General features: G+C 35.0%; 7 protein-coding genes and 1 pseudogene across 15 annotated transcripts; 5 read left to right on the forward strand and 3 right to left on the reverse strand.

The window, feature by feature from the left end:
• Positions 1–7,064: 7,064 nt before the first annotated feature.
• LOC147384729 (E3 SUMO-protein ligase SIZ1-like) lies at positions 7,065–41,594 on the forward strand. 4 transcript variants are annotated; one of them, XR_015172440.1, is made up of 19 exons: positions 7,110–7,210; positions 7,316–7,412; positions 7,530–7,608; positions 9,091–9,171; positions 10,353–10,395; positions 12,918–12,996; positions 13,323–13,485; positions 14,426–14,550; positions 21,809–21,877; positions 23,265–23,352; positions 23,449–23,524; positions 24,539–24,612; positions 25,002–25,109; positions 26,266–26,427; positions 27,518–27,622; positions 27,713–27,793; positions 27,891–28,986; positions 38,038–38,308; positions 38,447–41,594. XR_015172440.1 is itself a non-coding variant. In XM_086424834.1 (17 exons), exons 2-17 carry the CDS (start codon positions 7,585–7,587, stop codon positions 37,985–37,987), a joined length of 2,424 nt encoding a protein of 807 aa, XP_086280960.1. In that variant the 5' UTR covers positions 7,099–7,268; positions 7,530–7,584; the 3' UTR covers positions 37,988–38,080. The 4 variants fall into 4 exon arrangements, 1 of the variants encoding a protein (XP_086280960.1); XR_015172439.1 differs by lacking the exon at positions 7,316–7,412 and having other exon boundaries at positions 7,065–7,210; XR_015172438.1 differs by lacking the exon at positions 7,316–7,412 and having other exon boundaries at positions 7,100–7,268.
• On the reverse strand, positions 32,841–36,192 carry LOC147384730 (L10-interacting MYB domain-containing protein-like). Its single transcript, XM_086426164.1, has 2 exons — positions 33,564–36,192; positions 32,841–33,476 (listed from the first exon to the last, which is right to left on the reverse strand). The coding sequence occupies exons 1-2, from the start codon at positions 33,885–33,887 to the stop codon at positions 32,841–32,843; spliced, it is 960 nt and encodes a 319-aa protein (XP_086282290.1). The 5' UTR covers positions 33,888–36,192.
• On the forward strand, positions 41,455–58,347 carry LOC147384731 (uncharacterized; annotated as a pseudogene). The gene is made up of 12 exons (XR_015172441.1): positions 41,455–41,594; positions 42,010–42,425; positions 43,884–43,987; positions 45,789–45,897; positions 48,001–48,068; positions 49,409–49,486; positions 52,223–52,287; positions 55,997–56,063; positions 56,178–56,360; positions 57,325–57,381; positions 57,533–57,628; positions 58,106–58,347. The product of XR_015172441.1 is annotated as an uncharacterized LOC147384731 (transcript).
• A 1,662-nt stretch (positions 58,348–60,009) lies between these two features.
• Positions 60,010–68,345, forward strand: LOC147384732 (cell number regulator 8-like). The gene is made up of 3 exons (XM_086425261.1): positions 60,010–60,373; positions 66,983–67,185; positions 67,912–68,345. Exons 1-3 carry the CDS (start codon positions 60,118–60,120, stop codon positions 68,152–68,154), a joined length of 702 nt encoding a protein of 233 aa, XP_086281387.1. The 5' UTR covers positions 60,010–60,117; the 3' UTR covers positions 68,155–68,345.
• Positions 68,346–77,620: 9,275 nt separating this feature from the next.
• On the forward strand, positions 77,621–81,640 carry LOC147384733 (uncharacterized). The gene is made up of 4 exons (XM_086426161.1): positions 77,621–77,808; positions 79,438–79,600; positions 80,079–80,369; positions 80,844–81,640. The coding sequence occupies exons 2-4, from the start codon at positions 79,457–79,459 to the stop codon at positions 81,465–81,467; spliced, it is 1,059 nt and encodes a 352-aa protein (XP_086282287.1). The 5' UTR covers positions 77,621–77,808; positions 79,438–79,456; the 3' UTR covers positions 81,468–81,640.
• Positions 81,641–83,976: 2,336 nt separating this feature from the next.
• EMB2731 (ER membrane protein complex subunit 8/9 homolog) lies at positions 83,977–89,530 on the reverse strand. Of its 2 annotated transcripts, XM_086426031.1 has the most exons (7): positions 89,370–89,506; positions 87,853–87,909; positions 87,543–87,767; positions 87,315–87,461; positions 86,656–86,715; positions 84,380–84,546; positions 83,977–84,266 (listed from the first exon to the last, which is right to left on the reverse strand). In XM_086426031.1, the coding sequence occupies exons 3-7, from the start codon at positions 87,744–87,746 to the stop codon at positions 84,236–84,238; spliced, it is 609 nt and encodes a 202-aa protein (XP_086282157.1). In that variant the 5' UTR covers positions 87,747–87,767; positions 87,853–87,909; positions 89,370–89,506; the 3' UTR covers positions 83,977–84,235. The 2 variants fall into 2 exon arrangements, with proteins under 2 accessions (XP_086282157.1, XP_086282156.1); XM_086426030.1 differs by lacking the exon at positions 87,853–87,909 and having other exon boundaries at positions 89,370–89,530.
• A 5,221-nt stretch (positions 89,531–94,751) lies between these two features.
• Positions 94,752–127,463, forward strand: LOC147384735 (uncharacterized). Of its 4 annotated transcripts, none has more exons than XM_086424853.1 (14): positions 94,752–94,846; positions 101,924–102,388; positions 103,603–103,680; positions 108,193–108,350; positions 110,408–110,483; positions 111,378–111,445; positions 111,747–112,002; positions 115,320–115,445; positions 115,572–115,678; positions 115,765–115,818; positions 115,918–116,001; positions 116,164–116,327; positions 125,756–125,905; positions 127,139–127,463. In XM_086424853.1, exons 2-13 carry the CDS (start codon positions 102,040–102,042, stop codon positions 125,901–125,903), a joined length of 1,668 nt encoding a protein of 555 aa, XP_086280979.1. In that variant the 5' UTR covers positions 94,752–94,846; positions 101,924–102,039; the 3' UTR covers positions 125,904–125,905; positions 127,139–127,463. The 4 variants fall into 4 exon arrangements, with proteins under 4 accessions (XP_086280979.1, XP_086280981.1, XP_086280982.1 ...); XM_086424855.1 differs by having other exon boundaries at positions 127,145–127,463; XM_086424854.1 differs by having other exon boundaries at positions 94,769–94,846; positions 101,919–102,388.
• A 2,442-nt stretch (positions 127,464–129,905) lies between these two features.
• On the reverse strand, positions 129,906–141,946 carry LOC147384736 (uncharacterized). The gene is given in 6 exon segments (XM_086426078.1): positions 129,906–132,719; positions 132,721–133,721; positions 134,418–135,578; positions 139,742–140,551; positions 141,143–141,449; positions 141,558–141,946. Coding segments are annotated over 5 exon segments (5,166 nt in total). The 5' UTR covers positions 141,303–141,449; positions 141,558–141,946; the 3' UTR covers positions 129,906–130,685.
• Positions 141,947–144,179: the final 2,233 nt, after the last annotated feature.

Here is a 144,179-nt window from a genome sequence, read left to right on the forward strand (position 1 = left end):
GATTCTTAAGACACAATATTCTAAATGGGACAATTATTCCAATCGATAGGTCCTTGCAATTTGCGAATAAATTTCCTGATGAAATAAAAGACAAAAGACAATTACAAATATTTTATGCAGTCTTAATTATATAAAAGATTTTTACCAAAATCTTCATACCATAGCTAAATCATTGTTTAAAAGGTTAAGAAATAAAATTTCGAAATTGACAGATGATCACACAAATGCTATAAGACAGTTAAAATTAAGATTACAATAAATCCCCTGTTTAAACATTTATTATCTAGAGTTACCAAAAATAGTAGAAACAGATGCAAGTGAATTAGGATATGGCGAAATACTAAAATAAGAAAAAAATAAAAAATAACAATTAATCAGATTTACTTCTAGAGCCTGAAACCTGACACAACAAAAGTATTTAACAGTAAAAAATGAGATTTTATCAATAGTTTTATGTATTTCAAAATTTCAAGAATACTTACTAAACCAATAATTTCTTCTACGAATAGATTGCAAGTCAGCAAAATTTTGTTTTAAAAATGATGTTAAAAATATTGCTTCAAAACATATTTTTGCGATATGGCAAGTTATATTATCAAATTTTTATTTCAAAATAGATTATATAAAAGGGGAAGCTAATTCTATCCCATATTTTCTTACCAGAGAATTTTTACAAGGCAAAAAATATGGCAGGTAATTCAAGTTTTTCTTTGCCAAAACCCAAGTCCAAAAATTCTTGTGCAATGCCACCTCCAGTCCCTCAAATACACAAAGTTATTCCAGTAAATCCTTTACAATTTAGTTCTCTCGGTAATCTTTCTAATAAATTCCAAGTGTTAGGAACCACTAGTCCAGTAAAATCCTATGCTCAAACAATAACTGGTTCTTCCTCTCAAAATACATAAGAAACTGAGTACACCCCCACTTTCTCTTTAAAACCCCAGTACATTTACAAACCCAATTTGGCTTCAATTATAGCAGTAGAACCTGAACTCAAAAAATTATGTCCAAAAGCTTTTGCCCAGTCAATCTTTATAAAACCAAATCAATTCATTTATTCAATATTTACAAAAATCTCAAATTTTTATGAATTTATCATTGTAGATACAGATTCTGCTTTAATCACCCATGTTCCAGATAAGAATGATCCCAATAGAATTTCATATTCCAAATGTCAGATCTTAAAAGTTCTCACCCTTACCACTTGGGGACAAAATCCAAATGTCATGAAAATATTATCTCAAACATTTAATCCACAATTTTACAATTATTGGGATTACCAAAAGGCCTGGTTCAATATGTTCACATCTCAAAATGAATAATACAATCATTCCTAGTTTTTCCTATTCAATGACTAGTTAAAAGTCCAATTTCCCATTTGATTTACTAATTGGTGGAATCAATATGGACCAATACCAGCCATCCTACTTGTACTCGTTCATGAAGGTTTTTAATTTTTTATACAAATTTTTTTTGTTCCGGACAATCTTTCAAAAATACCAAATCTATTGATTTTCTTTGCCCAATTCTCCCTTGCATGGATCTCCTGTTCGGAGTACTGCATAGGATCTATATCCTAATTTCAACCAAATTCATTCTTAGCAAGAAAATTTAAAGTAAAATGATGGGCAAACTTACGTTTTGATAAAGCCACTAAAGCATGGGTCACTTCTTAGCTTCACAGTCATCCTCAGCAATCAAGAATTACAACACCCAATTCTGTAAAGTTCCCATTATCCAAGTCACAGATCCAATCCAAACTAGTAAGAATTACTACCAAAGTCGAGATGAGGAAACATTTATTGGAAGCCCTATCACAAGTTGATGAAGAAGAAGATTCAGAAGTTGATGACTGTGAAAGAATCTTTCCTCCTTGTCATTTTTCTCAAAATAATTGATAAACACCCGGTCAATCAAAGGCATCAGATAAGGATTCAGTCAATTTCTACGTTCCTCCAAAGAGAATCAGATATAATGATTTGATTCAACAGTTAAAAGATCGTCTATTTTACAGTTGTCATGCACTTGCAACAGCTTTGTAAGTCTTTTGAGTCTGGTAATAGATAAGATCGATCATTTAGTGGGAAACCACCAAAAGGCAACCGACCATTTGCTGTTAAAGGTTATTTAATTAATTAATCCCCCAACAGTTCTTGTAAAAAACAGGATGTGATTTAATCACCTTTCAAAAACCTTTGAGTACCCTCCAATTCATCCAGACCAGACACTAGTCCTAAAACTATTCGAAATCCAAAATTTTGTTTTCAAATCCAACGCCTTTAAAAGGACAGGAAACTTCCCAAAGAAAGCATCGATCAAATTCTCAAACTTTCATTAAATCTAATCTTTTGACCAAATTCTTCTCCACTCTCAACCAATCATTTCAATTTACTCATCAACCAGTCTTCAAAAATCTAAATAACTACTTGGTAATATTTATTTTCTCTAATATAATTTTATTTTCAATACTGTAATATGTATTTATGTTTATTTCTTTTTCAATATTGTAAAGTATAACTGCGTTTTTAAATATAACTGTGTTTTTACTAAAAGTTATAATTTCATGCCTAGATATAATTTTGATATAGAAGAAAGATATCAATTACTTAGAGTCTATTTGACTGATAGATTGGGTGCAATCTATATTGCACGATCACACTAGTACCCGATCGGATGTGTTGGATCAAATCAATACCTGATTGGTAACGATCAGGTACATTGGATCGAGATAATACCTATTCGAAAATGATTAAATGTGTTGGTTTGTGATTGGTATCTAAATAGGGACAATCAAATCTGTTAGATCGTAGTGTCTAGTCGAACGCGATCAGGACCATTATATTGTATAAATTTAGCCAATGGGTGTTCATGTTAAGGCATGAGACACACACTTCCGAAGAAATGCGATATAGATTGTTAGATTTCAAATTATGCATGATCCAACGCCTCTTAAAATAAGAAACATTAAGTCGCGACTCTTAGTTAACAGACATATAGATAACTATAAAAAAACTATCAAAAATTAAATTTCTACACCGAAAGTTTATGTGTTTTAATTATTTTAAGCTTAAGAACTTGATATCTTCAAATACTTCTTATTTGAGTGTTCTAGCTTGAAATTGATTGTACATAATCCAATCCAACATTTTCGAATATAGCTTCGTTATATCTTGAAGGCTAATATTCTTAAATTATTTGTGTACTAGTGGTTCAACTCGGCATGGGAGAATATTTGTTTAAAAGAGATCAATTTTGATTGAGTCTTGAAATTCTGTTTGATTTTTAAAATTTCCTTCATCAAATTTCTCCAGTTTCTACACTAATTTCCAACAATTATAAACAAATATATCATTCGATGGAGACTTTGACATTTCATTATATTTTAGTCATGAATCAAGTTTTGCTTCGCCTTAACCATTTCAATGGACAACAATTCACTTGACGACGTCATAAAGTGTTATTCTTCCTCATTATTTTAAACATAAGTTAAAATTTTGGAAGACAATCTAAGACCATTTTCAGGTGCAGTACCAAAAGACAATAATGAACGTAAAAAGAAACAAAAGAAAACGAAAACAAATGACTTCTTACACAATAACATATTCTCGATGCATTCTTCAATTCGATTTGCAATATATATCGTATTGTCAACTCGGCCAAAGAACTATGGAAAGTTATAGGGAATAAATACAAAATTGAATGGGCAAGTAATAAAATAATAATAATAATAAATAAATAAAATTATTCTTACTTTAATACATCTAGTGACAAATTGGTTCTATCTCAAATATGTGAATTACAATTGATCGTTGAAGATCTTAAGATTGTCGGAATGGACTTTCCAACAGACTTTCAAGTAAGGGCTATCATTTCAAATCTCCTCAAATAGTGGAAATGTTAGAAGAAAAAAATGATGTATGAGAAGAATAAGTATACTTTGAAATTTCTACAACATCACTTTCATATAGAAGAAGATGCCCGTAATATGGAACACAAAGATGATCAATTTAAGAGATATGAAGTGAACATAGTTGAAGGTGATGACTCCAAGAAGACTGATTCAATGTTAAAACCTAAGAATACTATTTCATTCGAGAATAAAGTTATTAAGAACAATAATAAATACAACAAATGTTTCCACCGCAACAAGCTTGAACATTATCTTCGAGAACATCAACATAAAAATAAATAATTCAAAAAATAAGTTAAAGCGATAGTGACTGAGGACACAATGATTACTACAATTTCTTATGTTTGTCCATAGGCAAATGTTGTGTCAAACAATAATGGTTGGTGGGTTGATACTATAGTGACAAAATGCTTTTGTAATAATTGAAATCTCTTTATAAGTTATGTAATTCGTGGAAAAATGTGTAAAAAGAAAAGATGACAAACCATACTCCCCCCCCTAAAAAAAAAACTAATTTTGTCATCGAAACATTGAGGGTTATCTTATTGTGAATATTCAAAATGTTATTATAAGAACAGTGCCCCAAAAAGGAAAGAAACATATTTTTCACTATCACTTGTGGCATGTCCCATTTGAAATAATTTAATATAATTATAGTACAACAGCTAAGTTAAGCGGACATCAGCTGAGTTAAGCAGACACACATTATCAATATTTAAATTTTTACAGTACCTGACGATGGTCAATCAATTGGGTACGTACCATAATCCTATTATTTTTATTATATAATCTATGGTTTAGATTAATGGTTTTAAAGTAGTAGAGATCACCGTCTTCAATGACTATGAGAATTAAAAATCCTTTTCATTTGCAGCATGGATTATCCTCTGTAGAAACAACATTTTCTTTTTTAGAAGAAATAACAAAATACTAAAAGAAAATTTAAAAATAAATGTTTTAATAGAAAATCCAAATACAGAATATATAGAAGAAACAGAAAAAGAAAAATAACTTTTTGACGTATCTTCAAATAGTTCAATTGAAAGCATAGAGTCTCAATTTTTAGATCAATAAAATCTTCAAATAAATAAAATCAAAATATCCAAATATCCAAAAACAAATTACTCTGTACTAAATTATTATAATAAAACAAAAAATTATTATAGAAAACCAACCCTAGTAAACATCCAATTTGAAGAAAAAATAAATCCAATTAAACACTATAATGAAAATGAAATATATGAGTGGAATATTGACAAACAAACGGACTATCAAATTATGAATACTTTATCTCAAATGATAGTATTTGGTAATGCTTGCATTCGATACAATCTATCAATGGAACATATGACCAAAGCTGTAGTTGGTGAATTTACTGATCAATTATACAGTTGGTGGAATGATACGTTAAGCGAAAAAGACAGGAATAATATATTAAAACATGTTAAGTTAAATGAAAACGGCAAACCAGAATTAGATAAAGATGGAAAAGAACAATCAGATAGTTTTATAACTCTAATCTTTATAATTTTCCTCCATTTTAATGGAAGACTAGATGAATTATGACAAAAATGATAAAAAAATGTTAATGAATTTGAAATGTCCAACATTAACTGATTTTAAGTGGTATAAAGATGTATATCTGTCCAAATTATATTCCTTAAATACCGGATGCAATGAGGTATTTAAAAAAAAAAAATTCATATCTAGCTTACTAAAACTATTTGTCGATAAAATACGAAAAAGTATTCAAGGTAATGAAGATAATACAAACTATTATCAATATTTATTTTGAATGCTTATACAAATAGTCAATATGGTAGGATTAAAACTTTGTTCGGAATTAAAACTCAAAAAATATGAATCAAAATATTTTTATCGTATTTTTTTATTTTATTTTGTGAATATTGTAACATTTGATAAAACATGACATTAACCCAAGTTCCCAACAAAGCTTTAGCCTCATTCATTTTTAAAACTTCTCAATCTATTCATCATTTATAGTTTATTGTAATCCATTCAAGCGGGCTTCTTTCACTTTTTATTCGACAAATCGACCAAAAGATACTTAAAAATCAGACTTAAAAATAACGAAAAAGTAGATATGAAATCAAATCAATCTTTAGAACTTAGTAAAGAACAATTAAAATCAAATCGACCATGCAATTTAATTTTTTCAATTATCTTCTATTATATATTCATTTCTCCTAACAATACGAATATACACTCCTCTCTCTCATGTATTCGAGCTCAAGGGATGTTCATCTATTTTATTTTTATTTATTTTTAATTTATTACGTCTTGAATTTTTTCGATGATTTCTTGAAATCTAAATTGTAACTTTTTTCAATAAAATTAAAATATTTGTAATTGGTCAAATCTTTTCAAGAAATTATATGATTAATAATTTTACTAAAAAATTGTAAATTTTTTATTTGACTTTCAGACTAATAATTAAACCACTATGATTGTATGCTCGATTATATGCATGTCATAGACTACATTTGATTATGATAATTGTATTATTTTACAAGTTACTCCCATCCGGAGTATATCAAATTATTTGTTTCCAAATTTTTGATGCAGTATGTATAAATTATAAGTAAAATATATATTATTAAGAAAACAAATGCAATTGAAATAAAAAAACAAATCGAAAAATCAAACACTAGATGCGACCACACAAAGAATCACAAAGATTTTACGTGATTCCCTCTAGATTGAGATTCGTCCACAGATCACAACAATTCCACTATGAAGGAAAGCTCCTAGTTACAAATTAGACCCTTTTACAAAAAATGAGAAATATAAATACCCTAATAACTCCTCATTGATCAACACTATCAGGCTTCACAAATCACAACATACATCTGATATTTTCTATTTAATGAATGTTTGACGGAGTTTTTACAATCCAAAAAATTGAATAAAACTCAAAATTTTAATGTCTCAATTTTTTGTCGTATCCATAGCTAACGAGGGGAGGGACAGGAAGGTCCATGTGTTATGATATAGTATGATAATATCCGACGGTTTAGAAGAGTGTTATGAGTTAAAGTTAAAACACCTTACATTGGAAGTAAAGTACTGGAACAATACCCGGACGTATGTGTTGATTCAACTCGATCGAATTGTCGTGATACGTCCGGACCTTTGATTTGCAATGAGAGTGTGGGTCTCGCTTCAGCTGCCACTCGGTCAAAACGAAGGACCAAAAAACGAAAAAAAAAAAAAACCGCAGAACGAAAGAAGTCGAAACCTCTCTAGAGTCTAGAATGATCGATTTCTCTTCGAAGAAAGGTTGATCAAATTCTCTTTATCTATTTCTCAATCTATCGAATCTGTTCTTACTGTTTTGGTGCGTAGTTTCTTACATTCTTTCTTAATTCTTATATCTATTTACAGGAATCTGTGTATCATAAGTGTTTCGTCCTCTCTTCTGATTCCTCGTACTTCTAGGGTTTCTTTTTTCGATGTTTATGGGTGTTTGATAGTTGATACAGTTAATCGCTCTCATTTGATGTTTTTCTTGTTGTGTTTTTGTGTTTTGGTTTGGAATTCGCTTACTTTAATGTCATTTATGCTTATTTTTTCTCTCATTTGATATAATTTTCTCTAGATCGAGCGTTGTTTGTGTTTGGGGGCGAATTTTTAGTTATTGGATACTTGGGAAGATGGACTTGGTAACCAGTTGCAAGGTAACTCCCATAATTTTTGATGTTTAGTTGATATTGGGTTTATTATGATTTATGTGTGAATTGGTTTGCCACTTCTGTTGCTGTAAATTAGTCATGTTGATGTATTTCAGTATTTGTGTTATTTTCATCTTGGTTTAAAATACTGTATCGATTGAATGTTTCTGTTAATGAAAAAACCGATATGGTATTTACATTTGATACGAACCGATACATACCCAATACATTCCCGAAACAATGAATGTTTCGGAGTCAATGTTTTGTATCGAACTTGGTCGATACCGATACTTATCGACCGATACATTCTGATATTCTGATACATTCCAATATTTTAAACCATGTTTTTTATGGGGATTTAAATGTATATATATGTGAATTTTTCTTTTGAGAGTAAGTAATTAGTAGGTGAAGGTGGGTTTTTGAGGTTGTGGTATCAACACTCATTGGGTTGTTATTCTCTTGTTAAAAAATTGGTGATGCCACTGACCCTGTGAATGTTGGCCCTTGGTGGCTCCACACATGAAATGGCGGCCTCATTGGTGATCTCCACTCAGTGAAAGCCACATGTGCAGGTTTGATTAAATGTCTTGTGAAGTAATCGACAATGAAATTTTAGGAAAATTAAATATCTTTAGTTAAAAATGGGATAAATTCAGGGAAATTTCACTTGACTATTATTTGCTCCAAATACTTTGACCATGGATTCGTTTTTGAAAAATTAGATATTTGAAACCAAAAGTTCCAATATAATCGTATTCATGGAGAAGGAAGAAATCCCATCTGGTATTTATCCTTTATGCCTCAGAGGAAAAATCTAGCCTCCACCATTATAATTTTTTTCTTCGAATTTATATCTCTAATTTGTTTTGGTTCTTGAAAAGTTGAAGAGATCCATTTTGGTCTCTCAATAGACCTTAAACGAATCAGATTAAGGTATGTTCTTCATTCTTCTTCTTCAACACATGCACGTGAAAGGAACATGTGCATGCGAGTGGATGACTCGTGCCATAGGCACGAGCATCCCCCAATAAGCTGTAAAACAAAGATTTTTAACCTGGTTAATGAGTTATATTGTTTATTTTCTTTTGTTTGCTTTTCCTCTATATTTCATGGGAAGTATAATTGTATAGTCATAAATGGTAATACTTGGTATTGAAATGGATAGATGATCAAGCAATGTAATGGGTCTATAAATTGAACCAACCCAAAGTAATTCAAGCCAAGCCAAACAAGCCAATTATTCCCCGAAGTTCAAAACAGAGGCTTTGATTTACTTTGTGGAATTCTTTCTTCTTGCTGTAATAATGGACTTGAAGTTGGGAGAAGGTTTATCGATAAAAAAAAAAAAAAAACAGTTGGCAGAACGTTTACTGCTTCACTTCATTCTGTGAGTGGCTGGTGGTGTCGCATGTATTTGTTGCCCAAACATAAGAGCTTTTTAATTGGAGTTTTCCTGACCTAAAACTACTTCCACTCTCCATGCAGGGTAAGTTGACAAACTTCCGAGTAAAAGAGCTCAAGGATGTCCTCACCCAGCTTGGTCTTTCAAAGCAAGGAAAAAAGCAGGTATGCATTCAGAAATTATGTTATGTTACTTTATCCTTACTTGAGCTCGGTAGCCATGGTTTAAAGATCCGTTTGGTAATGTTTCGTATGAAACGTGTCAGGTTTTTAGTCAGCTGAGACGAAACAATCCTGAATCCAAATTTTTCGAAGATTCTATCATTTTTTCTAAGGTTTTTCCTAATCCATGGATCTACATGACAGATCTGAGGGAGAAAGAGAGATCTGAGAGTGAGATAGAGAAATCTGTGGGTGGGAGAGTACCTGGGTGGTGGTTGATCTGCTTCTCTTCCATCTTCTCATCATTTCTCTGAAATAAAACTAGGGTTTAGGTTGCCTTATTGTCTTCTGTGCTTTTCAAACGAATGAGATGGCCTTGACCTTAGTCTCCTCTTGAAGACTTAGTCATTTAGACCAACACCCCATGTTTTGGTAAATATCGGACATACCCCTGTGTTGTAAAACTGATGACATGACCCCTTGACCACGGTCTCTTGAGTAAGACTTTATTTTAAAAAATATTATTAATTTTTCGGGATAGTTTCGATTTTTGAAAAACCAAAAGTTAGTTATTGTTTCCATTCATCAGTGCTACTGAGTGGTTTGTGTTTCATTCATTTGCACGATTTTTTTGAAAGAACAATATCTGTGGAGTTTATCATTGTCAACCTGTGAGCTATGAAACACCATTCTGGCAGCTAAGTTCTGGTCATCTGGCCAAACACCAATGGTCTTTCAGAGGGGGGTGGAGGTGGGTAAGGAAAATTTCCCTTGATGTACAAAGATGGCCTTTAGGCTCCCTTGTTGTCCTCCTTTCAGTATTATGTTAATCTATTTATTTTCTGTCGTATGTTGTGTTCCCTGTTCAACTCTTGTTAGGATTCACCTTTTCCATGTGTGTTTTGTCGTAGTTTGTTTTTGGCCAGCATCTTTGTTCTTGTGAATTCAATTCATCATTTGAGTTCTGCACAAATGCTTTTGATCCTCATTTGGTGTTCAAGGTAGCAACTGAAGGGTTGGTTGTTCCTGGTGTAGAATTTCTATAGCATCTTTTTACCAAAGTTGTCCAAGTACGGACACTGAAAATTCAGTAGTTGGAGCAGATTTGTTTGTGTTTGTTACCATAAAATTTCACCCTTTTGGAAATAGTTTGAAATTATATGTTTTTCTTTCATACTATGCAGGATCTCATGGACAGAATTTTATCGGTGCTTTCTGATGATCCAGGTAGCTAATGCAGTAATTATTATTATTCTCAAGTTGAATGGAATTATTGTTAACCGACTGAATTTATTAATTATAACTTTGTGTTTGCAATTTTTATATCTGTTAAGTTGATGTTAGCTTACAGACAAAAGGTTCTAATGTTGAATAGACTATTTTTCATATTTTCAGCCTCTAGTTCAGAGGATCTAGAATACATGTTGGGATTATGCTTAATCAGGTCTCGTTCCAATGTCTTAATTTTAAGCTGTTTGTTACAAGTTGATTCGCGCACACGCGCGAGCGTCATATCTATTTTGATGAGTAAAGTGGGTTTTGAAACTAGCTAAATAGTGTGAGTGAGGAGAACTGTTGGAGAGGAATTTAATTTCTAGTTGTGGTGGACGTTTGCCACAGATTGACCTTTTGGATCTTTTGCCTGTGGTTATGGATGAATTAAATGTTGATTGAAGGATGCTACCTTTCTGTGAAGGATTTATATGGGTTGGGTTCAAGGGACAACAAGATAGCCAAAGTTTTTTTTGTAAACAACTTTTGATGGGGTTAGAAGTTTCAGAATGGGCGGCTGATTTTTGGTGAGGATGATCTCCTTGATTTACAAATTAACACTAGAAATTGACGGTCTATGATTCTTCAACTAGTAAACTAGTGAGCTGATTTTTGGTGAGGATGATCTCCTCACCATAGAGATCATTTTCATCAAAAATCAGTCCATTCCGAAACTTCTAACCCATATTTTACAAAAAGCTTTGGCTATCTTCTTGTCTCTTGAGCCCGACCCTATATACATATATGTATGTATGTATGTATGTATATATTTATTCTTTTGATTGTTTCCTATTCTTTGGAGGATGAAACCTAATGCTTTCTATTGGAGGCTTTGTAACATAATAGAAAGATTTTTGAAGATTGTGTTGTTCAATAATGGAATTTGAGTTGCTATTCGTCCACTATTAGTCAAATGACTGAACATGTTGAAAAAGTTCCATGATGCTGTGTTGGAGGACCTTGTTTTTTTTAATAATCGTGTACTATTATTCATGGAGGCAACTTTGAAAATTTTCCTGTTATGTAGTAGTTTTATTTTTTACTGCCTCCGCTTCTGATTCTATTTTTCATTAATTAATCAATATGTCATTATTATCATAAACATAATTGTTTATAGACAAGAACCCAAGAGAAGTTACTTGGTATATGTTAGAAGAAGATGCAGTGTTTGTTTGATCACACTTGGGAAGAGCTAAATGAAAGCGAGAAGCATGAAGGTGTTAATATCAACAAAGGGATGCTTTGGGGTTGTAAATAATTCGAAAGACAGTTCATAGAGTGAAACATTTGTAAAGCATGCATAGAGACAAGGTGTTAATATCAATGTTTAGAAGATATCCAAAATGACCATTTATATTATCTTCATTCTATTATCTTTAAGGAGGTAGAGATTGTGGAGGGTGTTTTCCATAAAATGTGCTCATTCATGAGAACCTAAGAGTGGTTCTATGGTGAGTTGGTTGAGATGGTGTGATTACGTGCAATGATGGCCGTTGATGGCAATGATGATGAGTAGGAGCGGATTGGTGCATTTCACATTCTTCGACGTGGATTAGGGTTGTGAGAATTGATTTCAAGGCATGCGTATTAACAAAGAATATGTCTTTGGATAGAATGACATGGTGGAACACGATTCATGTCACACCCTCGCCGGTGTGGTACTGGCTGGACCTGTGGTCGATCGGGCACGTGTGACTACGCTCGTGGTTGCGGGGTGGAATATCAGGGAGGGGGGTGAAGTTAGTCCCACATTGACAGGGGAACGTTCGAGATTCTGGGCTATTGGTTGTCCTACTCCCTTACCTTGTAACAATTCATTTTAAAGCCGAGAGGGGAAACCCAAAGTGGACAATATTGTTACTTGGTCAAGGGTGGGGACATTATATTAGTCTGAGACTATGCTGGATATGCTGATTGTTATGATATCTTTGGTGTTCCTCTTCCACCTTAATGATTGTTGATGTTGTCCATTTTGTTACTTAAATTGTATTACGGTGTATATCGGGTGCTAGATCCTCTTTCGTTTGCAATGTTATGCCATTTGACTATTATTCTTAGTGTAGAACTGAATCCTCAACTATTTATCATTCGCGAGTGTCTTGACACTTACCTTTCCCTTGTTTTCTGTGAACTGAATTTTGTTTCTTTAATTGCTACTTAACATTTCTGACATATGTATCATATATGCATGTCCACATGGTTGGTGTATTGTGCATGTGAATTTGATTATGTATGAACATTATCACTTGGATATATGGTGTTACATCTGGCATTTTAATTAAAAAATGGACGTGTATTGTTCCGTTCCATCATCTTTGAACTTTTTCCAGTTATACGATGCAGAAGCTGAAGTGGCCATTGGTCTCAGTAGAAAAAAAATGACACACTAGACTTAGTTTCCGTCCTTTGAATTTTGAAACTATGGACTGGTTGGACCTAAATAATAATTAATGTTCCATGTGAACTTTTTTATGCAGTTTCAAAGATGCCTGGTTGGACGAAGAAAAATTCTATCGGAAAGGAAGGAATAGCAAAAATAATTGATGATGCTTACAGGTGGCTTTATATTCATTTCTCAAATAGATGCTGCATAACAAGATAGGAAGGCCTAAATAATATTGTGAATTATGGATTCTCTCTCTCATTTCTTTTTTTCTTTTTGTCTGTAATGTGTATCTTTTTGTCCACAGTGTGAAACATGAACAATTACTAAGCTAACTTTTCTGCGTTTATGCAAATGTGTTTCCTTTTATTTTGTTGTTCCTTTTTTTATTTTATTTTAAACTCTATAATCTTTAATGCTTTTATGCCTTTCTAGAATAACATTTTCCCCTTTTTTGTTATTTCAAATGCTTGCTAATTTTTCCTGTCCATTCTGCCAGAAAAATGCAGGTTCACGGGACTACTGATTTGGCATCAAAGGGACAGAGTGGTTCGGATATCAAAAATGTGAAGTTTAAAGAGGAACCTTGTGATTCTTTGCTATTGGATGTGAAGGTCCGCTGTCCCTGTGGAAGCTCCTTGCTTACTGAAATGATGATTCAGGTAATTTTCTCGCAAATGGGCATTGTTTTTAGGTCTCATCACATGTATTGATTTATTGTCTGTCTTGAGGTTTGGACATTTTTGGAAAGTAGTTACTCTTTTTAGTACTCGAAGCGTTTTTTCCTTAAGTTTTTATTTAAGAAATGAAGGTGTTGATAGAGTCCGTTGCTAAATAAAATAAAAATGTTTCTTAGGTTTGCCTTTCTTGCACTTAGAATTCAAAGGGGTGTGTTTTGAAGATTTCATGTTCAGATGTGTCTCATTGATCCACTATGTTGTTTAGCTTGTTTTTTTGGTTCTTTTTTGCTGTCTTCTATGTGAGTGTAACCCTTGTCTTTGTTAACCAACCAACTACTCCAAAGGACCATTCTGTTGGAGAGGGGGAGAATTATGAATATAAGATGGCCACGGGGCTTAACTGGGGTATGACACACCTGAGAGTGGAGGAAAATACACTCAACACTCCCCTTCAACTATAAGGGTGGAAAGATTCGAATCCGTGACCTATACGAACCTAGCGCTCTGGTGCCACGTTAACCAATCAACTACTCCAAAAGAGTGGTCTGTTGTAGAGGGGGGAGAACTATGAATATAAGAGGGTCACGTGGCTCAACTGGGGTATGACACGCCCAAGATTGGAGGAGAATATACACTCAACAATCTTGTCTTTTGCTGTTATATGTCTTTATAATGAAATTATCTGCTTTACCTATTACTGACTTTTCACCTCCCACCTCACAAGTTTAATGCTATGTACAGTTGTATCAAGTATGTTTGAATTAGTTGTTTTGGTGTGCCTCTTTTTCTATTTTAATTTTTGTTAAGTTTGACCTTTTAAGTTTGTCTGTAATTTATCTTATAGTCATCTTTTTCTTTTTTTGGCTTTTGCCTTCATTATGTTACTTTTTTTGCATTATTGATCTGCATTTGTTATTTGCAGTGTGAGGATCCACAATGTCATGTGCAGCAACACATTAGTTGTGTTATTATTCCCGAGGAACCCATGGAGGGTGTTCCACCTCAACAATTTTATTGTGAAATATGTCGACTCACTCGAGCAGATCCGTATGTTCCATAATTTTTCTTTTGGTATTTGAACAAATTTTCATAAGTATATAAATAACATGGGAAACTTTTTCTTTCTTGCATCGGCCCATAATATTGTTTCTAATGGACCGCATTTTACATTTTAGTCGCATGCCATGTTTCAGTTAATTGTGTGTTTACACTTTACATTGCTTTGTCAGTATATTTTGTCCCTTTGAATGGTTCATATTGTGATGTCTTGGAACTTCATGATATTTATTTATATTTTTTTCCTCCAAAAAATAGTATTTTTTCGTATGAGAGAAATTTGATTTTGTTTTAAAGCTACTGCAGATTATTTGGCTTGTTGGATTCTGCACCGATAGATCTAATTTCACTAACTGTGATCTTAATTAACAAAGCACTTCCAATCTTGGGATATATTTCTGTGTTCACCATTTATTTAAATTATACCTCTGTTTTCAGTCATTCCCTTCCCCTATCATCTTTTTTTTTTTTGCAAATTGGTATTGACTTCTGAGTTGTCAATCTTATGCACCATTTCCCTTTTCGGCCTTTTTTTTTCTTTTGTCAAGTAAGAGTACAATTGTATTGAAGGGATGAATCTCAAGCAAATTAAACCTGGAAGTTAAAATGTCCCACAAAAGGCTATATAAACAAGAGAAACAATTGGGGTTCCCTAAACAATCAATTCCCACCAAAAATCAAAATCCTCAAAATAGAGCCCTTTACAACCATTGACAATAAATGACCATCGAAAAAGCAATGATTTGATATTCAAGATTATTTTCTCTACATTTTAGATCTGTTTGGAAGTAGAGAGTTGGGTGAAAGTTGGGTTAGTTGTAGCTATAATCGCATGTGTTTGGAACACCCAACTTCAAAAAGTTAACTTTAAAAAAAGAAGAAGTTGGAACTCTCCAACTCTTCGTAACTCATTTTTTAAGGAGTTCAACTTGCTACCTATTAGGTGAGCGTCATAACTTCTTATTAATTGAGAGTTGATAGCTTGCTCATCCGATATATATATATATATATATATATATATATATATATATATATATATATATATATATATATATATATAGGGTCAGGTTCAAGGGCCATATGAGAAAACATATGAGAAAACTTTCGACGGTAAATAAAATTTTAAAATATGGGTTAGAAATTTTGGATTGAGCTGATTTTTTGTGAGGATGATCTCTATGATGGGAAGATCATCCAAAAAAAAAATCAGCCCAATCTGAAACTTCTAACCCCATTAAAAGTGATTTAGAATGTGGACTGTCGATTTTTTACCAATTTTTATCACTAATTTGTAAATCACTTTTGATGGATTTAGAAGTTTCTGATTGAGCTGATTTTTTGTGAGGATGATCTTCTCATCATAGTGACCATCCTTGCAAAAAATCAGCTCAATCCAAAACCTCTAACCCTTATTTTGAAAAACGAAAGTTTTCTCATATGGCCCTTGAACCTGACCCATATATATATATATATATATTTTATAGGCAAAACAGTATATATTAATGAAGAGGTTGAGATGACCTACTAGAGAAAAGTACAAAGAAGAGAGAGTGGTAAAACAACAAAGAACATTACAATGAGCATAACACATCCCACTTAAATACTAACTCCTCAAAGAAAACCCCTCTCAAAGCACCATCTTCTTTCACCAATAAAACAATCCTACCATGTTCAAAATCAAGTCTTGAAAAAGCCTTCCAATATCTGAGAAGGTTCTCCTATTCCTTTCCAACTAGATGCCCCAAAAAATTGCAAAAGGTAGCAGGTCCCACAGAATTTTTTTCCTCCTAGCGAAACTGACCTTACTCTAGCTCAAAAACAAGGACTACAAATAATTTGGGAAGACCCAACTAATTTTGAACAACTGCAAAAAATGATACCAATTGCTACAAAGGAACAATGAATAAAAATGTGATCAATGGATTCCCCACATTTGTAACAAGGACAAATTTTTTTTTTGAAATTATGAAGCCTCTACAAATAAGATGATCCAAGGTGAGAAGCTTACTGGAAATTGCAAGCCAAGCAAATAAAGAGATTTTTGAAGGGACCTTAGCCCCCCAAATTTTAATGACTAGAAAACAACCATGCCCGTGAGGATCAAGAGCCGCCCTAAAATAATTCATTGAGAAACTACTCTCCTTGGTGCAAGTCTATTCCCAAAAATTGCTCTTTGAAGGTTTTAGACTCAAAAGGTCCAACTTGTAGGAAAGCGCCGCTAACTCCTGAATTTCCCAATCATTGAAAACCGTCCTAAAACCCAAATCCCACGAAGTCACAATCCCCTCACAAGTCACAAGGGCAGAAACTGGCAAGTCCCTTTTAGCAGAGATATCATAAAACAAGGGAAATTGCGTAGAAAAAGGGGTTTGGCCATCCCAATAGTCCTCCCAGATGCGAATTTGTTCTCCGTAACCCATTCTAAACCTAATCCATTTCCTAAACTCTTGGCTGACTTTAACAATACCCTTTTGAACTCCACGACCATATGAGTTCTTCCCCTCCCCACTTTCCCACCCAAACATTTTTTCACCGAATTTTGCCTTTATTACCCTTCTACACAAACTTGTTTTTTTTTTTTTCATTCTCAAAATGTCATAACCATTTCCCAAGCAAAGCCACATTCGATAACTGAAAACCTTTTATACCCAAAGCCCCATTTTTCTTCGGAGCACAAACAACCTTCCAATTCACCAAATGATATTTCTCTTCCCATCTCTATCGTTCCACAAGAAGTCCCTCACCATTCTTTCCATCTTTACCACACTCCTCGACAGTGAAACAAAGCCAACCCTCTATCAAACATCTTTTATTTCCCAAATAATAAATAGATAAATCATACTAATGGCCCATGGATCTGTATCACTGACCACCAAACATATTGAATGATCAACACCATCTAGTCCAAGCACAATCTAAATTGGAAAAGTAATGGAGTTGGAGTTCTTTGCAACTCCAGGGTGAATCTCACATTCAACCAACCATTATAGTTCTAATTCACTTCCTATTTTACTTGCAGAAGTTGAACTTAAGAAGTCTAACTATCAAGAGTACAACTCTACGAACTAAACAGATCCCTGTTTCTTTCCTTCCAAATACAATTGTCCCTTTCTTCCAAATTCCCCAACACACCGCAAAATGGAGCATAAATCAAATGAACTGGCATTTAAAGAGAAATCTAAATGCCCACATACTGCATAATAATTCACCACACTTCTAGAGTAATCCAATACACGGTATGAAGAAGAAAAATTACACCTCACCTCTCTAACCTAATTACCATGAACGGGAAATTGATTAAATTCCCCACTTTTTTTTATTGTTAGAATTTTGACTAAACAAATAGCTCATGCAAGGTACATAATTTTTTTTTTGATAAGTAAACAATTTCATTAATAAGAGAAGAGCGAGACTGGTTAAAATGGCCAATCACGCAAAAACAGTATAGACGCTACTCTTTCGAATTGCTGCAAACCCATTCCCACCTCCTTATAAAATCTGCAAAAAACACCACTTTTAACTCATCATACATTTTTTACCACAAGAAAATGACACCTAAAACATCAAGAATAAGATCTGGACTGCTCGAGGCCTTCTCCTCAAAGATCCTACCATTGCGCTCCTTCCACAAGCACCAACAAATGGCGAAGTGGGTAAAGCTCCCGTTGATACCCAATTTTTTGGTTATGTACTATGTACGTGGAGGATAAGGTCTTTGTGCACGTCACGTGCCTAATGGCACTAAGGGTAGTCTTACCACCACTTAAACCATGTTTTATGGCCGTTTGGTGCTGGTATTACGTTGGCAATATTTTTTAGCCGTCGACAAACATTCTTATGGTCATGGCATTTGACACATTGGGTCAATGACGCTTTGATCGATACTTGAGTGTGTCATGGCACCTTCGACGACGTGATCATAGCGTTTTGTAAATATTAAGGAGAAGAGGATGGAAAGAGAAAGAGAGAGTGATACAAAGATTTGTTCGCAGGGTTCATCAAAAATCTGGACTACGTCCCTGGGCTATGAAGATCCATTTCACCATCCTTGAAAGTATTACAAAATCTCCAATACATGTGAGGGAGAGCCCTCTTATTACAAGATATTCGATATATGAAAATTACGTTGAGAGAGAGAGAGGGAACAAGAGGAGGAAGAGCCTCCTTGTGAGATAATAGAGTCCTCCTGGTGAAGTCAGCCCCATGTCTTATTTATAAAGAAAATGAAAGTGAAATGACTTAATTAACCTTTTCCCATTGTCTTTGCTTTTCCACCTCACATATGATCAGTCTACGTGGTACAAACGTGGAGCCATTTAATTTGCATCATCTACAGGTCCAAAGCACCCTCTTCATACCTTCGAATGAGCGTCCAACATGTAACCAAGAAGTAAAAAGATCTCGCCTAGTGGTCGGAGAGCTGATTGAAGCCCCGAATAAACCCAAAAAATAGGACCAAACCTATTGTGCTACCTTACAACGAATTAAGAGATGGTTTGCCGACTCTGTATCCTTGTAATCCATCACACAATAGTTAATAGTCCGAAGGCCCCTCTTCATCAGGAAAGCTATCGTTTGAATCCTATCCAAGACAATCGTCCAGATAAAAAAGAGGGTACTTTTGGCCCCCACATTGCTATCTCCGGGAATGCGATGGATTAGCCCCAATCAACGATTTATAGAACGACCTCACCGAGAATATGCCGTCCTTAGTTTCTTGCTAGGATCTGTCATCTTCTTTTTCTACCTCAATATGAACTGAGTAAGTGCGACTAAAAAGTCTTCCAACCTCTTGAACTTCCAATCATTAAAACCCCTTCGAAATCCAAAGTCCCAAGATCAAGATCCATTCATGCAATTCCCGAAGCTGGTGATTGGTTGACCTTTCTTCGTGGAAATAGAATGAAGCAACGACAATTCAATCTTAAGAGGTCTAAGATCACACCAACCATGTTCCCTGAATCTTACTTTGTCTTTCCTTTACTTATTTTGAAGCTTGGCCTCAATCTAAACTCCGATAACACTTTGAGAATACCCTTTCAAACTCCACGATCGTAAGGTGCTTGTAATTCTACACTCCCACCCAAATTCATTTTTTCCAAATTTTTCCGTGACAATTTTCCTCCAAAAGCTATTTGTCTCCACACCAAACCTCCTAATCCATTTGCCCAAGAATGTCGAATTCATCACCCCAAACCTATTAATCCCAAACCTTCCCTTATCTTTTGTCTTAGTCACAACCCTCCACCCTACCAAGTGATGCTTGCGATGTCCTTCTCTATCATGCCAAAGAAAATCCCTAATCATCTTATCTAGTTTCAACTCCACATTTTTAGGCAACTGTAGCAAAGAAAGGAAATAAATGGGGATGCTAGAGAGAACTCTTTTAATAACGGTCACCTTGTCGCCCTTTGAAAGGTACTTAGCTTGCCAAGGCGCTAATTTCCTGCTCATTCTTTCTATAAGAAGCTCCCAATGGAAGGCCCAAATACGAGGTGGGGAGGCTCTGAACTTTCCATTGCAATGAAGCCGGTAGAAGATCTATATTTAACACCTTTCCATCCACAAATACCTTACTTTTTTTTTCATGCTTACTAGAATGCCCTAGGTTGCTTCAAAATAACAAACCAAACCACTGAGTCTTCTAGTTTGATTTAAAGCCGAATCCAAGAAAAATAGGGTATCGTCCGCAAATTGAAGGTCCGCAACACTAAGGTATACCTTTCCAACCGCATATACCTTCCTTTTTTTCATGTTTATCGGACTGCCCGAAGTTGCTTCAAAACAACAAACCAAACCACCGAGTCTTCTAGTTTGATCTAAAGTCGCATTCAAGAAAACTAGGGTGTCGTCCGCAAATTGAAGGTACACCATTTTAGAATTAATGAAAATCCCAACTAAAGGCTAGGAAATTCACCTATGAGGTATAGAAGACTAACAATGGGATTCAACTCCTAGTCATTTAAAATTTCTGTGGAAGTTCATGCATGATAAGCTCCATTGCGTCTAGTACCAGGAAGTACTTGATAACACTACCCTTCTTGTCTAACAATGAGAAGTGAGAACTAATTAGCAAGGTTTGCTTTTAATGAAGAATCCTCGCACCAAAAATCTTTCGAAAAACTCACTCTCTCACCTCTCCCGATCTTTTAAAATGAATACCCTTTCTGAAATTGACCAATTGTTGGAGATTCAACGCTGCACTTTAAGGACATGAAGAGAACAGATCATTGCTTGCCCAAACTCCAAAATAACCGTATGTGATAAATGAAAATGCCCTACTTTGCGAGCCAAATTGTTTGTGAACTCCCATATGTATCTGACCTCCTCAAGCCCAAGGATCTACTGTTTTGAAAAGTTAATCCACAGATCTGAAATGGCCTCAAAGCAAGAAAGAAAACATATCAAATATCTCAACTGTGCATGAGATCCAAACCCCCCCCCCCCCCCCCCAAAAAAAAAAAAAAAAAAAAAAAAACAACACACACACACACACACAAAAAGAAAGAGAGAGAGAGGAAAATGAAGAATCGTCTGCAAATTGAAGATGATTTGTGAAAATGTCATCCTCATTTATTCTAAAGCAGTCTACAACACCCCCCTCAGCTGCTTTCATCATAAACTTGTTCAATGCTTATTTATATCACCACTATAAAAAGTATTGGAGAAGAAGGATCACCTTGTCTAAGGCCTTTCGGACTCTTGAAGAATCCAGTTGGAGACCCTTCGATAATAATGGAAAATGATGGCGAAGAGATACAAACTCATACCCATTTCCTCTAGCTAGGGAAATCTTTGTTAACATGATCAAATGCTTTCTTCACATCTACCTTGCAAACAATCTATCTTTCCCATCTTTTTCAATGATCATTATTTATAATTTTTTTCCTTCCTAGTTACAAGCTATATAGAGCTCCATTTATAATTGGTATTTAAAATGAATCATCTTCTTGGATTTAGGACAAGAAAAGATTGTTTATTGATATTCAAATACGAATCTTTCTATTTACCAGATACTACTACTAACTACTAACTACTAGACGGTAGTATAAATTGATTTTTTTTGGAGTACAATATTTAATGCTATAATATTTTTTTTGTTCTTTTTGCTGAATAATGTTGTTAATTTTTTGTGCTCGTATAAGTATCAAATGTCATGATTTAAGTGTTCTATTATTTTGTTACTTTTATTCTGTTGGGAAGTTAAGAATTTATTGTACATGGTGACTCTTTTTTTTCCAATATACAGTTTTTGGGTGGCAGTGTCACATCCATTACTTCCTGTGAAGTTGACTGCTTCAAATCTTCCAACAGATGGGTGAGTGCACCTTTTTTTGATTGTGCTTCTATTTAAAAATGATAAAATTTAACTTGTAAAGTTATGTAGTGTGTGGGGCACGAGTGATGCACGTGCTGCACAATAATGGCGTTGCTATTTTATTTAGGGCTGTGATATTACTATTAAGGTCCATGGGCCTAACTCAACCTTAAAAAACTGGTTTCACCTCAATTACTGCACAAATTGAGCACCCAGGACCGATGTGGGACTATTGTTCTAACTCCCTTTCTCACGTGGGATCACCACGTACAAGGCCTGGGAAGCACCTCTGCACATCCAGAAACGGTGATCCAGTTCTGATACCATATTAAGGTCCATGGGCCTAACTCAACCTTACAAAACCGGCTTGTAAGGTGAGGGTTGCCATCACCTCAAATACTGCACAAATTGAGCACCTGGGACTGATGTGGGACTATTGTTTTAACAATTACCATAAACCATAATAACATGAATAAATTAACCAACGAGTGTTGTTGGGCCTCCAAGAAGGGATAATTCTTGAGTTCAAGCCCCTCTCGTTGGCTACCCACAGGGATTTAGCTTGGCGTACTTGGTATGTGTGGTTTGTGGGGTATCACATGCTTCATTATTTTAAACCATCTATATAAGCACGGAATGTGAGAAGTTGTATATGGGCTGAACATAGGGAAAAAGCAGATGTGTTAAGGTTTGACATACTAAGAGTTTTAGGACATGTATGTCGTGTTTCTGACATGTGTCTCCAACATATGATTTTTTTCAGGAATCAAAGTCTGTTTGTTATGTAGATAGCTCCAATGATCAAGCCCTTTTTTTTTTTTTTTTTTGCAAGGTTATGTTTGCATATATTTTTCTATAAGTATGAACTCTTAGCTTTTGTTTTAGATTTCTTGTTGACACATTTAGGATTTGTATGATTGCACATGGAAAATGGGCTGAAAAATGATTTCCCCTGGAAAATGTGATTTTTAGGTGTAGGATTGCGCATTTTCCATGGACTTCATTTTCCTGCCCAAAGCAATGTTCCACCCTGCTTTGAATGTTATTCTCTCAAGCTTTTAACCCCACCCTTAAAACTAAAAACCAACTCTCTTTAGAACATTTTCCTAGGTGCAATCAAACGACTGAATTCATTTTCCCACGGAATTGACTTTCCAACAACCATTTTCCTGAGGAATTCATATTTCCCTGCAATCATACAGATCCTTGTATTACCTACCAGAAAAATAATATTGTTCTTTATAACTTGGTATTTTTCTCTCTATTTATAGAGTTTGGTTATGCATAAAAGGCATGGTTTTATTTTGCATTGTTTTTTTTCCATGAATTATATACCCTATATTCTTCACTTCAGTTCCTTGAAGTTTTTTGATCCAATGTATTATAGGACAAACCCAGTGCAAAATGTGGAAAAGAGATTTCAATTGACAAGGGAAGACCTAGACTTATTACAGAAAATGGAGTATGATATCCAAGTAGGTTTTATTTTATGCACATTGGGAATTATTTTCATCTATTGAAGAGTTCCTTGGGAATTGATGATTCATGTTTTATGGCACATTTTCATTCAGGCTTGGTGTGTTCTTCTCAATGATAAGGTTCCTTTTAGGATGCAGTGGCCGCAATATGCAGATCTGCAGATCAATGGTATGTGAATTCCCATCTACTAATTGATTGTTGTTAAAATTTTCATTTATTAGGTGCTGACATTCCCGAAAAGTACTAGTAACTATATCTATATGCTTTATGTTATTGTGACAAACTTTTGACATAATTCAGATTCTTTTCTTTCTTTTCAAGATGTATTTTAAGCTTGGTTTGGAGTCCTATGCAAATCGTCAAAGGGCCGTTATATTTGCACCCACCTTTATGCTCACTGCACCCACTTTCTTCTATACATTCCAATGGGGGTGCAACTTGGTTCAGTTTGGGGCCAAATCGGAACCAAACTGACCTAGTTCGGTTCCACTAAATAAGATTCAGAACCGAACCAAATTGTCTATAGAACCGTACCAAACCAAACCAAACTAAGATCGGTTTGGTTTGGTTCTATAGGTTGCCAATATCCTATAATCTTCTTGGAAGCAACATATATTTTAATGAATAATAAATAAATATAATAAACATCAAATATTTCATATAATAAGTCATTAATCTATGTTGCAACTCCAATAAACACAATAAAAAATTTCAATCATCCTTCACCTTCTTTCATGCACCAATCCATAATAAATTAATATATACTTATTCATTTTTATAAGGGTTTGGTTCTAAACAAGCCTTGGACTGAGAACCGAACCAAATTGATCGGTTCGACATTTTCTTAACCCGGACCTGAACAACAACTTGTTCAAAACTGAACCAAACCAGCCCAAAGCTATCAGTTTGGTTTGGTTTGGTTCTCGGTTTGAACTTGACCAAGTTGCACCCCTACATTCCAACCCAAAATGTGCTTTGGTTGGGTTCAGTGAGTACAAATGGTGGGTGCAAATAGCCTGGCCCATAGTCAAAATATATGGCATTGTTCCCGTTTCCTTTTATTAGTCCTTGGAGTTTTGGTTTTTAAGTTAAGAGAACGTTGTTTGGTATCCTCAAATTTGAAAGAAATGATATTTGAATGTTTTTTTTTAATATTTATACTTTACTGTTATTTATCTGCAGGGGTTGCCGTAAGGACGACTAATAGGCCTGGCTCACAGTTGTTAGGTGCTAATAGTCGTGATGAGGGTCCCGCAGTAAGTCTCTTTCTCTCCATGTGCAAACACCAACTTTCATCCTTATGTTGCCAATGTTTCTTTAATAAATCTTTTTAATCCACCAAACTTGTAGCTTTCATGTTTGTTACATTTTGATATTTTTTCTGCCTCATTTTTTTTGGTTAAATTAAACTTAAACATTTTTAGCAATGGGTTTTTCTTTTGAGGTCCTTTATGGAGCTTAGAAAATTTTTACCTTGGATTTTCAAAGAAATTTTAAATCAGTGGAAATATTCTTTTGGAATTTCTTTTTACCAAGTGAAGCTATTAAAAATAAATCCCAGGGAAAAATTTCTAAGTTTGCATTCAGGCCTGAGATGAATATTTTTGCCATTAAACTGCTCCGGCTTGGATTGTTCTTTTTTCAGATCACAACATGTACGAGGGAGGGTATAAATAAGATTTCTTTAACAGGAATTGATGCTCGGGTTTTTTGTTTTGGGGTTAGAATTGGAAGGCGGCGTACAGTTCAAGAGGTAGTCCTCAAGCTATAAGAAATGCACACTGCGGCAAGCACATTGTGCACTTCTATATCTCTTTTGTCAATGTTGGCACTTTACTTTTAGTGCTGAAGAATTACTTATTCTGCATCCAGTACCTCTGTTCTGTTTTCAGTTATACTTCCTTTTATTGTAGAGAGTTAGCTAATTTGTGCTAGTTTAGCTTTCTAATTGTAAATTTTCTCACAAGGCCTATCTGGCAGAAATCGCTACAAGATTTCTTTCTCAAGGTTTTTGTTATCGGATTTATGATTCCAATGTTGTGAATGAAGTTTACTTGATTGTTACTCTGCTCTGTGCCAGCCTTTGCATATACTTGTGCTAAGTTATTTTTTATGTATAAAAAGAAGAAAGTAGTGCTATTGTATCAATGAAATTCGATGTTCTTGATTATTTTAGCGTCCACGCTGTTCTAAGTCTATTTATTAGAAAAAGGGTGTTATTTGGATCTTATTTTATCTAGAACAATTATTGGATGTGGCTGTCACTACAGGCCTTGTAAAATTTGTTTTGTAATAATGACTCAAGGGGTGGGTTACAATCCGGTTAACACTATTTTGGGGGTAAAGGTTCCTTCAAAGATTTCTTTTTTCGGTTGGTCGGCGGTATCTGGAAAAGTTCTCACTCTAGATCAACTCATCAAAAAATAAAATTAAGTAATGACTCAAGGTATATAATTTACATCCAATCTTCTAATTCAAGTTGTGACCTAAAATGTCGGAATCATGACAGAATTCTGAAATATCAATTATAGATATTGGCGCAAGCTTTCTAGTGCATCTTATTTATTTGATTTATTTTTTATAATGTAGGGTATCCCGCATCTGACAGCTTTTTAAATCGGAGTAAAAAAATGTTTTTTTTTGGGAAAGTGACCATCTCTGTAACTCACGGGACTTAGAGAACCTAAACCTCTATCCTGACATCATATCTGTTCACTTGGCCTCAGGCGACTTTTGATATTTGATTGTAAAAATAATGCCTTACTATTTTGGGCTGCAACAGAATGAAACTTAAATGATCTTCTTCTTAAATATCCATATCATTTTTTGTGCCCGACTGTTCCTTAAGAGTCTTTTTGTTTGATTTTATTCGCGTTATGCACGGTTATTTTATTGTTTAATCTTTGTAGGTTCTCAACATCATTCCTAAGGAACCAGATGGTGAGCGTTTTGAAGATGCTCTTACTCGTGTTTGCCGTTGTATTGGTGGTGGAAATGCCACTGAGAATGCAGATAGTGACAGCGATTTGGAATTAGTTGCAGATTCATTTACTGTCAATCTCCGTTGCCCTGTAAGTAATAGTGTATATGCTTGTTTTGATTCTTTTCCTTTTCCAAAAAAATTGTTAACCAACCAACTACTCCAGAAGATCGATCTGTTGTATAGGGGGAGAACTATTGAATATAAGAGGGGCACGGGGCTTAATTGGGGTATGACACACCCGAGAGTGGAGGAAAATATACACTAAACACACCCCCTCACCCATAAGGGTGGGAAGAATCGAACCTGTGACCTATACAACATAGCGCTCTGATACCATGTCAATCAACCAACTACTCCAAAAGACCGATCTGCTGGAGTGGGGGAGAACTTTGAATATAAGAGGCTTGCCAGGCTTAGTTGGGGTATGACACACCCGAGAGTGGAGGAAAATATGCACTACAAAAATCTATGCTATGGATAATTTCACAGATAATATCTCAAAGGAATGCATACATTCATACAAAGTGTGTCTCTATCTCATATAATTGCAAAAAAGTATGGTACTCAAATAAGTGCTATGAAATACTTTTTGTATTTTTTTATATTATAAAATAATATTAATGGATATTGTTTAATATATATTAATTTATTATATTTTTGTAATTTCTGTGGTAAATGACCAGCTGAAATATCATGCCATATCTTGCCTATAATTATTTGTATCCTATTGATACTCATACAGTTGTACTTTGGTCATATTCCAGTAGCCTGGTACCATAGTTCACAGTACTCTTTTTAGCTGACTTTGATTATTATTTGTTCTAAAAACTTCCACCATGGCTCACATTTAACATGGTTCAATGCTTACTCTGACACCACAATATGTTGTTCAACTCAGCATGCATATTTATATAATAAAACACAACGGTGGACCCCACTCTGCTACAGTTTTGTGGGGTTAAACACACAATCCCACTTTATTTGCCGTTCCTCTTTTCCCCCCCTCAACTTTATTGTCTTTATTCTCTTCCCCCCTTCTTTGAATAATACCCCTCTAACTTTACTATCTTTCCTCTTTTTACTCCTTTAACGGCACGGGCAAACTCTAGTACTGTTATTTTATAAAGGGTGTATGGTTAAACTAACGATGTGTGCCTTTGCATTTATGTGAATTGCAGATGAGTGGGTCTAGAATGAAGATTGCTGGCAGGTTCAAACCATGTGCTCACATGGGCTGTTTTGATCTTGAAACTTTTGTGGAACTTAACCAGCGGTCTAGGAAGGTAAGCACTTCAATTTGTTGCATAATTCATTTATTTCAACTTCTGTTAACCAGTTGATGGATATGAACAAGCTTTCTACTTTGGCTGCAGTGGCAATGCCCCATTTGCCTCAAGAATTACTCCTTGGAGAACATCATCATTGACCCATATTTCAATTGCATCACGTCTATGGTAGTGCTGCCCACCCCATGTTCTTGATGTTATTTAGCACCATGTATATATATATATATATAATATTTTTTCCAAATGTTTTAATATGGTGGAACAGATGCGTAATTGCGGAGAAGATGTAAATGACATAGAAGTGAAGCCCGATGGTTCTTGGCGAGTGAAGAATGAAAATGAATGTCAGGATCTTTCGCAATGGCACTTCCCTGATGGTTCTCTTTGTGTTGCTATAGATGAAGTGAAATATGACTTGGAAGCCTCAAAGAAGGGCAAACTGGAAGTAGTTTCAGAAGGAAACCGCCCTTTGAAACTCGGGATAAAGAAGAACCAAAACGGGATTTGGGAATTTAGCAAACCTGAAGAGTTGCCTACTATATCTTCAAGAAATCCGTTGAAAGATGGGTTTGAAATCAAGTTCCCAAAAGTCATGCCTATGAGCAGCAGTGACGGAGATGATCCAAGTGTCAATCGGGATGGTCGTGGGCATTTTGATAATGAAGTTGAATCTATTTCTCATGACATTGACCTGGATTGTGAAGTTGCCAACAAAATTTCTTTTACCCCATTAGGGAATAATCCAGATGTCATTATTCTCAGTGATTCAGAGGAAGAGACTGAAAAATTGATGTCTCCTGGAACTCTGTACATGTCTGGACAAGCTGACCCATACCTTGAAGATCTAGGTCTGGGTACTGGAAGGAGTCTCTTCAATGGTGGTGATGATGATGATGACTTCAGGATGCCTCCTTGGCCATTGCCCTCTGTTACTCAAGCCAGTCCTGGACTCAAATTCTTTGGTACGGAGGCAGATGGCTCAGATTCTTTAGTTGATCTGCAGCGTACGTCTGTTACCTGTCCGACATCCATGCATGGCTACACATTTGATCCAGACACGGCTATGGGATCTGCTGCACAAATCGCAGATTCCATCCATCATTCTAACACAGACGTAAATGGTGGCCTTGTTGATAATCCCTTGGCGTTTGGTGGGGATGACCCCTCCCTGCAAATTTTCCTTCCCTCTCGCCCAGCTGGTGTGTCAATGCAGGCTGGTACGAGAGATCAACCGGGGATGTCAAATGGTGTACGTACTGAGGACTGGATGTCTCTTAGGCTTGGTGGTGGTGAGTCAGCTTTGAATTCGAAACACCAGCTTGCATCTAAGGATGGTCCGATGGAGACTTTAGCTAACGCCGGTGCGTGCCTCTTTTTCCGAAGTGCTTTAGTTTTGCTATTTCACGTGTTTATGATTACTTGTGTCAGGACTGCAAAAGATGTCTTTCTTGTCCGTACTTTCATGCAACACATGTGGGCTGTAGTAGCAGCCCACTATTTATTTTTAATAAATATAATTTTTTAGAGATTTTATTGCCACACCAACTTTTGCTAATGCCACCCCAATTCCTATATAAATCACCAAAGGATTAGCACATGTTTGGGGGTGGTGTTAGTAAAAGTTGGTGTGGCAATAGAAGCTCTCTAATTTTATTATTGAAAAAAAAAAGAATGTACAAGGCAGTCGAGATGACCGACCTAAAAGAGAAGAAAAACAAGATAGGAGCTACTTGGAGCATGATGACTCCCTCCTATAAAGACACTCTTCCCAATAAATAAATAAAAAAAAAACACCTTTGAACTCAGCAAAAAGTTTATACCAAAGTAAAAAATTCCTATATGGTTTGAGCTAGTAGGATCCAAGTCGAACTTGGATTTGGACCCAAATGAAAAAAATATTGATATGGGTAGACACATATCCGGCCTGAACTCGACCCGTTTTAAGCCCTACAATGGGGAGACGATGTGCTCAGTGCCGATTCTACCTGTATCATATCTTGGTAATATAGACCATTAGTTTCATGCCCCAAACCAATCGTCCTCTTCGTCTTGAGGTCCTGGATAAAACAAGATGGAAGGAATGTCATAGAACAATTAAGGGATTTAGCAAGTTGACTCACAAATAACAATTAAAAGGAAAATCAGGTACGTACAAGTTAGATGACAGTGATATAGATAGAGTGGTATGGGTGGTTCCCACTCTAGAAACAGGTCTAGTAAAGCCATCAGTTAGAAAATAGTAGATTTAGAAGAGAAAAATTGGGAAAAGAGAGAAGGTATACCAGACATATGGGCACTAGCTCCTGAGTCAATCACCCAGGTAAATTGTGACTGGGCAACCATAAGAGCAGAATTACTTGTGTTGGCAATCGTGGCTGTATTGGATGTACTAAATGACGCAAATAAACTCTGAAGAAGCTAGGGCATCTGAGAAATTAAGGCCCCGTTTGATTCAGCTGTCAGCTTCTGCTGTCAGAATCTGCTGTCAGAATCTGCTGTCAGAAGTTGAAACACTGAAAAGCTTGTTTGTTACAGCTTCGTGAAAGTGCTGTGCTGTTGACCAGAATCTGGTAATTATTGTTTGATACAGCTTATAGAATCTGCTGTTTAGGGTAAAATGACCAGAATACCCTTAAGGTTGATAGAACACTCAAAATGCATAAAAAATTACCAGAATACCTTTATAAATATATAATTACACTAAATATATATAAATATAATAAAATTATATAAAAACTTTTAAAAATAATTTTATTAATTTTAAAATATTTAAAATTTAAAAAAAAAATTATAGAAAATTTTATAATTCTACAGAAATTTCGGCAGCATCTCCTCTTAAAAATGGACATATGAAATTTTCCTGATAAACAAAATACCTGCATAATACGCAATTCAACATTCACATTACATCATATATACATAACATATCCACATCACATCATATATACATAACACATCCACATAACTTCTAATTTACATTCCGACATCATTTAAACATAATAATCATAGTTAATATAATAAGTAAAATTGAAATAAATAAAAACATGAAAAATATACATCCAACAAATGCATACAAAATATATTTTTCATTCTTCTTATTTGACTCTGTTACTTTATCTTGAGGAACATTATCATTGATAATGTCAACTTCATCTGCCCACACAAAAGACCCTGCATGTCTCTATAAAGTAAAATAACACATGAATTAATATCAGTCTAACCAAATATAAATATGCACCCAATATTAATATCAATATCATATTACCTGCCAAGATGGACACCTATAAAACATCCTCCCATAATTTTCTTTTGTTTTAGCTGTGATTAATGTCATCACTCGACCACATGAACAACATGGTGGATGCGTATAATTTGCCATCAATGCTATTCATCATACACAAAGAACATAAATAAATAAGCATAGAATCTTCAAAATATAATTAAAAATATTATAATCTTTATTCCAACATCGAAGAACAGTATTTATAATTACAATACAAAGTAAAAAAAAATTAATATGAAAATGCATCAATGATTGCCAGTAAAAATGGCATCAGCTATTGAATCCCTATGCATTTTCATTGTTTGTTGACTCTGACAACCTACTGATGGGGGAACTGGATACTCTTGATCAATGATCCTGTCTTCTTCCTCTTCCATTGCCCTTTCTTCCTCGAATCGAATAAATTCTTCATCGACAATTGCATGTTTTCTGATAAAATTGTGCAATGCCATGCAGGCCACGACAATGTTTCGTTGTTTGTCCAAATTATAGGAACGCATCATCTTCAAGATAGGCCATTTTGCCTTCAAAACCCCAAAGGTTCGTTCGATCACATTCCGAAGTGAAGAATGTAAATGATTGAACATTTCTTGTCGACCATTTGCCCGTGACCTCCGATAGTCTTGTAGATGGTATCGAACACCTCGGTAAGGTGCGAGATAACCTTCCATGAGCGGATACCCAGCATCTACCAGATAGTATTTACCTATTATCCAAAAAAAATTTATATTGCCTAATCTTGAATATAAATATATATAATTGACAAACTTTTAAATACAGACCTGGTGGAGGATATGGAAAATTTAAATTGGGAGTATTCAATGTCTCAAGGAAGACCCGTGAATCATTAGCCGATCCTTCCCAACCAACCACCACATGAGTGAACAACATGTCAAACGAACATGTTGCCATTATATTTTGCGTGAGTCCCTTATGTCCTCGATATTGCATTTGGTCTGCTATTGGTACAAATGCACTAACATGTGTTCCGTCTATCGCTCCAATACAATCCTACATATTTTTTAATTATATTAATCTATAAACATTAATAAAAACAAATATATTTAAAGTGTATGTATATGAGAAATTACCTTAAAATATGGCCAAAAACGAGGATTGTTACGGATGTGCGGAGAGACTTCATTGAGGTCGGGAGGTACAATCAAGGACATTGACAAGTTCACAATCGCCAAAAGAACTATGTTGAAATACTTGCTAACCGTTTCAAGTGAATGAACAAAACGATCTGCAATTACTCTTTGTCCTTGATTATGTCCTATTATCAATAGGAACATCGCTACTTGTTCCTGAATAGTAATATATCGTTGCATCTTTAGCAGACCCCGTTCCTCAAGAATAGAACATAGATTCACAAATACATGACTTTCCATTCTAAACAATGCGTGGCACATCGTATTATCATTCAATGTTTTTCGCACAAAATCAATCCCCTTGAACGGACAATTACTATGTTCCTCCCTATCTAAGACATTCGCACAATAAAATAAAGAACCTAGGATGGCTCCTCTCGTGCCTAAATTTAAAACACTTGACTCAACAGTATTATTGGTATCATCATTTGAATCCATGGTATCAGCAGTATCAACAGTATTTGTGCTATCAACATCTGAATCCATTTGACCTGTTTATGGATCCATATTAGTTGTATATACACCCAACTTACAATACACAATAAAATGATATCCACCACATACAACAAAACTCATTATCTACAATATTAATCACAATAAACATCCAATAGTGCAAATAATATCCATTTATAGGAAAATATAATATATGTCTAACAAAAATTAACATATCCATCTAACATAGTATTTACATCATATTAGTGCAAAAAGTAACCAATGTATATTACACCCTATAGGTGCATCATCAAACCGACATAAATATAAAAATAACATGAAAAAATATCTAACAATCTCTCCCAACCAGATAATCAGTCATCTCGCTCTCCAACCACCTAAGACGAATATCTGTTGATCGTAACCCATAAAAAATCTCTCTGAATTGCTTGTTTTTCGTAAACATCTTTAACGCAAAATGATAGAGATCACTGTTGGGGGTTATCTCTGTTAGCTGGTCTAAGAGGTCGATTGACTCTTGAATAGTGCCTTTCTTAACAGATGACTGATTGATAGAAGCAGATGTCTGATTGTTAACTGCATCTACGAGCTTCACCAATGATTGGCCAATTAGCATAGCAGGAGTCATCTTCTGCCTACGACCCTGAGATTGTAGAGTATCGCCACTTCTGCGTCGAACAGGATCTGTGGGTGGGGGTACAGTAGCGGTAGCATCATCCCCTAACTCATCAGCATCATCAAGAGTAAAGTCTAAAGGTGTCTGAGACTCTGGGGGCAAGGTCTCCATGACATCTTCTAGATCATCCCCAAGATTATCTGGTTGGTTTACTGATGTAGATGGCATTGTACCAGATGCAGGCGACCACATCCGGCTACCAGTAGCATATGTGCCTCCAAAGATTACATCTAATTGCTTCGCAAACATCAAAGGCTTCGATCGAAATATTGCATCTTTTGGATGATGCTTTAAAAAATAAAAATTCTAAATTATATATAAAAGAAATAAAAAAAATTTAAATAAGTGAAATAAATAAGTAAAAAAAATATATACCTCTAACCACCCATCCCACCAATCCTCACTTGCATCTAATATACCCGTCTCAACATTATAAGAGACGCCAGTATTTGTGCAAATCTTATTCCAACGTCCCCAAAGTCCTTTTTGTCTATCCCACTTATTTTTCATTTGCCCTCTATCATAGTAAACGCCAGTTATCCTTTTAAACTCTTTCATCAATGTTTCATATCCGATCTTATCAAGTACTTTATGTGGTCTCCTCCCCTTTTTAACTAATTCATAGCATATCTCGACCCAAACTTCATGTTGTTTGGGTGTCCAATCTGCTTTCACACTTTTTGAATTGTTATCTTCCATCTGTCAATGGTAATAACAACAGTAGTGCATAGAACAAAACATGTCATATTCTACTTCAATCTCATCATCAATCTTTTGTAAAATCTTTAGTTCACAAATAAAAAAAATAACGAAATAAGTAAGAGCAATAAAAATATTGTTTTCAGTCTTACGGTGATGGATCCCATATATATTTTGATTTTTGCACAATGTATAATCAAAGAGAGAAACCAGGAGGCAATGTCAGGCTATCCTATAGATAGCCGGAAGAACGCACAGTTCTCAGTCCCACGGTGAGGGATCCCTGTGTTCTCAATCTTTGACTGTACAGAGTACAGTAATTGATGTGTGTGTGTGCGTGTGTAAGATAAAGAAAAGCATTCATGATTCAAATATTCAAACTTTAAAACTCAATTAGTGGCGATTCAGTTCAAACTTAAAAAAAAAAAAACCATTACAATTTTATAACATCCAACAAACATGATTCAAATATTCAAACTTTAAAACTTGGTGAGACTGCCACTAAGGACTCTTTTGCTCAAAGCTAAAATCCAATCCTTACTCGAGCAAACCTTACATTATGAATCATGCTACCATTATGAATCCAGCCCTTATTGGAATTTTAGAAACTCTTGAAGCTAACCATTATAATGCATGAGTATTTAATTCAACCATGAATATGTAAATAATAAACACACCCACGTAATAAACCCTTAAGAAACTCAAACCCTACTAAGTGATAAATACACCCATATGAAATTTCCATTAATAATAAACACACCCATATGTAAATAATGCTACCATTAATAATAAACACACCCAAATGAAATTAGGACATCCATACCAATGACTACCTTGACTTGCTAAATAAGATAAAAATCCCAAAAGACTATTATCAAAAACATAACATGAATCCTACTCACATGAGATAGAACTTGACCGATAAACTTCATTATAGAATCAATTTTAGAAGACTATTAAATCCCAGAAAATAAATAACAAACAAAAAACTACTATTACTTTATAACTTTTTAAAGGAAATTCAACTTCTACGATACCAAGAACATAACCAACTACATCAATTTTTCAAAATGCAGAAGAAAAAAATTCCAAACAAAAAAATCAGAAAAAAACCCAAATAAAAACTCCCTTATTTCAACCCATAAAACTCCTATATTTCTTAGAATCTGCAATTCCGACAAATACCCATATTTATTTATAATGGCATCTCTAAAAAATCAGAACAATATATACCTAAAAACAGATTAGTATAAATTGAAGAACATAACATATTTTCCTAAACAATGAAACAAAGAAACAGACAGAAAACTCAATAAAAACAAGTTCATCTGAATCTCTCAAATCAAAACAACCAAAATCTAACTACAAATACCCTTAAATTGAGAAAATAAACCCAATTGAAATTTTCAAGTTTAGTGATCATCAACAAACATTCTACCGACAACAAATAAATAGAAGAAAATAAAAATAAAAAAAATATAACACATAGAACATGAATAAAGTGAGAAGAAAACTACCTCTGTGGAGAGAAAAAGACAGATAAAGAGCTTGATAGAAAGGGGTCGATCACTGTTTTGACAGAGAAATTGAAAATTCCTGACTTGGAATTTCGAATGGACAGTTGGATTCTTCTTCTAGAGGGCTGTGGTATGTAAGATTCAGTTGAGATGAAGATCTGGAGAGATGTCTGAGGTCCTATCTTCAAGAACAGCTTCGTGCTGTCAAGAGAGAGAGAGAGAGAGAGAGAGAGAGAGAGAGAGAGAGGATCAGTGGTTATTTGAGGTATTTTCGAGCAAAAGAGATGAGGAGAAGAACAGATCTGTGATCTGTCGAGTAAAAACCGAGCTACTGTGTGCGAAAAAAATTAGATCTGCTGTGTGTAGTTCTTCGACAGAGAAGGGAACGAGAAAACAAATGTATGGCTGAAGAACAGCTGCGTGCTGTCGAGAAGAAGAAGATAGCGATGGAGAACAGATCTGATCTGTTGAGAAGAAGAGATAGCGATGGAGAACAGATCTGATCTGTTGAGGTTCTGTCGCAGAGAAGGGAAGAAGAGAAGCAAATAACAGAGGGGTGTTTCGGTCTTTCAACGTGAGCGGTTTTTCGGTGTTAATTTCACCCGCAAACGCGAATGGTAAAAGCTCCTTTCAGCAGCTTTTCCTATCTGCGTTTCAGACCGTGATTTTTTAACGCGAATTTTTTAACGCGAAATTACCAAACGGTAATTTTGAGGTGAGACGCAGATTTTCGACGCAAAAGCGCAAAAAAGCGGTTTAAAAATCGAAAACAAACACCCGCTAAACCTCCCTGAGATTGTGAACTATCATATACTCCATGTGAACCAGCAAAGACGGAATAGTAGACTCTCTAGTCCTTTGAGACTCTTCAGTAACTTGATTGGCCCAAGTAGGCTTACTCCACTTGTCCCAACAAAAATCCTTAGTATGACCACTGAAACCACAATATGTGCACTTCATATTACTGTTAGTACCTCTACTACCTTTGCGGCCACCACCACAACCACTAGGATTACCACGTCCTCTACTACCACCGTGGGGGTTGCTTGTAGTGAGAGCGGAGGAATCTTTACCAGCTGGGGATGAAGAACTTGAAACCAAAAATGAGGTAGGTGCAGCCCGTACAACTCGAGAAGAGACATTGGTAGCTGTAAGTAAAGTTTCGCTAGTCAATATTTGACCTTTTACAGGTTCAGATTCAGCATCCAATCCAGACATAAATTTTATAGTGTAAAATTCTTCACGCTTTTTTTTGTGTGCTTCTAAACTGGTGGTGAGGTTGGTACTTAGCTAACTCTTCCCAGAGTCCCCAAAGAGTACTGTAATACTCACCAACATGCTTCTCATTCTGCTTTAGGGTAAAGATAGATTCCCATATCTCATAAATTCTAGAGATATTTTGATTGTTAGAATAAATCACCTTTATTGAATCCTAGATAGTCTTAACTGAATACAACAATATCATGTTGGCATTTGCTTGCTGGCTCCATACTAGTCAAAAGCCAACTCATAATCAAAGCATCACTCACCCAGCCTTCATAAGATTTATTATCTGTGGTTGAAGGATCAGAGGTGATTTGTTTTAGTTTCTACTTCGCGGTTAACACAATCATCATAGAGGATGACCAATGAAGATAATTGGTGCCATTCAGTTTAACTATTGTCACACAGGAACCAACATCATCCCCTGACAGTTTACCCTCACTTGACTCTCAAACTATAATTCGTCAAGGCCGAAACCCAATTTTATTTTATTTCTCAAAAACTTACCGGAGCACCAAATGAACAAAATAAGGATGGAGGATGATAGGGAATAAGTGGTGCGGTTTGGGTAGAGGGATGCCTAGATGTGCGTGGTTGTGAAGAAAATCAAAAACCCCCAAAAGTTAGGGTTTCGGCCTCTAAACTTTGAACTAGCTACAATCACCTAGAAACTTCAAACTAACACTGACAAACCTTCAACTAAACCTTAGATATACATCTAGGTTTGAAACAAACACCAATAAACCCTAGAACTTTGTTCACACCAAGATCAAAACCAAGTGAATGAACCAAGAGAAAAAAATTGAAGGAAGGAAGAATAAGAAATGAAGAACCCTAGATCTCTATCTTAGATTAGTGTTCTGATACCATGTAGAAAATCTATGTTAATGAAGAAGAGGAGAGAAGAAGAAGAAAAATAGAGAAGAAGAGATTATGACGAGAGGTCTCCTCTCTCCCTATTTATATTAAATTTGGTTAAAAGACCAATATGCCCTTTTTACAATAATATAAATTATAACACTTTTGAATATTTTGAATATTGGAATAAACATACAATTGTGATACTTTTTCTAGACCATTCCTTGCATATTTTCTGTCCATTTAGAAAGTTGTGGCTGTTGGATGTTTCAGATTATCTCATATGTCAATTTTTCCCTGTAAGATGTAACTGATGGGATTATATCAGAAAGTGGTTTTCATCACTGATGGGTGATGGAAAATTCTCTATTACTATTATTTTGAGCTGAAATGTGTTATGTTTTGATTACAGTAAGGGAGGTCGCCACTGCCTTTCCACTGGTGCAAAGTGTACTCTCCTGATTATTTGGGTTGATGTGTGATTTACTTTTTTTTGCTTCCTTCATGCACAGCTTCTTTTCTTCAGAGTACAAATGATGGTTGGTCAGATAGTACAATTCCCAAAAGACAAAGATCGGATAGGTGTCCCCGCCAACCACGATCAGCCCTACCACAGTTGCACTGCTTGGACTGATTCTTTTGTGTCTACAAATTGCGGGGGAGAAATGGAACCCAAGGACATGAGCTCTAAGTCAGGGCCGTCACAACTGAAGATTATCCTTTATTGAGCAACTCCGCTGCACATGAAGTCCATCTGAACTTCCAGAATTGCATCATCCATTGGTGAGCTCCAATCAACCATACTATTTGGATTTGTGTGCGTGTGCTGTTCTCCATTTTTGATTTATAGTGTCACTCTTTTTATCCTCATTTTCTAAAAATATATATATTTTTTTTATGAATTTTCATTCATATTTGCAGGACTAAAAAGAAATCTGGAATCAACCCAAAGATGTAAATCCTTCGAATATAGTTAGTATCTCCTTCCTTTGTACCATGTATATATGTCTCTCTGTTCTCCGTGTTTTTGTCTAGGGTAGCAATTCTTATTTTCCATGCGAGTAGTTTTCAGATTTGCTTTCCTACCTTTTGATTCTTCTAAGGTCACCGGTGGTCGAACAGTGTAATATCTAACTGGGAAGGAATTGACCTGTTACATTTGAGCTTTGCAGGACAACCATTGACTGATCTTCGAGACCCGTCCACATGTCCCAATTTACAAAAATGCCCATGTTGGGATGCCTTAAAGACACGTGGACTGTTCCGAATGTGGGGCTTTCTGGAGTCTCCAAAATGTGGGTATTGAGAATCGCAATCCCATGGGACCTGTTATTCTAGGCAGTCACAAAGTAGGAATACATATTTAAAATGGCAAGGGAAAACTTCGGAAAAAATGATAAATATATATAAAAATATATTTTATACAAGAAAAAAAAAAATGTAATACATATGGTACATTATCAAAGTTTTCAATATATTTTTATTGAATATCAATGCATGTTTCTATGCATGATTATACATTGTATGATACTAAAAAAAGTTTAATCATCAACGAATCTTTTGAGGAGAATAAGATTCTATTGAATTTTTAAAAATAAAATCATAACATCAAAACATTATAATTAAATCTTATATTAAATAACATTTATGAATCAAATTACAAACAATTATATGGCTATAGAAATAAATCATAGGTCTTTAAAAATAGAATTTTATTATTTAAAAAAAAAAAACGTGGTTAAAACGTAAGAACACATTTTTTTTTTTGAAGTGATGAGTGTAACTGTTGAACGGGACTTTTAAAAAAAAAAATGGATGGTTTTTATTACTATGATTCTAGGTGGTGAAGTAATTTTCTATCTTAGGTTTGTACGCGCATTAATGGCTGAAAATCATCGATCAAACTGATTTTTATTGGTAATTAGGTCTTAACATTCAGGGTGTAAATGTATGCCATGTGGTATCAATGATCCTTGGGGTGGTCAGATAAAACCATAAAAGAGGTAAGGGGGTAGGTCTTGGACAAAGAAGATTGTAATCGATGGTCTGGTCTCGTTAACACCTCTCCATGTTGCAAGACAAGCCCCACCACCTGTGCACGGTGGGAGACTGCACTGCCGATGCATATCATCCTCAAATGGGAACCAAGGGTAAAAGAGAACAATACATGTCAATTCGGATCATAGTACATGGTTTGCCACTCTAGAATGAACTCGGTTCGGGATCATAGCACATGGTTTGCCACTCTAGAATGAACTCGGTTCGTTGGAGTGGGTTGAAAATTCTTTTCTTTAGTTCACTAGTTTGGTTCGCTCGTGAATATATATAATTCAAGTATACAAGTTATATGTACAAATTATAATGTTAAAAAAATCTGAACTTTAAATAGAAATAAAATAAAAAATATAAATAATGAAAAAAAAAATATTATAAATTGGTTGATTCACGAAATCAATTAAAAAATTATTTGGTTCGCTGAACTTAATGTTGTAATTTGTTTGTTCGTCAAACTCAATCAAAATTGGTGGGTTTATGGTTTGTTTATTTTACGAATCCAATATGAACTGTACCCCGAAATAGCTCTTTTCAGATTAGTAGCAATGAATTGGATTAGAGAAATTAATCAAATCGGTATAGTTTTCAAACTTATTTACCAAAATGGTAAACTGTAGGGTTTAGGGTTTAGGATGACACGTGATATTAATTATAGGAATGAAACTTGTTTCACAAGACCTTGACTTTAAGCATTTTGCATGTATAAATGGGATGCTTTTAATACACGTGAACCAATAGTTTGTAAATTGAAATTGGGGATAATACGTGAGTTTTTGATAAGCATTTAACTCTACTGTAAAGGGAAAATTACTTAATAGACCCTATGGCAAGAATTCCTTAATGCACTTGAGTTTTGGGGTGGTGTCTTAGAAACCCTCCCACTATTCAATCAACCATTCAAATCTTTGTCTTGATTCTTCATGTTGGAACTTTAAGTTTGAGCGGTTGTTATAAGGTTAAACTCAATATTTTGAATTTTTTTCTCTTTGATGGGCAAGTATGTTTTTAATGAGTTTTGTAACTTAGTTGGCAGGATTTGAATACACGTTTCTGATATCATCACCTAAAGACTTTATCGATTTTACCAACTAAGTTAGTTGGCACGCTTTCTTTCAGACATTAGCACATTTTGAATTGTTGATGTCGATGATCAATGTTCAAATATTAAATGGATGATTGTACATAAATGTCCTCGAGGATTTGAAGAAAGGTTGATCTCAATGTCTATCTTGATCAGGGTTACCCAGTTCGTTAGTTTGATACTGAATCGTGAATCGATTCAAATTGAACTAATTCGATGTAGGGTTCATCAAATGTAGTGAACCAAGCGTAATTCTTTCTACTTTAATTTTTACAACATCCTCCAAATGTCTATAATATTTGAGATATCCCCTAAAACTTCAAATAAATAGTATATTCTTTTGACCTTGGTCTTTATTAATAAATTAATGAAAAATGACTAAATACACTTAATTTTTTCTTCCCAAAATCGTCCATCTTCATCTCTATTTTACCTTATTCATCACTTCAACCTTCAAATGCCCTTATCTCTGTCTACCTTGCAATTGGAGTTCATTCTCGAGTGACGAATCACAAACCCAAATTCCAACCAAGCGAACCCACGAATCAGGTAATAGATCTTGATAATTTGAATCATCTACCACACCAATTGAAAGTGCGTGGGGGCATTAAGAAAGAAAAAAGTGTCAAGAACTATGAATTTGTGGGAAAAAAAAGGGTGTGTTTAGAAAGAAATCCCCCAGTCAGGGTTCATCAAGTAATTTCGCCGATTATATAACTCTCGTCACGTTACGTCAACCAAACCCCTCTCGTCACGCTAAAAATCTGCACGTTTACTTCGCACCTGTCCGCGGAAACTTGCGTTTTTTTGCCACTCCACTCGGAAGAGCTTCCCTTCGTTGAGGCTCCGTACGTGAACGAATTAGGGTTTCCATTTTGATCATTTTCTCGTTCGGTATCGCTTCTTTGATTCAGATTTCTCCTTCGATCTCTGGTAAGAACACCTTTTCCTTCATGGATTTATAAATCGTGGGTCATGTTTCATCAGATGTAGATTTTTTTTATTTTTTTAATGGGGATACAGAGTGTTCAAGATCCATCAATGCATGTTAAATTGAATTTTTTTCCTGGATTCTACTTATTTTACGGTTGAAGCAATTTTAGACTGTTTATTTCATTTTAATCGCAAATTTTATATAATGGAATCCATCGATTGTGATGGCTAGGGTTTGATTTTGGTTTATTAGCGGTTTATCTGTTTTTTTTTTTTTTAAGAGATTCTATTTACAGTTTAGCACACCTATCCTTTTGAAATTGAAGGATTGCTCATATGTAAATTGGTGTGTCAATAGAAATTCTCATTTTTCGCCTTTAATTATAGCATTTGAGTTCAAAATTTCGAATTGCAGAAGAAATGGAGAACTCACCTGCAAATCAACTCCCAGAAGTGGATTCCTTGCCAGACGGATTCGTCGAGAGCTCTAACGAACCCTTGTCTCCACAAACACCCACATTTGAACAAGAGAAGTTGCCTGAAGATTACAAGGATACAATGTTGGAACTTGATAGTTCTAGTGATTCAGAATAGATGATTCGTCAACTTCTTCGAATTATTTGGCAGTGAATGATACTCAATCGGTGGATAGCAAAGTTGAGAAGCTGAGGACGTTTCCTGTTCAATTATCTGAGAGCGATAGTATCGATGCTGAATTGGGAAAGACTGTCCCAGAGGCTTCAGTGAGGGTTTCCTTGGTCATTGAGCCTGCAATGGGTTCATCTCATGCACCCAGACATGTTGAAGGGGACTGCCATAGTTCCCAAAGAAGTAATCATCTCTACCTTGAATTAATTAAGTGTTATTATTACTATTATTATTGTTTTTTGTCTTTGATTTTGGTTCTTCAACTCTAATTAAATTTGAAATCTTGTTCTTCCAAAGGGTAAATGAAAACCCATAAAAGGCACTGGTACACCTCTTCATGCATTGAAGAGATTCAAGTTTCAAAGTTGTTGAGGCCCTGGGTTTATTCCACCTTAAGTATAACGTTGAAACATTTTTTTTTATAAAATTTTTTATTAAAAAGAAAGGTAAGTACAATGGCGGTCAAGATGACCAACCAAGAAAGCAAAAAAGCAGAGACCACCTAAGAAGAGCACATGGAATCCCATCTAAATACAAAATCATCACAGAAAACACCCTTAAAATCAACTAGGATTTTGCTATAAAAAAAAAAAAAAAAAACCCAAGATAGACAAAAAAAAAAAAAAATCACGGTAGGATGTCTTCACTCCTTGGAAATTCCTATTTCTTTCCAACCAAATACCCCAACACATTGCAAATGAGAGAAGATTCCAAAGAATTCTCTTCCTCCCTAAGAACACAGTAAGATCCCTACTTTTAAAGAGCACGATAACGGATTTAGGAGCCACCCAGTTGATACCTAATAGAATTCTTGGTTGCCTTACTATAAAACTTAAAAAAGAAGAAGAAAGCTTGAGTCTCTATTATACATTGATCAGGTTTGATGCTCTTGTGGACATATTTGGCGACCATTCTCTTTTTTCCGCATGCCAAACATGTGAAGAAAATATTTTTTCCTGCATTTTGATGTGAATCAATGTAACTTTCTATGTCTTATAAAGAGTCCAATTTAAGTTTCACACTTTCAAGCAGTAAATAAAGAACATGGATACATGTCACATTCTAGGGCTTAGGCCCATATCTCAGTTGGTTTGATACATTGCAAAGCAACTTTGAGGTCGTGGGTTCGAGTCCAACTTACCCTTCAAAAAAATATATGTTACATTGTAGCATAGTAATTAGGATAATTATTGAAAATTTTAAAGGATATTGTTCGGCAGGTCAATTCGGCCTCCATTTTTTAATGAGTTTTATATCCATAAAAATGTACATTTTCAAGAGCATGCTGGGCTAATGAACGATCGTGGCAATGTGATGTGCCAGGATGCCAATCTTGGAAAATGGCTCATGGGTTTAATATTTCTCAAAGTTAGTGAAAGAAAAGAGTACGCAACTTCATGTGCAGTGATGTCTTACACTGTAAGATAATACCAAACCGCAACACTTGCTTGTGATGAATGGTGAATAAAACTTGTTATACATGTGTTATAGTGTGTGAAGACTCATGTTTGATCTGTATGTCAAGACAGGAAACAGAAAGTGTTTTGTCCTTATAGGATAGAAGAATTAATTGTTAGCTAGGACATTGCTTTGGGTTTTTGACATGATTGCCTTTATCCTTTTGTGCTATTGCTTTGATAGCAGCTGAAGAGTGCGTAGAGCTACAATCCACCAATCTCAATGAAAGGTCTACACCAGAGAGTGCTGAAACTTTGAAGGACAAAAAGCTAGTCAGTAATATCCAAGTACTCCATTTGAATGCATTTCTCATGCGTGCAAAAGAAAAAAAATGATTAGTTTGAATTAATATTTTGTTTTTGCCACCTAAAATCTAACTTGAAAGTAAAATTTTAACATGTATTATTCGAAGTATTTCCTCCTTACTGGAATTTGTCTTATGCTATGGAATGTTTTTAAACACAACTAGATGTACTTTATTCTAATCTTCTAAGAAACATGTACATGGTGAACATAATTTTTTTCCTAATTGTAATTTGATAGTTACAACTCTTCTCACCACTTTCAAAATCTTTAGTTGTTTGAAAAGCATCAACCTTTGTTATAGTTAGAAAAAATCTGGAAGTGTCCCACCAAAACCCTTGGTGTGTTCAGAATGCAACACTTAATTGACACACGTTCTTGTTGATTTAGAAGAATCCATGTAACAGATCATTCAACTTAAGGACTTTTTCAAGACCATTTTTTTTCTTTGCATCAACTTGCAGATTATGAAATATAGTCTTCCCAAATTCCTGTTTTAATTTCTTTGTTTAACAAGAAGAATCAGCCGATTGAAAACATGGCTGGGGGGTTAGGGGGTGCTCCTTCTTGGAACTTAGGTCTATGGAAAACTTTTAAGGACTGGGATGTGGAGTCTGTCTCGTCACTGATGGAAAATATTTCTTCAATCCATCTTTCTCCAGGGTTGGAAAACAGAAGGTAATGGTTGAAGAGTTGAGACAGGAAATTGTCAATTCAGTCTTTTTACTCTCTTCTTGCACATCCTTCAGATCATTGTTTTCTTAGGGTTCTAAAATTCCTTCCAGCGTGAAGTTCTTTGTTTGGTGATTCATTAGCTGCCTTGGGAAATATCTCCCACTACTCGGAGTACCCTCCCAAAAAGAAAAAAAGATGTGTCTGTTGGGTTCGGTTCTTCTTAGTTGTGTTGGGCGGGTTCGACCAGAAATGCTATGCTTACGCACAAGACTAAATGAAGTAGACTCATTGTGGGCTAATTCATGAATTGAATAAAGAAAAAATGGGCCCTTTTATTAACGTTGATTGCTCTTCGTATGGTCATTGTGGTTTTCTATGTCAAGCCAAGGAAAGTGGAGAATGTGTTAATAGTCTTTTCCTGCATTGTTTGTTAGGCTTTTCCATCTGGTCTCATTTCTTCTTGTCCTTCAATATTTTGTGGGTTCTTCCAAAGTTAGTAAAGGATCTATTGTGAAAGTTGGTCCTCATATGTTTTTAATGCTAAATCTAGAATTCTTTGGAATCTTCTACCGTTTTCAGTTTGTTGGGGGAATATGGAAGGGGAGGAATGCTAGAGCATATGAGAGAAAAAATAAGAAGGTTTATGACTTCCTCATCAATGTAAAAGCTCATCTTTGGTCTAAATTTTTAAGGAGTTCAAGAGGTGTTCCTTTGCTAATTTTGTCTTTATATGGGATTCCTTGATTATGTAATGGGTGGTTTGCCTTGCTGGTCATTGTTGTGGGAGGTCGTTTTGTCTTCCTTTTGCGACTCTTCTTGTGTTCTTCTGCTTTTCATCTTGCAATAAATTTTTATTTGTCAAAAACAGATAAGTAGTCTATGAACTTGCAATAGTCTGTGCAAGTGTGCCTCTTTTTCAGGTTTTTTGAGAGAAAATGAAGTTGCTCCTAAATCTTGACTTGATATCAACTAAGTTAAGCTGATTTGGAGAAGTTTCACTTAACTTTTCATGGTTTTCAAACTATGGTTTGTCGTTCATGTTTTTGTATTCAAATAGTTGTTGATGGTTACTAGCTAAGGAATTTGGTTGGACTGTTTTTGATGCCTTAGGAAATCTCTGAAGTGAAGCGTAAACATGTAAAACGTAGCTTCAAGTCAGAAAAGGAGTTCCTAGAATTCACTTTGAAGTATCAACACGTTATTGCTGAAAGAGATGCAGGTATGCAACTATTTACTAGCAACAGTTCTCTCAATAGAGTAATTTTTTTTAATACTCACATCTGAGGATTTTACTGTTGCATGAGAACTTCACATGATTTTCATGGTGACATTTTCAGACAGATATTAGGTTGATTATGAATGATTAAACAGTCACCTGAAAAAAACAACTGAATGCTTAAACTATTCTAACTTAACAACATTCATGAATTGCAGCAAAACCTTCATTAAACATCATATGAAAGTTCTCTCAATAAAATAATCTTTTTTAACTTCCGCATCTGAGGATACTGCTGCTGCATAAGAAGAAATAGATCTGATGTCAGCAGAGGTATGAAATTCCAGAATAGAATTATGCATTTTTTCCGTCAAACAAAATGTTGAAGGGGTTTCAAGTCATAATCACAAAATACACAAGATATAATTGATGCTATATTTCTCAATCAATTACGAGATGATTATTTGTGCTTATGTTACCAAATAATTACATAGTTCGAGAGGTAAAGGTTCATGTATGGTAAGGGAAAGCACTGTTTAAGAGAAGATCTGGTAACATGGAACACATTTGAAAATGGCTGGTCTTGTTGACAAGTTCCAAACTTGATTTAATGGTAAAAATCAGGAACTAGTAGTGCAGGTAGTGCTTTAGGGAATGGTAAGGAAAATTGATGCTATCTTTTTCGAGATCAAGCTATTCGAAGGACTTGAGTGCAATGGATTCTGAAGAGTGCAATAAAAGGTATTTTGAATTATTGGGATGCTGTTGGCATTCCTTGTGGCTTTTCTGACATGAACATATCGACAATTATAGAGGGCTTTGTACAATGGAGATCAGGTTTGATCTTGACCATAGTTACCATGTCGGGGTTCGGGAAAAAATCGGCAAGGGAAAAAGTAGAAAAAAACAAAAAAAAAAAAGGGGAAAAAATCGAAATAGTGTTAGAACAATATAATTTTTTCTACTAAGTTGTGTTATCATTTATATCATCAAATCCTATTTTAAACTATAAGAATAAATCATAAATAAAAATTAGAGCTTTGTTTTGATTTCTGAGTTTTGAGTTCGATTGTAGGTTATGTTTATTAAAACATTACCCTTTAATTTTGTATTAATTTGTTAAAACATCCTTTTGGCTTAAAAAATATTAAAAATAATCATGTAATGTTAAATTAACTAGGAAAAAGCTCTCCAAGAATTGGATGATTAAATAGTGATGTTCGTGATTAAATCACGAAGTTCGTTTAAAATGCGATTTTTTCCAAACTTCATGATTTAATTGACAGCATATAAAACCACGATTTAAACTTGACTTTTTGAAAAAATCGACAACTTTGGTGACCATGATCTTGACAAGATTTTGGGTTTTTGTGAGGATAATATAATTCTTCAAGCATTTTTTAGGGGAGTAGACTGCGACGGTATTGCTGCTGCTATGGCCAGGACCGCTGGACCGACAGATATTTTTGAGATTGTCACAGAATATGGAGAATTCTGATTCCCTTTTGTAATTACTACTCCTCTATTTTTTCGTTCAATATTATCTTTACCGATCAAAATATATATATATATAATTACCCAATGAACTTCTGTACTACAATATGGTGATATTGCACATGAAGGTCATAGAGTGGCCTTCTTTACTTTCGAGGATTCTTGACATTCTGTTGCAATGGTCTAGGGAAACTAATGAGAAAATGCTATTTTAGGAATCTGAAGCTTGACTAGGGAACAAGATGCTTACATACTCACATGTAAATATTACCTTTAAGTTGGTTAAGTGAGTAGACAGTTTGTGAAATTATCTTCTAATTCTTGAAATAATGGTCTCCTGAGTCCTGAGTCCTGACAATGCTTCCTGAGATATGGATACTAGAACTTATACCGCTCACTGAAAATAAGGTCCCTTGTTCATAATTTTCTCAATATGTGTATGGCATGAATCTTGGTTTTGCTGGACTGTTATACAGAAACCTCTAAATCCGTTTTTTTTTTTTTGTGTGGTGAGAGTCCATTGTTGAGATATCTGAATTAGTTTCTTTCCTTTTCAGTCATAACTTCTCCTACTTCATTTTAATTTTAATGCAAAGGTTTTTTTTGGTGCAGCCATTGCTGTTCGAGATAAGCTTGAATCATTATGTAGGGAGTTGCAACGGCAAAACAAAATGTTGATGGTACATTCTCCATAAGAATTGGATATGCATTAACTGATTATTGATTATCATTATGACTGGTGTCCCATCCCAACTATTCGTCGTCAGTAACATGGATACTGTTTTGCTATCGAAAGGCCGTCTAGAGCGATATCTTTGACCAAACTAATACTTCGATGCTTTCATTTGGTTATAGATCACAGTCATATATGGCATACGAATCCACACACCTTTGTTTTGAAGGCCACACGATGGACTACATATGTATTTAAATACATATATGCAATTAACAACCAGTTAATAAGTGAGAGCACACAAATATCTTCTAGTTAACCACACCATGCAGTAGCATTTTGTTTGAGAAAATAAATGTAATTATAAGAGACTCAATGAAGGAACTTGTGATACTTATACGCAACTGATCTACTTTCTACCTTCTTTACCCACAATATATTATCTATATGGCAGAAGTACTTCTGCTATAATCATGTTACCAGGTTGCTACGGGTAAGGTTTCGATGTGTGGCAATTTCACATAGTGGGTTTTCTTGAGCTGATGCTATTGGTGTGTATCTATAAATAGTAGTGACTTTGTGTCTCAAAAGAGGAAGGATTCAACTTCAGGCATCTACTGTCTCAACATTGCATATTGAGGTACCTTGTAGATTAATGCATGCACTAAAATTTGAAGGCCTGGGAACATCTTTTATGATTAATATCCTAATATCCAAATCTACTTGTCTATGGAGATGCTTGGGAACGACTTTTATGATTATTATGCAAATCTACTTGTCTATGGAGATGAAGTTGATATTACATGCCTCAAATTGGTTAATAATAATAAACACCTTAAAATGCTGAAATGACGTAGTTGATGGCAAAGCATTTAAAGTGAAGGTCTCATATATGTAATGAAATCATTCTTTGTTCTTTTAGTAAGCCCATGAATTTGTAATAAAAGGTGTTGGTGAGAAACTAGTGACAGAGTTTCCCTAGTTGTCTCATCACTTGTGTGAAATGTTACGAAGACATGGACACTTTTTTCTGATGGGTAAAGGGTTAATGGTTAGTAAGGTCAAGGTGGGTTCAAGGGGATTTGAACCTAGGACGTGGGAACAACACTCCACACATGTTACCAACTTAGCTAATTATGGAGACATGTGTCGGTGTTCACGGGTACGAGGTATAACACGACGACTTTGAGAAGCACGTACACATCAATGCACTGTTATAACATAATTTTTTTGCTATATCTAACTCTTTTTTAAAAGTAAAAAAATCAGAATAGAAATATAAGAGAAAAAAACATTTGTATCCACCATATGGAGATGCTGATGTCATCTACTATCATCTTTTTGCAGGATGAATGCAAGAGAGCCTCAACAGAAGGCCAAAACATGAGACTAGAGCTATCAACCAAGTTCCACAATGCAATTAAGGTTTGTGTAACTTTTATTATCTACTTTCAAAGCTCTCTCTTATATTGGAAAATTAGCATGAATATGATGCATGTATTTTTCCAATATTAAAGATAATTATGAAAACACTGGACTGAATATTTTCAACTGTCTTATAAGTTAAATATTTTCTGTATTTCCCAAGTAAAATACTCGTTTATGATAATCATAGAGGGGAGTGGCAGAACATGTTTCATGTTGCCAAATCCGAAATGCTTGAGATATGGCTCTATTGATGATTGATTGCTATGTGATCACATTTAAATCAAGGCAATGGTTAAAAATGGGAGAACAAGGATAAAATTTTTAGTGTGAGAGCAAAGTAATCATTTAAAGTTTTCTATGATAATATTTGAATGGGGAATGAGATTTGTTTAGCAAATCCCAAATCTTTCGGACAAGACTTCGATGATGATAATATGTTTGAGCACTTTATGCATAAATATATTCAACTTTTTAAGCTAAATATTTAGACCTGGAATTTACTTGTATTGCATCCCTAGATTCTCACTTTGACCTCTACATATCACGCATATTTGTTCAAAGTTGCATTGTCATTATCCAATATGGAGATGGTAAAATAGTTATCATGTCTACAAGCACCACAATCAATTCTTGGTTGGAACGTGCAAGTTTCTACTTCTTAATATAGGTGGAAATCAGCTGTCAAAATATTTTCTGTAAGAACTAAAATTGTTGTTCATAATGAGTTCAATATCCTTTTTGGGCTGATTTTGTGCGGTTCTTGTGAGATTACTATGTTTAGCTTTTGTGTATTCATAAAGGATAGTTCAATATCCTTTCGCTGAGGTAATGCAATATTTAAGAGGAGTACAAAGGAGAGAAGGGTTGTTCCATCTCTTTCTCTGTCCGTGTGCACGAGCATGGTTTCCTCTCTCTCTCTCTCTCTCTATATATATATACTGTTCATGGGGCAATAATTGTGACAAAATCTATGACAATGGATTTTTGTAAACCACTTTTGATGGGGTTACAAGTTTCGGAAACCATAGAGATCATCCTCACCAAAAATCAGCCCATTCCGAAACTTCTAACCCCAATTTACAAGTTGAAGAATTGTGGACCGTCAATTTTTTTGTAAACTACTTTTGATGGGGTTAGAAGTTTCGGAATGAGCTGATTTTTGGTGAGGATGATCTCTATGGTGAGGTGATCATCCTCACCAAAAATCAGCCCATTCCGAAACTTCTAACCCCATCAAAAGTGGTTTACAAAAAACCATTGTTATAGATTTTGTCACAATTATTGTCCCATGAACAGTCCCCATATATATATAGGGTTAGGTTCGGCAGCCAACGTTGGGGGCCAAAATTTGTCCTTTATGGGTTAAAAATTTCGGATTGGACTGATATTTTGTGAGGATGATCTCTATAGTGAGGAGATCATCTTCACAAATAGTCAGCCCATTATGAAACTTCTAACCCCATCAAAAGTGGTTTACAAAATAACAGTAAAAATCGACAGCTCACAATTCTTCAACTTGTAAACCACTTTTGATGGGTTAAAAGTTTCCGATTGGGCTGTTTTTTTTTTTTTTTGTGTGGATGATCTCATCACCATAGAGACCATCCTCACAAAAAATCAGCTCAATCTGAAACTTTTAACCTATATAGGACAAGTTTTGACTCCCAATGTTGGCTGCCGAATGGGACCCATATATATCTAACACTTTAGTGGGACATTAACAACCTCCAAAACTATATTTCCTTTTATAAAGGGCTCTAAATGGTAATTCTATTCTTTTAGAACCAAAAAAAAAAAAAAAAAAAAAAGAAAAAAAGAAGAAGAAAGGGTTTGATTATCATCGTGCAATGAAAATTTTGTAAGTGACTTTTCAAGGCTTTGTGATATTTACAAAAATGCCATTGCATAATGAGATAAAACTCTTTACTTTTTTTTCACTAAAAGACATGATAAGATTATTTTTGGTGGTGTTTATGGAAGAAACATAGTTTTTGGAGCTTGCTAACTTCTTTTGAAGTCTTGCATGTTAGCATCCAAACATGTACATGTGTGCATGTGACTGGCTTACCCACTTTCAACTATTTTTGTATATTTCTGTTTACTACCGTGCAAAATAATAAATTTAGAATGTTATTGTAAAGTTCATCCATATGAGGGTTTTTTCCTCCGACCACATGGTTGAAATGATTTTTTGTTTGTTTTAATCAACTGTAAAAACAATAGTCGAAGACAATTCTTTTATCTTTTTGGGACTATCTTCTGATGATCCATGATGGTCATACCATTGTAAAAATTGTGCACCTTGTTTTTAAGGATCTCAATGTTATGGCTCACAATAGAATTGAATGGAGAAAGAGGATTCACATTGCCCACCCCAAGCCTAAGATGATGACATTTTATGAGGATTCATAATTTTGACCTCGAGAAGGAAGTTACACCTTGTCTATTTACCATTTAAAATTTTATTCTCTTCACCTACCAAAAAAAAAAAAAAATCATTCTCTTAGTTTTGGATGATCTCCCAAATTTCTTACGCATTATCAATCCACATACTTCGAACATGTTGAAACCTCACATTATTTTTCTTTTTGTGTTTGTGTATGTGGGGTGAGGGGGGTAATTTTCACTTTTCCTTTTTCGTCCCATTATATATATTTGGATAATATTTATTTATTTATTATATATTCATGTGCGGCAACTAATGGTATACCACTTTCTTTTTTGGTTTTCTAGGATGTAAGTTGTAAGCTTGAAGAGCAGAAAGATGAAAGTCTCACGCAACTCAAGGAGAATGAGATGTAAGGCCTTTGTCAGAAAACCTTGAGATACTTGTGTCAGTCTTTGTGTTCTTTACATTAAAGAGATCAATTATTGACATGTTAATCTATAAGTACCAACTTAGATGTGAGAACTTAGGAAATATTTCCAATCCAAATTAGCTAGGCCAAGTCCGTCTTACTTTTACTTGCTTGTAGTTCTAAAACCTATTATATTTTTACAATGGTACATGGTGAACTACTTTTAGACGAGAGAGTGATGCCAGTCCACTCTCCATGTCATAAAGAAAGTATCGTGTTGTGAATGGATCCTTTACCAAAAAGGTGTCACCTATAAGCAAGATAACTTGTATGGGAATGCTGCCACACCCATCTATCTTCTAAGATAAATTCTTTTTATACATGAAAGATTGCTTAATGATAGCGCCACACTTATCATCTAAAGGTTTTGTCATGCACGTTGGACTGGTTAGGGTGCTTTCATCTGTACCAAAAGTGTTGTAAGGCGTCGTCACTTCTAATCTCACATGGATGCCGATGCAGGCAGTGATGCCTAACCTAAAATGATGAGTCCGAGAGTGAGATTAAATAAAAAATAAGCACTTAAAAAATAATCTCAGCTCATGCAATCATATATGATATATATACAAAAAAGTCTGATAGGTAGTTGAAGTCCAAATCCTAAAAGCTATCACAATACCACAAATAAAACCCCTTGAGTGTTAGAATAAAGGGATGCCAATGGAAGATTGAACTTCCGCTAGCTTAGGGCTTCAATCCAATACTCAATTTAGAGTTTATTGAACTCCCAAGGATTTCAAGTCTATCTGATTTATCTCCGAACTCAAAATCATAAAGTATTTCCAGCAAAAGAAGTGAGAAGAGGCTATATTTGGGACTGTGGATTTAAGGAAAGGGTAGGGTAGCATGCTTGGGAGTTTATGGATAGGATGAGAGGTTGTATTGGGTATATAGATGGCTGAAATAGTTTCAGCAGAGGTATATGGATAAAAATTTAGTTCGGCTAGGGAATATGGGCTGCAAGAAGGGTTTGGTTGGGGGTCTAATGGGCTGCACGGAAAATTCAGCTAGGTTTTAGGGATGAGAGTAAGGTGCAGTTGGGCTAGGGTTGCTGTACAAGTAACATACAGCAGGGTTTGATGGTTTTGAGAGGTTGATCTCAGCTAGGTTGATGTAAACTAAAGATGCAACAAGATCCAATAACTTTGGGGAGTTAGAAAAGATCCCAGAGGCTGGTACAGTAGGGTTATTGGAGGGGCGGCAGCAATACTGTGACTGTATGTGATTCGTGTGCCCGGGACAGCAAGACAAAGAAGATAGTGAGATAGGGATAGGCCCCTTACTTGGAATCACACCAAGGAAGTTGGGTTCACACCATGGAGAGTTCCCTTAGAGAAACCTATAAATTTTATTCCAAAAGCTCTTAATAATTGAAAATCCAAAATAAGGTCTTTACAATTATTTATGTAAGACTCAAGACCCTAATCTAATTTCAATCATTCAATTAATATAATAAGATCTAATGGTCGGGAATACAACTTAAATATAACAAAATAAAAAAATACTGTCTATGTCCCATTCTATTAACTTTATCTCCCTTGCATGTCATCATATGGAAACTCACTTGAAATCAGGGGCGGAGCCAGGATTGTCTTGTAGTGGGGGCAAACTATCGCTAGTGGTACAATTGAAGAGCTTGTAGATGAATGGTTTCAGGAAGAAATTCGGAGGTTTTTGGTTAGAAGTTGAAGAAAAAATTGAAAGGAGAGGAGGGGGGGGTGGAGATTGGAGGGAGGTAAGAGGGTGGGGGCAAATAGGCATGCAATTAGTTGAAAATATATGGCTGTCCCAAAGTTCTGTGGGAGCAATTGCCCCCACTAGCTCCTTCCCTGCTAGAAATACGTGATAAAGATACCAAATTGGCCGAAACATCTATACTATGACCATGGAATAAGAACATAAAAATAAGCTCAAATACTAACCCTAATCACTAAAATATACGCTCATAAACATAAAATCTAAATAATGACCCAATTGAAAAGATACATGATCTCCGATGTCCTCATCATACACCATTATCACTTCGGCCATCCCGTGAAGGAATCATTAGTGAATGTCGTGATGGCATCTTCATTATGGAAATGCGCCCAATTGAGCACCTTTGTCACGAATGAGCTTGCTGGGCATGATGCTCTTGATTTTTGCCTTGCATTTTTTTTGCTCTTTTCGATAAATCAAGATTTTTTTATTAATTAATAAAAGGAGAGGAGGTTGAGAGGCCTATCTACGACAAGAAAACATAAAATAAGATAACAAGTTTTGAACTAAATATCAAATCCCACCTAAAAACGAAATCTTCAGAAAAAACATACCCTTAAATTTTGGAAAGACCTAGCAATGAGTGTTCATTCCTTTCAAAATTTCTAATATTCTTTTCTTTCCAAATTCCTTGACAAATGACAAAAGGAGTAATGGACCACAAAATGGTTTCTTTATAACACAATGCTTTGATTTTCCAACTATGAAAGAGAGACATAAGAGAATTGGGGAAACACCTCGCTAAATGAAAGTGAGCCCAAACAACTTTTTACCGAGTCACTACTAGACCTGCCAACCTTTAGAAAGGAGATGAGAACATTTTGTCTTGAGTATCATATGTAGTCCATACACAACACAAAGGGCATTACATTAAAAAGACAATTGGGTAGAGCCAACAACGAGTCTTGGAGTCCAAAAGGATGGTGCTTACTAACTACTCTCCCTCTACACTGCTACCAGTATAAATTGAGGAGAGGATTGGCCAAAATTGAAGAATGCTACGAAGTCCTTGGGCTAACTCAGACCCACACCTTATCTCCCTTAAATGACTTCTTTTAGTTGAACTCTTTTTTTTACACATGACTCAATGTTCACCTCTAATCCAAGACCTAGCACCTCGAACCCCACCAGTACTGTTCAAGTAGACATATGTCATTGCTCAAACTTGTTAGCTCTGCTACCATAATAACTGGGAGTTGTTTTGATGAAAGTAGGCTCAATGAGGATTTGCTTGCCAAATGTGGATGAGGGATAGGCAATCATTTACACATTGGAGCTCCTCATGTTGGACATGAGGCTAAATGTAGACAGGAAAAAAATTGAACGATGCAAACTCGACCTCCAGCTCCATGAAGAGGGTACCACGTTGCAATTGGGTCCACTATCAAAAGATTGGTGCCTACCATGAGTAAGGTATATCGTCTGAGAGTTTCTTTGCACCAGTCTATCGCCTAAAAATGCTAATTGAATAATTGCTTAAGGATACCACCACACTTGCCTATAGCTTAAGGGTATTGTCATACATGCACCATCACATGTACCTTTGATGTCTAAGCAATACCAAACTTAAGCTCAAGGTGGAACCATCATTATTTAGGCAACCGTGAGTTGTTGTCGTGAAAACCACTCGATGCTTTCATCATCAAGACAAGCCCACGAGGGTGTCATCGTAACGAATGAGCCCCACAAGTGCACCATATAGGATGATGCAAAGTTAATCTAAGTTGATGATTTTGAGATCAAGAATAATTATCAAGAACAATAAAATTCATAAAATAAATTAATTCTACTATTATCCACATCATGTTCATTTAGGTCTCTTCTCTTCCAATTACAAATGCATTTTCTCAGTAACTGGTCCGAGTCGTTAACTAGGAAATCTTTTTTCCAGGCTACGAAATAAGTTGAAGCATCTCTCTGATCAATATGCAATCTCTGAACAGCAATTTACACAAAAGGTTTACTTTGTAAAACCATGTTCATGCTTTTAGAAAATTTTCTGTTCATATATTTTTAGAATCAAATTCTTAGATCATCAGTTTCATTTTGTGGTTTGAAACTTGAATGTGTAGTTAAAGCAGAAAACACTTGAACTTCAGCTTGCTGATTTAAAACTTCAACAACATGAAGAAAAGTTGACCCAGGAACAATCCCAGATGAAGTTGTATGCTGAACAGGTGTCGCAACTTTTGGCAACTGAAAAGAATCTGCGCTTACAATTAACAGCTGATGGAGAAAAGTTTCAACAATTCCAGGTATGCTTCGTGTTGTGTCTACAATATTCTTCAGAATAAATATTATTCCCTCATATTTCTAGAGAGCTGCTATTTTATTTATTACACCCCAATTAAAAATAAAGAAAATAAGTGAATGATTGAGAATAAGTAAAAGTTGGGGTACCAACCAATAGAACAAAAGCTCTCTCTCTCTCTTTTTGGCTAGAGTTTTATTTTTTTGGTTTGGTATTTTATATAAGCCTAATTATAATTGTAAACAACTACTGAAATTGTCTGAATGAGTGTTATAATGCTTTGTAATGTTGAGATTATTATTTGAGCCAAACCTTTGTTATGTTTGAAGATTGTGTTTTAATCTTCAATTGGGTGTAATAAGTAAAATTTGGGGTGCCAATAGCAGCTCTATATTTCTAGTGTACCAATTTAGGTTCTTGTTGTGTGTAAAACATATTCTCGGTTTCTTGTTTGGGTTGTTGCTTAGATTTATTCAATGTTTACTGTTTCCAATGTTGTATGAGATTGCAAGATTTTGGCCAAATCCAAACAGATTTAGGTGCTCAGGATCTGGCCAATATGATCCAGTCAATCATCTTCTTAGGAGATGGACACGTTGAACGTTGGGTTCTGTCGCTCTTGTGCACCATGTACATGGTGGATGTAGGGAGAATATCTTGTCTATTATGCATCTTTATTCTAGGAGTCGTGATGAACTGACTCGAAATTCACTCGACTGACGTGAACCATTGATACTTTTCCTTGGGATACACGAGGAAAAAATATTTATGGTTCTGTGCAATTGAGTGGATTTTGAGTGGGTTTTTTCAAGTCAGTTTATCACGATTCTTATTCTAAATACATTCTTACAGACAAATGTGAACTATCATCTCAATTTCCTTTAGATCTTTATGTATTATAGTTTGGTTCAGTTGCCATCTGTAAATGTCTGTATCATACTTTAGCCTGAAAACTCAACTCTGTGCAGGATGCATTATCGAAAAGTAACAAGGTTTTCGAAACATTTAAGCAAGAGATTGAGAAGGTATGTTCTGAATTTCATCAATTATAATTCTTGACATTTTATATTCTTTTCCTGAATAGTTTCTTTACATCCTTTATATAACTTTACGTACTAATATGACACCATTTACTACAGTTTGTAATATTTTACTTTGTTATGCATTTAATACTAGATGGCAAAATCGATAAAGGAACTCAGGAAAGAAAACATCTTCTTGAAAAGCAAATGTGAGAAGTCGGATGTTTCACTCATAGAGCTTGTTGAGGAGGTAAGCTAGCATGCATTTTACCATAATTTGAATAAACCTCCCCATTGGTCAAAGATATTTTTTCATATTTCTTTATGATTATATGATCTATTATAACCTAATATGTGTAGATGTTCTCTAATATTTTGTCGTTTGGTATCCTTTATTTTATTTTATTTAACTTCATGTAAACAATAGGAGTCGTGATTTTCTGACACACGCCCCGACGTGTGGCATGACCTAGGACCATATATTTTTTCCCTCGGGATACACTACTGTACATCCCCATATATGTGCAGTTGTGCATCCCAAGGAAAGGAATCTATGATTCTAGCACATGCCACGTCAGAGGGTGTGTGTGTCAGTAAATCATTATTCAAACAATAAAGCATTCTTGATCCTTGGTTTATTATACTGGTTCATACAGTTGAGATAAAGCCTATGATGATGAGTTGGGGCTTTGTAATCTTATGACTCTTGTGGTTTTCTTCTATACAGCGTGAACGTATGAAGAAACAACTAGAGAAAATGAAGAATCAAAAGGAAAAGCTTGAATCTTTATGTCGGTCACTACAGGCGGAAAGGAAACAAAATTCTGTTGGGAGCGGCAACTCTGATTCAGTTATTAAACAATCCAAAATTGGTTCTTCCGAGGAAGAATCCTAAGAGATGTCAAGTTGAGCTTACCTTGTACACAAAAGAGTTGTAGTACCGATTTCCAAGAAAAGTATTTTGATAAACATTCGTTTGCCATTTTTGATTATTTAGATTTCATTGGATTGTTAGAATTACTGTTACTTTGATGTTTTTTGAATAAAAATAATTAAAATGCTTCAAAATGAAATTCAAATTTCAGTTATGTTCACCATTTTCTGGAAAAAAACACAAGTAATGCTATTAATTAAATTTGAAATTTATTTATTTTTATTAAAAAAATGTATCTCAAATAATGCAGCTAAATTCAAGGTTCTACACTTCTACGTAGTAGAACTGCTGCGTTTGGATTGAGAAAAATGGAGAGGAGAAGAGAAAATAAATGAGTTTCTTTTGTTTGGATTGTTTAGTGGGAGAGGACAAGATGGGAAAAGAACAAGGTGATTTTTCTCTTTTCAAAAGTGAAGATAAATCTTTTTAAAATATTTTATAATTTCAACTCTGTTCCCAGATTTTTTAAAGATATTTTAAAATTTCAAAATTGTCTTAAATGAGTTTCTCTTCTCTTCTAAATTAGTTTCTCTCGTCTCCACTTCTCTCAATCCAAACAAAGTGTAAGGAAACAGGGGTATGGGACATTTCTTAATTTAGCAAAATATATGGAGTTAGATATACTATAACAATACCCAATTAAATATATAAATGGGGACAACTACATATCTCCAAACATTCCTAATCTTGACATATTGAACGTTTCGGGGTTAATGTTTTACTGACTTATAAATGACTCATAAAATATATGATTATAACCCATATTTAACAACCTAACATTAACATAAATTAAGTTGGGTTTTGTTAACATATGTCCTACTGGCACACTTAAAAATGCATTAAATGCACTTGAGAATTTGATTTTTATATTGAAAATAACCTAAAATTATGTTGTGTATCTTGAGAAAATATATATATATGGTTCCAACTCATGCCACATTGTGGGGGCGTATGTCAGAGGGGGTGTCAGAAAATCACGACGCAAAAAAAAAAAAAAAAATCCCTTTTTACCACATTTACCCCTTTTATTTTCAAGGTGTTTTTTTGCATTTTAACATGTGCCCTGAGGATTATAATAACAAAGTTCATATTTGAAAATTATTTGATAGGGATTCAATTCCGATAAATTCATGAAATTTTCTTAAAGAAGTGAATAAAATTTTGGAGATTATAGAAAATATTTTAAAGGATTTCTTACCAAAATCTATCATCATCAACCTCTCTTCATATCCCTTCTTTTTTGTGTAATGTTGATAGAACTAAAGGGATCATCTATTGACCATGGTTTTTAAATTCGGTATTTCATCTCGTATCGTTTAGTTCTGATATCAAGTCGTCTCGGACGAATTTTCGATACGATTGAGACGTCTCGTGAGATAAATCAATAAATTGAACTGTGACTCGTAAATCTCGATCAAAAATTGACTTTGTGAGTTAATCTTATTCAGCTCTAATATCAAGTTGACTCAGAAGATACGTCTCGAACGAGTTTAAAAACCATGCTATTAACAAACTCCTAAAACGGAGAATTTTAAGAATTACAGGATCCAAACCATGATCATCATTAGTGTCCGAACTCTAGAGTAGTTGAACGCTAAAGGGCTAAAACAGACATAAATCTCCACGTGTCAGTTAAAATCTGTCGTAGATGCTACGCTATTGACACCACAGTAACAAAATGACGACTCTTTCCTTGGCTCCTCCGTCAAATAACGGAGAAATCAAAGTCCGTTACTTCCCATCACCATTTCTTGTACTTATTCTTTGTCTTCGATATCTCCATCTTCTGTTAGGGTTTTGTTTCAATGGCGAATTCTGAAGAAACTAACCCTCTTTTGACCAATCAAGAAAACGGAGACTCGATGGTTAAGAACAGTGAAACACTGACTCCATCGAAAAAACCGGCTATGGCGGAATCGGGACCGATACGGACCTCGGATGGGTTGCTGTTGGGTCATGGAAGCGTGGTTGGTGAACCGGTGGCACGTGCGAGGTGGAGTTCGAGTCTCTTCGCTTGTATCGGTCACAATGATGAGTTCTGCAGCAGCGATCTTGAAGTCTGTAAGTGTTTTTGTTTCCATTTCTGAGATTATATAGTGAATTTCGTATCTGATTGTGTTCTTGGATGGCATTCTAATGCCCTCAATTTCGGATCTAGACTCTCCTAAATCTCGGAAAAAAAAAACGAAAAAAAAAAAAAAAAATCTTCAAATCTTAAATACGATGAATTTCTTTCAAATAATTTCGATAGAATTGCTCCTAAAAATTGGACTTATGAAATTTTTTCACCTATATGAACATACTTGTATAAGCAAAATACATATATCCAACTACATTACAACCTCCATATATTTATCATTTCTAAAAAATATAACTATAAGTACAACCCAAAAGTGTTACATATATCGACTACACATCTCACATTGATCAACAACTATTCACGTCATAAACATTAATTATCACTCTCTAAACATATACGTGCAAGAAGACACAACACACATGATGGTAATACATATAAGGAAGTTCAAAAATACATAAAAATAGTTCCATTAAACTTCAATCTCAACTCACATATAATAATAATAGTGTTTAATATCCTAATCCTACGATCCCTATATATAATATTCTCCATAAAAAATATGCTTCTCGGTAGTTGGAACACCTGTAATGTTTTATTGGTATGGTGAGTAACAGGGAAGTTACTTCATGGTAAACTCACATTTTAAATTAATAGTCCTAACTTTAATGGCTAAACAAGTTAATCTATTATAAATAATGCAAATTTTTAAATAAGTAAATCAAACAAATACAATTGAAAACATGTTAATTATTAATAAAATAGTAATGAAATCTCGCATTTCTTAACAAAACAAAATAAACATAAACATGTCATAAGTATATCAATTTTGGTGGTGTATTTGATAAGAATGACGAGGTATATGACCGATACAAAAGTATCAATTTGTATATTGATGATCTAGTATTTAACCAGTATGGAATTTATCGTTAGTTCCTGATTTTATGGTCGGCCTGGAAATTTACCATAATTGGGTAGCCGTGTTTTTCGGCTCAGGTTGACTGTTGATCCCTAATGAAGATCAATTGTTTGACTATTATAGATTGTAAATGATTGTTTGATAAGTCAGTTTCATCGTACCTCTAGGTATACATGTGTCCTCAATCAATCTAGTCATCTACAAACCATCTTTATATTACAATTTGTTGTTTTCTAATAAAGATAAGATATTATTTTTTCGAATAGTGGGTACAATGGTATTCTCAACTGGTATCCCATACTATTAGAGAGAATATCAAACCCCTATTATTCTAAATTAATTGTTTTGCTTCCTGAAAGAGCTATCGATTAATCGTATAGACATTCGTCTCTGGATTTTTTTTCGCACAATTGATTTCAACATCAGATTATATATCTTATGGAATATAATATAATATAATATATAAAATGTATAAATTGTTATACCTGTATAGTTAAGTTGTTAACACATATTTATAATATAATATAATAATATAATAATATAATAATATATTATTATATTATATTATATATGTGTGTTAACAACTTAGTTATATAGGTGTAACAATTTATACATTTTATATATTATATTATATTACATTAGGTATGTAACCTGATGTTGACATCATTTGTGCGAGAGAGAAAAAAAAGAGAAACGAGTCGGTTCTGAGTTAAACATGAGTGGGTTCGTATACGTAGTCTTTGATTTCGATTTAAACATATATCGGACGTGAATAAAGATCTAACACAAAAGAACAAAATATCCACAACGTCAAGATCTATTTAGTCTGATTTTGGTTAGATCTATTTTTTTTTGTTTTTATGAAGTTTTTTTATTAGTTTATTAGAACTGAAAAGGAAACAGAGATCAAATTAGGGTTTGGAGCAAGATATGGTTTTAAAGCTTGGTATTTCATCTAGTATTCTCAGGAGAGAAACTATTTAACTCAGTTTACAATTATTAATACATACATACATACATATATATAAGGTGGATTAGAAGATGCTTATTCACAAGATCATATTTTTATTTAGATAATAAATATTTAAAAATAATTTTTTAATTATTTTAATAATAAAAAATCCACTTGACTCAACCGAGTTTTACTACGGACGATTCACATTGGATGTCCCGCATGTTAATGATACTGAGTCATCTCGGTCTCAGACAAATTTTAATACCATAAGAGTAAATGAATATTTATTTATAAATGTGAAATCCTTGTGACATCGTCTATGAAGGGCAAAATATACCCATACTTGATCTTTTAACCTCTTTAGGACCTTTTATGAACCAACAATTAAGTGTATCTGAATAAAGAAATGTAATTCTTACATCTCGAATTGATAATTGATGGAGATATCATATTGCTGCAATAAGAAATTGTAGGTAAAAAAGAATTATCTCATTCCTAGACTTGTGTCTCGATGAAGATCTCTATCTTTATTTTAGTAAAAGTTCTCAAATTTGGGAGTGTTTCTCAGATCAAGACCCTCCGACGATCAAGTTAGTAAGAATTAAGAAGGGTGCATTAGAGATCAAGTAAAAAAGTCCTTTACCTGTGTGATCATCCTCCTATTTATAGATATCAAGAGTTCTAATTTGATCAGTAATCTCTCTTCCAAAGATCTTGTAGATTTTCATTATCTTTAGTAATCCAAATCTATCCATCTTTGTCTCCTGGATTACATGTTGTAGTAGAACTTTTTTAATTGTAACTAAATTGATTTAGGAATGTTACTAGTGTTAGAATCCTGAGATTATTGAAGATCTTCCATTGGAATTTGTTTCAATTCCTTGTTAATTCCATAACTTTTCCTTAACGACTAATTGCTCAGCCATTCTCAATTGAGTGCTTTGGGTTTAGCCACGTGTCATTTAAACTAAGTTATCTCAAGAAATCAATTGAGTTGACACGTGGATGTTTCAGCTAAATCACTCATCCACCGAGTAAGTTTACACTTTTTTACATACGCAACATGTATCTTCTTTGACTCGATCCTCATTTTTTTTTTTAGCTGCCACGTGGAAGCATCTTATTGGTCTACATTATCAAACGTAATTATACGCCCACATAAAGTAAATAGCATTTGTCAAAGTAAGTAATTGATCCATTCTCTTCATTCGACCAAAATTAGCAATTGATTTATGGTCTTGATGATAGAGATGAGTATGAGAAAGGGATTACAGTCAATGACATTGTGGGTGTGTAATTATGTATGGTTACGTGGACCAATTAGAAACTTTCATGTAGTCACAAGTACATGAGAATGTTGAGTCAATTAAGATACGTGATGTGTCATTAAAATCAGTAAACTCACTCAACAGATGAGTGGTTTAGCCGAGACACCCACGTGTCAACTCAGTTGTGTCCTTGAAAGGACTAAGTCACAGTGACACGTGACAGAATCCAAAGCACTTGGCTGAATATGGCCGAGTGATTAGTTCGTTGAGGGAAAATCGCGGAAATAGTAAGGGGATCTTGATCTCAACAAAGGATATCGTGCAATCTTAGATTCTAAGTTTAATACTATTCTTATATCAAATTAGTCGATGATTATTATTAGAAGGAACTCAAATCAAACATGGAATCAATGAAGATAAGATTAGAAAGATCTTAATCCAAATGGGATATTGAAATATTTGCTAGATTTTCATGAAGGAAGTTAGTTACCAATGTAAGATGGATTCTTTAAGTCTATAAATATCAGAATCTAAGCACAAGTAAATGGCTTTTAACTTATTCTTTAATTAAGCCTTTAGAATTTTTGCCAACTTAATTGTCGAAGGGTCTTGATCTGGGAAATCCTCATAGATTTGAGAGTTTTTGTAGGAATAAAAAATGAGATCTTATTCGAGATTTGAGTCTGGGGGTGGCGTTATTTTTTACCTATATATATATAAAACTTTGTCGAAGTGATCCTATGGGATTATACCATTAAAATTATTCATGTATAACCCCTTCACTCTTACTACAACCAATACACTTTCAATCAGTCACCAAATAAATCACGGTTAAATCGCAATTATATAATTCACGAGGTTTTGAAAAGTCACTAGCTCTGCATTTAAAATGTGAACTATGCAGCTTTTAAAAAATTCACCACTTATTTTATTTGAAAATGATACAAAATTGAACCCTAAATGTTTAAACCCTATTAACCAACCAACCACTCAAAATGACTGATCTGTTGGAGAGGGGGAGAACTATTAATATAAGAGGGTCAAGGGGCTTAACTTGGGTATGATACACCTCAAGAGTAGAGGAAAATATACACTCAACACTCCCCCTATTGAACTCGTGACCTATACGAACTTAGCGCTTTGATACCATGTTAACCAACCAACTACTCCAATGACCGATCTATTGGAAAGGGGGAGAACTATGAATATGAGAGTGTCATGTGTCTTAACTGGGGTATGGCACACTCGTGAGTGGAGGAATATATACACTCAACAAACCCAACCTGTATTTATTTTTGCTACTGTATGGATGATATCAATATGGAATTTGGTGATTCATTTTTATATTTTAATGAGGTTTGATAATTTAATATGATTTGATGTTTTGGTTGCTAATTTTTATCGATGTCATTTGTTGTTCTAATATTTTATTTTAAAGGTTTGTTTGGACACTTTTTGATGTTGGACGGTGATGCCTAACCTAAAATGATGAGTCTGAGACCAGGATTAAATCAAATAAACAATTCAAACATAAATCAGCTCATGCAACCACATGTGATAAAGAAAGTCTAACATGCAATTGAAGTCCAAATCGTAAGACCAATCTTGAGTGTTAAAACTAATGGATGCATATGGAAGATTGAACTTCCGCTTGCTTAGGGTTCAACAAACACACAGTTAACATTCTCTTGATCCCTTTCAAGGATTTTGAGTGTAACTTTTAGGGTCAAGTGTTTTCAAACTATCACAAATTAGACAAAAGTCAAAATATATCAACAATTTCCAGGAACTTCTTCTTCTTCCTCCTCTCTCCTTTTTTTACCTTATATAGTTGCACATAAACGTGTTCTGAAGCGATGACTTGCCCTTGACCACAGTCACCTCTCACACTCCTCTTCGAGATCTATTAGAAGATATACAGGAGAAATTGAAATTTTTGCACTAAAAAATCAATAGTCCGTTGATTTTTTCAATTCCATAGGTGTTTTGTTTCGGAAAGTTGAAAAAATGAAATGTTTCAGCCGATACAAACCAAAATGAAATGAAATTTTAAACCAAGGTTAGGATAGGGCTCCTGTAAAAGTATAATACAGCAGGGATTAAGGATATGGTATGGTTCGATGATTGTTTAGGGGGGCAGCAATAGGGTACACGATGTTATGATAGCAAAAAAATAAAGAAAAGCTAAGAAGGAGATGAGATAGGTAGGTGAACTCTTACCTTGGAATCACAACGAAGGCTGTTGATCAAGTTCTTGGGAGAGAATCTGTAAATTTTTATTCCTCAAAAGCAAAAAATTAATTAAAATCTGGATTGCATTACAACTATTTGTATAGAACTCAAAATCCTAATCTAGTCTCAGTCATTCAATTAATATAATAAGATCTAATGGCTGGGAATAAAACCTAAATATAACAAAAGCAAAAATACCATATCTGTCTCTATCCCGTAACTTTATCTCCCTTGAATTTTCAGCCAAAAGAAAACTCACTAGAAAGACATGATAAAGTTACTAAATTTCCCCCAAACATCTATACTATGACTATGAACATAGAAAACATGAAAAGAAGCCTAAATAGTAGTCCTAATCACTAAAAACAGATTCTCCTAAGCAAAAAAAAAAATTACGTGAAACATATTATTATATTCATGACTTCATGTGTAAATATTCAATAGTCTATTGTTTTGCTTAAAAGATATGTTGAAAATAAAAATATATTTTTTATTTCTCTAATTTTTAAAATTATATTATAATTTTTTTTATTTTTCCTGAACTTTCTGAATTTTGTCAATTTTTCCTTCCAACTTATTCCCAAAACCCAACTTGGTAACCATGCTTTCTATAATTACAAGGATTTCCTTTTACTTGTTTCAACATAGGTTTTACTTGAGCAAAAAACAAAAAGACAAAACCCTAGAATTTAACTGGATAATTGAGAATAATTCAAAAATCATGTTGGGATGCTAGAAGTTAAAACAAAATTTCCTTGGTTGACACTGTGCTGCCCTTGTTTGATACAAAACATGCTTGAGACATGAGATATTCTTTGCACGTTAGGGTTCATTTAATTTTTATTAGTTAGAGATCTTTGTTATTTTAAATGTTTATCATTTATAAATATTAAAAAAAACTATTAGTTTGATTTTTCCCAAAAGCTTTGTTCCTGCACACATGGTTTCAAAACTCATTCGAGACCAAGACGTATCGCCTGAGTCGTCTCAGTATCAGGCATAGATGAGATGGACAGACAAGTCAATTTTTCGGACGAGATTTAAAACCCCACGTTCCTTTTTCTCATTTTTGAACGAGATGTCTCAAATGAATCGGAAAACTTGTTCGAGACGACTCGGTATTTGGCATGGATGAGACGAGATGCGAAACCTAGTTTTAAAACAATGCCTGCACATGCTTTATGGTCTTCTACACTGATAACCATAATAATTTGGCCAGGTCTTCTTGGAACTTTGGCTCCTTGTATGTTATATGGCAGTAATGTTGAGAGACTAGGACCCAGTCCAGGAACATTTTCAAATCACTGCTTGGCTTACAGTGGTCTTTACCTCCTTGGAAATTCCCTCTTTGGTTCAAATTGGCTGGCGCCTTGGTTTTCATATCCTAACCGCACGGCAATCCGCCGAGGATTCAATCTCGAGGCAAGTTATTCTTCCTTCTCTTATTCTCATTTTGGACGGTAGTTCATACGAAGATGTCTAGACGGAATAAGGTTTTACTGCAAAAGCATTTTTGGACTTCTTGAATCTTAATGTTTTTGTTCCCTTAATTTAGGTGGAATTCTTTTTGCAATGATTCAAATATCTTTTATATCTACTAGAAGGTAGCATGTGCAAAGGGCTTATTTTTTATTTAAAATATTAATTAATGGATGGTTTTAAAGATTACATTGTAAAAAAAGGACATTTTTGTAGTTTTGAAAATTAACCAACGAGATTTAAGGGACGTGTGATTGCAATTTTCTTGATTTTTGACCAAAATGTCCCTAATTATATTAAGTTTAAATGTAAAAAGTGGGGGCATTTTTGAAATCCAAATTTTGGTGTCAAACCACCCTTTTTTTTTTTTAGTTGGCTTATCATGGGTTTCTCCTCTTTGAGTGAGACAAATCCCACGGTCACACGCACCGCCCCCCCTCGGAAAGTCCTATGTGCAACTGGTTGAGTCGAGGGTCAACTAGATCCTGGAGGGTGGCCCCAAGGAATTCATTGCTTCATGGGGTTTCGAACACTGGATCTACCCTTCCTGAGGAGCTTATCAAGGCTCGGCTTGCCACTGGACGACTTCTACTCTACCTTCTCTCATTATAATAGTAAAGATATATTCTCAACATTCTCTGCTTATTTTGGTGCTGGTTTCAAGAACAGGGCACCTGTGAGGCATTGTCTAGATCGTGTGGGTGTTGTGGAGGAATCATAGAGGATGAGTTGCAACGTGAGCAGTGCGAGTCAGCTTGCGACTTTGCTACTCACTTCGTGTGTCACACTTGTTCCCTTTGCCAGGAAGGTAGAGAGCTACGCCGTAGGTTGCCTCATCCCGGGTTCAATGGTCGACCAATCTTGGTTATGCTCCCTCCGTCAGAGCAGACGATGGGTCGTGGAGGGGCCTGAGATGATGTCACATCACTACTGAACATAGACTGTCTACACACTTAAAACTATTTTACTTGTACTAGGCAGAACTATGAAATATTTACTAGTGTTATCAAAACTTGTTTGTTCATCTATAATAATATCTGTTAATAGGAGTTGGGGACTTCACACTTAATGTTGTGATGTTTTTCCATCTATTTGTACTTTTAGATGTGTTTTTGTCCTATTGAGATCTGCTATTGGCACCCGAACTTTTTTACTTATTACACCCCATTTTTTTAAAACTATTTATCACACCCCAATTAAAGATTAAAACACACTCTTCAAGCATACAGAGGTTGGGCAACATCACAACACTCGATCAAACGATTTCAGTAGATTCTATTGGCTCCCTAATTTTTACTTATTCTCAATCATTCATTTATTTATTTTTTTAATTGGGGTGTAATAAGTAAAAAATTGGGGTGCCAATAGCAGCTCTCTTCCTATTTAACATTTATTAAGCTGCCAAAGTGAATCTAAGGTTGCACAAGAAGGATATTCTATGTTTTTTTTTTTTTTTTGGGGGGTAAAAACACATTTTTATTTATAAGTAATTTGGTTGTTTATGGTAAACAATTTTGTTTATCAATAACTCGACATGAACACATTTTAATATTTTGTAGGCATAGATAAGTCTCATCCATTGATAATAGAGAATTGTGAAGCATCGGGTTATTAAATCAGAACGCATGAAAACTGGCACAAATAGTATAAGATTGTTTGCATTGTAAAAATGAGACACAAAATGATAAAATCATGACTTTTTAAGTGACACTTAAAACAAATAAAGATGATCTAAGAGAGATTCTATTGCCACACCAACTTTTACTAATGTAACACTAATTATACACAAATCACCAAAGAATTAGCACATATATTGGAGTGGCATCAACAAAAGTTGGTGTGGTAACATAAGCTCTCTAATCTAAACATACACAATTTAATCTTAAAGTTTGGCAACGAAATTAATGTTCATAGTTAGAAAAGATGTCGCCTTCATCCAAATTGCGTAAGTAGATGTATAGTTGGGATCATTCTCAACTCTGTCTAATGAAACCCTTCTTAATATCTCAAAACGCAATCTCATAATTACCGTTCAGATCAAATATATGTTATAATGTGGTATCAGATTATGTCTTTTTAGGGTAAGTATGTGTGCGGATTTTGATGATTTGATCAATTTCTTCGAATCCCTCACAAGTAGAAACCATTTGTGTTCCAACATGTGTTTCATAAAAGTTTGTGTGCAAGTCTCAACGGTAACCTTTACATGTCGTACACATCAGTGGATGCAACATGAGAGGTCGTCTACTCTTACATATCAAGCATAGGGTCGTTGAACACTCACCTTTGTATACCCAAGTGCATAAATGTTATGTTGAGTCTAAAGACGTACCCAAGTCGAGTATTTTTGGGTGTTCTATGTTTTCATATGCGTGGTTCTCATGTTGATAATCTTCTATTGATTGTAGATTTTCAAGGTTATATTTAGCTTTCTTTTTTGTTTAATTGTAGATGTATTGATGTATTACATCAAGTTACAATGATACATGCTTTATGTATTTAGTACATGTACTTGCAATTTTTACACACACACACACACACACACTTATATATATGGCGTAGGTATCGCCCCCAATGTTGTTCATATTTTCTTATTTTGCATATTATAAAAAAAAATTATAAATCTGATTTAGTGTTGTAAAATCGGTTGTAGGAATAGTTCTTGTTGTTTATAAATGTTACTCTACTCCATTTCAATGTACTACTATAATATTATATTACATAAAACATGTTTAACATAGTGAACTTCACGAAATGATGTTGTTTCATAAATGTAGAAGTGATACGATCATTTTCATCAAAACAAGCAACAGAAATTCATAAAAATAAGGGCAGCAATACACTTAGACACACACCCACATACGTAGATACATTAATAGGCAAACAAATGATCTCACACACACACACAAACGCTTACACATCTATTAATAGACATAGACACATACCCACATAATCAAACATTGTAATAGGCAAACAAATGATCACACACACACACACACACACACACATAAATGCTTACACATCTATTAATAGACATAGACACATACCCATATAATCAAACATTGTAATAGGCAAACAAAGGATCATACACTCACCAAAAGACACGTCTTCTTATAAATAGAAATGCAAATATTAGGGACTATAGTCTTAGTTAACGCCGTTCTCCATATGATCTAGAGAGCGAATATTGTATGCATTTAACAACTCATCTATGACCTCAAATTTTACATTTGGATGAGCTACATAATTAGAATCCGTTGTCTACGTTCTTGGATTTACATTCATCTATTCTCTTAATATAACCTATTAAATGCTCTTCTGCATTTCTCTGGGTTATCCTTACTCGTATTATTTGATCTTCTTAGAAATCAATAGGTAGAGGTTCTTCACTTTCTCCCTCAACTTCTTCCTGTCATTAAATAGATTTGGTTAGAAATCATTTTTCCTGATCATCAAATTTTCATTAGTTGATTGGAGAAGATCATCATATGTAGATGGTTCGTCATAATCAAGCTTCAATTTATCAACCGTGTTTAATTCAAACAGATTCGATTCATCTGATGAACCTGAGTTAACACTAACTAGTGAATGTGTGTTTGTTATGATATTAGGATTGTGATTAGTAAACAATTGAGTAAATAAATATGAAATGATATAAAGTAAACAATTGAGTATGGTATAACACAATGTTTTTAAACTAATTATGAAATAACATAAAATTTAAAATAATGCATTTTTCATTATTTACATACCATAGTCGTTAGAGATGCCGATAGGAGGATAAAAAATCAAGATTTCATCATCACAATTTTGATAAGATACGATAAAAACACATAAATACGCATAGATACACATGTCAAACTAAAGAAATCAATTGAAATTCTTATAATATCAAATAAATATATATTGAATAGATCGGATCTATCATATCAGTATTATAAGATAAAAGATCACACGCATCTTCATCATAATCTAATGATTTGGCCCATACAAGATTGTTAGTATAATCAGATTCTGACTTGATAATAGGAGAAGGATCAATTGATCCTTTATTGTAATATTTTACGATAGGTGAGGGTCCAACCCAAACCAAGTTCAAGCCCATGACCTATGTCAAAACTCATGGCCTCACACATTTCCTCAAAAGAGGACACATGACACACTCTAAGAGGGTCAATTTTAAATTTATCTCTTTGCCCTTATTTTTAGAATTGTTTATATGAGGACCAATGCCTACTTTACACATGTCACCCTCTCATTCATCTTCTCAAAAGTATTTTTTATCTTTTTTCATTTATTGTTGTTTTATGAGTTATTTACAAAAGAATCAAAGTCTATTTTTTACCTACCATATCATTTTTACACATGTCACTCTCTTATTCATCCTCTTAAAACTCATTTTTTTTTCATCTCTCTACCCCTTATTTTTTATAATATTTACCAAAAACTAAAGACTAAATGTGTTTTTAGAGTTTCATTTCATAAATTCTACTTTTACCATCATAAAAATAAAATATTAAAAAAGAAATAATCTAAATCTAATGTTATTTCCCTTTATTTTTAGGGTTGGACAATTTTACCCCAAATATCTCTCAAAACCTTTATTAAAAATCTCATGCCCTCAATCCCCCGTCTAAACTCTCAACTCTGCCCAATCTTCTACTGAAAAATCATCAATACTGTAACCTTCTTCTAACTTCAAGTTTTCTCTAAAATCCCTACACCACACCCCAACCTTTAAAAAAAAAAAAGTATAGTATATTGAAAAGAGAAGACCAGAATATAAGGAAGCTGAGAAAGCCTCACAGAGAAAAGTAAAGAAAAGAAACAAATAACATCAGTGGTTACATAAGGAGTTCCATTTAAAAACAAAGTCATCAAAAGAAAAACTCACGAACTCTATGTTATGTTTAGACCAAAGGTATAAAAAACCCAAGATCTCCAAGAACCCTACATGAGAGCTTCTAACCTTACTATTGAATATCCTATTATTTTTCTCATTCCAAATCCCCCACAAAATGATCGAGGGGAGCATAACCCACAGGTAACGTTTTGTGGGGAGAAAGGCATTGCTATTCCATTCTACTAACAACGAGGAAAACTTACGAGGAAAAACCCAATTAATACAGAATAGACCAAAGAAAATTAACCAAATGTTATAAAAAAATGCGCAATGAATTAAAATATGATCAACGGATTCCCCTTCCCTCAAACAAAGGGGACAAATTTTGGGAGTGATCCATCTCCGCGCAATCAAGTTATCCATCATAAGGATCCTACCAAGGGAAGCCAACCAAATAAAGAAGGAGACTTTAGAGGGAATCGACTTGGACCACATGATGGAACTCGAGGTGGCACACTCTCCAAATCTTTGTCTTCTTTTAAGTACATCCATTGAAGACCTTGAAGGAAGAAGAAGAAGATACTAATAAGAACACAAAGTGGGTTAGGGTAGGTTATATTTCAAGTATTGCATTTTTCTCTCTCTCTTATTTTACTCTCTCTTTGCTTTTTATTTTAGAAAGCCTTAAGATGTAATGGAGACCCCCTTTTCATCTTGAGTAGGTTGAACCTTGAACTTAGGCATGGAATGCTTGAGGCATTTTGATCGAAAGAATGAAGGTTAGATTCATATCTCTCATGCATCATAATGTACACAATGCACACACCACACATGTTTGATCATGATCAAAAAATGTGTCTGTTGAGGTTAAAACACTAAGTTTTTAATCATGCATGTTTGCATCAAGATCAAGTTTTTAATCATTTTCCATATGATATTCTCTCATGTCAACGACAACATTAAATCCCTCTCCTAAAGAATTATATTTCCACTCTATGCACACATTCACTTTCTTCATGCAATTCATGCATAGTTATTTTTGTTAAAATACTAAAATGACCAAGTTTCAAAGGTAAACCACCTTAGGGTGTATAGAATGAGTTGTCTAACACCTTTCCTACTCTTTAACTAAGCCTCCTTACCTAGATCTAGGTAGAGCATACCCCTTTTTCATAAACAAGAATCACTACAAGTGTTATGAAAAGATTGATTTTCAAAAAAATTATTTTGGGTGGCCATTCACACCTATTTCTAAAAAAAGAATAGTAGGGACTCCAAACCACATAGTATTGAGATTTTCTTAATGAAAATGTCATGTATACGCATGAGAAACCCTAAATCAAGCAAGGAGAAAGTTAGTTGAATAAGGATAATTGATTTGTTGGTAAAAACATCAGAGAATAAATGGGAAATTAATTAATTTTGTTGGTTAAAATTAGTTTTAAAAAAAATTAAAAAAAAAAATCTTAAATCTATTGGATTTATATGGTTGTCAAGGGTTTAATGGCAAAAAGGAATTTAGTTGAGCAATGATGAAGTTAAAATATGTCCTTAAAATGCTTGGTTTGTGTTGACGTCCAACTTTGATGGTGGAGTCGAGAAAGAGAGTAGTTGGTGGAGCTAGTCAAACAAGAGAGGATATAGATTAGCAGGGAGAAAGTTAGTTGACCAAGAGAAGATTTACTCGGTGTGTCTTCATTGTCATCAGTGTCCACCATTGATGGTGAAGTCAAGCTCAAGACAATGGTTGACCAAAGAAAGGAGATGGGAGGAGTAGGGAATTTTTTTATTTTGTTGGTTAAATTTGGTAAAAACTTAAGAAATCCTAAAAGGGTTGGAATTTATATGGTTTTAAAAGGTATAATGGTAAATGCATAAAAAATTAAAAATGACAGATTTATTTTTCACATTTTTTTACTGTTTTGATCAAATAAAATATTTTCTAAAATAAGATGTACAGTGCTCCGATTTGGTAAATAAATCAAAATTTTGCTCGGTTTTGATAAATTTCCCTTAAAACTAGGTCAAGGTCGCATGTCATTAGTTTGAAAACATATAAGAGGGGTATCTCTAATATTAATCAAAGGGTAGAGGGGCATACCTAAATCACCCAAAAAATTTAAATCTAATGGGTTAAAATTTGAAATTAACAATTAAATTATAAATAAAAAAGATTTTTTTTACTAGAGATTGAAGATAAGAGCATTTGTGTCATCTTCAACAAATCTCTTAAGTTCATTATAGGTCTAAATCACCTAAAAATTAATATAAGACTAATGATTTTTTACTCGAAAATCTTCACTCGGTCTGTACTCAATTGACATGGCAAGTGTACAAAATCATAGATCTTTTTCCTTGTGTATTCCGAAGTGAAAGATCTATGGTTCTGTGCACTTGCCATGTCTAACGAGTAAGGACCGAGTGAAAATCTTTGAGTTAGAATATCACGACTCTTAATGTAATGAGTAATGATTTTCTAATCAGAAAGTCTTCACTCGATCAATACTCGGCTAATGTGGCATGGACACGAAACCATAGATCTTTTCCTTCAGATATACAACTATACATCTTTTATGGGGATTTGCAATTGTGTATCCCAAGGAAATAGATCTATGGTTTCGTGCCACATCAATCGAGTATTGACCTAGTGAAGACTTTCTAGTTAGAATATCAGCACTCTAACATATAGGGTTTAAAACAGGGCAGATACGGATCAGAAATGAGTGTCCATATCCATATCCAATTTTTTTTATCCGAATCAGACTCAGGTCATACTAGCTAAGATCATATCCAAACCATTTTACTTTTAGTAAATCATATCCGGATCCATTTTACTTTTATTAAAAATTGATCGGGTTTACTCGACTGAATGAAGACTTTCTAGTCAAAATATCAGCACTCTAATATAAACGACTTAAAACGGGTCGAATATGGACTGAATATGAGTGTTCATATCCATATTTAATTTTTTTTTTTTTCCCGGATCTGAATCCGACTCGGATTGTATTATTTAAGACCATATCCAAACCATTGTACTTTTATTAAAACCATATCCGGATTCATTTTAAAATTGTTTAAGATTTACTTTTATTAAAAGTCAGTAAGAGATTAGAACTCAAGACTTATCTATTTTGGATAGAGGCCTTGACTACTATACCCAACTGTTGTTAATTAATAAAAGATGATTTATAAAATATAAAAATATATCTTATAAAGTAATATATCATTCGGATCTTGACGGATGTAGAGATGGAATTGTATCCGATCCGGATCTGACTGAGGTCAAGGAACATCAACCCATATTTGAATCATATTTTAATTTAAATATATTCAATAAAATTAAACCTGCTAAATTAGGATTCTGATTTCGGATAAAATCCGTACCATTTCTAATCCTACTAATATAATTGTTTGGAGACCATTTTTAACCTTACTAATGTAATTGTTTGGAAACCGTTCCACCCATGTTTCATGATGAGTGCTCAGTAAACCAAACCTACCCAAGTAGAAACAGGCATGGATCACGTGGGTAGTAGAGGAACTAGACGAAGTCCCACTAGAATGAGTTTGAATCTTGTACTTCAGGGAATAGGATACCTATCTAACTCCAGCCAACTATTTTGCCACTTGTTACATATATGAGAACACTGAGTTTGATCTACCCTTTCTAGAAACCGACATACTTAAAATCAGCATAGAAAATGATTTAGAACCATTAATTCAAAAATCAAAGATTATGTTGTGATGAGAAATCTAGATGGTTTCACAAGAATGCATCATAAAGTTAAAAATGAAGGTCTGATGGTGTGTAGCTAAACAACTCCTGGAGCACAGGATTTGAACAGAACTTCATTATTCGGTACCTACTATACCTAAAACATTCCACGTGACGTGCAGTTACTTGAACCTCAATTTTATGGATGATTTGATGTGTCCCTCCATGTTTTGGAATATTTAAGATAACCCCTCATATCTTCAAACAGACATGCACCCCTTGACCTTGGTCTCCTCTAACATATTATAAAAATGACTTAAATACCATCCATCTTCTACCATTTGCCAAAATTCCTTTCTTTTAGTCATCATCTTCTAGTTCTTGCGTGAAAAACTTATTATCATCCTCAACCTTAAAATTTTATCTATTTCAACCTTCAAGCATGAGAACAAGATAAGAATTTAAAATATATATATATATATATATATATATATATAATATATATATATATATATATATATTCTATAAGTTAAGATCACGAGGTTGAAAACAATAGATTAAAGATAAAATTGTGGTATAAAATAAAACAATGGAAGAAAGAGAGAGAGAGAGAGATTTAGCATGCCAACTTTTACTTATAACACACTAATCCAGATTAGGGATGTCAATGGGACGGGTTTGGGCTGATTTTAGCTAAATCTGACCCTGACCTCAATTACCATTATTCACTCCGAACCCATCCCAATCTCGACTCGAGTCAGATTTTTTTACCCATTCTCGCCCTTAATAGTTTTGTAAAAATCCGTCCCCGTCCCACCCTTTCAAAGGAGCAACTCACCAACAAATAAAAGTTGGTTGTCAATAGAAGCTCTCTCTCATTTTTTTTTCTCTTATATTTCTATTTTTTGGATTTAAGATTTAATGAGCTTAATCAAAATTATAAACAACTAATAGAATTGTTTGAACGAGTGTTATAATGTTTTGGAATATTGAGATAATAATTTGAGCCAAAATTTTATAATGTTTGAATGGTGTGTTTTAATCTTTAATAAGGGTGTGATAAATAATTTAAGAAATTAGGGTTTAATATATTGGGTAAGGTATATCAAAATCATACTGTCCCGAAATTGAATCAATTTTTCATTTTTAATATCAAAATCATCCTAAAATAATTTTTAAGAGTATAAAAACATGGCCCTATAGAGACTGGATAGGGTAAAATTCCCATCCTTAACTTAGATGAAAGAATTCCTCAATTTAATCAAAAGGTTTGGAGCTTTGCAAGTAAAAGTTGGTGTGGTCTAGCAAAAAAAAGTACAAGATGGTGTGGCAGTAGAATTTATCTATAAAGGTTGGATACAAGGGCATTTAAGCCATTTTCATGTATAAAAAAGACCAAGGTCATGGAGGGCATGTCATGCATTTGAAATAGTGGGTATCCTAAATATTCACAAAAACGTCGAGGGGGTATGTGTAAAGAATCGTGCTGTTCTGACGTCAAGATTGTACCTCACATCGCACATTCTGACGGTGAAAGTGCTTTCAGCGTTATTGATGAATGGTATTGGAGTGACTCAAAGTTAATCTCACTTTGCACTTTTCTGTGTTGAGGTGTATCCCAAGGCAAAAAATCTATGGTTCTAGGACATGCCACATGAGGAGAGTATTTTGGTCACTTCAGCATTATTCTTATTTTATTTATTTTCTCTTAATGGGATTTGGTAAACTTTGAATGGCAAATTTATACACAAACGTTGACCGTTTCTTTTAACGTTAAGGGGTCAAAATAGGCGTGTGTGGGAAACACGTCAGTTTTAACGGCAAGTATCCTCATTGTAATCTCCGTTCAGCCATTGTTCTTCTGGATTCTTCCTGCAATCTCTTAAAGACGATTTCTTTCTCTTCGTTTCTTTTTCGATTTTCACTCCAAAGATCTGGTTTTTTTTTTTTTTCGTTGTTCTTTAGAACGATTTCTGGTTTCGGCATTTTTCGAAGATTAATTTGAGAGGTATTTGATTGATTTTTGTAGTATAATTCTTGCTTTCATATCATATATTCTGTTTGATTCTGTTCTAGGGCTAGGGTTTTGATGGAAATTGTTCATTAAAGATGGGTTTAAAGCTAGGGTTAATGTCAGGATTTTGGGTGGTTAGATAAGTTAAATTATGGAAAAGTTTGATCTGACTAACTGGTGTTGGGTTCGATTATGGTTCTAAAGGTATAGTGACAAAGAAATTTGATCACTTTTAGTTTTTTAGTAAATAAGGTTCCAATTGAGGGAACTCGCATCTGAAATTATTAGGAAAATTTTACCAAGAATTTCCATCCAACTAGAAAAACCTAGCTAACTATTGTTTCTACAACAACAACAACAAATCTAGGAATTCTAATGCTTTTAATTAAGTTGGAATTGATGATGATTTCTGTTGTGTGTAGGATTTAGATTTCTTTGTCAAATTCATTCTTGTTTCTTAATTTTGTAAGGCTTGGGGCTACAATTGTTTCGCCATCTTGATTGGAACCTTTAGTTTCTTTGAGGATGAGCGGTTGATTCATGCTGGCGGATTTTGGGTATTGTAGGGTTTCATCATCTACCAATTGATGCTTTTGAAAGACTTATGAGCTATTGTACTCTTGAAATTTATTTGCTTTTTTCGTAGAATTCGTGCTTGTGTAGATGGAAATTTCAGGAGGATGAGACTTCCATGGATTTGGTCTATGTGGTGCTTGCTTGTTAAGTTGTTATATAATTATAGTTGTTTTTAATATTTGTGATACAATGTATTATAATAAGGTGTATACATTATATTGTGATCGTGTGAAGATTATGATTATGTTCATGAAGATTAAGATTATTTTTGACATTTTATATAGATATTAGGTTTAGATTAAATTCTCTAGATTAGGATTGATTGACCTGTAGTTTTCTATTTAAACCTAAGTCTTAATGAGATCATGATATGGTGTATCTTTTTTTAAAAATGGGTAAGCTGGACTTGAAACCACTACCTCAAAGTTGTTTTTGCAATGTGTCAAACCAACTGAACTATGGATTTATATTTTTGTGATTCTTTTGTAAAGGGATTCAAGCATCTATTAGTTGATGTTTTCTTAAGGAAGCTTCATTTGGAACTACTTTAGGGGCTTATTAGTACATGTTTGGCTCTCGTCAAATTTTTTTTATGTGTTTGTACTTTGTTTTTTATGGATGAATTTTCTTTAAATGCTCAACTTGGGTTTGATATCTTTAGTCATGCACTTCTCTTCAGTTCTAAGAACTTTAAGAGTTTGGGTAATTGATTTTAGTTCTTAGGGTTTACAAATCCCCCAGTTTTATGGATTTTATTTCTTTTTATATTGATGCCAAAAATTTTGATGATTCAATTAATAATTAATATATTTGGGACCCAACTGCACCTATAATTTTTGGGGCCTTTTCTCTTGCTCTCTCACCTTAACTTAGATTTTGTGAAAGATTTCTTGAGCATATAAAATTTGAATTTTTTTTTTTTTTTTTTTTTATAACTATTTGCGGTTTGTACTTGTTGGTTTTTTCTATTTTTTCAAGTTTTATATGTTGTCCAAATAAAGATGCTATGAGGATTTTCTTGTTTATATCTCTCTTGGCTTTGTGCAGGTAAAGCCGCTTTGTAGAAATGGAGATTTTCTTTAGAGGCATAAACAAGGAGTCATCTGAATGTCCCTTTGCTCGTCAAGGTATCCAAAAGTGTCCATTCCTGAGGAACATCAATGAAACCACTAACTTTTCCTTCTCCTCGCCAATGAATATGTCAATGCCTGTAAGTTCACCTCCCTTTTACCCTTTCCTTCTCTTTCAAAGATCTTTTTTTACTTGTCTTTGTATATCATTTTGTCATCTTTAGTTTACTATTATAATGAAAGAAGGCGGAGTACAGTTGGTCAACACCAATTTTGGATCTCACAATTGTCTCCACCCTTACTTTAAACTTAATATAATCAGGGTCATTTTGTTCAAAAAACCAAGCAAATTGCAACTCTGGTTAGTTTTCAAAATTATAAAAATACCATTTTTACTATATAATCTTCAAAAACCCTTTAATCGATATTTTAAATTACAAAGAAGCCCTTTTGATATGTGTGTTTGCACATGCCACCTTCTACTTCATCTTAATTCCAAAATAGACGGCAACATAATTTCCTAATGACCTAGCCGGTGTTTACCCATATTCAGGGGATGTGTTTATCTATCAATTGACGTTTTTGATCCTTAAATATTTTGTTCTATCTTTTCTTCAGGTACGAGGAGCAAAAGGTCCAATTTTTGAAGATGGTCCCAATTTTGATATGGCATTTAGGCTTTTCCATGGGAGTGACGGAGTGGTCCCACTCTCGGGAAGATCATTCTTACATTCCGAAGATTTGGAGTCTGAGCCTGCGCCACCCAAGTTCAATCCCTTAGCAGCAAAGGCGGCTACCATTAGTCTTTCAGCCTTCGGACCGGGAGGACCCTTCAGCTTTGATTCATTCTCCGAGAACTGGAAGAAGCAGATAAAGAAATCCAAATCCTCCAAGAAAGAACCTTCACAGGTAAACGAATATCATTGTTATAAACAAGGCCAACGTCTTCAAACCATTGTTTCAAAACTCAGTTTGACATTTCGTCTTATCACATTCATGGATGAGACCAAGTCTTCTCGGATGAGATAAACCAATGAACTCGGTTTACAATTATTTATTCATATATATGTATGTGTGATTTTGTTTTTACAAAAATAAGGTAGATTAGAAAATGTTGAGACGTAAAATTATATTTTATTTGGATAATATGTATTTAAATTCTAAAAATCATAATTAAAATATACAAAAATCCCAGTTGACTCTCCTGAGTTTTACTGACTCGAACGAGATTTTAAAAATCTCATCCGAGTCATCTCGTTTATCTCTCGAGATCCTGCACTGTTGGAACGCCACATCTATCTGTCTTATTCATGGACGAGATTTGAAACTATGCTCCAAACTTCCGTCTTTTCATCTCCTAACAGTAGTTCCTTTATGTCTCAGGGTGGAGATTCATCACACGAGGCATTGGGTAATGAGTGGTTGGAAACAGGAAACTGCCCGATTGCAAAATCGTATCAGGCAGTTAGCAGAGTACTTCCACTTGTAGCAAAGGCTCTACAGCCCCCACCAGGAATGAAAATTAAGTGCCCACCTGCAGTGGTCGCGGCTCGGGCAGCACTCGCCCGGACAGCCCTTGTGAAGACCGTCCGCCCACAGACTCTGCCCACAAAAATGCTAGTGATTGGTGTCTTGGGCATGGCTGCCAATGTCCCATTAGGAATATGGAGGGAGCATACAAAGAAGTTCTCACCGTCATGGTTTGTAGCGGTGCACGCGGCTGTGCCCTTAATAGCCATGCTTAGAAAGTCCGTCTTGATGCCTAAGACGGCAATGGCCTTTACTATTGCAGCCTCGGTCTTGGGACAAGTCATAGGTTCTAGAGCTGAGCGAACTCGGTTAAAAGCAGTGGCAGAGAAACAAGCACAGATGAGAGCCGACATTGGTGGGTCTAGTCAATTTGAAATTGGTGGCCTTAAAAATAGACATTGTAGTGAGATCACGGTGTGGGATCCACTTCTGCCCAAAATGACTGGGCCTTCTTCGAAAGGTGATGTTTGTTATTGATGTTATTCTTGTGATCTGATGGTCAGTCATACTGTGTTCTTGTAGTGTTTGTTTTGTAAGACTTCATGCATTTCATGTTATGTTACGTTTGCGAGTGTAGTCGAAGAAACCCCAAAAAGAATGTAGAAGGGGAGGAAGAAAAAGGAAATAAAAATTGTTAATTTGTTTAGTAATGGGTTGGCAGCAGCATTTATACCATTAAGTTTTAGGGTCTTCAACTAAAGATTAATGTATTTTGTAAAAAGACCAAAGTACCCATGGCACAACATTTAGTCTCCTTTTACTGCTATGACCATTTGTACTGTTTAAGCAAATGGTGGTCTATCTATACAACCAATCTCTCTTTTTTGCTCTTAATTTCAAGTTGGTTGGAAACTACTTATAAATTGCTTTTAATTCAAACAAGAGTACCATGTTTCTTGAGTATTTTCAGACATTATAAAATGGTGTGTGTAGTGGTATTGGATGCCATCGATTCTTCGAGATTTACTCTTAATAATCGATCTTCATTGTTCTTAATGCATATAAATAATCAAAAATCATACGTAAAAATAATCAAAGAAAGAAGGAAAAGAGGAGAGAAAAAAAAAAAAACATAATATTTGATTACGGGATTCGTCCTAAAATCGAATTACGTCATCGGGTTCCGATGAGTAATTTCATGATTCTTCAAGTCATTACAAGATCTACATAACTTAGTCTCCTTTACCTTTTTTCCTCCTCCCAAGATCCTCATCTCCTTCTACCTAATAATTCTCCTTATATAAATAGAAAGTAAAATCTTAAAAAGAAAGTAAAATCATTTATGATTTTCTATAAAATCTATTCTTATCTAGAAACAGATATTTTTTAGTCAATTAGGAAATTTTCATTTTTAGATAAGATTACAATCTTAACCAAATAAAATCTAATCTAAAATATAACAATCAATGCCTCGAGATATGCATTAATTGTCGGGTGATTGATCATTGATATTCGCTTTATTTACATCACGTGTCTAATACCAATTTTACCATCTACAGTACGTAAACTCAATGATCTCTCTGTAAGTAGTGCTCTTGCACCATTTCAAAGTGACTTCAACTAGAGTATTTGATTTTTTACTTTTTTTTTTCTTTTTTGATAGGTATGTTTGTTTTGATATTTTGCATCTACAAATGGGAAGAAATTAATTATTATAATGAGGTAATAATATCTTAATTATCATAATGAGAAACATGAGTTCTGTTGCCACGAATTCACATTGCTTTACTCTTTTTTTTGGAAAGAAAAAATTTACTAAATCTCCTATTAAGTAATCACACAAAACTTAGAGACTATTTAAAAAGAAACCCTTCCACGAGGATCCTTTAAGTAATTTTTCCTTTAATAAACCCGAACACATGATAAAAGGTGTCAAACTACAATGGAAAATTTCTTTAGAGTTAAGGAACAAAGTCCGCCGACTTCCAAAAAGAAAAGATCAACTTAATCTAAGAAAAGGCAATAACAAAAATTGAATAAGAAAAATGACCCAGATGAAATTACGATGAATGAGTAAATGATTAGCTAATTCATCACTAACTTCATGTAGAGAACAAAATTACATTGAAATGATACCCTAGGCAATGACATTATCCATGTCAAATTTTTTCTAAGTCGATAACTAAATTAAAAATACCATCTTGGAAGGAACCCTAGAGCCCCACATCAGGATATGAGATATGGAATGGATAAAGGCAATAGTAGAGAGATTTGACAAAGAAGTCTTCACCCTACTTTTAACCGACACACTATGGTTTCTCTTCCAAGGGAAAAATGAGGCAAAGAGTTGGTCGATAAGGTTTAAAAATAAACTCAGATCTAAATAGGATGAAATTGTTAGAAGGCTCCTCTAATGTATTCTGCATTTTTTCACACTTGATTCCTCTGAGGTTTTAGTACTCTATTCTTTGCCATTATGCATTTTTCAGGATTTTCTATGTTATTTTAATATAAATTAAGTCATGATTTTCTGACGCCCCATATGTCGACATACGCCCCCTGACATGGCATGGGCTAAAACCATAAATTTTTCCCTCGGGATACACAACTGCACATCCCATAAATATGCCCAGTAGTGTATCCCGAAGAAAATAATCTATGGTTTTAGCACATGCCACGTCAAGGAAGAGCACATATGGGGGCATGTATCTGAGCGAGCGTCAGAAAATCATTATTCATATAAACTATCTCCAATTGATGAAACCAAAAGTTCAGCTAAAAAGGAGTAAGATAAAATTAGAAATTAATCACACTTCTGAAAATGTTGAAGAAGCCTCACTAGGTGACATACCAAGGAAAATTTGATTGAAATAGTTTTGCAAATCTGCCAAGGTTTAACTTTCAACCAAAACCAACCTAATCAAGCAAGAAACAGCTTGCAAAATTGCAAAAAGTACTACCCTTTGTTCTATAACGGCTCACCAGAGCAGTGGTTCACATCTTGACACATCAAATGCCAGTATAGACGATGACAGAACATGCAGTGTAGAGCTCTAAAATATGAACCATTTTTAAATAGCGTGCCAGTATACAGCTAAAATAAAGAACTCCTTTGTAGGTACACAAACTACAAAAGACTTGAGTTAATTTCGAGAAAGAAAATCTCTAAACAGTTTTCTCACTACAACGGCCGACGTGAACTTAATCAGAATGTGAGGCTTTTTCTTTTTTGCTTTGGAGTTGTTCCTGTTCCCATCACAAGTAAATCCATCCAACAAATAACATTACTTGCACATGATTGGAAGCTACTTGAAGAGATTTGGGTTCAACCAGTCCCTACAAAAGGAAGGAAATTGCACAACAAGAATTTCATCAAGACTAGAAGCAATGGAATATGGCAACTCAATAAACATATCTGTGACAATTGAAGTGAGAATAGCTCTTCTTACTTGCTAATGTCATCAAGGTGGTCATCAAAATCTACAACGTTCTGCCATTTCTCAGACAAAATATAGTCCAACAAGACTATGTTTGCCGAGGGCTCCTTGGTGGTCAACGAACTACTTCCACCCGATCCAACTTGCTTCCATATCTTTGATTGCTCCCTTGTGTAAAGCTGTTCCACGAGAAAAATGGATGATCAGCTCAGCTAAGAGTTCCGTTGCCTTGCTTAATATAATGGATTAAACACAAAAGATACATAAGGTGAGTTCATAGTGTAGAAGAAAAGCTAGCTTTCCACTTTTACAGAGCAAAATAATTCCACAGAAATTGTTCTACCTGTGCATGATACAGTGTCCCACTACAACATGATATCTCCCTGTCCTAACATATGAAAGGGTGTCGATGGGTACCCAATTACCCGATGTACCCGAAACCGATTAGTCGGTTTTGGGTCTACCAATATGGACCCGGTCATTTTTGGGTCTGTTTCTAGTAGCTATCTTAAGGACCCAATAAGAATCAGGTCTCATTGGGGTACCCAACGAGTGTCCGATAGGTACCCGACCAATAAATTTATAAAATAATAAGAAAATTAGTAATCTTATTAAATGTTTACAAAGAGATATCTTGAAGTAAATGTAGTTGAACTAAAATTAATATATAAAGAAAATGTCGTCTTTAATTTTACGTTTTCTATCCCTGACTTCCATTCATTTTTCATATTTTTATACAATTTCAACAAAAAATAACTGATTCATGTCATAATTTTTTACGATTTTATTCTCAAAATATTTATTTGCTTGAATAATTTATTGTTGATCTAAGGAGAGAGCCATTGCTTAGCCAAAAAAGTGATAACAACCCAAACCAGATCTGCATAGCTCTGTCGTTCAAAGTGCAAACCATCAACTAAGTCGGATCTACTAGACAGCAAAACCACTATAGTATAATAAAGATTCGAGCAGTTAAACCATCAAATAGGTTAACAGTTTGGGTAAAAGTACCTGGATCCAAGCACTTTTTCTAGTGGACATCCATGTCTAATTTTCGTACTCGTACCAATTGTTCAAGCACAAGTCATATAGTGTTGAGATCTAGCCTTACATTGCCAATCCCAAGCCAAGGAAGCTTACGTCAGTTTGCAGCCGGAAGAAAACTTCGCAAACCCTTTCCCATTATTCTGTTTTATTGTTACATGTAAGAACCGGATTCAAGTTGCCAGCCCCAAATAGTTGAGCAAAGGCAATGTAAATGATGATAAAGACGACCCAATCATGGAAAATTAAAATTAAACCAAGTTCCATCCAATTAAGTTCTGAACTCCTGGATTACATATTTTGATTTGGTTATTGGAACTTCTGTGTAGTTGATGGATATCAGCTCTCATGTTCCAAGATTATGTCGCCATCATGATCATAAACAATACGTTATGCCAATTATTTGGAGTGGGGAACATAGATCCGTGAAACAATGACCAGGATTCTTGAAAGAATTGGGAATGAAGTATTTTTGTGGCTGCAAACTGATGCAACCTTCCTCCAATTGGGACAGACTGGTAAGGCTACAGCTCGACAACAGTAGATATGTGCTCCAATTTTAGATCCGAGCAAGAAGAAATTCTTAGGTGTACAAAACAATTGCACGGATCCAGTGAATTTAAATCACCAAAGGAGTCATACTGTTAAGCCTATTTGTTTGTTAGTGCCGGTTTTGATTGCTATATTTGCACAACAAAAAAATAAAAGATAGATATTTTTGACATGAAAAGGATTTCAAAAACATCTTTCAATGGCCCAAAACCGGTTCTGGGTAATTTAGTGGTTCATGCGTTGATCTACCAGACAATTGGGTCCAGTTGGAACATCTAGTCTCTTTTAGATTTAAAAGCAATGTTACCTGGATAAGGGAACCACAGCACATCACGAACACCAATTTTCAGTTAGAAAATGAAGTGTCCAACACGTAGACAACATCCATTTTGAATTGTCCATGTAACATAAAGATGAGATTTCTTTGATTTCATGAAAAATTCTAGTTATTCATGCAGAGAGATACACCTTTGGTTGGTGTTTGGGTAGCAAGCTGTGTCAATCTTCAGAATGAGTTCCTAATTGATCAAGAAGAACCAAGACTATTACTACCTACAATCATCAGAACTAACCCTACTGACTAACGATTATAGTAGATGGTACCAAAACTTCTAGACTTCAACTTGAAGCTGAAACTAAAATCATGTCAAATGGCCAAACATAAAAAGAGAATCAGAGAAAAAAAAAGTAACCTGCACCACCGGGCTCCGGTCTTTCCCCTTGGGTAAAGCCTCAAGCTTCTTATTATCCAACTGCGGAAAAAAAGAAGAGGCGAGCAAACTGAACCATCAATGCAATATACTTGAAAGGATTAGTTATCAACAAAAACAAAAAAAAAACTTGAAATGAATCAGAACCATGGTTTTAAATCTCATCTGAGACCGAGATGACTCGGGTCATGAATGAGACGGATAGACATGGCGTCTCACATCTACAGAATCTCACGAGATAAACGAGTTGACTCAGACAATATTTTGAAAATCTCAGCACACCAGTAAAACTTGCCCGAGTCAACTGGGATTTTGTGTATTTTAATGAAAATAATTAATTTTTTTAAAATTTAAAGATTTATTATCTAAATAAAATATGATTTTATGAAAAAAAAAAACATCTTCTAATCTACCTTATTTTATACAAAAAATTATAATTATTTCGATATAAATATATGAATTAAAAATTATAAACCGAGCTAATTGGTTTATCTCGTCCATGGATGAGACAAGACGTCACAACAAGATTTGAAACCATGATCAGAACCAACTTAACTTGGCCAATAATTCAATCCACGCAGGAAATCAAAGCTTCAGAAACTGACATAGAAATACAAAAAAGAGATGTACAACAAACCCACCAAAAGCACTGCAGCTTGGGGAACGTATCTGTATATGTGATCTCCAATCTTCTTTGCAACATTGCCCAGCTCGAAATCATCACACCTCTCATTTGCATGGTAATAACCCACAACACTCATTCCTTGCACACCAAATTGCTCCTCTATCTGATCAAATCAATCACTCGAGATTATTAAATCAGAAACACTAGATCACGACGTTAGAAAAACCAAGAATATAGAGCAGACCTGAATTAGGGCAATTTCGATAGTTGGAAGGAGACCAATTTGAGAGTGAGAGAGAGGTACTGCATCAGATATCTCTATGACTTCATTGTTAACGAGACGGCCAAGGAGAACACCATTAACAGCGGAGGACTTGTGCTTTAGTGCATGGAGGACGAGCTTAATGTAAGCGTTCTGTCCAATCTCATACCTTAGTTCCCCACCCATGACTCACCAATTGTTGTTGGGCTGGCCATAAAAGAGTGCTTCATTGTCAACAGTCCAAAATTATATGAACAATGTTTTTAACACAGAAACAAACTTTGAAACTCACTTCTCTGATTTGTTTTGAAGATTAGTCATTGGTTGAGGGAATTCAAGAGACGTATGGCTTTATTAACAAATTGACATATGAAAAAACAGAACAAAAAAACAAATATAAATCAGTTTTTGGCATTGAAAACTTTGATCAAATATCCGGTGAGCAAGGGATATAATCATGTTTCACTTCAACATTCTAAGACCCAAAATTTTTATATTTCATGTCTTTCGCAACTATTTGCAATTGCAGTTCTTGGTAGACTAGTTTCCCGTCATCATAAAACTTTGCAGTTGCTTGGCTGCGCAATGAATGCAAAAAATTGTTAAAAAAACAAATTCACATTTTTCAAACCTATTCAATAATCTAACACCTAAAACCCCCAAATATGTCAATATATGAACTTTCTTTTTTAATTATTATCATATTTATTTAAGTTTTCTCATAAATATAAAGAACATTTATTTTGGTAACATATAACCTAGAAAATTATAATAATTTTTTAAAAATTTCGGCAACATATCCCCCAAAAAATTGACTTAGAAATTTGTTTACCTGTGAATGTCACATGTTTCCAAGAATATATTAACCATCCATAGTATTATAAAACGTAAATAACATAACCCATAGTGATACATACCAAATTAAAATTAAAAAGTGTTTACAACATTCATAGTAGCCAAAATCAAAGTAACCATCCAAATAGCTATACCTATCATAAATATTACAAATTTAACACACACACACACACACACATACACATATATAAATAAATTTAACACTCATACAAAAATACATTAAAGGGTAACAACCATAAAATCTCAACCAAAAGAAGAAACAAAGTTAGTTTTGTCAAGTAGATACAACATGTTCAGTAGCTCTCCTCATTTCTAAATTATAATACACCAATCCCGAGAGAACTAAATCAGAGGTTAATAACAAGTATCAAGCAAATACACATTACAAACGCTGGACAGTCCAACGAGTTACTAAAAGGCTGGACTGTCCAGCAACTTAATTCGTCTTTGGTAATTTTTGTAAAAATAAATTCATTTTTGTAAATATTAAAATATTTAACCCTTTTTTTCAATATTTAAACATACTAAATCACTATTTTATACATTCCTATGTGCGACCTCATACAACCCCCTACTACTTAATTCTTTGCGGATGCAGATTCAGTTGAGTCCAAAATTATTCAAACCCACCAAAAAAATTATATATTTGAGAAAAACAAAAAAAAAGATATTTAAGTCAGGTATGTGGGGTTGGAGATTTTCTTGGTTAGTCCTCAGATTTCACAATTAGATAGATCTTAATCCTCTTTTAATTACCTTTTTTTTTTAAATCAAAGAAACCATGAAATACCAAGATCTGAATCACCAAAAACCTAATTGTACAGATTCTGAACCTCAATTAACGTAATCAAATCTCAAATTTAAAAAAAAAAAAAAAAAAAAAAAATCGACAAATATAAAGGTTACTTTAGAAAAATCATGATCAAACATAGAACAGAACCCTTGAAATCGAACCTTATTGAAGAAAAAATCGATTAGATTCGAGTCTCCAAGCAATGACGAGTAGAAGAGATGTAAAATCGTGCGTTTATCTGGGGATCGGTGATTTCGAGGGATCGAATACTTACGAAGACTGGAAGCGTATGGGACTCTGTCCGCGAGTAAAGCTAGTAAATAGGGTTATTAATGGATCGGGTACAAAACGGATCAGTTGGTCCAGTCCTATAAGGATCGGGTCGGAATCGAAACTGGGTCGATTACTTGGGAAAGACGTTTGTTCAATCAAAACCTTTAGCTTGCAACTGAGACAATTCTGCTTTTGTAAGGGCAAGATGAATTGCCCAGATCAGACTTCTTTGGCTTGGGATTTTTTTTTAGGAAAAATTACTTAAAAGGTCCTTGGTAGAGATATTTTTTCTAATTAATCCTCAAGTTTTAGGGTTTCTCTTATATCTAATCAGTCCTTGAACTCCATGTATTTTAGTCGGAAAATTTTGAAAAATGAAAAAACGGATGAGTTTTACCAACGTCGAACTTTTCACTTTTTATTTTTTGGTTCAACATTTTTATTATCGAGCTCGACATTTTTTGTAAAATTATTGAACTCAATAATAAAAATTGGTGAGCTCTACAATAAATAAAACTGGTGAGCTTGATAATAAATTAAAAGTGGTGGGCTCGAGAATGTTAAAAAAAAAAAGGATCTCCGCTTCATTCTTCCTTTTTTTGTTTTAAATCGTCGAAATAGATCAAAAAATACATATAAGTGATTAAGATTAGAAGTATATCATTTTCATTCGTCATTCACGATAAAAAATCGTCAGAAATGGTTGGAATCACAGTTGGAAAACCTAAGTATGTGAAGAAGATAAAAAAAAAATGTAATTTATACTTAAAAAATATTATAACCTGAGATGAGGTTGAGGGGCCACTAAGAAAAAGAAAGTTTTACTGAATGGACTATCAAGTAACCGCCCAAAACTCAGGGACTAATTAGAAAGAAAAAAAATTCCCTCCATTAGGTCTTTTTAAGTAATTTTCCCTTATTTTTATAAAATTTATTTTTGATTAAATAAATTTTCAAGAGATACAAATGATTGATTATTTATGGAGAAATGTGTCTTTTTTTTTTCTTTTTTGGTTATCCATGAATGGACATGTCTCATGTTCCAAAAATGGATGCAACCTTTGGATTTCCATGAATGGATACATGTTGGTTTTTCATAAATAGACACATCTTTTTAGCTCAAGTGTCCTTATGAAAAGACTTAAGAACATCTTCTCCATGAATAGGATTGGCAAGTTGGCCAAACCACTCATTTTTTATTTATTTTTATAATTCACTTGTTTTTTCTAGAATTCAACTAGAGTTTTCAAACAATTCAATGGTGTGTTTTGATTTTTTTTTCCAAATTATTAAGTTGGAGAATACATATTGTTTCGTAGAAGAATCCTCAAAATTGTTGCTTGGAAATTCTCATTGTAGATTTGTTGTATCCTAGAGGCTATTTTGTCGGTAATCCATCAACAAACTCGTTTACAAGTGGGAACAAATAAAGTCTTAAAGAAAACAATCTTTTTCACGCTTAAAAGTCCCAAATTTCTAGTTTCTTTATTTTATGAGACTTTATTTTCCTAACACATGTACAAGTAGGGGTGTCGACAAGGCGGTTCTAGTTTGAATCCTAAGGTACCTATAATTGGAACCCATGTTACCTGGTTCATTGATTCGCTTGGTTCAAATTCGGGTTCGCGATTTGTGGTTCGCATCTCTTGAACGAACTAGGTTATAAAACAAACAAAAAAAACTTGATGATGATTTGTCATATTTGTTTAAGGGAAAAATACTCAAAAGACCCTCACAGAGGGACTTCTTCTAAATAGTCCATAAATTTTCGACAATAGCTTGGCAAGACATTTAGTAAACTTTTTTTTTCTAATGGTCCCTCATTATTGGCGAACTCACCCCTTTTTTTTATTTACTGTCAAGTTCATCACTTTTATTTATTGTCGAACTCCACGCTTTTTATTTATTGTCAAGTTCACAATTTTATTTTTTTGTTGAACTCACCACTATTTATTGCCAAGCTCATCACTTTTATTTATTATCGAACTCGACTCTTTTTATTTATTGTTGAGCTTACCAATTTTGACAGAGATTGACTAAAAATTTAAGATAACGACTTGTTTAGATGATTTTAACTCAAAATAATAATTATTGATCAATTTTCATCCAAAAATTAAGTAAAGAAGTGAAAACACGCAATTTTTTACATGCATATTCAAAATGTTTGAAAAAATCATTGAAAATGGCTTTGCCTTCATTCTTAAATCCTTTTCGATTGAATGGAGTCTTTAAAACTCAATTGAGATGTCAAAAATCCAATTTTTTATATGAAAATAATGAGTTTGAACGGTCAGGGCATTCACTCGTGAGAACCAGGGACTGTTAAGGAAGAAAAAGGTTTACTAAGTGGATTATTAAGAGATCACCCCAAACTTAGGGACTAATTAAAAAGAAGTCCCTCCGCGAGAGTCCTTCTTAAGTAATTTCCCCTTGTTTTAATGTGCTTCATAAATCGTGACTTTGGTTTGGCTCAACATGATCCTGAGGGGTGGCTCAATGGCAATTTCGAATCCAATAAGTGGTGGAGTCTGTAGGTTATGTGTTTGATAGCCAATATGAGCAAGGGCGTTCACTCACTTACTTGGTGTGTGTGATGTGCGGAAGTTGCACATGCTCAAGGGCCTAAGGGAAGGTCCCATATGCCTTGGTTCCAACCAAGGCTCATCCAATCCCCCCTAGTCGAAAGTAAGTCTAGGCACTCCTGTTATTAAAAAAAAAAAAAAAAGACTTCTCAATTTCTTTTAACAACACTGAGCTTTTGCTCTCTTAATAGATTTATCGAACAAGATCGTGTTTGATGTTTTGCGTCAAACTTCAATGGAAACTAAAAGTGAAATTTTGTTGTTACACCAATTTTTATCAACAATACTCTAATCCTTTTGAAATTAACCACGTGCTTACATGGTTTAAAATCTCGTTGGAGGACAAGATGACTTGTCCAAGTCATCTCAATATCATCCATGAATGAGATAGATAGAGAATGTGTCTCTAATGTGCAAAATCTCAGGAAACAACTCAAATGATATTTTGACAATCATGAACGAGTCAATTGGGATTTTATATATTTTAATCAAAATATGATTTTATGATTATAACATATGCCAATATACCTGATTTTATATATAAAAAAATTATATTATTTTCATATAGATATATTTAATAAATAATTATAAATGAGATGGGTTGAATCGTCCGGTCTTGACCATGAAATAGACGAGCCGCCAAACCGAGTTTTGAAATCATTATTGTTTGAGTTGTGTTGGAATGACATTAAAATTGACATTGTTTCACACATTAGTGTACACATAATCATATATGCTTTTCACTCGTATCTCGATGAAAGCATCTATGGTTATGTACACACATTCACGTCATAAAATGTTGAAAATATACCCTAAAAATAATTTTTTTTAATAATAAGTTTATTAATTAATAAATGAATTTTACAATTATTAATCATTCAATTTATTGTTATCACATAAAGATACATGATCTATTTCCATCAATCATGAGATGATTGATGAGGTATGAGATACCATAAGGTCCTCAGAGAAATTGTAATATTACCAAGTGATTAACTTATGGTTGACATAGGAGAATTAGATACATAATTCCTTCTATCTGAAATTATCACAGTCATGGGTGAAATTGGACACTTCATTTACAAGGCTACCATATTGTTAGAGTGTATACATTTGATGTATAATATCATATTATCAAAGTATCATGATGTTGATCACGCACTCAACAAATGGGCGCTTATCAGTACATTGACTGATTGCGCATAAGTTAATTCTTATTGAAACTTATTACCAGAATATAATTTATTTATAACATAAATCAAGTTTAGAAATTCTGTAGACCTGAGAACCTTATTTATCATTAAATGAGAATTTGATCACTTTAATTTTGTTAATAGTAATTCTCATTGATAAATTGCAAACTGACATAAATTAGATAACCGGTGAACTATTTGGATGATGATAATAATTCAACAAGAAATCTACAATTATTAATTTAGGGAATATCTGGGAAAATGATGATTATGGATGGTAAATCCCGATCAGGTGAAATTGTAATAATTTTTTTAATCAAAAAATTATATTTTATTCAATAAAATATATAATTTGTAATATGTTTTTGAAAAAGATTTTTTCTAAATTATCCAGTGATCTTCAAAAAGTCCAAATGCCGTGTACAAAGACTATGGGTTAAATAGTAGAAAACATTCTCCTAGGTCTCTGAATGGTATATTGTTTATTGTAGAGGGAATTATCTAATTTAAGAATTTATGATAGGGACCTATACATATCCTGTGTCATTTACGATTTGTGTACTTATTTGATTTAAGGTCACTCGATTGGTATAATTTTAGCCTGGAATATGATATCCCAAAACAATTTGAGTCTTGTGCTTAGATCAAATTATTTATTCTTTTTTCTCATATGTGTATATTCCTAAAAAGGCTCAAAGCCTTTAAAGACTAAGGATATTCTGGGCATTTCTTTAAGTGTTTATTTGGATAAAATTAAATCCTTAAAAGAATGATTCATTGTGAGAGATTCATAGTGAATCCTCTTTCACCAAATAAAGAATCATATTTTATAGGATTTCGTCCTCTCCTATTTTTAACACTTTTTTAAATTCAAAAATTAGTTTTACACAATCTAATAGGATTTTGGATACCTTCTGAAATAAGAAATCCTCATAGATCGTGCCTAGTCCTTAGGGTTTTTCAAAATTCGATTTTTTAAAGTCTTTAATCAGAGGATGACAACTCTAACAAAAACACACAACACAAAAAGAAAGAAAATCATTATTTAGGTTTTACAGACAAGAGATAGTCTAAAGAACTCGAGGGTTACTAATTGAAATCTAGAGGAAATCGAAAATGAGTAGATCTTTTAACAAGGAGCAAATTCACTAAGTTCTGGAGATCATTCAACTTGGATGTTTCTTCTTCATTGTCGGATATTTCAAGAGGTAATTTTTCTTTTTACCTAAAATTAAATTGAATGATGATTAATTTTATAGGGCGATATTAAAACAATTTGAATTTATTGATGTTTCCGTTGAAATTAAATTTTCAAATCGATTTTTCCTAACATGAAAAGATGTCAATTTCAATGTTACTTCAGCATTCTCCTTCTTGTTTACATTAGAATTAGATTGGTGTGTTATAAGTGAAAGTTAACTTGTTAATAGTAGGTCTCAAAGGATTTAGATTGGTGTGTTATAAGTAAACGTTAGTGTGTAAGTAGAATCTCTCTAGTTAACTAACCATCGTATCGGCTGAAACAGAGAACGAAGACAGACCTTAAATTTGGCGTTAATGGTGAGATCTCTGTATCTTGGAGGAGATCAGGTACGCTACCCTCTCTATATCTCTCTCGATCGCACTCTGTGTTAATAGTTTTGAAGATGATGTGTTTGGAATCTGAATGTCCACATTTATGCAGAAAAACCCCTGAATTTCTATTAATTTTTCTCTATGATTTCCTATAATTATTTATTTCCTGATTGTATAAGCTGAAGGTTCTCACCAAATTTGGTCAAAATCTTAAGTTTTTACTGCAAAAAACTGTTCATTTATAATTGTTTTACAAATAAGTAACTTAGAATATTAAAAAACTGAAGAATCCTTTAATCGCTCCTTCGACCGAGGTAAGTTTCATTTATTTTGGTTCAGATTTCTGATAAAAAAAAGTAAGTTCTTGTAGGATTTGATTTGATGCAATTTTCTTTCGAATATGTTTGTAGTTCGATTGATTTGGCTTGATTTTACCTACTATCACGTAAGTTAGATCGTCAATTGGTTTTTATTTTTATTTTTTATAGTAAAGTGTTCATGTTTCCTAATAGAACAGCGAAGAATGATTAGGAGATTGATAATCTTTTTTTTCTTTGATAAATGAATTATCAGTGCCAAGTAATCACCCGTCTAAAAGAGAGTGATTTCTGGAGAAGAATGAATTATTCCTTCTATTCAGCAATTCTGGTTTCTGTTATTTGGGTATCTCCAGTCCACTCTAAGATTATTAGCTTCTATGCATAGACAACATGTCTGGACGATATCTTGATAGTCGATCATCCAATATCCCATAAGATGATGCTTCTTGACTACCACCTTCTCTTCTTGTTAATAATAAAATTTGTAGTTATCAATTTTTTTTTTTTTTTTGTTGAAAGATAGCCCCTAAGATGATCATTATGGATTACTGTGAAATGTGGGAGAAGGGTGGGGAATGTGTCAATTATCTCCTTTTTCATGGCCCTTTCGATGGAAGTTTGTGGGTTTGGCTTTTTGAGCTTTTTGGTACATGCCCAAGGTGCGAAAGAATTTGTTACAATCCTTAGGTAAAAACTTAAACTTTCCACTCTATCAACACCTAGGTATTTTTGAAGCATTGGTTTGGGTCTTAACATTTGGTATTAGAGTCAACCCACGTCCAGGGTTTGAGTCATGGGGAGGTGATTACGGAAAAAAGGGCTCTTCTATAGTATGGGACATTGAAGGGGTTTAGAAAAAAAGATAGGGTGGGGCTCCTCTATAGTGTATGGGACATGGAAGGGGTTCTGAAAAGGAGGGGGGACCGCCATAGTATGGGATATGGAAGGGTACCATAGTAGGCTATTGTAATTAGTCTGGGAATGGACGACGTCTGGTAAAAGAAAAATGGGTACCTGGTACTAGGAAAGAAAGCCAACTGGGGGGGGGGGGGGTTGCTGTAAGTGGGCAATGAAGACGTCGGCCTTGAAGCGTGGGGGTATGTTATAATCCTTAGGTTAAGACTTAAACTTTCCACTCTATCAATGCCCCTAGGTATTTTTGGAGCATTGGTTTTGGGTCTTAACAACTGGAGGATCTAAATCTTTTTAGCCCGTGGTCATGTGTTTTGCTCCATGCTTCCTTTCATGATTTGATAGGAGTTATAGAAGTAAAGAAACATTTGACTTTTTGAGAAGAACCTTTTTTTTCTTTTTCTTTTTAAATGTCGATCTTCAGTTGAAATACATGCTTTCTTCGATGGTCTTATGTAGTTAAGGAATGGAAGGTTTTTCTTTTTTTGATGACTTAGTTTTTAAATGGAGTTCATTGTTTAGGTTCCTACTTAGCTTGCATATTTACTTTGAGCATATTAGTGCTCATCTCCCTTATATATATTTTGTTTGACTCTTTTCAATACAAAACAAACCAATTATTTAATTCCTCCCCCCCCCCCCCCCCCCTCCTTCTTAATTTTCCAATGGGTTATTAACATTGATCAATGCACTAAACAAGAGTGATTAAAGAAAAGTAATGTAATGTAAGAGTAACCATTAATACTTGCAGAAAAACTAAGAGATCCCAGTTAGGGCTGGCCAATCCATACATCTACATCACATGTAGGGCTGGCTGATCCATACATCTATCCCATAACCTCATTTTTATCTCTAATTCTTGCTGCTTATTCCAAACCTTATCTTAACTCTCAACAACCATCTTAACCCATCAAGAACCCTCGAACCCCATCAAGAAACCCTTCCACTTATTCTAAACCTTTCTTCAAGCTCCATCAAATACTCTAAACCCTTTCCCATTAAGGCAATGCACTCTTTTAGAAAATTATTATTGTTGGGTTCTTTAAATGTTTACATCTTCTTACCTTAATTGAAAAATCTCATACTTACCTTTTAAAATATAGCCAATTGGATTTGTTAGAACCCTCCACAATATCAATAGTTGGGCCTAAACTGATTCTTGAAATGCTTGAAAGGACCAAGAGAATTCAAATTGGCAATTTGATTGAGACCCTAAGTTAGTTTGGAAGTTCAATCTAATTACTTATTAGATTTTCTTTAATAATATTGGATGGAATTATTATTATTATTATTTTTTATGGATTTTATTATTCTCGGTAATTGTTCTTCATATCAACATCATCATTTTAGGTTAAGTTTGCATCGTCCTACATTAGGTTTGGTATCAGAGCTTAAGTTGAGCTTAGGTTTTTATTGTCATACATTTAAAATAGGATCCTTATAAGTTATTTTGGCATTACATTAATAGATTAAGCCATTTAGGATTTTATTAGAACATGCCTACACTTGGTGGTATGAGTGACCAATATGCCATTGGATCTTGTAGCTCAAGCTCTAGCAGCCATAAATGCTAATTTGGACCACATGGAGAATAAAATTGAAAAACAAATTGCAACCAATAAGGTTTGGTTAGGAAAGGATGTTTTGACATGCCTTGAGAGCTAATATGAAGAGAGACTATTGCAAGCTAAATGCTTCAAGACCATGGAGTAATAAAACTATGAAAACTACTCCCAAACCACTTGTGAAACTCACTAGAAAGATATATTAAAGTTACCAAATCCACTAGAAAGACATGAAAAAGTTACCAAACTACTACCCCAAACATCTATACTAAGAGCATGGATTAATTGAACATAAAAATAAATCCAATTATTCATCCTAATCAGTAAAATAGACCTCATAAAGATAAAATCTAACCAATTGCCCAGTGGAAAAAGCCCATGATTCGGATATCCTCATCACAAACCATACATTTCCAGCGGATATCAATGCATAAACCCTATTGCTCTATTTTAAATAAGGTTACAACTTGGGCGGGTTGGGGGGTAAACCTAGGCTCAACCCAAGTAGCAAAACCCCCAACCTGAGCTCAACTCAGCCCGACCATCAGGCCTAAGATCCCTAATCCAAGCTCAACTTGATCTTGATCTTCTAAAATTGGGTTGAGTTCGGGTTAGCCCGAGTTAGGTAATTTTGGGTGATTTGGTTAGGTTGGGCTCATTGAATCGCCCTAAATTCATTTTGATTAACAAATAAATGTTATATTTTTAAAAAAGATATACAACATCAAAACCAAAATTACTAGTATATAAAATTGTATACAACCTTCGAATCTATCATTGAAAGATTATTTAGACAAACCATACGAGTCATAATATCAAGATGAAATAAAAAAGTTAAATAAAAAATCTATAATTAATATAAAAATATTTATATATAAGTAAATAGCATTGGGTTGAGTCGGGTTGCTCATACCCTCAACCCAAATTCGGGTTGTGATATTCTAACCTAGGCTCAACTCATCTTCTACATAAATTGGCCCAAGCTTGTCCATCAATCGGGTTGAGCCCGAGTTGAGTTCGGGCCAACCCGCCCAGGTTGCAGCCCTAATTTTAACCAAAGCAAGAAAAAAAAACCCAAACAAGCAAAACAACAGTCACTTGAAACGTTTTAACTCCAACAACCAGTTTTTTGTTCAAAATTGGAAATTAATGATAGGGAGCATAACATGAATGGTATTTGATTGGACAGGGTTTTGAATCTGATTCCATTGGTTCTATGTATCAATTAAATCTGTTTTCTTGGTTGCTCGCTCTCTCCAACACAACTCTTATAATTCTTAATTTCCATTGTTTGATATCACGAAGCACTTGCAAACATTTTCTTAAGAACCATAAATATGTTGAGTGCTAAGTAGCATAATTGGTCCGGCGCAAGGGGCGTTTGTTGCAGGGAGGCAGATCCTGGATGGGGTATTGATAGCCAATGAATGCATTGATTCGAGAAGAAAAGCCAAAATTCCAGGTTTGGTTTGCAAGGTAGATCTAGAGAAAGCCTATGATCATGTTAACTGGAACTTGGTGAAGTATTTGTTGAGGAGAATGGGTTTTGGGGAGATGTGGGTTCGATGGGTTATGAAATGTATATCCACATCTACCTTTTCGGTTCTGGTTAACGGATCACCAACGGGGTACTTCAGAAGTTCAAGGGGTCTTCGTCAAGGGGACCCGTTGTCCCCTTTTCTGTTTGTGATAGTGATGGAGGCCTTGGGTAGAATGATGTCAAAAGCGGTGATGGAAGGGGAGATGACTGGATTTTCCACTAAGACAGGGGGGCATGTCATTTCTCACCTTCAGTTTGCGGACGATACTATAATCTTTTTGGATTACTCGTCGAGACAGGTGAGCTTCTTGAGCGGACTGCTAGGGTGTTTTGAGGTGATATCGGGCATCCCGGTCAATCTGCGAAAGAGTAAATTGTTTGCAGTGGGAGAAATTGAAGGGGTGGAGGCAGCGACAGCTTTGTTGGGGGTTCAAATGGGGACACTTCCATCCACATATTTGGGGCTTCCGTTAGGAATGGGTTATTCTAGTAAGGAAATTTGGGAGCCGGTTGTTGATAGGATGAGGAAGAAATTAAGCACTTGGAAGTCTAAGCTTCTATCAAAAGGAGGGAAGATTACTCTTATTAGGAGTGTTTTGGCTAGTATCCCCATTTATACTTTCTCTCTATTTTCCTTGCCGAGGAGTGTGGAAGTTCAATTAGAGAAAATTTGCCACTGGAGCTAGAAAATACCACTGGGTGAGTTGGAGGAAGTTATGTTTGCCTAAGAGGAATGGAGGGTTGGGTTTCTGGAAGTTTGGCTCCATGAATTCGGCTTTGCTAGGGAAATGGCTTTGGAGGTTTGGTGTAGAAAGGGAGAGTCTATGGAGAAAAGTAATTGTGGATAAATATGGGGTGAATGAGAATGGGTGGGAGAGTGGTCCGGTTAAAGGGGCTCTGGGTTGCGGGGTGTGGAGAGGCATTTCCAAAAGAATGCTGATTTTTAAGAAAAGAGTGAAATGTAAAGTGGGGAGGGGGGATAAGGTAAGATTGTGGGAGGATTGGTGGTGTGGGGATGGAATCATTAAAGATCAATTTCCAGAGTTATTTGCGTTGTCGATGAAGAATAACCAGTTTATCTCCAGTTTCAAAATCATTGACAACGGGATAACTAATTGGGACTTTGGCTTTAGAAGACCGTTTAATGATTGGGAGGTGGATAGTGTAGGGAGATTAGTATCCTTGGTAGAGAACAGAAATTGGGAGTGCTTACTGGAAGATCAGAGAGTGTGGGGGGCGTCTATAGATGGCAACTTTACAGTGAAGTCTTTTTACAAGAGTATAGCGCATAGTTTTGGGATGTCTTTTCCTCACACTCTTGTCTGGAGTGGTAAGAATCCTCCGAAGATATCGACGTTTCTTTGGCTGGCGACTCTAGGGAGACTTGCAACAATGGATCAGTTAATAAAAAGAGGATTTATTGCGTCAAATCAGTGTTGTATGTGTAAGTCTCAGGCGGAAACGGTGGACCACCTTCTCATGCATTGCCGGGTGGCACATCACATTTGGTCGCATTTTTTAACTTTGTTTGGTTTAATAGGATGTCTCCCCAGATCACTTAAGTCGGTTTTGGAATCTTGGGTGACATGGGAAGGGGCTTTCTTATCCTCGAAGCGGATTCTTTGGTTTTTGGCCCCATTTGCAATTTGTTGGGGCATTTGGAAGGGGCGTAATCGATGCATTTTCGAGGGGAGAGAGGTTACTTTGGATGGTCTTATTATCTCTATTCTGGAACTCATGTTTTCTTGGAGTAAACTGTATAAGGAGTTTAAAGGGGTTTTCTTTGAAGACTTTGTGGTGAGGTGGGAGAGGGTGTGTTCTTTGTCCGGGGACTAATTGTATCTCTTTTGTTTTTTCTTTTCTTTGTTTTGGGTTGGTCTCCTCGACCCCCCTTTTTCTTGGCTTTTCTAATAAAATTATCTTTACCGATAAAAAAAATATATATTTTCCTCCACTCTCGGGTGTGTCATACCCCATTTAAGCCCTCTTATATTCATAGTCCTCCCCTTCTCCGATAGATCAATCTTTGGAGTAGTTGGTTGGTTAACATGGAATCAGATCGCTAGGTTCATATAGGTCATGGGTTCGACTCTTTCCATCCTTATGGGTGAGGGGGAGTGTTGAGTGTATATTTTCCTCCACTCTCAGGTGTGTCATACCCCATTTAAGCCCCGTGACCCTCTTATATTCATATTTCTCCCCTTCTCCAACAGATCGGTCTTTTGGAGTAGTTGGTTGGTTAACATGATATGTCACACAATGATGGGAATTTAATATTATGCCTCAGGAATAGTTGATGGAATATTTCTAATAGTGAGTTTGCCCGTACTTTTTGTAATTTGCAAACATTTACTTTTTGATCCCAGGTCTGTGGTATTACCACTCATAGACATTACCAAGTTGGCACCTTAACTTTAAAGTTAGTGGGATAGCTCAGTTTGTTTGACACATTGCAAAGCAACCTTGAGGTCGTGTGTTCAAGTCTAGCTTACCCATAAAAAAAGTTAATGACTATATATATCGTCAAACTTGAATATAATGTTTTTCGATTACGAGCATCAAATTGCAATGTTTTGAAGTTTTCATCTTAGTTGCGCATCCCTTTTGGTATGTTGCTTAAATGTATAAATATTGTGATGTCCACTGTTTAATGCCCTTAATGGATGATGAGTTGATCTCTCATGACCTGAGGTGTTATGGACCATCTTTCTTATTATCTTTCTGAAGCTAAGATATGTGTTTGATTCAAGTGCAGGAAAGACATATTGGGATGGTCTTGTGTTCCATTTGCAAACTTGGAAATTTGGAATGCTAGTTTTTCTGTGCTGGTGCATGCTTAACCCACCTGGATGAAATTTCTGCATTGAAGAAATGCCACCAAAGGTTTCTCGGGGGTTCTCTTTTTTCGGAAGTTTGGGTTCTTTTGGATTTGAGGAGAAGACGGTTGATGGATCTGCCAATAGTCTGAAAAATAAGCTCGTGCCTTCTTTGAAACTACATGCAGATAATGAAGTTTATAGGCCTGGCGATTTAGTTTGTGTGATTATAGAGGTTCATAACCCAGGTGCTGCTAATGAGACCTCTGAAACTGAGCATGGAGCTGATGATGCATGTTCACTTTTAATTGAAAGACTTACTTTTGAAATTAAAGGAATTGAGAAGTTGGACACCCAATGGTTCACCACACAAAAACCATTACCGGGATCGAAACAACGGAGAGGTATTGATTTGCACTTTCTGTTAATTTATTCAGAATTGGTATTGACTCTTATTGTTGAACTCTTTTAATTTCTTTATGTTGGTAGGATTACTTTCGGGAATGGTCAGTAGTGCTTTACCGACGTTGCTTTATGACTACAGACATTGACATATGCATCTTGTGTAAAGCTTTTCTGAAACATCAGAAGATGAAGATATGCTAGTCTGTTGTGCCTCATGAGGATACACTTTAATAACCAATGAATTGAAATTGAATTATCTAACTTTATCTGAGAATTTAGTTTTGTAGTTGTGGATAAATTTTCCATTAATTTGTTCAAGTAATTGAGCAGCAACTATTTAGTCTTGTGCATGGTCACCAAGTTGGTTTGGGAATAAGTTGGGAAGGGAAAAATGCCGAAAGAATCAGCAATTTACGAAAACTTAAAGAAAAAGAATAATATTAAAAAAATATAAAATAATTAACGGAAATGACCCCTGACCTGATTAGAACACCCCCCCCCCCCCCCCCCCCAACCTCTAAAATAAAATAAAATGAAATGACTCCTTTGAAAACATGTATATATTCTAAAATCCTCTATTCAGCACCCAAAAAAAAAAAAAATTCTCCCCCACCCCCCCCCCCCTCTCTCTCTCTCTAAGAAGAAACTGACATACGTTGATAAAGCAAAGGAGAAACCTAGTGTTGGAGTACCCTCTCTTTATGCGATCAGGTCCCTCACTCATTTTTGGTTCTCTACTTGTTCGTTGGGTTTATATAACTTCTGTGCGTCTAGGAGTTTTTTTGGGGGTTTATTTTTCCAAAGACCAGACTCATTAATATACTAACAAAATCAACTCGTTTTTGGTTTTGGGTTGTGTTAGTTCTCTACTGCTGAAGCTTTGATTTAGGTAAAAAGTTATTTTTTTCCTCCTTTGGCGATGTCTAGGGCTTTTGAAGCAGGATATAAGAAAAGGTCAAAAAAACTGTAGAGAAGGAAAAAATTATTGGGAGTGGATAAGGGAAAAAAACGAGTTGTAGAAGTTGATTCTGTGAACGGGATTTGTTAAAGAGTCAGATTTGCTATCTGGTTTTTTCCATCTATATCTAGATGTAGATGTCATGCTGTGAACCTGACATGTTAAGTGTATCCTCTGCCTAATATGCTAATTGATGCATGTAATCTATGCAAATATTCTTTATTTGTGTCATATCAGTGTCGTTGATCCGTGCAGGTGAGCAGGTTTTTCTTGACTGTTCAACACCATCCATCATTTCAAATCAGATTGTTTCATCAAGTGACACGAAAACATGTAAGAAATTCCTATCCTATTGCTATTTTGCTAAGTTGGCAAAGTCAGTGTATGCTGTACCGTATAATTGGGTCCAAAACCCATCTTCATCCTTAACCTACTACAATAAGAAAAAAAGAACTGAAATATGTGGAGTGTAAATTTAGTATCGATACCCAAGAGGATGGAAGTATCGTAAAAAATTGATGGTCTAGAAATACCTCAAAGTGATGACTTTCGTTATTTCATGTCTATTATACACAAGGATGGAGAGATTAATGATTATATTTCCCATGGAATCAAAGTTGGATGGCTAATGTAGAGGTGCACTTCTGGAGTGCTATGTGACACATGCATATCAATCAAATTAAAAGAAAAAAAGTTTATGAGACAGTAGCAAGACCAGCTAAGTTCTATGAAGCTGAATTTTGGACAATCAAGAAGCATCATTTTAAAGGATTGGGTGTGGCGGAGATGAGGATGTTGTGTTGGAAAGACTAGAAAATATAAATTTATAAATGAACACATTTGAGAAAATGTAGGAGTAGCTTCATAGGTGATAAATTAAGAGAAAGTCGACCTTGATGGTTTGGGCATATTCAACAAAGGCCGATTGTGGCCCTGATTAAAAGAAATATTCAAATTGAAGGTCCCAAGAGAGCGAGAGGAAGTCCCAAAGTTCCAACTTGTGAAGTGGAAAGGGTTTGTTCTCCAAATACCAAAGGGGGCTTGGATGTGCGAAGGCTGGGGGAAATGAACAAAGCTCTAATGGGGAAGTGTCTTTGGAGATTTGGGTTGGAATCAAATAGCTTGTGGAGGAAGGTCTGACGGCTAAGTTTGGTGAGAAAGAATTCGGTTGGGAAAGTGGTTTGAAACGAGGTTCGCATGGGTGTGGTGTGTGGAGGGGAATTTTCAAGGTTTTGTTGTTGTTCTGTCCAAAGGGTCACTTTAAGCTTGGAAGAGGGACAAGGGGCGGTTCTGGGAAGATGTTTGGTGTCGGGATAACATTCTAAAGGAGCAATTCCCTCATCTCTTTGAGTTGTCTTTGAAAAAAGGATTTCCCATCTCTAGTTTCTTGGTGATTTTGGAAGGTATGGGCCTTCAATGATTGGGAGCTGGAAGAGTTAATTTCCTCGACTAGCCTGTTGGTAGGTACCTCTCTCTCTTTATTCAAGTGATAGTTGCGTGTGAAATAGATCCAAGGATGGCCTATTCTCAGTGAAATCTTTATATAGGTCTTTGCAGAGTGAGGTTGGTGCAGACTTTCTAGCAGTAGCTATTTGGGGGCGGAAAAATTCCCTCAAAAATTTCCTTTTTCATTTGGCTGGCTTCACTTGAGAGGACACTGATGTTGGATGGTCTTATCCGTAAAGGGTTTTGTGGTCCAAAATTTTGTGGTGCATTAGAGTCGAGGAGACAATCAGTCATCTATTTCTATATTTTATGTTAGCTCAGGAGGTTTGGATGCATTTCCTAATGCTTCTTGGGATATCTTTGTGCTTTCCGAAGACAATTAAATGCCTTTTTGAATCTTGGTTAAACTTGGGTTCTTAATGTTGGTTAAGAGGTTGCTTTGGTCTTTTCTACCTTTTGCTGTGTGTTGGGGCATTTGGAAAGAGAGGAGTCATCGAGTTTTCTAAGGAGCAGAAACACTGGTGGAATATACTGTTGTTTCTGTAAAAGGTTTTTGTTTTTTTGGTGTAAATTTTTTGACAGTTCAAAGGTGTCTTCTTTGAGGACTTTATGAGGAGGGGAGTGGGAGTGGGTTTGTAGGTTGTAACGTGTGTTTGTTTGGGGGTCTTTGCTTGTGTGTCCTTGTATCTATTTTGTTGGTCATCTCAACTACATCTTAATAATTTGCATGTACTTATCAAAAAGAAAGAAAGAAAGATAGTGAAAACAATTATGATCACTTAATCACTTCCAAAAATAGAAAACTTGGCTCTGGAAAGAGTGGATTGGAGGAACACGATTCATTTAGCCAACCCCAAATCTTTAGGACAAGCTTTGTTTGTTTGTTCATTTGTTGTTGTTTCAAGTTCAATTATACGGTTCTTTGGGTAATCGCCTTTTGTTTTGTGGTTTATGTTTAAGGTGATTGGTCTTTAGCGTCAACTGGGTTAAAGTTGATTAACATTGAGTAGGTGACTCGGTGTCTGATTTGATGGCTACAGGCTTGTATTTCTTGCATTAGTTACATGGAATAATGCAATGAATGTATTCACTATAATGTTGTTTATCATTCAATCTTAAATCATGGTAAGCTCTTACTTTACTTGAGGTTTATATCATACCTTGGATTCTTTTATTCTTCTATCCATAAATGGCAGTGTCCACCAGTCCAGAGTTGACTGTATATTTTCAGATCTTTGGGCAGAGTCATTCACACTCATCTGACTTTGGTTAGTTACTCCAGTGTTGGAAAGAGCGAGTAGCCTACTGGTTTCTAACTGATGAGTTGAGGAATATCACCAGCTGGTATTTTGTTTGTCTTTCTTGTTGGTCTTGCAAATACTTATAATGGTTCTTTGATGCAGGACAATGAGGGAAGTTGTTATTATGGGGTAGGAGAATATGGTTAAGGATTGTGTCTTACACTGTAAAGGAAAGGATCAAGGGTTGAGGTCCAAGGTTTAATTGGCCATTGTGAAAGGTTTCAACAAAGGTCAATTGGGTATGTAAAACACAAAAGTTTGTAATTCCAATTAGTGGTTTAAGTTCAAATGATAAAGGAAATGGTTAAAGGTTGAGGTTTGTAGGTTAAGGATTATGTTAAGAGTTTAATACAATCAAGAATCAATTGTTTATGATTTCTTGAAAATAAAAAAAACAAAGTTTTATGGGTTGGTTTCTTGATAAATTCCTGATGGGTTCAAAACAGGAAAAAGAGAGAGAGAGAGAGAGAGAGAGAGAGAGAGAGAGAGAGAGAGAAGAAAATAAGATTAAAAGAACAAAATGATAGATTTACCTTGGAATCACCCCCCAATGATTTCCAAGGCATCACCAAGTTGAATGCACCAACATTCAATCAAGAAAACATAGAAACTTCTATAATTTTTTTAATTTCATAAAGTCTTCTTAAAAAGCATAAAGATGCGTTTAACTTAAAGATAAATTATAAAAATGCTCTACTTTTCGTAACTTAACCTCCTAAAATTTCCACCGTTATAAACTTAATAAAAATACATACTAAAGTTATCAAACTACATCTATATTGAGACCATGAGCTAATAAAACATGAAAATTAGCCCTAAAACTTAAAAATAAGTCCAAAATAAAATCCTAAAAAAACCCTAGTCTTCAAGCTATGATGTCCCCATCATTCTTTACTTGAATTATTTTTTAAATGCAATTGTTTTCAACTTGAACAAGGGGGGATATGCACCAAAATTGATGAGGATATCAAAACTTGTAGAGTAGATTTTATTTTTATTTAATTTTTTATTTTAGGGCTTTATTTTTATGTTTTTTTTTTATAGCTTATTTTCATGTTTTATTGACCCATGGTCTTAGTATAATATTTAGGGGTAGTTTGGTAACTTTAGGATGTCTTTTATTTAAGTTTATTAAAGTTAAAAATTTAGGAAAGAGAAAGTTACGAAAATTAGGTTATTTATTTGGTATTTTAGTTTTATTAGGACTCTTGGTTGATTTTCTTTATTTATAGATTGTATTAGGGTTTATTGATAGAGATGAATGGAATAAACAAAATTACAGAAGTCTCTGTTTTCTTTTGAATGTTGGTGCATTCAATGTGATTGATGTCATGAAAATCATTGGGAGTGATTACAAGGTTAATATCAATTTTTTTTCTTTTTTTAATCTTCTTCTTATTCTCTATCCTCTTCTTCAATCCATATTTTCTACATTTTTTTTGTTTATTTTTGAGAGATCAAGAAACCATCAAGCATCCTCTAATCCTTTCAAGAAGCCAACCATAAAATCTGTTTTCTTGATTTTTTTTATACGAATTCTTGATTTTTTTAGTTTCTTGAAATCTTGAAGCTTGAGTCTTGAATTCTTGATTCCTAAATTCTTGATTCTTGATTTTTGAAACCCATGTTATTTTACCCTTAATCTTTCCCCATTTCTTTAACCTATTTTCTAAATCTACCCTATATCAAATCCTTTTTTCTAAATAAAAGAAAAATCATAATTTTTCATACCCTTTTCCTATTGTTGCCCAAATCCTTACACAAATCTCTAAGCTCTTCTTCCCTCACCATCCTGCATCAGAAATTCAAACATGTGGATTAGAAACTAACATGGAGACTGGTCGTCAACTGAGAGTGTATAGGAAAAATGTGTTAATTGATTTAGTACGGTTGTATATTGTAGTTTGTATGCTTTCAACTTGAAATTCAAGACTCACTTATTGAAACTTTTTTACCATTAAGGTCGACTGTTTCTCGAGGGACTTTGAATGTATTTAGGGATGTATTAATTTTAGCTTAGGCTACTAAGTATTTATATATGTGTTAATCTGATTATATTTTGTTACCTTTGTTGTTGATAACACTTTTTCATCTGCAGATATTGTGCGAACAGAGCTGCCAAAGATTATACCACCGACTTATAGGGGTACAACCATTCGTTATCTTTACCATGTTAGATGTACATTATCTGGACGGTGGCTGGTATTGGAGAGTGGCAATTCTCATCGGGAATCCATTAATGATCTAATTCAATTGGTTGGTTTCTTTAGTTTATTTAGTAGCTTCTAAAGATTATTGTGTCATGGCCATACAGGGAATCATTCTATGTTTTGATATGTAATAAACTTATTTTATTCTATTTGTCCCCTCTTTCATCATTTATGTTTCTTTCGCTATTACCACTTCTAATTATTAATGTCCTTGGTTAACTTGATTTTGTATTTCTCATTTTCTTCTTTGTTTTTAGTATTTGAATCTATATGCAAATGGTTGTTAAGTGATATTTTTTTTCCTTTTAGTTTTTTTTTTTTAGATGATTATAAAGGACGCAAATGTTGCACAAGTTCATGACGTAGTAGAAGCGTGCGATTCGATAGGTTGTGTTCAATGGAACAGTTTAAAATCAATTTGACTCAATAGATTCAATTGATAAACAAGCTATAGCTTGAAAGAAAGTAAAGCATAAAGCTAAAAGGTAATTAAAAGAGAAAAAATAATTGAATTGATTATTGATTGATTTTCGGATTTGGAGCTCCTTATATAGATAACTTCATCATAACAACTTAGAATTCTATTAGAACTCAAATTAGACACTTCTAAACACTTCTAATTATAGTCTAAATAATAAAAACGAATTTAAGATAAATTAGAAACTAACAAGGAATTGTACTCCTAACATAATTATGAAATAGAAATCCTACTAGAAGTAGAAATAGAAATCCTAGTAAAACTCTAACTAGGGTTGTAAATGTCCTACATCTGTTCATTTCTCATCGTGTATCATTTATACATTCTGTGGAACAAATACTTCTCTAGTATAACTTTTCACATTTACGAGTTTTTCAAATTTTCTTGGTTCCAATTCCTATTGGTTTTGGTTCCATTTCTCAAATCAGTGGAACCAGAATCAAAATTGCTAAAAAAACTCTCTTTAAACGGTCCTAGTTCTTGATTTTTATCAATTTTGGTTCTCAATCGGTTCAATTTCAAGAGATTCGACTCAATTTGGTCCCAATAAATAAAAGGACCCAGAACCATCCTAACGGTTCTGGTTGACGAGGCTTCAAGTGTTGCCTGCTAGAAGAAAAAAGGACCTTATCTAATACAGAGTGCAAATCAAGTCAACCGTCAAGAGTTCCGATGGAAAATTTGTAATTATTTAGGTTTTCACTTATTTGGGTCTAGATTTATCGTTTGAGATTATTTTAGATTAGTTATTTATTTAATTTTCTATTTTAGGACTTTAATGTTATGTTTTTGAAGCTTATTTTCATGTTTTATTGGTCCATGGTTTTAGTATAATATTTAGGGACAGTTTAGAAACTTTACTTTATCTTTTATTCAAGTTTATTAGGGTTGGAAAATTAGGAGAGAAAAAGTTACGAAAATTAGATTTATTTATTTGGTATTTTAGTTTGACTAAGATTCTTGATTTATTTTCTTTATATAGATTGTATTAGATTTTTTTATATGAATTAACAATGAAGATTTGATGAATAAAGAATGAGTTTCTTTAATAGAGTGAAGTGAGTTCTTAACCATTCTTGGTGTGATTCTAAGGTTCTATCTTTCTATCATTTTCTCTTTTTTTTTTCTTCTAATATTTATTTTTCTTTTTTATTCTTTTGTTTTTCTTGATTTTCTTTTAAGTTCCTTATTCTTGATTATTGATTCTTGATTCTTGAAACCCCTTCTCTTAACCTTTAATCATTACCCTATAAACCTTAACCTTTAACCCTTTTCATGTATCCCGTCGTAATTGCGAGAAAAAATATATATTTTACTATTGGGTTTACCCTATCCTAATCTAAATTGTAAATCCAATCTGAAATCCTTAACCCAATCCCCAATCAAATTTCCTAATACCCCTTTATTTTCTTATCTTCCCTCATCTTCCTGCATCATTATCTCTCCTAGAAAAACCACTTAAATAATGCTTTTTATCTTTGTAATGTTTATATGCTAGCCTCTCTTACTAGGAGGGATAGATTTAGACTTAGTTACCTTTGGCTTATTTGCACATTTGAATTTGTAGTTCATTTAAATTTTTTCAATGCATCATTTGTAAGTCTTATTCTTGACATTCTCTGCAGGAAGCTCGTACTCCATTGCAAATATGGGTAACACAAAAAACTAGTGGCTTTCTAACTGAAGAAATTCAAAGTGATGGTGTGTTCTTTTGGATTCATTTATTTCATGCAAGAACTTTGAAATTGTGTTCTAGGAAGTGTCATATGTGTTCTAAATTGAAGTTGTGTTGAGAACAGGCTCTGGTTGGGCTATTGAAATTATTTTCGCTGAAGTCTTGACTTGAATCTGTTCAAACTTTTCGTATAATTTCATCATTTGACTTACATATAATAGGGTGGGTTCCATTGACTCAAGAAATGACACAAGATCTTGACCGTGTAAACACAAAATCCAACGGTTGAGATTTTATTTGTATCTCAACAATACATATCCCGATAATGCTCGCTTGAGGATACTTTTCAACTCTTGGATTTTGTGTTTACACAGTCAAGATCTTGTGTCATCACTTAAGTCAACGGAACCCAACCCATATATATATATATATGAGTGATTAGTTAGCAGTTAGTAATTAGTCGGTGAAGACGGGTGATGAACCCAGGTTGTGGTTTGAACTCTCACAGACTTTAACCAACTTAGCAAGCTGGCACATTCATCATTAGACATATATAACAATGAAATGGGAGCATTATTCAGCTCAATTTTAGAAGTTCAGGTATTGTACATGGTTGGGAAAATGCTTCCCTGAATGGAAGTATATTAAGCTTCATAGTGATCTGTGAATTTCCTGCCTATCTCAGTTGTGACACTTGTGTCAGTCTCTTTATGTACATTTTAATAGAAGTTGTCTCAGGCGTTCCTTTAACTTGTTTAATGAATCCAACTTCGTAAACAGTACTTCGGAGTATCATAATCTCTATGATTCACAATTCCAAATTTGGCACAAGGAAATGTTTCTTTTGTTGCCATCAACATTAAAAGGATAGCATGAGAGAAATTAAACCTTTTATTTATTTATTTTTTCCATTTTTGCAGGGATCTTGCCTGCTTCAACCATCCAAATGGATATATATTGGAAAGAGAAGGATGCAGACTCTGAGTGGGTAAGTGATTATTGTAATTATAATAAGGCCCATTTACAATGACCTCCCACTTGAATACAAAATCCTAAGTGGAGAAGTTTACATTCTTGCATTGCCAACGACCACCAATATAGGGCTTTCACTTCAATACTATCTTCTCGATCAGGATGTGTAAGCGATTATGTGTTGAACTAGGTACTTCTATTCCATGTGGTTTTGTCGGTATCACTTTAACAATCTTACACTTGATTGACCCAACAATTCTGATTTTTAATCATGGCTGTTTTATTCTTCAATTATAGTACATTTATTTTGTTATCAGGTTAGAGTCGATGAAACATCTGATGGAGTTGAGGAAGGCTATGACAGCTTTAGGGATGAGATCTCATCGGTTTCTTCTTACAATGCTACAAAGGGAAATATAGACCAATCCCTTGGACGTTCTGTATCTATGCAATCATTTGCAGCAAGGTCTTCGAATAAGGATGCCCCGTATATCCAACGAGAACGCTCCAGTTTGTCTTCTTATACAACACTTCCTCAGCTATCCGTGGCTGAGGTTTTAAATGATACTGAGGGTAAGTGAGCTACTTTTTTTTATGAATAAAATTTCATTGCTAAAAAGGGAGGTCTAGAGGACCATCCAATTACAAATCAGAGTTTACCCAACAAACCGACCACACTAGTTAATTGAAATGCTACAAACCCAGTCCCATCTACCCAAAAGGTGTTCAAAGAATTTACCCTTAAATTCGTTAAAAAATTTACACCAAAAGAAACAATATGATGATCTCTTGAAGGGATTGCTCGTGGCCTCAAAGATGGGACGATTCCTCTAATTCTAGACCCCTAACAAATAACCAAGGGTTTAAGCTCCACAAAATCCTCTTAGTAGAAAAGGTGAAGCCTACTGACAACTGACTCTCAGATACGAACTGTAGCGGCTTACGAAAATAACAAAGAATACCAAACAAGGACATGAAATATGATCAAACCTCACGCTCTGACTTGCAATGAATGAGACTATGATCAACACACTCACCATCCTCTTTACATAGAGAGCGGAAGTTTAGAGCAGTGAAACTCCTCCAAGTGATCTGATCCATCATAAGAATTTTAGCCAATATAGTTGATTATATGAAGAAAGAGATTTTTGTAGGAACCTTCAGACCACAAACTGCAGAAGGAAATGGCGATAGAGACACTTGGGCTATGAAATGATAAATGGACCTTACCGAAAACAACCAATCTTGGCTGCCATCCCACTCTTCGGTCTTTCACTTTTGAGTTAATGGACACTAAAGATATGCCACTAGTAATGGAAGAGATAGAATCAATATTTTAGTTCTTTTAAATCCAAAACCCAAGACACCTCCAAGCTCAATTTAACCATAAACCAGTTAACAGCATGCCTTTTTTGTGTGACAAAACAAGCAAACCAAGGATCTGCTCCAAAAAATCCCCTATCTATCCTGAAATGACTCTTTTGGAACGTAGGAAGGACTTTGAGCACGCCTTTCCAAATCCTGCCACCATACGAAGCAAGAGCCACCGCACTCTCCTAGCCAAACTCCTACTCACCAAACTCTGTCTCAATGACTCTACCAAAGACTATTTGATTCAAGCCAAAATCTTCACACCCACTTGCCCGATAGGGTTGTATTCATTCTACTTAGCCTCAAAAAATCAAGACCCAAAATAGCTTATCCATCTTGTTTTCACACGTCTAGGGATCGAAAAACAATGAGAGAAACTAGACATGAATTCTTGTCGGAGTGTTCTTAATAAGAATCATTTCACACCTTTAGAGAGATCTCGTTTTCCAAGAGCTCAACCTTCTATCGACTCTTTCTAAAATTGGATCCCATACGACCAAACTATTCTAAGCCGCTCCTAACGATACGAAGGTAAGATGAAGGGAAAGCGCCTACTTGACAATTAAACATCACATCTAGGCCTTCAACTTTTGGAGCATACGTGACTGCAAACACCTTGCATTTTTGGAGATTCATTGTTAACCCTGAGTCAACCTCAAAACAGTACAGGAGACCATTAAGAAACCTCAACCGCCTGACCAAGCCATCTAGGGACACAAGTGTATTGTCTACAAACTGAATATGTTACAACACCGTAATGCCTGACCCTAAGACAAAACATAAGTAGTCCCCATTAGCTACCACCTTTGTCGTCATCATCCTCCTAAGAGCTTCCGCAACGATGATGGAAAGGAATGGAGACAATGGATCCCCTTGCCTCAAACCCTAGAGCTCCTAAAGGAATTAGTCGCTACACACTTGTATAGAGAAGGATGGAGACGCTACATGCTTCATAACCCATCGAATTCATCTTTGGCTGCCAAAATCCCATGCAACTCAACAAATACCTTAAGAAATTTCAATTGACGTTGTCATATGCTTTCTCTAAATCTAGTTTACAAGTCACCCCTAGCCCCCAATCTCATTCTGGAATGTGTATCATTCGCTACAAAGATTCCATCCAAAATCTGTCTCCCGTTGATGAAAACACCTTGAGAAAGACCAATAATCCCCTAAAACACTGATTTAATCCTTGAAGTGAGCATCTTTGATATAATCTTATAGGTAGCACAAACCAAACTGATAAGCCTTAAATCAAAGATATCTTTTGCACCCAACTTTTTTGGAATCGAAACCATGAAGCAACAATTTGACCTATAATAGAGAAATTCAACATTATCGAAGTTGGAAATCAGTCATAAAGTCCTCCTTGACAATCTCCCAACTAACTTTGATGAAAGCCATAGAAAAACTGTCAAGCCTTGATGCTTTATCACTGCTCATATCTACAGTGATCTGAAAAACTTCATCTTCCTTGAATGTCCTCTCAAGCTAATTGCGTTGATCAGGGGAAATTCAATCAAGAGCAAGTTGGTCTAGAGTGGGCCGAGTTTGGTGATCCTCAAAATATAATGACTTGTAGAACTTCACTGCCCCTACCTTATGCCTTCTCCTTCTTCCACCACTCATCGTTGACCTTTAGTTGGAAATGAAATTCGCCTTGTTATGACAACTGTCCATTCAATGAAAAAGCTTTGTATTATTGTTCCCTTCCTTCAAGTACTTTACTCTGATTTCTGCCTCCAACTCACCTCTTCTATGGCCACCATTCTCTGGAATTTCGCTTTGAGATTGAACCTAGCCACTCTATCAGATGACAGAGGGCCTGATTCATCCCTTCTCTCTAGAGCCTCAATTTCATCCAACACATCCTTGCATGAAAAACTATAGAATAATTATCCATTATGGGAATAGATTTCATATACCTAGCAATCCAAATAACATAACTGACAGTCTATTTATACCATTATATGATAAATATTCCCCATTATTTTTTACTTGGTTGTGGTGGTGGCATCAGTGGTAGTTTTGGTGGCGGCAGTGGATGTGGAAGCAATGTTCATTTGGTGTTGGTAGGAACCTTGTGTGGGGGAAAGAGGTTTGAAGCAATAGGAGAGGTGGTGAAAGAGGAGTTGCAATTTTCCTTGAAAATTAAAATTCTATCTTTTACATGGTGTGTTGTTTTCCTGCTTTTGGTGTCTTGGGCTTGCGAATTCTTGCTAATATTTTTACGTAAATCGAACACAGGTTATTATGTCATGGGAAATTTTCACTGCGAAATATGGATTTTCTGAGAATAAATGGAGCCTTAGTGATGTCGAGTTCACTTTTTCTGTGTATTATGCAGTCCTGCTACAGTTATCTTACAAATTGTGTTTGGTTGTATTCCCTGTTTTTGTCACCTCTCGACATGTTATCTTTAGCATGTCAATCATAGCTATATCAATTGTGTTATGTAATTTGTTAATGAGTGCATTATGAAAGCCAACTTCTGAATAATGGACTATACTTGAAAACAGATGTACCCGAGAAGAAGTTTCCAGCTGTCCTCTCTCCTAGTCAGCAGAGGAAGCATACAAATCCCCTTTCCGCTGATGATGATATGGGAGTACCCTCCGTACCAGGAACTATTGAACCTGTAGCATGTAAATCCTCATGCTTTCTTCACCTTAAAGCATCTTTTAAATTCCTGTCTGATTTTTACAATCTCTTGCCTTGCTTTTATTATCTTAATTTTGGTAAGCTTATTTGAGACAAACCCTTTATTGCAGCAGAAAGCTTTATTAGAGGAAGATCTTACAATATCAGGTTGGATGACCAAGTTTTGCTCCGTTTCTCCCCGAAGAACTCTGACTCGACTTATTACTTCGGTGACATGGTAAATACACTATATTTTTCTTGTATGCAATTTTATTTTTTGCATCATCCAATGCCATGCCTTTTAAAAATATATATATAAAACAGATAGGTGGTACTCTCACTTTCTTTCATGAAGAAGGAGCTAGGAGATGCCTAGAGGTAATTATTTGATTGATGGGTCAAGCTTTTGCAGAAATCTGACTTTTTAAGTTCCATTGATGCCTTCTTGATGTTATAATGACTAGAAACATGTTCCAGGTCTCAATAACATTAGAGTCTTCAGAAACCATTCGTCAACGTTTTGTCCATCCTTCACGGAGAAATTCTCCAACAATTACAAAGGTGAACTTACTTTGTTTTGTATGTACTGATTGAAAATAAGAACATGATATAAGACAGTTCAAGATTTTCACTCATACCATACTCTTCTTTATGCATTGCTGCTCATAACCATTTTCAGTTTATTGATTTGACGTTTGTCTACTTCTCAATAATCACATGTAGGTTCAGAGCGACCATCACGAGGTTGTTGCAGATTTGGTACAGACAAGCTTTCTTTTCTCCATTCCCATGGATGGACCCATGTCTTTTTCCACTCCCCGTGTTTCTGTGCAATGGGCTCTTCGATTTGAATTTTTTACCACTCCAAAGAATGTGGACTGGACTAGGTACGACTGAAGCATATTTAATTTTTGTGATATTTGTACAAGTCGGCTTAAGTCTACACTCTTTCTTTACTCCTAGTGCTATGGCTCGCACGCATGTTGGACATCCAACTGAATCCAACTGCACAATGGAGTGTCCATACCATACAGACCAACCCCACAAAAAAACAGCTCATTCTGAATTCCTAACCTTGTGAAAAGATTACTTGAAACCGAATTTTTAAGTTGTCCAATCAAGTCATTACTTCATATAAAACCTTTCATATGGTTACCGATGTTGGAAAGGGCTGATTAGTTGGTAGCAATCATTACAATGTTGGAACAAGTCACTTGTATGCTAAAATTTTCTGACATAAATGACCCCATCGACGAGACTAAAGAATAGGAGTAAGAAATGAAATATAATGCACTGTTCAACTATAACTCTATCTTCAATATTTAAATGCATGGAATGAAGTGGGATGTCCCCTATTTTGTATCGTTAAGCAAATCAGCTTGCAAAACAGGTAAATTCCTAATTATACTGACTTACTAAACAATAAAATGTTTAAAAGATCTTAACATGTTGACCACTCGGTTTAAAATAAAAATCTTCTGTAACAGGACTAACTACTAAACTCTTTAACTCCTGAGTTCATTGAAAATAGAAATGATAATTTAATATAAATAACATAAATAATAAATTATATAATTTGCTGGACTCTCCTTTTGTCACTTTCAGTTTTCCTCTTGTAGAATTCAGCTAGCACACAAGAACTGTCACTCTTTTAGGGCTAGATGAATAGACCAAAGATTCTTTCAATGGATTGAACTTTAAGCCTCCAACTACTGCAGCGAGTTTGGGCTGAAAGTGAATCAACATGGGATTAAATGCTTTTCCAAATTTATGCAATACTGGCTTTGATTAAGAGGTCATCTATGCTTTTCCATAGATGCGTCTGCGAGACAAACACGAGTGTTTAGTGCAATCCTGTGTTGTTTTGAGGTGGTTTCTGCTTATTGGTTAACCTCAAGAAGAGCAAGGTGTATGCATGCGGCACTGTTCAGAATGTGCCTTTTTTAGCTTCTTCTTTATGTTGTCAGGTTGGGAATCTCCCAACATCCGATCTAGGGATCCCTTACAATGCCCATTATAATAGTAGAGCTATATGGGATCTGATAGTTGAGATGGTGGACTGGAGACTGAGTATGTGACATGCAAGTTATCCGTTGAAAGGGGGGAAATTTACTCTGATCAAGAGTGTGCTCTTTAGCATCCCGATGTAGTTCATGCCAGAATACTTTAGTTAAGTTATTTCATGAATTTTTTTGGCATGATAGAGAGGAGAAGAGGAAGCATCATCGTGTCGGTTGGAAATGTGTGTTCATGGCTAAGAATTGGGGTGGCCTTGGTTTTAGAAAAATGGGATTGATGAATTCGACTTTGATTGGGAAGTAGTTATGAAAGTTTGGGGTGTAGGTGAACAGTCTTTGGAGGCGAGTAGTGGTTGCTAAATTCAGGGTTGATTTTTTTGGTTGGCAGAGTGGAAATGCCAACCTGGCGTATGGTTATGGGGCTTGGAAAAGGATAATGAAGATCATGCCTTTGTTTAGTATGAGAATCAGATTTAGAATTGGAAAATGAACTAGAGTGAGAATCTGGGTGGACCGTTGGTATGAGCCATGATCATTTGAAGGTTCAATTTTTTAGGTTGTTTGGAATCCCAAGTAAGAAAGGGCTCCCAATTTGCAATTTCTTAAGGGAAACAGATGGAAAGAGGTCTTGGGATTTTGGTTTTCGAAGATCATTTAATGATTGGAAGTGGAAAGCGTGATTAGATTAATAAAAGCCATCAACGGGGTGCATATCAATAGGGAGGTGGAGGATGTGAGAGTGTGGGACAAGGAGAAGTCGGGGTTGTTTTCGATGCGTTCTTTTTATCGTGCTTTGGCCTCTGTGAATTTTCTTAGATTCCCTGAGAGAGTTGTTTGGGACCCAAGGGTGCCATCTACAATTTCCTTTTTAATTTGGTGTGTTGCTTTGGGGGAAGACCTTGACTATGGGCCAATTAATTCGTTGGGGTTTTTTGTGGAGTTGGTTTCTATTGGATGTGTAAAGGGATGGGAAATCAATAAACTATGTTCTTCTCCATTGCGCGTGCTCAGTGAAGATTTGGGCTCACTTCTCCTATTCGGAATCTCTACTTGTTTGCCCTACTCGATTCAAGATTTGTTCGCCTCCAGGGGGTCCCTGGGTTATGCATTCTTGACTACAAAGAGGAGACTTCGGAGTTTCACCCCTTTTGCGATTTATTGGGCTATTTGGACAGTGAGAAACAACTGTGTTTTTGAGGATAAAGAACGAAGTGTCACTAGATGTTTTCTTAATTTTGAGTTTGCTTTTCCTTTGGTGTAAAATTTTTAGAGAGTTCAGAGGAGTCTTTTTTGAGGACTTCGTAGGGAGATGGTAGTTGGTTTGTAACATTTCTCGAGTAGTTTGCTTTGTTTTGGTCTTGTTCGTGGTTGGTCATCTCAATTGACCTTTTCTTTTTTCAATAAATTCTTTATTTATCAAAAAAAGGAGGTCATTCCAAAATAAAAGTTTTCTAGCCTTAGATTTGTGTGCGCAACTCTTGCGTCACACCCAGGGATGGCAATGAACCAAATTTTTTCCGGTATCCGATCCAAAAACATAGTGTTCAGATTTGAAATATGGACTTTCGGATCGGATTTGGACTTAAGATCCAAAATATATTTTGGATCAGTTGCGGATGCACCTCACCTGATCCGATTAAAATCTGATCCACTTATTTATATTATATAAGTAGGTGTGAGTGTAAATTGTTTCATTTATTAGTGAGAACGTTGCACAGTAGTTTATTCTTTCTTTTGTTAAAAAAAAAATTCTCCGAAAAACACCCATCATTATTATCTCTTTTACTTAAAAAAAAAATCATTTATTTCTCCCAAAAAAAAAAACCACCGTCTTCAACCTTAGAAGCTCTCCCATTCCCAAGCCCTAGGCCAACTTCTTCAACAGTTGAAGTTCAATCTCCACAGCTCCAACCGAAAACAGATCATTCTCAACCTGGAGATTCCAAGTATGCCTCTCTCTCTCTCTCTTTCTCTCTCTACCTATCTTTACCAACCTCCATTTTCTCCATCTCACGAACTCTCTCTTCCTTTGTACGCCTCCTTCCCAAGCCCCAAACTCTCTCTGTCAAGCTTCTCCCCTTTATTTTTTCTCAAGCTCCCTCTATTCTCAATATAGAAACCCTAGGTTTCTAAAAAATCCCAACTTTTTTTCTTCCTAAAATGTATCTCTTGAAAAGAAGTAGAAATTTTTTTTGGTATTGAATCGGATCAAATCGGTTTTGGATTGACCAAAATCTCAATCAGATTGAACTCGGTTCAACATTTCATTAATAAGCCCCCTCTATTCTCTGTATAGAAACCCTAGGTTTCTCAAAAAATCCCAACTTTTTCCTTCCTAAAATGTATCATCTTAAAAAAATTAGAAAAATTTGTTGGTATTGAATTAGATCGGATCGGTTTTGGATTTTGCAAAATCTCAATCGGATCGAACTCAATTCAACATTTCATTAATTTGATTGGATTGAAGATTCGGTTTATAAGTTAAAATATTTCGGATCGGTAATGGTATGATAATGATCCAGTACCAAATCGATCCATTGCTAGTCCTAGTCACACCTTAAAATTTTGTCCCAACCAGCGTCCATATAAATGATGCCACCTTTAATTAGACATTGTAACCCCATAAAATTGAAGGAGGGAAATGGTAAACAAAAGCCTGATGAATGGTCGAGAAGGAAGATAGAACTGAGAAGCTTCTTTCTATAGATACCACATTTATATCCTCATCTATATAAGAAACAAGAACACCACTGACATGAGCTAAGTCTAGAATCCGGTTCTATCTTTTAGTTATTCATATTTATCTTAAGGCCCTAATTACAAGAGTTGCTTCTTCTTCCCTCCATACAATCCCTTATCTGATAGAGAATATAAATTATGGTATGTAATTTTCGACGAAAAATCACACCACATCCTCCCAAATTCCATTTTATCATCTATCACTACATTATATCATATTACATGAATTTGGACATGATAGAAGGCATACCACACCTTAGGCATATGAATTTTTTGCTTCATTGTTGCCCGCCCACTATGTCCATGTCTAGTGTTTGCTCAACAGGACACTCTTCCAAAGTTTTCCTCTCTCGTCACATGATTCACATGTGAATCTTACCCGAGTCAATGGTAACTTTGTAAAGTATGAGATTGATCCATATACTACAATGAGACAAGATTGAAGGATCCAATCTAATGTGGGACACAATCAAGCCAATAGTCACAAGCTTCAATGGAAATTTTATAATTATCTTGATTGCCACTCATTTTGGTCCATATTTCTTTTTGTTGAGCTTAATTTTAAATTAGTTAGATTTATTACATTCTAGTCTTGGTTTTTTTTTTTTTTTGTGTGTGTGGTTATTTTAGCAATTTGATTAGTTTGTACTATTCACGTCACTTTTTTAGGCCTTATTTCCAGGGATCAAAACTTGTCTTATTAGGTTGATTTTCATGCCATTTAAAAGGTTATTTAATTACCTTTCCAACAAGCCCAAGATTTTGCGAATCTAACATGTTTAAGTAGATTTTAATATCATTTGAAAGGTTATTCGGTTACCTATCCAACGAGCCCAAGATTTTGTGATTTCGATGAGTTTTGAGAAAGTTATTCAAAATACTGATAGAATACAGTTCTACATGAGATTTGCATCTCAAGGTCAAAAATGTCAATTTTTATATAATTTTAGGATTGAAGTTTTGAGGCTAGCCCTATATATATTGGCTATTGTAATTGATTTCAAGAGTTGATGAATGAATTAAAAAACAATTATGTTTTTTTATTGTTTGGATGTTGGTGCATTCAACATGGTTGATACCATGAAAGTCATTGAGAGTGATTCCAAGGTAAATATACTTTTTTTTTTCTTTAATCTTTTTCTTATCTTCTATCTTTTTCAATCCATCTTTTCTATTATTTTGTTTGTTTATTAGTGAAAGATCAAGAACCCTTTAATTCCTTTAAGTAATTAATCCATAAACTCTGTTTTCTTGATTTTTCAAGAATTCTTGAATTCTTTAGCTTTGATTCTTGAATCTTGATTTCTTGAAAATCTTTTTCCTCAACCCTTAATCCTTTCTTCACCCTCTTAACCTTTAACTATTTTTCTCTACCTTGTTGAAAATATCTTAATTGCAAATTTTGTATTTTTAGACCATTGGGATTATGGTCATAATTGCAAAAAGTTAAATTAAACCTTAACATCCAAATACTTTTGGGTTTACCCTATCCTAGCCCAAATCCTTAACTCAATCCCAAACCAGTTCCCTACCCCCCCCCCCCCCAATTTCCTCTTCTTCCCTTATCTTTTTGCTTCAGGACTTGGTATCAGAACTAAACGTGAAATATAGTAACACCTAGAGATGGTATTGGAAATCAAAACTAGATTTGTTTTACCTTCTGGGAAGTCATTTAGGGTATTATGTAGTGATGATTATGAAGAGAATCTGATTTTAACAAGTTTTGTTGAGAAAACCTTACAAAATGCTAAAGATAAGAGATTTTGTGGATATTATGATAGAGGCTCCATGTTCAGTTTTTTCAAGGAAAGATCATCCATAGTGCTTAGTGTAAAGTGGTTCCTTATCGTGCTGGGACGTGGTTGGATGTCACATGAACGGGTTACTTTTTGATGCAGAGTAAGGTATTCTACATGTTTCATACAAACGATATCTACTCAAGATGTCACCGTGGAAGTCAACTCCTATGGTATCATCAATCCAATATCTGGTTGCAAAAAAGGTTGATGAGACAACCACTTCAGAAGATGGTGTGCCTACAATTTTAAAAACAGCGTGAGAACAAGGTTGTGAAGTGGACAACCCATCAAAGGAGCTTAAATATCTTTTGGAGATAACATTTACATCTCATGTCCATGATATAACTTTTTTTTTTGGCTTATCGTTGGTATCCCCACCTGGACCCTGGAGGGTGACCCCAAGGAATTCATAGCTTCGTGAGTTTTCGAACATTTGACCTACCCTTCTTGAGGAGCTTATCAAGGCTCAGTTTGCCTCTAGGCCAACCCTTTGGGGTTTCCATGATATAACTATACTATCAGTATGTCGCATTGACTTAATAAATTCAAATGAGTGCACTAAATGTTTTTCCAAGATAGAAGATTGCAACTTGAAATTCATCATTCAAAGCGACATCAAGACACAAGGATGAATCATAGTCAAAAGGGAAAAGCCACAAGTTGTCATGATCATCCTTGAGCATTTCAAAACTCGAGGACGAGTTTTTTCCAACCAAGGGAGAATTGATGGGGATATCAGAGTTCATGGGTCTAATCTGTTTGAGTCATGTTTTAGCTTTAATATTTTATTTTATTTTAATTGTTGGACTTTAGTTATAGGCCTATTTCATTTTTTTTAGTCTTATTTATTTTAGAATTTTATTATTAGGTTTGTTTAGGAATTTGATTTAAGTTTCGGTACTATTCACGTCACTTTTATTTAGACCTTATTTTGAAGGGTCAAAATTTATTGTATTAAGTAGATTTTGGTGTTGTTTGAAAGGTTATTCAGTTACCTATCCAACAAGTCCAAAATTTTGCGATTCCAATGAGTTTTGAAAAAGTTATGATTAAAATACTGATAGGGTATCAGTTTTACTCGAGATTTGCATCTCAAGGTCGAGAGTGTCAATTTTTATATAATTTTAGGAGTAGGGTTTTGAGTCTATATATGACTATTGTAATTGATTTTAGGAGTTGATGAATGAATAAAAAAAAAAAGATTATGTTCCTTTATTGTTTTGATGTGGTGCATTCAACTTGGTTGATGCCATGGAAATCATTGAGGTGATTCCAAGGTAAATATGTCATTTTTTTCTTTAATCTTTTTCTTATCTTCTATCTTCTTCTTCAATTCATCTTTTCTACAATTTTTTTTGTCTATTTGTGAGAGATCAATAAACCATCAAGAACCCTTTAATCCTTTCAAGAAACCAATCCATAAACTCTTTTTTCTTGATTTTTCAAGAAATCTTGAATTTTTGGAATTTTGATTCTTGAATTCTTTAACTTTGATTCTTGAATCTTGATTTCTTAAAAATCCTTTTCCTCAACCCTTAATCCTTTTTGCTTGGTTTGCGGTTTCTGGCAAAGTGCTTACTCTCGATCTTCTTATTAAATGGGGTTCATTAACACCAAATTTTTGTCTTGTGTTTTAAGAGGTGAATCCATTGATCATATCCTCATCCACTGTCCCTTTGTCTCATGATTGTAGTACCATTTCCTGAAACTCTTCAATAGAAGTTGGGTTTTCCAATTGATTGCTTTTCTCTTTACAAAAGTTGGTTGTCAAACCCTATCTTTCACAAGAAAAAAAAGCTTTGGGCCTTGCTTCCTTTTGCAATATGCTGGGGCACTTGGTTAGAAAGGAATAGTAGAATATTTTCGGGGTTGGAAAGAGTTAATCACAACATAATTTTTTTTATTTGGCTTTCTATTTTATTGGTGTAAAGGGGTTGTAGCTTTTAAAGGAGTGTTCTTTGAGGATTTTGTTTTTAGATGGGATGCTCTATGTTCTTCATGAGATCCTTGGAGGTTGTGGTGCTTGTAGCTTTTATTTTATCCTTGGTTGGTCATCTCAACCACTTGTTGCTTTTCCATTAATAAAATTTCATTTTACCTATCAAAAAAGGAAAAATGCTTTCCTCGTTCTCTTAACCTTTAACCCTTTTCTCTACCTTGGGGAAAATATTGTAATTGCAATTTTTTTGTACTTTTAGGTCGTTGGGATTGTGGTCATAATTGCAAAATGTCAAAATTAAGCCTTAACACCAAAATCCTTTTGGGTTTACCCTATCTTAGCCCAAATTCTTAATTCAATCCCAAACCAATTCCCTAACCCCCCAAATTTCCTCTTCTTCCCGCATCATCCTGCATCACTAGTAGCGTATCAATTTGGGATTTGTATCTTAGGGAAAAACTTCCAAGTTTAAACCATGTTAGGATCAAGGTTGGAGTCTAAAATATGCGAGCTTATATATATGTCTATTGTAAATGAAAATTTTGCAGATCTCTCTTGAGAAATTTTACTAATCTCTCTTGAGCCTTTGGTGTGCTGCCAAGAACCTTTGGAGTAATTTCGAAGTAGTTATCTTTTTCTACTTCTTCTCTTATTTACATTCTGTGTTTGCATCATCCCACATCACAAGCTTCACAAGGTGATATAGAGAAGGGGGTGGACTCATTCTAAAAACTGTCTGACCAAGTGCGTATGACCAACCTAATATGAAACATATCTAAACTTTGACAGAGACTAGAATTGTATTAGTTAAGGAAGTAGATTAACTTCTTAGTTTTAGGTGCGTGGATACCATGACCTACTGAATGAATCATATCTTCAAAGTCACTTATCCAATGAGGCGTTGTTTGTATCTATATGAGGTTTCTCATTCCCCAAGCACCCCAGTTCTTTAGAGAGCACACATTCCACTCCACAAGATGGTAATTGTTTTCCTGACCCAAACCTTGCACTCCAGTCTATTTTCCACAACAATCGGAATTGCAAACATCGATGTGTGGTGAATGGGAAAACTGGATAAGTTGCTACTGATCAAAGTTAACTTCCTTTCTTTCAAGAGAGTAACCTTTTAATGTGCGACTTTTTTTCAAATCTCACAAGAAAATTCCAATCTCCTTGGCACAGGAATCAGCTTTGAGGGTGAGATCCAAGTTTCTGAAAGAAAATGCCCGGCCAACAACCCAAATTTCAAGTGACCACATCCCCAATAACAATAGAAACATGGACTAGTACAATACATTCATAAAATAGGTTTTCAGACATATATTTGTTGGTATGCCAAAAGGACAAGTCCCAATCATTGGGACTAGATTGCAAGTTCAGTTTTCTCCGCGTTGATCGAGTTGGAGATCACATATTTATCTATTATCACAAAATGCATTTGTCTATAATCTTACACTCTTGTAACTCGTTTTTTTTTTTCTTAAAAATTGTTATTATGCTAAATTATTTTCAGATGATAATCCTGCAATTTTGGTTCACATGGGAGCTCGTTTTTATGATTTGGCAATTGGCATGACATGCCCCTACATTAAATTAAAAAAAAAAAAAAAAAAAAATTAAAGTCACATAAACACTCCTTTTAGATTTTGAACTTTTCAGTTCTCTGCTGAGATAAATTTGTGCCATAATAATACCACTTAATCTCATCTCTCAGTATTGATGGTCTGTATATGCAAACCTTGTGATTATGTTTGTCCAAGTTATTCTTTATAGTGGGGAGCTCTAACAACCTATCCTTCTGATTCTTGGTTGAATTATAGGTATGACCATCCTCTTCTTATAGAGGGAAGAGACAAAGGGGAGTGGATTCTTCCACTAACAGTGCATGCACCTCCTCCGCGGACTCAGGCTGCTCAAACAAGAAATGAGAAGCCTTCATCTCCAGGGCAATTTTGGATTCTTAATTGAAGGTCAGTAAACACTGACGCGGAAAATGTGTTTAATGACTCTCTGAATCCTTTGAAGATTGACAGATGTGTCTAGAGCAACTATTTATCTCTACACTTCAAAATTGTACTCAAGGAAAGACCTTTAGAGACCCCACACATGCACACATGCAAGCACATTTACTTTTCAATAATACCCTTGCCCATTGTGTCTTTTTGTGAAAAAGACAAGGGTATGTTGGTCTTTTACATAATAAATGCAAAGGGCATTCAAATACTTTGGCAATCAATGCCAACAACTTTTCTATAAATATGTTCATAATATTTTTTTATATTTACAACAATGTCATTTCACTAAGACCAACATACCTTTGTCTTTTCCGCTAAAAGACAAATTGGGTAAGGTTATTATTGGAAAGTGAATGTAATGAAAAATACTAATAATTGTCATCTGGACGGTGTTGTAAAAAAAAATTGTAACAAATAATTGTCCTCCAATCCTGACCACCCTCCATATATGTGTCATGAAGCCCTTTTGTGGTTAACCAATCATTTAACTTTACGCCACCTTGCACTGGAATTTCTTAGCAACTTTTTACTTCCTGTCATAGCCTTGCGATAGTCCTTTCTCTACTTTTGATTTTCTTCTGTTCTCCTCCATAAATCCATGAGTCATTTAGTGGCATCTTAAGGCCCCTCGAGTTTATTTTTGAATCTGTACATAATTAACCTAGCCTAAATGCTTCACTAATGCACTTTAAATCTGTTTGAGCACAACGTTGTAGAAACCTTTGCCATTAACACAGTTCCATTTTCAAGATGGACATTGCCTCAGTGATATTTTTTAAACATTGTGCTCACATCGTGGCATCGAAAACATGATCAGATGCCACATTGGATGCGGAGGACAAATTATAATTACTTTGAAAAATAAAAAGGTTATTTTTCAGCATTGAATTTTAATTTTAAATTTGGGTTCGGTATACATACATTTTCAACTAGGATAAAGCTTAAAGATTTTTTTTAATGAGTTTCTCCGTCAAATCTAGAAGGCTGTGGTCCATGTGGGACCAAACGACCCTTAATAAGATTTGAAATCTTAACAAGTTAGTAAATTCTTTTTTCTATTTTTTTTTTTTTTTTTTTTGAACTATGGAAATCTCTTTGATTTCTTGTTAAGTTAGTGATGCTTTGAATGCCCATCTCCTTAAAAAGGTTGATTATACGTACTTATTTTGAACTCTGTTTGACAAAAAGGTTCAGGTGGCTATGGGAAATATTGCATCATTAATGAAGTATCCTTTAATTGAAAGGTGACAACTTGCTTGAGGTCCAGATGCTAGCAACCTTTCAGATCATGATGGTTTCAATTCAATTTTCGTGATCTGGGTTTTCTTGTTTTCCCCATTTTTGTATTTCTGTTTGATTTTCAACTATTATTATTATTATTTGAAGTAGTGTTGAGATTTGGGAACTCTGTTTACTGTAACTAAAATGTCTTGTCTCCTGAATTCATCTTCAATGCTTCTATGTAAATGTATCGAAAACTCAGCTCATTATAAAGGACCTTTTCAAGTTTTGATCCCTTTTTAGAGTAAATCTCACATACAATTGAGATGCAAAGGAGTTCATCCACTATTTTGAACTTTGACCTCAAATGTATTTTTTTTTCTAAGAAGATGAGCTCTTGATTTTCTTCAAATGGTTCAACTCATGGAACAAGGAAGAATTTGATGGACTCAACCCCTGCCTTGGAAAAGAGCACCCAACCGTCCCCCCAATTCAAATGCCCCCACCACTCCTTTTTAAGTTTTTTTTCGTTTTTTTCTTTTTTTGCTGTATCAATGTGTCCCGAATCATATGGGAGCATTTAAGACATATTTCTTCTATTGAGGAGATGAAGTCAAGGGAGAGTAAATCATCTGCGAACACAAGGTATCTTAAATATTCTTTGTGAGATATCATATCTTACCAAGGGACGTTGAGCTCACTTCGTGGGTTACCACAAAAAATAAAAAAAAGCTTGATCCAATGCTATAAGGATGTAAAGGACAAATTCTATCAACAAAAACAAACTTGAAAAAGATTATTTTTACATTTAATTTTAAATTTGTGAAATCTTCAGGAGTTAATGAGCCGTCCATTTTGAAAACCTAGGATGAAGCCCATATTTTTTTTTCTAATTTTTCCCCACAAAATCAGGGTTGTGATATGGTCAAATTCATTTGAGCTCAACGACCCTTCACTAAATGCACGCATAGATGAAGCTTAGGTGCATGAATTCGGGTTCTCACGTGATACAACCGTACAGCACATTTAAGTCGGAGAAAACATTTTCTTTAGGATAAAGCAAATATATATATATATATGGTCAGGTTCAAGGGACATATGAGAAAACATATATATAAAAACAATGTAACATTAATAAATTTTCAAAATATGGGTTAACAATTGCAGATTGCGCTGATTTTTTGTGAGGAGGATCTCTATGATGGGAAGATCATCCAATAAAAAAAATCAGTCCAATCTAAAACTTCTAACCCCATTAAAAGTGATTAAGAATGTGGACCGTCGATTTTTTATCAATTTTTGTCAATAATTTGTAAATCACTTTTAATAGATTTAAAATTTTCTGATTGAGCTGATTTTTTGTGAGGATGATCTTCTCATCATAATGGCCATCCTTGCAAAAAAATCAGCTCAATCCAAAATCTCTAACCCATATTTTGTAAAACCATTGTTTTTTCATATGTTTTTACATATGACCCTTGAATCGCCCCCAAATCTATATATATATATATATATATATATATATATATATTATATAGATTTTGCAGTTAAATAAGTCAAAATCTAAGAATATAATTTTATATATCCCACATTAAAATTGTTTTGAGACCTAATATATCATACACAATAAATGCATACTAAAATCCAAAACAAAATTATTGACAAATTATAATTTTATTTGATTTTTTTGAAGCAAAAGACAGAACACGCAGGAGGTCAAGAGTGACGGCTGACCTAACAAGAAAAAGAAACAAGTGCATTATTTATTACAAGCCCGGCCACCCAAGCAAGCCACCTAAAAGAGTCCCACTAAACACACGTTTCCTATCCGAAAAAGAATATTCTTAAAAAATAAAATAAAATAATCCCCAACTCAAGAAACAACTTGCACCAAAAAAGAGAAAAAAAAAGTCCTAAAAGAGAAGCAAATATAGAATTTTCCTGCTATGAGCATCTCTGCAAAAGTTAGCAAACTACAAAGAGATCTTTTTCTTCCACTAAAACACATATAATCATTCATTATCAGAACACATGGAAGATTGATTTAGGAATTGACCAAAAGAAAGAAAGACCAAATGTTTCCCAAAAAAGATTTTTTTAAAAAAATAACATAAAGTGCAATAGATTTGCTAAAATTAACGTGGTAGACATTAGAGATTAGGAATAGTAAACAATTCTAATTGAAGAGACTTTAGCAAACTTGAGGAAAACCAATTCCCCATAAATCCAATTTACAAACATTTACCCAACAAAACGGTGTTGGTAAGCATTATTCATAAATTATTTGGAAAAAAAAAACTCATTTTTAGAAAGGAGAGCATTAAACAAAAAGGTGTAACATAATTCACAAATTATATATATCAGACTTTATCTCGTTCACCCCAATGCCAACCATGGGCAGTAGGACACAACAGAAGTGACAATAATCCCCCCATTAAGCCCTTTCAGGCCCATGAGTAGCATTACCTATAGTTAGGATCTTTTTATTTAATCACCTAAGATATACCAAGAAGAAAGAATCAATAGCTGCAAATGGGGACACATTGTCGAAGATGTATTGATCTCAAGTTATTACCTTAAAAAGTTCATCATCTGCAGCAGATGCAGAGAGTCACAATAGGTGATTCAGGGAGTATCAAGGTTCATACCTCATGCTAACAAAGAAATCTTCAACCTCTATCCTATAAACTTGTAATTATGAGTCAGAGGTTATCCTCGATATTGAGAGCTCTGCTGCTGAAGCACACAATATCTTGCAAAGAGAATATATATACAAGGGCGAGCACAAAGAGTATACTTGGACTAAAGTTAAAAAAGAATTCTCTAGGAAAATACAGTAAAGGGGGGTGTTGTAATGCAGCAACTAAGGGTTCGAAGTTACCATCTCTCCTTCACAGGCAGGCAAGGTGAATATGACTGACCATATCCATTTCCAGCACTGAGAGAGAGAGAGAGAGCAAGATTTGCTTATAGCCTGGAAAAGGTATCAACAAACTCAAACAAAAATTAAAGAAGATTAGACTATGTACACAAATCAAACAGACAGAGCAAATTGAAACGAATAAAGAACCTTGAAGTGAAGAACATTATGTACATGTTAAGTGTTCAAGTTCACAGTTCCACTGCTCTTTCTGCAGCCTACAAGCTTGCACTTCAGAGATTGAGGGAAGGCTTGATTGATTGATTGATTGATTGATTGATGGCCTCACAAGAGACTCAAAATTTGTGGTAAGCATGGTGAAGCTCTCTCCTCTCCCCAACTTTTTGCAGATTATTTCTGTGTTTCCATAAAATACAACAAATAAAAAAATAAAAATAAAAAAGCAGTATAATACAAACCCAAAAATCTTATGCTTGAAAGAATGGGCGGCAGAAAGCTCCCCCATTTCCTTTTCATTCATTGAGGTTACAGAACACTATTATACAGAATTGGCATGAGACACATGCCGTGAAAAAAGGCCTTTCCCTGCTGGCTCCATACTACTGCCATGACATGTCATTTTTTTCTGCGTTGCTACCTGCCTACATCTGTTCTCCATGGGTCCTCTTCCCCGATGACACTCCCAGACTGCCCACCATACCTCTCGGCAGTGGCATAATGCATCTTGATGGCTGCGACAGGGTCCGAAACAACACCTGTGCAACCTCCAACAAGGATCCCTGTCCCCATCACATTCATCCCCACCATCCTCCCCCCTCTTCCTTGTTGTTGAAAACTTGACACCTCAAACCCATTCTGTTTCTGCATCTCAGAAAACACGTCATGCCTTTTCAAATCCACTGTGAGTGGCTGCACTTTTGCCCCATTGTAGCTTCTGTATGATGCTGGATAATCCGACAAACCTCCATTACCATTAACGTCCTTGGTTGGAAAAACAGACACATGGCCAAAGTTCCGATCGTTCCTCTCAACAACTGCCGCCAGAGGGAGCTGATCTCCACTTGAAGATGCCGAGTGATCGCCAAATGCTGCTGGATATTTGGCCAATAAAATAGCAGAATCTGGCAGTGATGGAAGCCCGGTTTGTATTCTGTTTCCATCCCAGAAACCATAACTCCTCATTGGAAAATCCTCTTTGTTTGAATAATTACTAGCATCAATCTTCACTGGCATCAGCTTTCTGTCTGCTCCAGGATCAGTGTTGAATTTTAAATTAAATGATTTGCTGCTTGATTTAGGAAGAGTTGCTACCTTATTGTCGGTCTCCTGATTAGTGGAAATTGGCTTTTGAAAAGTTGATGGATGACTAAGGATCTGACCAAAAAGTTTGAAATCACCAATCCTACGTGAGTGTTCTTCTGTATCAGAACTACTCTGAGAAAGGGATCTCGAATGACTACTTGATGATTGTTCATGATTCCTAGGCAAAAGTGGAAGCTCAGCTACTGTATGCGGCGGTTTTGGCACAAAAACTTGATGAGATTCGATATTCTGATTTATCTTCGAGAAGCTTTGGACATCGGTGTGTTTTTCGTTGCTAATCGAATCTGCATGCCCATTTATTTCTCTCTTGTTCAACACCTGCAGTGGATAGCCTCTGAGAATCTGTGAACACTCGACCCGGTCAAAGGAATGATGACCCAACATATGCTGCTGATGGACATCAGCATTTGCAGGTTTCTGATGTGGCTTATTCACGGGATCCTCAAAATTAAGCACTGATGATGATGATGATGTAGCTTGCCAAAGATGGTTGTCATAAGAGATCCCAGAAGAATCTTGTGACACCAAATTTGCAGATACAGCAGGACAATTCTCCTTCTGCCGCCATGAGGGTAGCTCCAGCGAAATCTGAGGCCGGTGGTTGGGGTTCAAACTGAAGTTGGGGGTAACCCTCGTCTCAGACACCGGATGGGATGCATTCCTGTTAGTATCTGAATCTGGCACTAAACAACATGAGCTACTTCTACCGTTTTTGGTGTCTAAACCAATCTTTACTTCTTGTCTACCATCATACCCACTTTCAGGCACCGAAAATTGCTGATGCTCCGATTCAATCTTGAGGTGCTCAGCAGACAGAGACTGGGCAGGTCCAGCCGGACCTTCAACACATACAGATCCTCCAATAGGGGCGGTTCTTTTTACTTCTGCAGCTTCAGTTTCAGCAGCCAAATCTGCATTTCCATCAAGTGGCACAATCAGGTCATGTAACGTAGTATCTGTCTTTACAGCATCATCATCGGACTCCCTGACCTCTGGAACTGCATCAAACTTCTCCCCAATACCTGTCACCAAAGTACTGTTACCATCAAAAACCAAATCTGGTTTAACCCCTGCCAGACTGTCATTAAACTTTTCCCCTGATCTATCAGGTTCGGTCTGATGGCGAGTGGTCTCGGCATGTGCTAAAGCTTCACAGTTTGTGTTCGTAACAGATAACGGGAAATCCGCATCCATCTTGGAACAGGATTGATTACTGCAGATTGCCGATTCCGTCTCCAAAACACAAGCATCTTCTGTATCACTCCTCTCTCCATTAGCATCACTCACAGGTGTATCTTTGTTCCCTAATTCAGGATGGAAGGCATCCAGACCTAGAGACTTCCGTGGCTTTACTAAAGAAAATCTTGCATTGATTCCTCGACCTTGTCCTAACACATCGCGAGATCTTTGCAAAATCCTTACCATAAGATCTCAGTGCTCTGATAAAATTGGACTTCTCCTTGTCTGTCCAATCCACAGAATCCAATTCCCCACAACTCTCATCTGAACAAGTTTCCTCGTCATCAATGTTCTGCAAAACTTCAGGAGTCAAAGGTCGATCCGTTACAGAGTTCCTCTTCTGGAATTTCCACTCCTGATAACCCTCCCCAGGATCAACAGAACTTGTAACACAAGAGCTCATTGCCTCAGAAGAGAGAGCGCCACAAATACCAGCCAAAGTATCTGCAGCTGCAGCTTCTCTCTCATTCCCAAGGATGTCTATACTGCTTGGCTTCTCACACATGGCATCAACACCCCGACATGTTTTATACTCGTAATGCCCTCCCAAAAATGACCTTCTCACACAAGTTTGTTGAGCCTTCGTACTGTCGTCAGCATGGGCTGCAATTGCTGAAGCTGCCCCCAAAATATCAAGGGAAGCGGCATTCACTTCACGATTCCACTTCTTACCTGATGTTACCAGGTAGGTAGTATTGGTAGGGAAGCTTTTTTCTTGCTTTCTCAGCTCCGACTTTTTCTTTACTTTCTCAAAAGTTTCTGATTTATGGTTCTTGTAGTAGAACTCGACACAATCACCCATTGTCTTGTGTTCGAGAAAAGAAGCAATTTTTTTGAAGTCCTTCCCAAATGTCGCTAGCTTCTCCAAGAAAATTTCTTTCTCCTCAGGCATCCATGGATTGATCATCATCTTTTCCTTCTCAATAGCATAGGGATCTTCAACTAATCCATTAGTTGTAACAAACCTTGATAGCCTCTTCTCTTTCTCGTCTAATATTAAAGATGGCATCTTCAGAGTATTCCGGTAAAGCTTAATCTGAGAATCTGATAGCAGTTTGCTCGTGAAGTTCACTACTTCTGTAGTTGGGACTAGGGTCAAACTACCTGCTGCAGTAAATGAAGGTATGCAAAGATGAGATGAAAGAAAAAAGGAGTATACATCGATATCAATTCCATGGAAAACTAGAAGTGAAGATGTAGCAGATCCAAACATAGCCAAACTACATGAAGACATTGGTTTGAAGTCATAAAAATTAGTTCACATTTGATGAAAATTCAATTGATCGACTAAAGTAACAAGAAAAACAAGGTACTAGATTGGCATGAAGTTTCTACATGGTAAGAAAGGTCAAGCTTCATCAAATACAGTACGTTAGATTTCCTTCAAAGGAAAAACCATTGCAAACACTTCTAAAAAAGGTATAAAAGAGAATGCAGTGATTGAAACTTCATCCATTGAATCAAACAAGATGACACAAAATTAAAATAATTATGAACACATCTATCTCTATCTCACCAAAGAACAGGCGAAAAACTATGTATAATATACATTGAATGCAGATCTGTAAACCCATGCCATACATGTTTGTATGTACATGTCCACAGATGTTTTAACATATTTCTAGTGCAAATATTTGTTGGTCTTTCAGCCTCTGCTCTCGGTGGTTCAGCCACTAACCAGCCTTTTTCCACATTAATGCATTTTCATAATATAGAGCAAGCACCATAAGAAATAAATTACAATAACTTGAAATCTTTTCGAATTTATTAAAAAATAAATAAAAATGAAAGTATGTATCTTACCAGGTGAGGTAAATCGAGAGCGAATAGAGGACCGGTGTTTCTGATATCCATTATGTGATGTTCTTGAATTTAGCTCAAACCGCTTCAGTGACTTCGCCCGATACTTCCTTATAGAAAGTAAACGCATATCCTCCTTCCACAAGTGTTGAAACACCCTAAACTTGAGAGTAAGAACTTGCGTCTTGAATCTTAAAAAGCACTTCCGTGTTGCAAGCTTTTCCTTAACAAGAGAAATGTTTTGCTGGCATGAAGTACCACCAGCACCCCAAATAGCAATCTGAGACTGATCAGATGGCAATAGTTTACTAAATACTTCGGATGTTTTCCTCGCAGAATCCCTGTTGGAAACCAGGATTAAATGATTTAATTTACATTCTGCATTGCTAGGCTGGCTCACATCAATGGTCTTAGGTTCATTTTGGTGATTGTCGTCCCTACTACCAGATACACTTGCTGGCTTTCTCTCATCAACAGAGGACATAAAACACTGCCCTTCGGAGGATACAGACCTAGCTGCCAATGCATCTGCACAAAGTCCATCGCGTTTCTCCATATCAAATGCCAAGACTGCCTTCTCCATGGATGGATTTTCAACAAATTTCGAGGTAGCAGTTCCTGGACTATCAATATCATTATCCTTAATTTCACCAGAGATTTCTTCCAATATATCATTACATAAAGTTGGCTTCGCCACTGGCAGATCAACAGAAGAAACTAGTTGCAAGGGAACAGGTTTTTGGAACACCTTCGAGATAGCATCTACCTCTCGAGATCTTGATTCAAAATCCATTTGTAAAGAATTGGATGATGTTGGATGAGAACCACAGGTTTCGAGTTCAGATTTCAATAGCTTGATCTCATTTTCAAACAAATCAATTTGACATTCAGTCTTCTCTAGTGCTTTTGAAAATTCACTCTTCAATAGAGTTATCTTATGCATAGCAGTAGATCTCACAAAATTAGAGTCACCAGAGCTAGCATCCTCTACTTGCATCAAATCAATAAGTATAGAGCTCAACTTGGAGAAGGAAGTTGACTCCAAATGCTCTAGATTCAGAGAGAATTCCTCCAGCGAAATCTGAAACCCATGACCTGGTGAACCACTTAAATTACTAGTATCATCATTATTTGCCGACTTGCCATGTGATTTTTCCACCAAACCTGTTGCAGCAGACCAATGAGCAAACTAACTATAAAATCCCAGATAATTGGATGACATTCAGGTAAGATCTGAATAGTGCAAATATTTGCACAAACGTCTATGAAAAAACACTAAAGAGATGCATACATGTGGGTTCACCAGAACATCTAAAGCAGAAGTCCCAAGTCATTATTTAGCTGGAAAAAAAAATAATGACCGAATCTTTTCATAATTTGTTTTTACGGTTTAGGTTTAGGGTTAGTGGTTAGCATATGAAGTAGGGTTCAAGGGGGTTTGAACCTAGGAGGTGGGAACAACACTCCACACGTCTTACCACTTATCTAAGTGGCCACTTCCCAAATCTTTTCATAATTATGATGAAAATAAAGGGACAAATTCCTTTTTTCCCAAATAATAAAGGCACTACTTGTAAAAAAAATGGGTCAAACGAGAAATCTAGTCCAAATGCATAATGTGCATGTCAGCACACACACTAGCACTAAACAGCAAAAAATAAAATGACCCATAGACAAGAAGCACTTGAGAGGAAGTAGCAAGTCAATGCTACATCAGATGTGTTATGAATTTTCTAGAAGGAAATATATATATATATATAAGCAACAAAAAATTATTACTTTTTTAAAAAAAAAGAACAGGGAAAGTGGCCAAGGCAGCCACTCACCCAAGATAGCAACAAATAAGCAAAAGAAACAACCAGATTACAGTGACTTCAAGCATCATACATCAAATCCCATTTGAACAACAAATACAGGTGTGGGGTGGACTCTAAATCCCTTGAAGGTACCACTCCAATAGAACATAAAGTCCTGGATGGACATGATAACCTCATGCTCAGAGTGCTATTTCCCATCAAAAACATCATCTTCCATTCTATATGGATACCCTAACACATAGCAGCCTCCAATTATTTTCTAAATGCTAACGAGGTTCAATGACACCGACGAAGGGAATCGTGCCTAGATAGTTTTTGCAAACCGGATACAGACAAAATGCTCATTGGTTGAGGAATAAAGGAAGCTCTGCTTGTAAGTTATATTTCTCATGAATTTGAAATAAAAGAAGAAAATCCTATGTTTTAAAAAAAAATCGCAAATTTAATACGAACCCTAAATGCATTTTTCGAAATCCACGATTACCAATAAGAATTATAAGCCCCATACCTATTTTTGGTCGTTAAAAGCAAAGAACGTGCATGAAAATCGAAGCAAACGACGCAAAAAGCAAGGCAAACCAGTCTTGAATACAACTGATTTTGAAAAGAATCCAGTGGTTTCATAGATCTCAATGATGACATCATTTTTCCCTTCCTCGTCGGAAAACGGTTTGGACTCTAAGTCAACGAAATCTTGGGTTGAAGAGGTTGAAACTCACTTTATAGCTAGGCTGTTTTTTTATGAAAAGTGGAAATGGAGAAGAGAGAGAGATTGATGAGGTGGATTTGTAATGTTCGACAACACGCGAACAATTTTCCTCTCTTCTCCGACGGCCAACGAGATCCCGATCGCGACGAAAACTTGACTAAAAGTGGTTGAAACACCAAGATTTTTTAGTTGACTTTGTTTGCTGGTTTTTTATGCTTGGAGAAGACAATGAACATAAAAGAAAAATAAAATTCATTTATATAAAGAAATTTCGGAACGAAATCAATATTTTTAAACTTGTTTATGTTTTTTACAATAATTCAACTTTTCGGGCTCGGAAACTGACTAGTAAATACTCCATTTTTCATAATTTTTCGTTGCGAACCTAATGGTGCGATCGGATTCTTCCAATTCTCGCTCTAACAAAAATTCACTTTTTAACCCCGTTCGATACAAAAATCAAGACTGTAACTTTTCCGTTCAAACTTGAATTTGAGAGTACTTACAGGCTAAAATATGTTTTTCAATCATTTTGAATCTAATGGTGAGGTCAGATTTCATTAAAAGTGAACATAACAAAATTTGGAAGTTTTACCCTAAGTCCTACTTTCAGAATTTTAACAAAAAGCCACTATTTGATTTTCCTCAAGATCTGAATTAAAAACTCTAGGTGTTACATTCTCTCCCATTTAATAAAAATTTCGTCTTCGAAATTTAAATCATATGTTAATCTCGGAATTTAGTAATAGACATCATTTTCATTACTAATAGAATGAACCTAGAATCTTATCCTAAGCTTACCAGGCTCTACGAACTTCTAGACACGGAAGAGCTCGCAATCCCAATATAGAACTATTAGTGAGCTCGACTATCAAATTTTTTATATCACTCTGTGATATCAGTTACTTCTTTGTAACAAAACTATCTCTGTCCCCTACAGATCTATATAAAGGATTTATATTTTTTCTATTGTTCATTGTCTTCTCCAGGTGTCAAAAACCAGCAACCATAAGCGACTCAAAAAAGCTTAGTTTTTCAATCACTTTGAGTTGGGTTTTTGTCGCGATCGAGATCACATTGACCGTTGACGAAGAAGGAAAATTTGTCCACACTTCCCACTTTCAAGAAGGAGCTAGGACCAAAAATGCATTTAAAGAGGAAAGTGAAGGTCTAAGTCAATGGCATGGAAAGTGGAATAGAAAGACAATTATTGGGGACCATAATTCCTTTTTTAGGACTTGTTTTGATGTGTCGGCATTGGAGTAAGGCTAGGAGTGAGGAAGGAAAGCACCAAGATCGGAAAGAAAAAAAAAAAAAAAACCACCTCTTGAAAAGGGGTCATAGATAAAAAGAGGTGGTTGACCAATTCCCCACTCGTTTTACACTGGAAATAGAAATTAGCTAGGGGGATTCCTTTTACCATGAAGTTGTCCAATGTGAGGATCTTCCAAAAAGCAACTGCCCAAATGAATAATATGATCTTAGAAGGAAATTTTGATCCCCATATTACATCCAAAAAATGGGGAGATTCAAAGGATTTATTGACTTATAAAATAATTTAATGGAAAACCCTTTGTTTTTTGCTATTCTCCCATACACGAGTGTCCATCAAAGAGTTGATCTGGATCAGAGATAAAACTATCGATTGGCCTAAGACTTCTTGAATTTGTTAATCATTAAAGTTTCTTTTGAAACTAAAATCCCATGAGCTTTGGTTCCCAAATTGGACCATGAAATCCTTTATTGAAGCCGTTTTTTCCTGAGATCAAGAGAATAATTTTGGAAATTAATTTTCTGAGGGGGCAGAACTCCACGCCATCAACCTTCCCAAAACCTTACTCTGGACCCCTTGCCTAATCTGAAGGCAGGCATTCTCCAAAACTCTAGAAGGATACTGCAAATCCCTCCCCAAATACCACACCCATAAGCCATAGGGTTTGAAGCGCTTTCCCATCTAAAACAGTTAGTTCCATATTTTTCCATAATGACTTCCTCCCCTAAGTTACATCTCTCCTCCCCAAACCTCCACAGCCATTCCCCTAGAAGACCACCATTCTTTTCAGGGAGACAATTCTGATTCCATTTAACCAGGTGCCTTTTCTTATTTCCTTCATTGTCATTCCATTAGAAATTTTGAAACATCTTTCAATGCGCATTTCAACATTCCAAGGGATAGAAAAGAGGGGTATATTTTTTGTCTTAGCTTCCTATACATGAAGCCTCAGAATTAAAAGAAAGGAATGATTATTATCAAATGCAATTAAGACACTACTTGTATAAAAAATAAAAAAAGGGGTGCATGGGGCATTAGTAGATGACTGCACACAACAGAATTAGCCTCGGAAGTGCCTATACTAAATACGCGACTAACAAACATATCAAGCACACTATTGCCACACAACAAATAGAATGGGCCATTGACATGATCACAGGGCAAGTAGCAAGCAATTGCTGAAATCACAAGCCAGTGGAGTGATTTTACACAAGGGAAGGGTAAAAAAAACAAGGAACATTTTTCAAGCTAGATTCCTAGATACTAACAAAAATGACAGGTTAGAGGACAGAAAAATCATGTTCCAAACAGATTGTGTTATAAAAGTACAACAAACAAACATCGTAATTATATGAAATGTTATTTTGACTAGTGAAATGTCTAGAAAAAAAAAACAATTTTTTATGCAATATCATAACATCCTAAAACTCACAAGCGACGTATATTAAATAAACACGGTGGCAAGAAAAACCCAGAGATGAAAACAACCAATTAACTCAAAACCACCTCATTGGATCCCTAAACTCACCTGGTGATGAACTGCAAGCAACAGAAGAAGTAGTCACAGGAGATGCACATTCTGATACACCTGTGACTCTAGGGCTTTTATCAGGCAAGATCGACACAACAGTTTGCGAGACCTTTGTGTTATTTTCACAGGGGACCAATCCATTCCTACAAACAGTCTCATCGGAGCCTTCGACCTTCCGTTTCTCGTACTTCGCCAACCCCTGACCCCATCCAAGGCGTTGTTTCTTCCTGGGACAAGTATCTTCGAATTCTGCAGAAGAAGTAACCCCCCCAGCATTATCCCCTGAAGGTGATTGAACTGGAGTCACTCTTTCGGTTGGTAAATCGAGCTTAGTTTCATCAGAATCAGATCTCAAGCTCCTTGGGCTATTAGAATGGCTGAAACGATTCCATTTCATAGGCTTCCAAGCGATTGATCCCAGAGATTGAGCAGATTGAGCTGTATCATATACGTGGCCTGTGCCCAAGCCATCCACACTACCCATCTTATCATGCTCATTCTCAGTATCAGAATGAGGGTGAGATGTGTATGTTAGTAGATCACTAACTGACCTCTGAGCAGTTATGTAAGGTTGCCCGTCGAACAAGTTAACAGAGGCATCATTCGCCTCCCACGGGCGCCCTTTTGAATCTTTTAGGCTGAAAGCTCCTCTGATCTCCCAATTGTTCCTTCCATGCTTCCCATCCCCACAGATCGTACCCAGTCGAAAGCTGCCCTCATCGCCAGTCCTCTCATTTGCCCTAGATGGCGTGCCTCCATGACTGAATTCTTCGGAGAATAGCTGGTGACCACCCTGCTTACCATGACCTTCAGCAGAAAAAAAAATAAAAAGAAAAATAACAAGAAAATCAAGACAATAACAGTGTTGCAAGCTTAACATCCCAAGAAAAGGGGAGGATACATGCCCTAACAATCTCAGATCTAGGTGGACTTCAAAGTAACTGAAGGATGTAAAGATTAAATGCGAAAATCAAATAAACCATAGAACAGATCCGCACAGAATAAACAATAAACAGGGCACAAAAGAAACCAGAACAAATCTCCAAGAAGAAAAATGTTTAAAAATCAGTTCTACCAAATTGATTGATTTTGCCTGGTTGCACAAGGCATCCAACAGCGTAAAATGCAAAGGATAATCGCTTTTGTTCGCAAAAATTGCAGAAAAACGAGATTCCGAAACCCTAAATCTCACAGAACAGTACTGTCTATGGGGCAAAAGAGCAAAAAAATTAGTTCTACCAAATCCATTGATTTTTCCTGGTTTTACAAGGCATCCAACAGCGTAAATGAAAAGGATAACCGAATTCGATTGCAAAAAAATGCAGAAAAACGAGATTCTGAAACCCTAAATCTCACAAAACAGTAGAATCTAAGAGGCGAAAGAGCAGAAAAACAAACCTGGAGGCCTACGAAACTCATCTGATCCCCATCGACCGAAACCACGGGATCCGTGATGCGGATCTTTCCATCTCGTAACAGAACCTAGGCTATCGGACCTCTCATGCTTCCTCTCCTTGAAGAAATCCTTCCGATCCCAAGGCAAGGGTTCAGGCGGCATGAAAAATCAGTCAAGAGCATGGGCAACCAAAACAATCTCAAAGATGAACAAAGGTCGTCCGTCAACGCTCTCGAATATAGGGTTTCAGAGCGCCCAAATCAAATAATCAAAGACAGGCAACTCTTCTGAACGAGCCTTCAAACCTTTCTAGGGTTTCCAGAAACAAAATCAACGAAAAAGAAGAATCAGAGCAAGTAAAAAACCAAATCTCCAGACCTAATTTGCAGTAACAACCATTGAAGAAGAAATCCTCACCGCTCGTCTCTCGATCTTCGTCCCTCACAGCTTCAACGTCAACGCTCTAGAATCTAGTGTTTCAGAGCGCCCAAACCAAAGAATCCAAGGCGGACAACTTCTCTGAACGAAGTTTCAAACCTTTCTAGGGTTTCCAGAAACAAAATCAACGAAATACAAGAATCAGAGAAACATAAAACCAAATCTCCAGACCTAATTTGCAGAAACAACCACGGAAGAAGAAATCCTCACCTCTCGTCTCTCTCTCTCTCTCTCTCTTCTGCGCGTGAGGTCTGTGGCGAAAGCTCGAAACGTGAACCGATAAGAGACAACACAGGCTCGAAGAGGACTTGAAAGAGAGGAAGGTATCTCTCACGGCGCCATTAACTGGAATTTAATTGCCTCTCACGTCCGTGTCTTTTTTTTTTTTTTTTTTTACTTTGGTCCCTTAGTTCCTTAGTGATAATAATTGTAAGACACATATACCCTTGCTTTTTTATTTATTTACCAGGAACGACAGATGACGTGCACCGAAGTTGGTATCCCTCCGTATGACCCACCACTTTCGTTTTTGTTTTTATTTATTTTTATTTTTTATTTAATATAATAAAATAATTATAATAATTGATGAAGATGGCCCGTTTAGCTTACCCCATCGACACGACACGACAGGGTCGATTCGAGTTGACCGAGTAGATTCAACCTCAAAACCCGTTGGAATCAACTCGTCATGTCAACTCCTCAAATAGTCAACTCAACTTGTCAGCTTGGTTGAGTCGGCTAAAAATGCACCGATCCATGGCATAAACTCAACCAAGTTATTCGTTATATATAATATTTTTGTGTAGAAAAATTAAGAACTTTTTTTTTTTTTTAAATTTAATATCTCCTAATTGAGTCATCTCGGGCAACTTGCTTGTTTTTTACTTAACTTGACTCGATGGGCATTTGAGTCTAGTTTTTTATATTTAAGATCATTTGTTTATTATTGATTTTAATACAATTTGAAGGACTCCCCATGCCCATTTGAATCCAAAAATTTATATTTCCTAGTTCTAATAAATATAGTAAAAAAAATTAAATAAACAATTATGTATAATATGTTTCAGTTATAATTATATTACTATTTTAATAATCAAATTAGATCTAATATGTGAAACTAAATATAAAGAATGTTTTTCATTTCATTAGGAAATGAGATTCAAATCACATCCATCTTGATTGGGAAGGTGGTGTATGTATTGTACTTGCCATCTATATCTATTCTTCAATTATTTGGATTGAAAGAATGATAGAGATAATAAGGACAATGTCTACGTCGAAAATAATAGTATAGTGGGAGTGTTTTGTGTTCACAAACTTCATTGCATGCCACATCAAGAATGGAAGGGTAGTTTTGTAAATTAGGGATGTTATTCAATGCACAGGCTCATGTGATTAATGGATTCCGGATTTCTGTGAGTCTTACAAGAAATTTTTTTCGAGAATTTTCCAAACCCATTGTTCGGGTATCACTTACGATATAGTTAAACAAAAATAGCACGAGTACGGGGTATTACATTTGTATAGTTCCATTTGATAGGGGGAAAGAGACATTATCCAAGGGGACGCTTTTAAAGTAAAAATAAAAAAATATCAATATGATTAAATAGTTGAACTAGTTAATCTATTTTAACTTTTTATCTTTACTATAAAAATGAGAGAAGGCAGAGTAGAAGTGGTTCGACACCAAAATTTGATTGGTTATAAATGCCCCAGTATTATATTTAAATTTAATATAATCCTAAGAAAATAGCTCGTTATGGCCATATAATCATATTGCCAAGTTTTCAAAATTATAAAAGTATCATTTTTATTATAAACATTTTAAAATGCTTTAATAAACATTTTAAATTATAAATAAACCCTTTTGATACACGGGCATTTGCACATGCCACCTTCTACTTAAACTTTATGTGAATTAAGTATGGTCAAATATCGTAGAATATGGGTTTATTTTAATAGTTTGCAATACTTTGCTTTGTCCTGTACTTACGAAAAAAATTGTGTGGATGAATCTCGTCCCATCATTCAAATTTTCTTAAGTCGGGCATTTTGTTACTCAAAGTATGTTGCCGTCTTATGTTAAATTAGGAAGTTATTTTGATAATTGAGCTAAAGGTCAAGTGGTGTTTAAACATGTCGCTCTTGGTGTGGATCTATTAGAATACAAGTTTTTTTTTTTTTTTGCCTTCATTTGCAATACTAACTAGAGATTTTAATGATAGATTTTTTTCCCTCCCCCCTGCGTAAATTTTTTTTTTTCGCTTGTTTGTAATAATATGTGTTGCCAATTGAAAATCCTCTTTGAGAATTTTTGTTTTTGGCATGAAAGGTAGGGATGGCAATTTTGCTCCACTCTGCAGTTGACCCGCCTCACTGTTATAGGGTCGGTTTTTTTTACTTTTAAATAGTTTCGGAGAGGTTATGGTAGTAGAAATGACAAATCGTTTTAGTTTCAGGGTGGGGACGATTTTGATATGCCCTGCCGCGATTTATATATATATATATATATATATATATATATATATATTAGATTTGCTATCAAGAAGTACCTCTTAATAAAGTGGTAAGATGTGCATAAACTAGCTTCCATGTCCTTGT

Source organism: Akebia trifoliata, chromosome 15 (genome assembly GCF_017979445.1).
Source record: "Akebia trifoliata isolate Shusen 1 chromosome 15, ASM1797944v1, whole genome shotgun sequence".
NCBI lineage: Eukaryota > Viridiplantae > Streptophyta > Magnoliopsida > Ranunculales > Lardizabalaceae > Akebia > Akebia trifoliata.

Excerpts from the sequence above, each read along its gene's own strand:
- LOC147384729 (XM_086424834.1), top strand. The coding sequence starts at position 7,585 with ATGGACTTGGTAACCAGTTGCAAG. Across the intron at positions 21,878-23,264 it reads TCAAATCTTCCAACAGATGG|GACAAACCCAGTGCAAAATG; the intron begins GTGAGTGCACCT and ends AATGTATTATAG. Across the intron at positions 23,525-24,538 it reads TGCAGATCTGCAGATCAATG|GGGTTGCCGTAAGGACGACT; the intron begins GTATGTGAATTC and ends ATTTATCTGCAG.
- LOC147384730 (XM_086426164.1), bottom strand. The coding sequence starts at position 33,887 with ATGGAAGATAACAATTCAAAAAGTGTGAAAGCAGATTGGACACCCAAA. Across the intron at positions 33,477-33,563 it reads GGTGGGATGGGTGGTTAGAG|CATCATCCAAAAGATGCAAT; the intron begins GTATATATTTTT and ends TATTTTTTAAAG.
- LOC147384732 (XM_086425261.1), top strand. The coding sequence starts at position 60,118 with ATGGCGAATTCTGAAGAAACTAACCCTCTTTTGACCAATCAAGAAAAC. Across the intron at positions 60,374-66,982 it reads CAGCAGCGATCTTGAAGTCT|GTCTTCTTGGAACTTTGGCT; the intron begins GTAAGTGTTTTT and ends TAATTTGGCCAG. Across the intron at positions 67,186-67,911 it reads GCCGAGGATTCAATCTCGAG|GGCACCTGTGAGGCATTGTC; the intron begins GCAAGTTATTCT and ends TTTCAAGAACAG.
- LOC147384733 (XM_086426161.1), top strand. The coding sequence starts at position 79,457 with ATGGAGATTTTCTTTAGAGGCATAAACAAGGAGTCATCTGAATGTCCC. Across the intron at positions 79,601-80,078 it reads CAATGAATATGTCAATGCCT|GTACGAGGAGCAAAAGGTCC; the intron begins GTAAGTTCACCT and ends TCTTTTCTTCAG. Across the intron at positions 80,370-80,843 it reads CCAAGAAAGAACCTTCACAG|GGTGGAGATTCATCACACGA; the intron begins GTAAACGAATAT and ends TTTATGTCTCAG.
- EMB2731 (XM_086426030.1), bottom strand. The coding sequence starts at position 87,746 with ATGGGTGGGGAACTAAGGTATGAGATTGGACAGAACGCTTACATTAAG. Across the intron at positions 86,716-87,314 it reads CCCAAGCTGCAGTGCTTTTG|TTGGATAATAAGAAGCTTGA; the intron begins GTGGGTTTGTTG and ends TTTTTTCCGCAG. Across the intron at positions 84,267-84,379 it reads CACCTTGATGACATTAGCAA|GGACTGGTTGAACCCAAATC; the intron begins GTAAGAAGAGCT and ends TTCCTTTTGTAG.
- LOC147384735 (XM_086424853.1), top strand. The coding sequence starts at position 102,040 with ATGCCACCAAAGGTTTCTCGGGGGTTCTCTTTTTTCGGAAGTTTGGGT. Across the intron at positions 115,446-115,571 it reads AACTATTGAACCTGTAGCAT|CAGAAAGCTTTATTAGAGGA; the intron begins GTAAATCCTCAT and ends CCTTTATTGCAG. Across the intron at positions 115,819-115,917 it reads GAGCTAGGAGATGCCTAGAG|GTCTCAATAACATTAGAGTC; the intron begins GTAATTATTTGA and ends AACATGTTCCAG.